The following is a 116498-nucleotide window of genomic DNA, read 5'->3' as shown; positions in this document are numbered from 1 at the left end:
TTTACTGTGACAACATTAAACTGGTAATTTAGAGTAAGCCTCAAGGGGAGTGTGTTTTGTGTATGGATGTGTGTGTGTGAGTGTGAGAGTGTATGTGTGTGTGTGCGTGTGTATGCCCTCACATAATCATATTTTTTATTCCTATATGTTGAAAGCTATATAGAGTACTTATTTAGCAAAAATAGAACAAATTCAATTGATCAAAAATAAAATATTTAACAAATGTTTATTTTTATGAAGAATTTATGAATACCAGAACACCTATTTAAGAGCTTCTTTTTTTTTCTTTATTTTTAATGTACTGATGGGTTCCATTTCCTGAGAGCTAAGTAACTCCATGAAAGCAATTTTGTGTATTTTGGGGAAGAGTGGTAATTCATAAATCCTTTCAGTTCTTAAAAAAAAAAAAAAATCGGGGCGCCTGGGTGGCTCAGTGGGTTAAAGCCTCTGCCTTCGGCTCAGGTCATGATCTCAGGGTCCTGGGATTGAGCCCCGCATCGGGCTCTCTGCTCAGCTGAGAGCCTGCTTCCCCACCCCCCCGCTCTGCCTGCCTCTCTGCCTCCTTGTGATCTCTCTCTCTTTGTGTCAAATAAATAAATAAAATCTCTTTAAAAAATTTTTTTTAAAAAAATCATTCTGAAAGCTCTGGCAAAAATTTTCTAGCACCCTAATTCAGTGCCAGAAAAAATTATTAATACCACGGAAAACCCTGTTCAGAATATAGAAAACACTGACTAACCAGTAAAAGAAAAAACAAAAAAAAAGCAAAGTGAATATTTGATGTTTAAACTGAATCCTCTTGGGTTTAAAATAGTAAGCAGAGCTAATGAAAAGACAATTATCCAAGGAAGTTTAGAGCAAACAACTGGTTGTTTATTGCACTGTTTGGAGGTTTTAATTACAGAGATAAATCATTCATTTAACAACTTTACTGAGCCCTGCTATGTTCTAGGCTCTCTACTAGACACTAATAACATTAAGATAAATAAGACATAGTATCTACACGTAGGATACCCAGAGAATGGAGGTATCGATAAACATACAATATAACTCGATGGATGCATTGATAAAGGGTAGGATATTTATTACAGGATAACAAAAGAAGGGTGGAGGTCCTAGAAGATTCAGGAGAAATATTTTTTTATATCAAAAGTGACTCTACCAGAGCACTGATTTGCCATGATAATAATTACTCTATAGTTTATATGAGAATGGAGCAAGGAACTTCTCAGATTATTTACCTAAATCTGCCACAGGCTCTAATTTACATGATTCAGTTGCTATTTTCCAGTTTGGTAAATATTCAACAGTTCAAACAGATCCAAATGTTTTTTTTTTTCTTTATTTTTTTCATATGTCTATATAATCCAAATCCCAAAACACTGTCCTTCTCATTTCTAATCAGTCAGTTTGATTAATTTCCTATGGGGGAAACAGGTCATTTCCCAGCATACATCTAGTGATTAATTTCTGAAAGAATCAGTTTTCTTTTGAAGGAAGAGGTTCCCTTATCAAGAGAAATACTTAAGCAGATGCTGGATGATCGCCGCCAGAAATGCTCTGGAGGGTTTCTGCCATGAGTCAGGCTTAAAATCAGACCATTTCCATTGTCCACTCTAGGCTAAGACTCTAGCCACAATTAAGGAAATAGTTCTGAGGGAGCATAAAATCTTTGAGAGAAAGAGGAATTGCAGAGCATTGGGACAGTGTTTGTTTAACCTGGTGTACAACCATGAAACAAATCATCTAGAATAGGACAAAAGTTAAAGAAGGGAGACAAGTCAGAAGACTTGCAATAATCCAGGGAAACGATGGAATTTACTTGGATTGAGGAGCAAATAGTGAAGACGATGAAAAATACTTGAAATTCAGGAAATATGTGTAGAAAGAAACAGCAGAAATTATCTTTAGACTAGATTTAGGGGCTGAGGGAAACGGAGTGATCAAGAATGACTCAAATTTTAAGCCTGAACAATTGAAAAGAAAGTTTGAGGGGAGAACACAGTTGGAGGATGGGAAATCAAAAGTTTCTTTCTGAGGCACCCTAGGTTCAGTTGGTTAAGCATCCGACTCTTGACTTTGGCTCAGGTCATGATGTCAGGGTTGTGAAATTAAGCCCTGGGTCAAGCCCCAGGTGGAGCCCCCCTTTAGGACTCTGCACTGAATGTGGAAACTGTTTATCCCTCTCCTTCCCTCTCTGTCCTCCCCACTTCCCTTACACACACAAGGGCACTCTCTCTGTGTCTCAAATAAATAAATAAATAAAATATTTTTTTTAGAAAAAATGAGTTTCTTCCGGAAATATATTAACATATGAACTACACAAACAATCAGGTCAGACAAACAACTACAAATACATATCTGTGGCTCAGAGAAGGGACTGAAACTGGGTATATCAATTTGATAGCATTTACACTTTCAGGGAAGTAGGGGGCAAAAGCCATTTTGGATGACTGGAAGAAAGAATGGGGAATGTAGTTTTTAGAAAATAAGGAAATAGCTTGATGACCTTGAGAAATATCCTGATATCTTAAGATGAAAAAAATTATTTTAGTATCACAACAAAAAAAGACTTAAAGAAAATGTGTTAAATTTTATCATATTTAATTAAGAACATTTTGCTATTCAAAAGACACAATTAAAGAATAAAAAGGGAAAATGACAGAGGGAAGATATTTGCAATACACATAACTAAAAATTACCTCAGACCTAAAATGTATAAGAAATGACTGTAAATTGATAAGTAAAACAAATAACTCAATAAAAGAAAATGGATAGAAGATTGAAATTAGTTACATCAGAAAAAACCTGAATGGCCAATGAATGCAATAAGAGGGGTTCCATCTTTTTTATTTCTTCATTTTTATTTTTTATTTTTTATTTTTTTATAAACATATAATGTATTTTTATCCCCAGGGGTACAGGTCTGTGAATCGCCAGATTTACACACTTCACAGCACTCACCATAGCACATACCCTCCCCAATGTCCATAACCCCACCTCACTCTCCCGACTCCCCTCCCCCCAGCAACCCTCAGTTTGTTTTGTGACATTAAGAGTCACTTATGGTTTGTCTAGAGGGGTTCCATCTTATTAGAAATAAGAAAAATAAAAAATACAGCCATTATAATATACCACAACAATACACCAATGTATTAAAAATTAAAAGTCTAACAAATTCAAAAACTGATAAGGATGGCATAATATAAACTGCTTTAAACAATAAGGGGAAATTGGAATTATCCAATAAAATATCTCACATACATATCTTATGATCTAGCAATTCTACTCCAAAGTGAGTATGTTAGAAATGGGTGCACATAAGTAGGACTATTCATAATAGCCAAAATAGCGGCAGTAACCAAATGGCCATCAGCAGTAGAATGAATACATAAATTGGTATAGTCATACAATGGACTATCCTACAGCCATAAAGATGAATAAACTAGAGCCACACTTAACAAGGATGAGCCTTAAAAACACAAAGTTAAAGAAGACAGTCATTAAAAAAATACATACTATTCCGTTTTCAACTGTATTGTTTAAAAATTTATTTTTACTCATGAAAAACTATTTTCAAAAAAAAATAAGGAATCTATTGCCAAAAAATATAAAGCAATGTTCACTTTTAGGGGAGCAGGGTAGAACTATCCCTAAGAAGGGAAAAGCAGAGAGCTACTGGCTTATTACAAACTTCTATGGGTATTTGCTTTATAGTAAGTCATTAAGTTGTACGTTTATGTTTTATGTACTTTCCTGTATGTGTAGTATTTTTCACATCTCTAATCAGAACAATTGTCAGTATCCTCAGGCATGGCGAAGGAAAGCAATCAATAATTCTCAGGTCATTCAGAAAAGAGCCCTTGAAGGAAATATATGAAACTTTTTTAAAAGTATGTTTCATGGTAGATAGCAGAAAAAGCAATTTTTTTCCTGTTCATAATCCACATTAATATTTTCATTGAATTTTTATAGATCTGGTAGGATTACCTATCAATGTTAACAGTGTCAAGAAACATTTCTAGTGTACATGGTACTATTAAATTATCTGGTACTAGTTCTTCTGCAATTAGTCATTTTCCTAAACTATAAGTTTGAGGGTAAAATAAAAAGATATATATAATCCCATGTTGTAGCAAGAGACAAGCTCAAATGATTCAGAGATTATTAAGTAATTATACTTGCAATAATTAAAAAATGTTAAAAAAGGGGTGCCTGGGTGGCTCAGTGGGTTAGGCCGCTGCCTTCGGCTCAGGTCATGATCTCAGAGTCCTGGGATCGAGCCCCACGTCGGGTTCTCTGCTCAGCGGGGAGCCTGCTTCCTCCTCTCTCTCTGCCTGCCTCTCTGCCTGCTTGTGATCTCTCTGTCAAATAAATAAATAAAATCTTAAAAAAAAAAATGTTAAAAAAATTCTTAAGTAAAAAAAGACAGTATGTTTTTTCTATGTGTTTATAAATAGAGTATCTGTGATAATACTTGGAAAAGTACTTAGGGATTCAGAAACCCTAGGTTTGTTGGTAATTTTCTGCCTTGTCATTTTCAGTCCCTCTCTAAAAGAGTTACAAAATCAGGACTAGTATTTTACAGCTTTCTTGAAATAAGCTTCTTTTAATATTCTAAACATTTCCATTTTCATGACTACAGTAATTTATTTTCCTGTTTTGGTTTTACTAGTCAAGGAAAACAAGGTCTCCTATCAGCTGTTTCTTTACTTGATTCACAACAGAGAAAAAAAACTACCAAATACAGTAGCCAATTCTGACTTGAAGACACTAACATATGCTCAGAAGAGATAAATTCAGTAAATTCCTTGGATATTACTAGATATTTAGATATTTGGACTCATAACAGGGAAAATGTCAGAAGTTTGCCTAAACCTATTTAATGCAGCTTTCTAAACTATCACATACTTATAATTTTTAGAATAAGTTTTATTGCAGGCATCCACACTGAAGAGAAGCTTTAACATGATATCAGAGCCTTACAGATACACTTTTAGATGACAACAATATAAAGAACAATTTGATAAACAGCAATGATACTATTAGTCGAACTACGACAGCCCAGCATTGGATAGGATTTTCACATTATCAGACACTTTCATATATCGTTATTTCTAGAAAAGGAAAGGATAAGGAAATAAATTTGACTCATAATATGACCTAATGGTCACATTTAGTTGAAGAAGCAAGCTTCGTCCTTAGAAAAGTTGTTTGAACTCCAGGTAAAACATCAGACGTTAATTGAAGTGACTAAGCGAGCCCACACAGTAGGAAGTGACAGTAGACAGCTCAGTTGCTGGTTCTCTGACTCACACCAAAGCTCTCTATCCTTGTGCACCATCGCTCTGCAGCCGTTGCACGGTTTCTCCACTCACCATGATCTAATGAAGGACCATGGTGAGCCATACTCATTGTCTCCATTCCCTTATCTGTAAGGCTTCAACAATAACTTTCTCTACTTCACAGGGTTTTACTTTGAGTAAACTGAACACATAAAATAGACCATATAAAACTTACCAAGAAAAAAGATAGAAAAACAGAATAACTCTGAGCCAAAAAGTAATTTTTAAGTGGGAATTTTTGCTCTGAAGTCATACAGGCAAGTAATTTATTTTACCACCAGCTATACATTTTAAAAACCTATTTTATAGTAATCCTTGATTTTAGTTTTAAGATGTCTTTTTCTAAAGATCTAATCACACTAAAAAGGGTATGCCCCTCTTTTGAAGAAAGTGCAAAATACTTTCACCTTTGCAATTTCCAATCCTATTAGGTGAAAGACTTCAGTTCCCTCCAGTCTGGCTGGGTAATTAAATAAAGGCCATCACTTTTTTAAAAAAATAGATTGCATTGAGCTCCTTGTCAGAATGCCAGAAAAAACCCGATCAGGAAAAGTTAAAACGTGAAAGCTTCAACGTTCACAAGCTCTTGTTACCAATTATCTACATGTTTTGATTAACTGAAATGAACAATAAACCTCCCTTTTTACATACGCAGATCAAGCAAAGTGCTTTTCCTAGTAGGGGGAAAAAGTAAGTTCTCATAAAAATTCCTTCAGGATCACTTTCCTTATGAAAATAAAGCATACCTACAATATTATGAAGTAAGTTTTTGTTACATGATTATAAAACTCATTTGGATAGAACCCATAAAGTACAGACATTTTCTCCGAATTCTAACATATATGCATTTAAACTGTGGTCATTGATCTTTTAGGTCTACCCTGCTACTAAAGTCTATGGCTTATCCAAAAAAGTCCTCTATTTTGTTAAAACTTGCTCCAGATAACGGCTTTACAAGGATATCTGTTTTTACTGACAGTACTTTTGATGAGGTTTTTTTTAAGATTTTATTTATTTGACAGTGAGATAGAGAGAGAGCGCACGCAGGGGGAGTAGCAGCCAAGAGAGGGAGAAGCAGGCTCCCTGCTGAGCAGGGAACAGGACGAGGGCCTCAATCCCAGGACCCTGGAATCAGGACCTGAGCCAAAGGCAGACACTTAACCAGCTGAGCCACCCAGGTGCCCTCTGACAGTATTTTTGTTAGGATACTCCCTTATCAGCAGATTTGCTGGGTTATCCCTGTTAAACAAATGTATTCACAGTCTCTTCACTTGACCAGTTTTGAAGTTATGCTTCAGCTAAGAAAATTTATTTTCATCTGGTATTTACAAATATTTCCTCACTAACTAGTCTACTTCATTTGTGTGTGATAAGTGGAAACTATCGAAGCAAAAATTCATTTTTTTCCCAGGAATTTTTTGGAAAATATTGTATGACAGCAGAGGAAGCAAAGGTGACTAGCACTCCACTCATTGAAAGTATGAGCTGAAATAGTAAGAGTAATGGTAGTGATGATAGTTATAATAGTCAATATTTATGAAGCATTTGCTAACCACCAGGCCTTCCATGTAATAAACCAAGGAGAGGTATTATTATTACAACTACGTTTAAGAGGAAGGACCTAAGGTTCAGAGAAGTTCCATAAAATGTCTGAGATCACAGAGCTGATAAATTGCAGAGCTGGGATCTCAAGGCAGTTTTTTCAGATTCTAAAGCCTGTGTATTTATCCTTTAGAAACTCATCTTTAGCACAATTTGAATTCGGCATGTTATTTTTATTTTCCAAACTCTGAGTTTTCAAGCTAAGAAACAGACTCTCTAAAAACAATTTCCTCTACATTATAAGGATAGTTAAGTTCTCACTAGTGCCCTCTGCATTATGAGAGGCACCATGTTTTGATAATGTAGGTTTTCCAAAAGTTATTATGTACTCACATTTCTTACTATCAACAAATACACACTGGCTCTAATTCAAATTGGTACCTACAAAATCATGACACTCAGATGGTTTGGCAAATTTCTTTACGTTCTTCCTCACGTCTGTTCCCACTCTCAGCGTGATGATGTAATATATATGCCTCCTTTCTGAACCATGCTGCTTCCATCTGTCAGCACCACATAGAAGCTGCTCTGGTTTCCTTTCATTCCAGGCTCAAATATGCTCACAGTGCCCACAAAGCCACGCATACGCCTCACCGCAATGACAACTATCTTCACATCCAGGCCACAAAGGCTACCATCTCTGGAGATTTCCTAAACCTCCAACCCTCAGGAATGATGGATTTGTCTGTCCAGGGTCAGAAAGTGTGACTTCTCAGTCTTCCCCAAAACCTGTGTAACACTTTTTCCTAAAAAGACAATTCTGGTGGGTTCCAGCGTCTCAAGAAATAGCTCTCAACATTTTATTCAGCCTTTTATTAATCATCCCTTCCTTAAAATTTCACCAAACTCGTCATTATAATAAAAAGTTCTGTTTGGGGTCTTGACTCCTCTAACTCTGAGAGAGGCAGTCCCAGGGACCTGAACTTCCTCTGGGTACTGCCTCCAATAAACTACCCCCTCTAAGAAAAGGAACACTAAAGCTTGCACACATATCCATGTGATGAAAACAGATGCTGAGAGGGAACGTTGGTGAAGGTCTGAGAGGTACTGGTGAAAGCCTGTGGGCTTTGGATAAGTTTCAGCTGGAAATCGTGTTCTACTATAGCTTCAAACTCCTGTGTCTTTCTCTGCACATGTGGCTGAATGAATCATATACTATCTGGAATTCTTAAACGTTTGTTTAAATTCTTGTTTAAACGTTAAATTCTTAAACGTTCTGTCCTAACTCAATACCACTCAGACTTGTATTTACCATTGGCCACCTGAAAAATCCTGCTTTTGCTCCTCTTCTGATGAATTATACCTTTTTCACGCAGTGATTTCACCAACATTTTGTATGTACTGAACAGGCTTAAGATGCGACCCTGTTTCTTTTCAGTCTTAAATACGTCACTTTCTCTCTACTTTTGAGAGTCAGAGCAATTTAATAAGATACAGATTTTAAAGAACTGTTGAAATCACAAACAATAAAGATTTTCTTAAATCAACACTAGCTCCAAAAATATGCTTTCACCACCTACTTGAATCAATTTTTTATTTATTTTTTAAAAGATTTTTATTTATTTATTTGACAGAGAGAGATCACAAGTAGGCAGAGAGGCAGAGAGAGAGAGGAGGAAACAGGCTCCCTGCTGAGCAGAGAGCCCAATGCGGGGCTCGATCTCAGGACCCTGAGATCTTGACCTGAGCTGAAGGCAGAGGCTTTAACCCACTGAGCCACCCAGGCGCCCTTTGAATCAATTTTTTAAAAAAAGCTTTAAAATTATTCTCCAGATGTTAAAGTCTATCTAATTATATTATTCTGGTAAAAAAAAGAAATCCTATTTGGCTTATAGCACTTATCAGAACAAGGAAACTTTCCTTTTCTAAAACTGAAGATTTTACAATCCCTTCTCTAAAATTTTTTATATATACTTCTCAAACTTGTTTTATATAAATTGACTCTAACTTCATTTTTTTTTCCCCCAAACCTCGCTCAGGAAACATCAGTGACAGCATGAAATGGTTTTAATTTTATGGTAACACTTACCCATGGCAGAGATTGAAATGAAGACTTCCTTCTTCTCCACCAGTTCTAGAGAACCAACAATAAGTGTGACTTTTTGTTTTTTCATAGTTTGATATAATCTGAGGGATAAATGCCAGCATAGAAACATATAGTTATAAGACTCTCCTCAGTGGCAACATTAAGGAAGTTAGAAAATAAGAATAACTCTCTCATGAAAAAGAGCTCTCTAATTAGAGGGATTCTTTTATCCTGCCTCAAAAAAAAAAGAGAGATTTTTATTATGCTCCTCTAAAATATGTTCTTAAATTTTAAAGGTAAAATTGACAATTTCTAAATAATTTTAAAAGTGGACCAATAAAAAGACTGTAAATGAGGCAAAAAAAATGGTAGGAATAAGAACTAGAGGGCCTACAATCTATGAGAATACTCTTCAGGATAATGTTTATGTTAAGCAAATGTGAAATTATCCATCAACTAAAAGAAAATATTTACTAGTTTGTGAGTATGTATTTTCAATTACTTATTTACATACGGAAAAGTTCAATAGGATCTTACATTTTGACATACTAGATTTTAATTTCTCGGGTAAGTTTTAAACATCTAAAAAAAGCAAGATTTGTGTATATGCATTTACACATTAGGTTTCTTATGGGATTCAACAATATTGAATGGTATAATCATTGGGACTGAGAAGACAAAAATATACAGCAATTGATCTCATGACCAGTTTAGGTCATAGCTTTCTCATGAAATCCACACAATCATGCAACACACAAATACAGACTTTCTACAAATCTTTGTGGAATTTAAATTTTCAATAAATTAAAATGCAGTTGACTTTTATCTCAGAATTCCCATCAGGATGTACAACAGATAACAGACATTCAGTGAATGCTTGCCAAAGGAATGAATGCATTAAAGTTAAAATTCAAAGACATTTAAGGGAAAATTACATTTCTTCTCACAGTAGATGGAGATTGTAGCCACAGGAAATTTTATCTTATATGCAGCTATTTTTTATTATGGTTTCTAAAATCAAAATACTTTTGGAAAAAAGAATCTAGAGTAGATTTGTCCTAAACTTTGGTAAAATTCTTTCAAAAAATTTTCCTAGTATGCAGGCTCAGTTAAGAAATGCTACAGTGCACCCCTGGGGATAAAAATATATTATATGTTTATTAAAAATAAAATTAAAAAAAAGAAGAAGAAATGCTACAGTGCAAATGGATCAGCTAGCTATATACAGAGACACGGACATAGATATAAATACTTTCAAATATATACAATTATGGAACTTAAAGGAATTATACATACCTATAGAAACACAATCATATGCACATTAACAAAAAAAATCAAAAAACTATTTTCAGGTAAAATTAGAGAATTTGACTAATATTTGTTTTTATTAAATAATTTTTACAAAAATAGTTGAGAATGAATTATCAACAATGAGTATATATATGTATATAAATCTATAAATATTACTTCACAAACTATGAATTGCATGTATTCCAGAATTAACTCTTAAACTAGTTTTCTTGGTATTGTGAATAAAAATTTTTACACAGAACAGTGTCTTCTTATTATGGCTTATTATTATGGCTTGTTATGTTTAAAAACCAATAATATTTCCTCTTTCCTAAGTGCTTTTTAAACATTGAGGTATTTTTCTATTTTATCCATTATGGCTTTCCCAACCTTTCTTTCATTAAATGTTTTCTATTTGAAAACTGGATAGGAAAGTAGATAGTGTGTATTTTATACTTACTTTTAAAGGAGACTTGAAGTGTTAAAAGTTATAAATGAACAGGTAAAAAAAATTTTTTTTTGAACATTTCTTCATTTTCAGAGAATGTTACCTTGTAAGTAATGTTATAATAATGGGAAGGAGGGGCAGCTGGGTGGCTCAGATGGTTGGACTACCACAAGCTCTTGAATTCAGCTCAAGTCCGAGTCTCAGGTGGTGGGATCACCCAAGCCAGGAGTTTGGGGATTCTCTCCCTTTCCCTCTGCCTCTTCCCTGCTTTACCTGTGTATACACATGCATGTGTTCTCCCCCCCCACCCCGGTCTCTCTCTAAATCTTAAAAAAATAAAATAAAATTATGGGAAGGAATTAAAAGTTTAAAAAAAGTGACACTGACAATTTTATTAACTTTTAGTTTTTCAAATTCTCTTCTAGTTTTCTTCTAAACATAAATATAATTTTACTTGGTTTGTAATCATAATTGTTGACTCACAAACTGGCCCCTCCCTATACAGAGTGCACAGAACAACAGAAGAAAGAGGCAAACCACTCCAGACGGGTGGATGGAAATTTTAAGAAGCAAGGGAACTTACATATGAGGCTAGTCTTAGGCACCTGGTCCAGAGTAAACCTCTACACCCCCAGCCAGAATCTTAACAGTTTATGTAGAGGCATCAACCAGATTCAGTCACATAACCTGTCCAGAAGGTCTCAACACAGTGTTATCTCAAGGCTGCAACCTTGAATACTGCTCCCACTGTGGGAACCATGGGCAGAAGGTATGGTCCATGGGTATGGGAAGGGTAAAGGGCCTCTGACTGCTCACTCTGCTCCAGGTTCAACCTGTGGTCACATCCTTTCCATGACCTCCTCTACTTTGCATTCTGCCTTATTCACTGTATATTTTATCTTTAACATCATTTTATGCTGTTTCATGGTAATTATCAAAATATTTTAAGTTTTCACTTAGTTCATATGTCAATGTATTGATTAATTCTTTTTTTTTTAAGATTTTATTTATTTATTCGACAGACAGAGATCACAAGTAGGCAGAGAGGCAGGCAGAGAGAGAGAGAGAGGAGGAAGCAGGCTCTCCACTGAGCAGAGAGCCCGATTCGGGGCTCGATCCCAGGACCCTGAGATCATGACCTGAGCCGAAGGCAGAGGCTTTAACCCACTGAGCCACCCAGGTGCCCCTGTATTGATTAATTCTATTTTAAAATTAGTTTTTAAATCTTTCTCATTTCAATCCTATACTTGGTTATTTTTAACAATAGCTTTTAAAGTGAACACTTAGAGTTGTAGCACTTTCCTGAAGTGCTCTAGTATACATTATCACAAATGTTAGATGTATAAGGAAGACACTTTCAGACATATAAATTATGGAACTTAAAAGGAAACTTAGAGCTGAAACTTCCTTATAACCTCTTACTATGGCATCTTTTTTCTATATACTGTCTTAGAGCTACTATCCTATGTCTTTCCTTAGTACTTCTAAACATCTCATTGCTTAAAAACAAAAACTTTTTGGAAAACCTCTTTTCTGTACAACTTAAAAGCTGCCTCAATTTTAAAGTTCACACTCAAACTTGCTACTCTAGCTGGTGTATTTTCTTACAATGAAGCGTGCCCCCCACCAAAAGTAATTTTCTTAATTATGTCTCTTTCAAGCCTCCATTCTGCCTAATGGTGGTAACTATATACTTTATTCTTGGTAGATTTGGTCAATCCAGGGTTTTCCTAGATAGTTTTGGGGTTTTCTTAGTCAAGTTACCATATTCTTTCCCATTATCTAAGTTCCAGGTGTTCTAGCTTACATACTGCCAAAGGACTGGGGCAAAGGTGCTAATCTACAGTCATCATTGTCCAGACCACTCTTTCGGGAGAGACACATTGCCCCATCTGGTCTGCAGGCATTATCAGCCCTCCACACCTGTCCTCTCAGAGGTCATTCCCATTTTTATCTCTGATTCAAACTTAACAAATCATGCTACTAACTGCTGGCACAGTTTCCAACAGGTCAACCAGATTTCTCACATTTTCGGCACATTTCTTAGAGGCATAGAATAAATGGACCACTGTCCCCACTACTCTCAGGCACCTCCAAACTAAGCAAAATTACTTCAGGGTCTCTCTGCCTCAATACATTGTGAAGTCTCTCTACTTAAAAGCTTAACTACCATGATGGCACAAGTAACTAGGCAAGGTGCAAGATCCCAGGAGTTTGTGAGCTTCAGATGATAAAGCAGTATATTTTGAGATGTCCACATGGAAAAAGTAAGGATTGAGCTAACCATAAAGAATGGTTAGAATTGGGGCACCTGAGTGGCTTAGTTGATTAAGTGTCCAGTTCTTAGTTTCAGCTCAGGTCATGATCTCAAGGTCATGAGATGGAGCCCCATGTCAGGCTCCACACTGAGTGGGGAGTCTGCTGGTAATTCTCGCCCTCTGCTCCTCCTTCCCACTCTCTCTCTCTCACTCTCTAAGAGAATAAATAAATTAAAAAAAAAAAAAAGAATGAGTAGGATTTACAAAGACAAATGAGAGTGAGAACATACTGGATATTTTGAGGACATGGGCAAAAGCATAGAGTCTAGAATGCTCAAATACAATTGAAATGGACATTTTTAAAGAATGCAAATATATCTATCTGATCAAGGTCCTATTAATAACTGATAGAAGAACTTCCATTATGGTTCTTTTTCATTCTAATGCAAATATGATTTCTCTGATTATCTTTCCCTTTACATGTTTGGGGAAAAAGGAGGTAGCATAGGTAGAACAATGATTCTACCTGATCACATAATAAGGTGACCCAAGGAAGCCTTCTCTTCCAGAATAACTAGATTCTTCCTGACTGCTGGTCCCTGGCCTCTGGCAAGTTCTTTCTCTTTCAGCGGCTAACCATTAGGATATATTCTACCTAGTCTCGACACCAATATCTAAATTAGCTGCTAAGAACAAGAATGCTATCCAAAAGTTGAAAGATTACTGGTTAAACCCATGTATATTTATAACAAAAAGCAACACTCTTTGGATTTGAGGGTACAAAAAAATTTTAATGGGTGCTAGTATTAGGACAGCAGTAAAAATTTCATGGAGGAATTCATGAAAGGGTGATATGTGGGTTGAAGGAGGTTGAAGAAATTATAAATTGGAGAGCACTCAGATCCTGATGGAGGGTTAGAACTTGGAGAGCTATTGGCCTTCTACCAACAAGCAATAAAGAAAGTGCCACAATCTTTGGAAGTGGATTCTAGAGAGTGAGAACAGCTGCTTGTCTCCAAAATTCACAAAACACAAAACTGAGAAAAGACTCACTATCCTTCTAAAACCAGGTAACCCCATTGCTTCCTCAGTTACAAGAAGTGAGAGGTTTTTTGCCTCCACTTAGTTCATAGGATTATTTATTCTTTATGGAGCACATGTTTTACTAATATAAAATTAATTAGTAAATGTTCAGAAAGCGCTCTGAAAGTCTCTGAAGGGATCAAATCAGTTAATTCCATTTCTATTTTAAAATTCTTAAAAATAATTATTTTTATAAAAATAGGAGCAATATAGGGCACCTGGGCGGCTCAGTAGATTAAGCAGCTGCCTTATACCTCAGGTCAAGATCCTAGAGTCCCAGGATTGAATCCCACATCAGGCTCCCTGCCAGTGGGGATTCTGCCTCTCCTGCTGCCCCTATCCCCACTTGTGCTCTCTTGCTCTCTCTCGCGCTCGCGCTCTCTCTCTCTCTCTCTCCCTTTCTCTCTCTCGCTCTCTCTCTCATGTGCGCGCACTCTCTCTCAAATAAATAAAAATCTAAAAAAAAAAAAAAATAGGAGCAGTATATATCCCAAATAAAAGAAAAACAAGAATGATTAAGATTGATAAATTTTCATCATTAGAAACTGTTTTGTTTGATAATTTTTGTGAGAAATCATTCCAGCAAACTTACAGCATTCATGAAAAGTATGCTGAAATTGCTTAACTAAAACTGGGGTACTTTACTTTTAAGAAGAATTTCATTTTGAAAATTGAAAGAATACAAGTAGTTCTATGTATCTATTTCTAATGATATGTGCTGATAATAGAGACATTAATATTTATGTTCACAAGAAGTTTAAGTCTTAATTTTAATTTTTGAAACATCACAATGTTTCACTGCTAGATATTTTTAATGATGTGATTTAAAATTTAGTTGAAAAAAATTTGTGAAAAGGAAAAAAATTAAATAAAAAAATAAAATTTTAGTTGGAAACAAGAATTTCTTCCCATTAACTGTGCTATATGCTCAGATAGCAGTTGGCCTGAAAGTCAACAAATATGCTGACTTGTTCCATGGTACACAGATGAACAAAATATTTGTTTTTATTCTTAAGCTAGTCAAATTAAGACAAAGATGAATGTTCACATACGCATGACAGTGTTTCCTAGCACTCTCAACAAAATGAAGGCCTTGATAAATCCACTGAGCCTGGCCCAAGTTTTTAATAAAATCCTCAGACAACTTTTCTGGTTGCCATATCTTTACAACATCTAGATTCTAGGTGAACAGTTTAATATATTGCCCAGAATGTAACTTCACAATAAATAGCTTTAATAATCAGTCGTTTTGCATTTTTATGTTAATATTTAGCTTAATTACCTATAAGAGAATCCCAGAAATGTTTTCCAAATGGTTACTGTTAATCTTCATGGACTAACAAAAAATCTAGTAAAAATGTTTTATCTTGGCTCTAATATGTTTTATATCCATGTTAACTCACTCAACTCCTTGTGCTCCATAAGCACATGTGAGAAATAATGTGTAGACACACTCTGGTTTCATCATTCAAGAATTAATAAAAAGTACAACTCACCAGAAAGCCACTTTTTCTGAAATTGCTAAATAATTCTCAGTATCATTATCATTTTATTATTGCACCTGAATGGCTTCAGGATATACTTGGTGAATAGTAAAACAATTAGAAAAAATTAAGGCACATTGCTGAAATCAACACAGGTTTTTCTATTGCTCATTTTTCTATTGCTCATGTCAACTACACCCAAGACCAATTCCTGTCAAATAAGTAGTCTATTTTCAACCAATATTCCACATAATAATACTTTGGGAACATGGAATTTATATATCTGGCATTGTTTTTAGAAGAATACTTAGAAGAACTGGATATTGATGAAGTTTAATTTTCCTTTTGAATTCGGGAATACACACACACACAAACACACAGGGGAAACTACCTTCCAAATCAGTAAAACGCTTTGCAAATAGGAAGAGCATCTGTATCTTAGAAAACTCAAGTGAGAATGACAGAAACACTTAGTTCATTTGCCTTTAAATTTAATTTTTATTCATTAACCAAAATTTTACATTTGCAAATAAGATAGTAAAACCACTGTAGTGATCTCAGATTTTGGCTATAAGGTAAGTGAGAGTTGCATGTTAGAGTGGCCCATACAACTTAACTTTCCTTCTAGAGATAAGAAAAGAATCCTAATCCTAACTCTAAGCCTAAATATGCTGATAATAACCAAAGGACAAATCTCTACCTAGAATACTTATCTGCCCTAGATTTGAAAGGTCCTGAAGAGAAAATACTGTCTTAACATGTCCTCTTAAAATTAGGAAACCAGAATGGGTGATTTGCAAAGTCCCTTCTAGTTCCAAGAGGGTATGTGTCTCTCCTGTTAGGAACGCTACACTGGAGGGAAGATTGAAGCCAATCTCCCTATTAAACAAATTCTTATTTACAAGAATCACTTTCTATTAGCTTATGACTAGAGGATACGATAAATAAAGTGTACTTGTGTTCCTATAGGGTGAATTATTATAAAATTACCAATGTTCGAGTTTTTAACCTACAGAAGCATCATTTTTAGATAGTTCAATCTATTCAAAGGGCACAGTTTGAGATGAATAAAAAATATACTCCAAGATTTTGACACCAATTTCATACTACAATCATCACATTTTCATTGAGGCTTATTCCACGGCATACTGTACTGAATAAAATATACAGGCATATGTATGTGGGTGTGGACAAGGCTGCTTGAGGATAACAGGAATTTTACCATGTAATTTAGTCATCTATTTTTCCCTCAAATTTTAAACACTCTTTTAGACTCAATGAGTTGGCCAGATTGTAGATATTTAGAGGAAAACATTTTTCATAATGAAGTGTCTTTTAGGGATTTTTATTTTATTATGAACCAAAAGGTACATGGGCATGATACTTTCATAGAAATATCAAGATATTTTTATGTGCAAGGTGAAAACATAATTTAGACAAAATATATTTAAATGATCAAAGTGGTTTTTAAGTAAAATGAAATTTCTAAAACGTAAGACTTGAAAATTTCACCTGCATTGGATATCTAATTAATATTAGCTCTTTAGGGAGTATCATCTATTCAGGGAATGACTATTAAGTAACTAGAAATAAATTTTTATAGGCATTTGATTTTGTTTTCAAATAAAAATCAAATGTAGGTGTTGAAAACTAATCAATATCTAGTATGGTCATTTCAACATATATTGACATGCAGATATCAAACATAGATACACACAAACATACAAGCATACATGGAATATTGTACATATGGATATATTATATATAAAATGTAAAATATACAATATCAAGTATATAACCCAAGATATGTTACTGACTGAATTGTTTTCCCTCAAAATTCATATGTCAAAATCCAAACCCCTAGTAACCTCAGAATCTGACTGTATTGGTGATAGGGTCTCTCTAGAGAGACAATTAAATTATAGGAAGTCATTAAGGTGGTCCCAATCCAGTGGGGCTGGTGTCTGTATAAGAAGAAAAAATCTGGACACAGACATACACAGAGGAAAGACCATGTGAAAAATATGGCCATCAATGAACCAAGGAGGAAAATCTCAGGAGAAACCAACCCTGCCAACACCTTGATCTCAGGCTTCTGGCCTCTAGAACTGTGAGAAAATAAATTTTTGTGTTAAGTCAGAAAAAAAAAAAATAGGACACAATATGTGCAGAGGGAAGATGATATGCAGACATAAGGAGAAAAAGTCATCTATAAGCCAAGGAGAGAGACCTCAGAAGAAACCAAACCTGCCAGCACCTTTACCTCAGACTTCTACCCTCCAGATTGTGAGAAAACAGATTTCTTTTGTTGAAGCCACCCAGTCTGTGATACTTTGTTATGGTAGCCCAAGCCAGTACTACCAGTATACTTGCAAACAAGTATAATAATATAGTATCTAAGTACATAAAACAAAACTAACATTTTACAGTTCTTGCAGGTTACATTTATTAGGGATCTTGTTCATCATTGTTACCCTTTGCCAGTCCAATGTCTTGCACATAGAAAATGCTTAATAAACATGAATACAGTAAACTACTTAACTTGTAAAGAGGTATTTCTTCCACCCACATTTTGTGTGCTCCAAAGAAAAACATTTAACAGTATTGAAACATAGATACATTGGAATAAAATTGCCTCTTAATTTGTAAATAATATGATCAGGGCACCTGGGTGGCTCAGTGGGTTAAAGCCTCTGCCATTCGGCTCAGGTCATGATCCCAGGATCCCGGGATTGAGCCCCACATAGGGCTCTCTGCTCAGTGGGGAGCCTGCTTTCCCCCACTCTCTGCCTGCCTCTCTGCCTATTTGTGATCTCTCTCTCTCTCTGTCAAATAAATGAATAAAATCTTTTTTAAAATAAATAATATGATCATTTATTCTAAAAGCTTTTATTATTGTTAATCTCTTATTCTATTCAACTACTGTTTCCAGACTGTGTATGTCATCCCATGCCTCTAACAATCCCATAAGTCTATGAATAATAATGAATAATCTCCCAGAGATTCTTAAAGATGTTTTGATTAAGGTATTTGAAAGGCAGATTTGATCCCTAAAATACCCATAATTAAATTATCTAAATACAACTATAAAAGACAGATCTTAACAAAATGGATTTAAAAATAGAACCCAACCATATGTTGTCTACAAGAAACTCACTTCAAAATAACAATATAGGCCATTTATAACTGCACCAAATTTAATAAGATACCTAGGAATAAACTTAACCCAGGAGGTGAAAAACCCACACCCTGAACTATAAAACATTGATTGATGAAAGTAATCGAAGATGACAGAAAGACATGGAATGATACTATGTTCTCGTGATTTTGGAGAATAAGTATTTTTTAAAATGTCCATACTACCCAAAGCAATCTAAATATTTAATGTAATCCCTATCAAACAGCCAACAGCATTTTTCACAAAACTAGAATGAATATCTTAAAATTTGTATGGAAACAAAAAGACTCTGACTAGCGAAAGCCATCTTGAGAAAGAAGAACAAAACTGGAGGTATCATAATCTCAGATTTCAAATGGACTACAAAGCAGTAGTAATCAAAATATTATGGTACTGGCACAAAAATAGACATATAGATCAATAGAATAGAATACAGAGCCCAGAAATAAAGCCACAATTATATATCAATTAAGGAAGCAAGAATATCCAATTAGAAAAATACAGTCTCTTCAACAAATGATGTTGGGAAAACAGGACAGCTACATCCAAGAGAATGAAACTGGACCACTTTTTTTACCATACAGAAAATAAACTCAAAGTGAATGAAGGACATTGCAGAAGAGAGCACAAGCAGTAATGTCTCTGATATCAGCCATCGCAACTTTTTTCTAGAGAAGTCCCCTGAGGCAAGGGAAACAAAAGCAAAAATAAACTATTAGGACTACATTGAAATAAAAAACTCTGTACAATGAAGGAAACAATTAATAAAACAAAAAGACAGCCTATAGAATGATAGAAAATATTTGCAAATGACATATCTAAGAAAGAGTTATTACATATATCAGCAATTTTGGAAAAAAAAAAACATTTTAAACATTTAAACAACATTGATAACATTTAAAACAACTATTGATATATACAACAACCTGAATCACCAGAGAATTGTTGAGTGAAAAAAAGAAAAATCTTAAAGTTGCATATTGTAGGATCCCAATTATATAACATTCTTGAAATGGCAAAATTATAGAAAAGGAGAAAAGACTAGTGGTTGCCAGGGGGTAAAGGAGGGTAAAGGGGCTGAAGGCAAGTAGATGAGACTATTAAAACACACACACACACACACACACAAACTGTGAGAGACCCTTGTGATGGACATGCTAGGTCCCTTGGCCATATCACTATAAATATCCTAATTATGATACTGTATTATAGTTTTGCAATTTGTTATTATTGGAAAACTGGGTAAAATATAACAGAGTTTCTTCTGTATTATTCTTGCAACATATGAGTCTAATTGTTACAAAAAATATTTAATTAAAAAATTCTTTGATCACCAAGTCAGCATGGTACTGGAACAAAAACAGACACACAGACCAATGGAACAGAGTAGAGAGCTCAGATATGGACCCTCAACACTATGGTCAAATAATCTTCAACAAAGCAGGGGAGAATATCTGATGGAAAAAAAGACAGTCTCTTCAATAAATGGTGCTGGGAAAATCGGACAGCTATATACAGAAGAATGAAACTCTACCATTCTCTTACACCATACACAATGACAAACTCAAAATGGAAGGCCTCAATGTGAGACAGAAATCCATCAAAATCCTAGAGGAGAACATCGGCAATAACCTCTTCAACGTTGGCCATGGCAACTTCTTTCAAGACATGTCTCCAAAGGCAAGGGAAACGAAAGCAAAAATGAATTTCGGGGACTTCATCAAAATCAAAAGCACCTATGCAGCAAAGGAAACAGTCAACAAAACAAAGAGGCAACCCATGGAATGGGAGTAGATATTTGCAAATGTCACTACAGACAAAGGGCTGATACCCAAAATCTATAAAGAACTTCTCAAACTCAACTCCCAAAAAACATATAATCAAGTCAAAAAATGGGCAAAAGACATAAACAGACATTTCTCCAATGAACACATACAAATGGCTAACAGACACATGAAAAAATATTCCTCGCCATTAGCCATTAGGGAAATTCAAATCAAAACCACATTGAGATACCATGTTACACCAGTTAGAATGGAAAAAATGAATAAGGCAAGAAAAAACAAATGGAGAGGATGTGGAGAAAGGGGAACCCTCTTACACTGTTGGTGGGAATGCAAGTTGGTGCAGCCACTTTGGAAAACAGTGTGGAGGTTCTTCAAAAAATTAAAAATAGAGCTACCCTATTACCCTACAATTGCACTACAGGGTATTTACCTCAATGATGTAGTGAATAGAAGGGTCATCTGTACCCTGATGTTCATAGCAGCAATGTCCACAATAGCCAAACCGTTGAAAAAGCCAAGATGCCCTTCAACAGATGAATGGATAAAGATGTGGTCCATATATACAGTGGAATATTACTCAGCATCAGAAAGGATGACTACCCAACTTTTGTATCAACATGGATAGGACTGGAGGAGATTATGCTGAGTGAAATAAGTCAAGCAGAGAAAGTCAATTATCATATGGTCTCACTTACTTGTGGAACATAAGGAATGGCATGGAGGACATTTGGAGAAGAAGGAAAATGAAGTGGGGGAAATTGGAGGGAGAGATGAACCATGAGAGACTAAGGACTCTGAGAGACAAACTGAGGGTTTTAGAGGGGAGGTGGGTGGGAGGATGGGTTGGCCCCATGATAGGTATTAAGGAGGGCATCTATTGCATGGAGCACTGGATGTTATACATAAACGATGAATCTTGGAACACTACATCAAAAACTAATGACGTACTGTATGGTAACTAACATAATAAAAAATAATAAATAAAGATTTTTGAAACACAAATACACAAATTTCTTCTCCACTGTCAGGTACAGAGCATCCTGTAAGACAACTGACCCAGTGTCTTTAATAAATCAATGTCATGGAAAAATACTAAAGTGAGGGCAGAGTATTGAAGCTGTTCTAGATTTTAAAAGATAAGTATAATAGCCAAATGCAACGTGAAGATCTTGATTTGACTTTTGCTCAACAACAACAACAACAAATCATAAAAGACAATTAAGGACAACTAGAGATATTTGAATATGAACTTGGTAATAGAGGCTGTTCAGGAATTATTGGTAATTTCATTAGGTATTACAAAACTCATATTTTTTAATGTCCTTATTTTTAGAGGGAAAATAAAATATTTAGGGGTGAATGTCATGATGCAATTATTTTTCTGCAACTACTTTAAAATTTTTCAGAAAAATAGACAAAATATTATAAGGTGTTCACAGTTCTTAAATCTATGTGATGGATATATGGAGGTTTATTAAACTATTCTACTAAAAATTTCTCTTGATTCTAATCCTTCACCATATATAGTCCCACTTCTTTATTACCTTGTTTCAGCAAAATCTTTGAAAGAATGGCCAGTGGTCACTGTCTCCTGTCCCTCTACTTCAATTCTCTTTGAAACCATCTCTAACCATTCTCTTCCCTGCCACTCCTAAAACTTCTTGCATCAAGGTCATCAATTACATCTATAATGCTAATCCAATGGCCAATTTTCAATGCTCATTTGCTTATCTTGAGCTATCAGCAACATTTGACACAGTTGTTTCCTTTCCTTATTCTTGATAGACTTCTACTGGTTTCCAGGACACCACTTTCTCCTGCTTTCCCTCCTACCTCTGCTAGTTGCTCCCTCTCAGTCTCCTTTGCTTAGTCTTCATCTTCTTCCTAATCTCTTAATATGGGACTGTTCCAGTGACCATATCCTGGTCTTCTCTATCTATACTTACTCCCTTGGTAATCTCTTCTAGTCTCAGATCCGAATCTATATGTTGAAGATTGCCAAATTTATATTACTATCCTAGACTCTATCCTACCAACTCTATACTTAAAATATATCAAAATTCAAACCCCATTTCCTCCATCTCTACCACTCTCGTCCAAATCAACATCATCTTATACTTGAATTATTATAATTATTTCCTATCTTGTGGTTCTGCTTCCACCCTTGCCCTCTATGATTTACTTTCCACAAAGCAGTTGTGGAAATCCCACTTAGAAATTAGGTCAGATCATCATAGTGTTCTGCCTAAAGCCCCCTATAACTCACATTTCACTCAGAGAAAAAGCCAAAATTATTACAATGACCCACAGAGCCCTGTATGACTGAGGCCTTGGTACCTCTCATAATTTCTCCCTTATTACTGTTCTTCTTATTCAATGTTTCAGTCACACTGCCCTCCTAGCATGTTCTTCTAGGCATACCTCTCCCTCATGACTCTTGTGGAGTTGTTCCATCTGCCTGGGACACTCCAGATACCTGTATTGCCAACAACATCACTTGTTTCAAGTCTCTCAGATTTTACCTTCTCAATAGGCCTAACCTGACCACTCTATTTAATATCATATCCTGCCAGGATCATCTCACACACTCCCACATTTCCGATCTTCAGCTAGCTCTACTTTTTCTATAGCACTTAAGATCTTTTTACCAGTTATATATCTTATTATTAATTATACATATAAATATATATTATTATTTATTAATTATACCTTGTTTGCCATCTCCCCTCAGTAAAATGTAATCTCCGTAAGGAAAGAGATCTTTGTTCTTACTACTATGCCTAGTCCATAATAGAACATCTATAAGTATATGCTAAACGAATGAATTTTGATTTTAGTATTACCATAATTATTCATATGTACTGAAAAATAAGGAGACCAGATATTATATTTACTGGTTCTACATGTTGTTTTCCAAAGGCATCAGTCCATTGAATCCATAATGTAAATTAATCCATTTTATACTTCACATCAGGTCAATATTTCTGAGAGTGTCCTTTATCTTGCTCATATTAACACTTGCTTTCCTGTCCTTTCTGCTCAGAGGGATAGAGTCAAACACAAAAATGAAACTCACAGCATGTGGAAAGATTACACTGGGCATCTTAATGCTGGTTATTAAGTTATCATTATGCTGGTTATTAAGTTATCATAGTAGTTATCATTGGACTCATTGTTTATTTTGTCACTTATGGTAAGTACTTATTGTGTCTGACTTTCTAATCACACAGAACAATTGATTCTATTATTGGGAAAATTAAGAATTTTAAGCATGGGGGAAGGAGAGAAGTCAGACAAGATTATTTAGCAGGAGAATTTCTTAAGGTTAATAATACTGATTGCAAACTTCTTCAGTAAACTTTGGCTTGGGGTATTCTAAACCCAGGGATTTGGTGTATTCTTTTTTTAATTCCTGCTGAAGATTTGGGTTCTGGGAATATGTTAATGTATAAGCCATAGTTCCTACCTTTGTTGAATTTATAACTTTCTGAAGAGATAATCAATAATTTAACAAACAAACACAAAAGCCCAGAATATGTGATTCTAAGCTAAGATTTTTTTGTTTCAAAGCAGATAACTTTCCCTATGTAATGTTTTCTTTTCATAAAATTCTTTCTAAAAACTAGAATATTCTCTACTACTGAAGTATGTAATCTAAAAGGTCAGTACAAATACAAATTTTGTATATATTTTGCATCAAGTACAAAAAAATTATGGGTTCCTCAAGATCAATCTTTCTTAAAAATAGCACTTTGTGCCAGATTTGCTGTGTGCTGTTCTTGTTACTTTCTTTAACCCACTATTTTCTAACCTTTTCAAAAATGAGGGATTTTTTTTTTATTTTTTATAAACATATATTTTTATCCCCAGGGGTACAGGTCTGTGAATCGCCAGGTTTACACACTTCACAGCACTCACCATAGCACGTACCCTCCCCAATGTCCATGACCCCACCCCCACTCCCAGCCCCCCCTTCCCCCATCAACCCAAAAATGAGGGATTTTTTATAGGAGAAAAATATTTCTACATTCCCACAAGAGAATAATTATTTTTTTGAATAAGAAAATAAAGACAACTATAAATTTAGTAATTCTTTTTGAATTTATTTGTATTTAATTAACTATATCTACCTATGTTTAAAAACCAGTAGTACATATATGTACAAGAACCACCACTTTTTAGCACTGGGTGTTATACTTAACTAATCATTGAACACTACATCAAAAACCAATTGTGTACTATGCAGGGGCTAACTGAACATAATAAAAAAGAATCATCACTTTTTCAGTCTAGAACAATGCCTAGTGGATATATAAATATTTCTCCCTAGAATCATCTTCTGCTGTCACCATGCCCCTATTCTAAAATTCATGACTCAGAAGTTGGGAAATATTGCTTTAGAACATAGTAGTATTTTCTGGAAAAGTACATTTAGGGAAAAGCTATCTAGTTAAGTAAGCAGCCCTTTGTTTATAAGGGGAAAATAATTTCCATAGAGAGAGACAGCATTTTACACAGTGGAGTAAAGAGGCCATGTCTCCCAGATCCTATTCGTACTGTTAGGCTTCATCTTCCATGCAGTCTTCCTAGGGACTGATCAGGTGAACATGATCACTAGGTCGATTGTAATGCCAGCTGCTACTACTACCAGATCAAAAGTCATGGCATATGCCCATGAATCTTTGAATAAGAGTTGCTCACTCAAGGTATAGACACAGAACCTGCTGCCTTTCATCAAAAGAGTAAAAGTACCAGACACTGGAGAGGAGAAAAGATATTTTAAGAGGTTATCTTTGGACATAGGCATACCATAAATTTTTTATACTACTACAACCTCCCCAATATGTGAACAACAGATGTTTTCTCCCCTCATGTCAAGCTGAGATACGGGCTTTGAAAGAGAAACCAATTTCAGGAAAGTTCAGGAAAACTTAGAAGGAAATTGATTTTAAATGTGTACTAAGGTCCTATGCCACTAAAACTAGATGCCAAATTCCTAGCCATTCAAGTAAGGACCTACAGGAGTCCAAATCCAGTTAATGAAGTGGAAATGGAAGAATAGTAGGAATGGGTGAGTAAAGAGCTTGGGAAAAGGGAGGGAAAAAAATCCTACCTTTAAATCTAATTCAAATTTTGATTAAAAAATAGACCTGGGTATTTTAATTTCTGAATTGAGAGCATGTTCTGTGGTTTATAGTGGCAATACTACTATTTGTTACTAAAGAATTTTAAAACAAAATTGTTTTATAGTTACATACTATAAAATAGACTTGTTTGAAATACCAAACCCCAATACCAAATACCACACACAATTGTGCATGTGTGTGTGTGTGTGTGTGTGTGTAATCACCACTTGACGCTTATTCTAAAGCAACATTTTATACAGATATGTTTAGTGTGCCTAGAAGAAACTACCTACATGAAAATTAATATGGAGTTCTAATATAGTTAAGAACTCACTCTCAGAATTACTTACAGTAATACCTATTTCCCAGAAATTATAAACTTGAGCAACTTAAAAACTTCTTAAGAAGAAAAATATCCCAAATTAAATACTTCTGCATCAGAATAAGTAAGTTTTGTTAATAATGTAGTTTTCTCAAGTGACCATAAACCTGTGGGAACAAGACTAGAGCCTCCTGAGACTGTGTAAAATATTTGGTTGGGCTTGTCTTTATAAAAATCATTGGTTTTTCACATTAAGTCTACATACCTAATGTCACAATACCTTGTATGAACTAAAACATTGAATGAATCAGAAAGACTCTTTTCAGAAATCTACATATTTGTCACTAAATAAACCAAATGCCAATCTGCTGACCCAAATATTGTGCTTTTTATCCAGAAAAGGGGTTTCTGAAACTGCGTAGATTCAATTCAACAAGCATTCACTGGATGACAACTATGTATTTCACGGCAGGTAGCAGGCCAGATGCCATAATGAAGGAATAGCAGTAATGGAGGAGAGTTTCTAGAGCATCACACTAGTCTTGCGCTGAAAGTGCTCAGCATCTACATCATGGTCATCACACTTTTCCTGTAAAGGGCCAAAAAGTAAATATTTTCCTTTTGGTGAACCATTATAATCTCTATCACAACTTCTTGAGTCTATTGTTGTGAAAAACTACCAAAAAAGTACTTGAAACAAATTTTTTAGGCGAGAACACCAGAAGTACAGAAGTAAATGTCTGCTCATTCTAAAACCATGGCTTTGCAGGAAGAAAAGTAGACACCCCCTGACCCAGGAAACACTTACCTGAGAGCTTCCCATTTCTCCCCTTTCTGTTTCCTTCTCTGGGTTTCTTTCCTAGGTGGGGTTATGTAAAGAAATCACATCTGCATCTTGAGAATATTCAGCGCAGACCCCTAGCCTGCTACCACCACAGCCACAGACAAAGTCCTTGAAATGCTAGAAAGTCCACCCTTCCGGGTCCTTTGTCTCAGGAGAGATTCAGAAACAATAAGCTCCTCCGCGGAGGCCAAACCCTGAGTCTCTCCTTCCCTGTCTTCAGGGACCTTCCCTTCCCACAGGTGCCCCAAAATACTGCTGCAGCATGGATAACATAGGCTGCACTGACCTGATCCCACCAAATCCTTGTTAAACAGACCCTGTTACCTCCCCCTGAACTAAAGGCTGAACTCAGCTCTCAGGAATATACTCCAGGGCCTTCATTCTCAACCCTGGTCTCACTTTAGGATCACCAGGAGTACTTAATTAAAACATTGATGTTCCCACCCAGAACAGACAGACTGGGTGGGAAAGGGCACACATGATGAGAGATCTTAAAACTCCACATGTGATCCTAATTGGAAATCCACGCTGAGATCCACTTACTGAAGCCTTGTAATGTACATAAAAATCACTGAATGGATATTAACTAGACAATGTGATGATCAGTTCATAACATATACACACATTAAATCATTGTGTTTCATATCTGAAATTAATATAATGTTATATGTCAACTGTATCACAAGTTTTTAAAAATCACCTGAAAGTTTGGTTTTTTTTTTTAATTTAATAAAAATACAAAGAGGAGAATCAGTTCGGACATAGTCCTCCTTGGAACTCTTAATCTTACCTCAGAGTGTGTTCTGGGTTATTTGAAAAGTATGACTCTTCTAAGAAGGAAAAACCAATGAAAATAACACTTAGAAGAAATCTTAGATCATAAATGTCTTTTGTTGCTCAAGGCCTAGGTTACTTTTGAAGGAGAGGAGCTAGTTTTTTATCATTATAGTCCAGGAGTTCCTCTAAATGCCAACAAAACTCAACTTACCACTATAGCTTCTTTTCTTTAAGTTTTTAAACTCCATTTAGTTAACATACAGTGTTGTTAACTTTTGTGCTCATCACAAGTGTATTCCTTAATCCCCATCATCTATTTAACCCATCCCCCCACCAACCTCCCATCTGGTAACCATCAGTTTTCTATAGTTAGAGTCTGTTTCTTGGTTTGTCTCTCTCTTTTCCTTTGCTCATTTATTTTCTTTCCTAAATTCCATATATGAGTGAAATCACACAGCAGTAGTTAATCTCTGACTGCCTTTTTTCACTCAGTGTAATACTCTCTAGCTCCACCCATGTCATTGCAAATGGCAAGATTTCACTCTTTATGGCTGAGTAATATTCCATTGTATGTATATACCACATCTTTATCCATTCATCAGTCAATGCATTACTATACATTCTAATTAAGAGTTTGGTGCTCTTACAGAATAACAGAGTTAGACAATGGCTTTCCTCTTTAGTGTTTGAAATTCATTTAGTATTCCAAGTTAATATAACCTAACACTGTCTCGATGTCCTAGATTCTTAACCCTGAATATTCTAAAAGAAAAATAAGAAGCCATGAATTATTTATGAATAAAAATATATTTAAATATATTATGTTTCTTTGGAATTTTCTTTTTCCAGCTTTACTGAGATATAACTGACACATAACATTGTATAAGCTGAAGAGGTACAATGAATTGATTTGATACACTCATACCACAAAATTATTACCACCATACACATATATTATTTCACATGTTTCATTGTTAGTGTATAGAACAATACACAACTTTTTTGTGTATTGATTTTGTATCCTCAATTTTACTGAACTTGATTAGTTCTAACAATTTTTTGCTGGGATCATTAGGATTTTCTCCATATAAGATCACATCATCTGCAAATAATGACAATTTTACTTCTTCCTTTCCAGTATGGATGCCTTTTGTTTCTTTCTGTTGGCTAATTTCTCTAGCTGTGGTGTCTAATATTGTGTTGAATAGGAGTGAAGAGAGTGGACATCCTTGTCTTATTCCTCACCTTAGAAGAAAAGCTTTTAATCTTTCACTGTTAGTATCATGTTGGCTATCATTTGTCATACATGGCTTTTATTATGTTGAGATATGTTTCTTCCAGGCCCTTGTGTTGGCTTTTTTTTTATAATTTTTTTAAATTTTTTTATAAACATACAATGTATTATTAGCCCCAGGGGTACAGGTCTGTGAATCGCCAGGTTTATACACTTCACAGCACTCGCCATAACACATACCCTCCCCAATGTCCATAACCCACCCACACTCTCCCTACCCTCCTCCTCCCGGCAACCCTCAGTTTGTTTTGTGAGATTAAGAGTGTCTTATGGTTTGTCTCCCTCCCGATCCCATCTTGTTTCACTTATTCTTTTCCTACCCCCCAAACTCCCCACATTGCATCTCCACTTTCTCACATCAGAGAGATCATATGATAGTTGTCTTTCTCCGATTGACTTATTTCACTAAGCATAATACCCTCTAGTTCCATCCACATCATTGCAAATGGCAGGATTTCATTTCTTTTGATGGCTGCATAGTATTCCATTGTGTGTGTGTGTGTGTGTGTGTGTGTGTGTGTGTGTGTGTGTATACCACATCTTCTTTATCCATTCATCTGTCGATGGACATCTAGGTTCTTTCCGTTGTGTTGAATGTTTTTAAGACATAAAAGAATATTGTATTTTACCAAATGCTTTTTCTGCATTTATCAGAGTACATGGTTTTTATTTTTTTTTCTATTCATGTGGTATGTCACATTTATTGATTTGTGTATATGGAACTATCCTAGCGTCCCAAGGATAAACCCCACTTGGTCACAGTGTATGATCTTTTCAATGTGTTGCTAAATTCAGTTTGCTAGTATTTTGCTGTGGGGTTTTGCACCTATATTCATCAGGGATATCGGTCCGCAGTCTTCTTTTCATGTAGTGTCCTTGCCTGGCTTTGGTATCAGAGTAATGTTGGCTTCACAAAAAGAATTTGAAAGTATTCCCTCTTCTTCGATTTTTTGGAAGAGTTTGGGCTCTCAATATCTCCCTCTTTTTCTCTTCCTTCCTCTCTCTCTTTCTTTCTCTCTCTCCCTCCCTTTCTCTCCTCTCACTGTGCCCTCCTAGTCTCTGGAATGGAAAGGTACAACAGTATCTGAGAAAAGTTGCAAGAAAAAATTTAATTTCTACTGTATTTGATGTATTAAAATAGTACAGCCCAGATTAACACCCAACTTTTTCCTTTGCTTTACTTTCCTACATTTTTAAGTTTCATTTTTAAATCTGATTTACTTAATTTGTAGTACTGATAAGTCATGATTCATTTTAATTTCTCTTTTATTCATTTTCACTTTCTAGGTGCTTTAAAAATGATAAACCTGGACTCCACTGGTTTTCCTAAATGTAATCTGTGATGATCACAAAAACTAAGATAATTATCTATGCTTTAATAAAATTTATCATAGTAATATATGTCTTCAGATGACCCAAATTTGAAAGTAGGCACATTAAAATTTTACATTAAAAATTCTGAATACAGAAGATTACTTTGAGGCAATAAAAACATCGTACACAATGAAACCCAGCCAGTCTCTGTGTGGAAAGTACTTTCCTTCCCTCTCTCTCTCTCTCATGAGAGTCAATCTTGTATTTCTTAGTATTGGATAAATAGAAGTAGTCACATGTGGCCAATGGTTTTGCTGAAAGAATGTCCACACAATCTTCAAAAGCACCTCCTGGCAAAGCAGCTGTTTGTGATTCCCCACCTCCAGCATGTGCTCCGAGGGGAGTTCTGCTCTGCGGTTGAAGATGTTTTATAAAGGCATAACTCGTGTTACCTGCAACCATGTTTTCTCCGTTATTCCAAGCAATGACACCACTAACAGCAGACGTGTTTCTTGTGTGCAGGCACATGAAGATGCAAATGTCACGGCAGAGGGAGAGTGCCATTTTTGGAGACTTGACCTCACTTGCATGCAACTTAATGGTGGCTGAGGCCAGGTTTGAAGTGCCACCTCTGCCTTTATTTGTAAAATGCCCCCATGCCTGTAGTTGTAAAGCCAAAGGAATTGCAGACCCATTCAGCACATCTAAAAAAAAAAAAAAAAAATTCTGAATACACTTTTTGGTAGGGGTATAATTTAATAAACATTGTTCTGTAGAAGTTATTTTAACAATCACTAGGAATCAAGACACATGAAGTGTAGGGTTTCTATTAGAATTTATATTTCACTGCAATTTTACATTTCACACGATCCTCTTAAGAATGAAATTAATTACAAAACGAAGTGAGAACTATTTTTTTCTTTTCTCGTTCTTCAAGAGAAGACACCTTTCTACCATCACATCAGCCTTAAAGTCAATAACATTGACTATGACAGCAAGTTTGAAAAAATGGATTCACAAGAATATATGGAGTTAAACAAAAAAATATTGTCTTTGGAAAGTTGAAATTTCTTTCTGTGCACTACCCTTTTAAATGTTATGATCCTAGATGTGCCAGAAATCTAACAATCACCTTTCAAGTTGGAAATAATTGATAATTCACACTATTTTTTACCACTATCTTAGCTCTAGATTAAGATAGTCAGTCCTGGGGCGCCTGGGTGGCTCAGTGGATTAAGCCTCTGCCTTCAGCTCAGGTCCTGACAGGGTTGCTGGAGGGGAGGTGGTAAGGGAGTGGGGTAATTGGATGATGGACATTAAGGAGGCCACTTGATAGAATGAGCACTGGGTGTTATATGCAACTGATGAATCACTAAATTCTACCCCTGAAACTAATACAGTATATGTTAATGAAGTTGAATTTAAACTTAAAAATGTTTTTTAAAAGAACGGGGGGGAGTCATTATTTACAGACCATACTACTATATACTTAAAATATTCAAGAGATTCAACTGAAAAATAATTGAGTTTTGTAAAGTGGCCAAATACCAGACTAATACATAAAAGTAATAGCTTTCTTAATCACCAATAATAAAATATAAAAGTTATTATTTCTAAATGCCATTTAATACAACAAAAAGTATAAAATATACCTCAATAAAATTAACACAAATTACATAAAATCTATACAAATAAAAGTATAAAATCTTACTAAACAGCAAAAAAGAATAAAAGGAAGAAAAAACATGTTCCTGTAAGGAAAGACTCATTATTTAAATTATATTAATCCTATCCAAAGTATTCTGTAAATTCAGCACAATCATTTAATTTATAACGATGTTATTTCATATTCAATAGTTTTGAGACAATCAACTAGCCATCTGAAGAATATAGGAAGTAATGTTACTTGTATTCCTGGCATAATCCTTATTAAGTGGTTAGCTTGCTCAAGGGTCTATTTACTTATTTTATTTATTTATTTTATTTTTAAAGTTTTTATTTTGTTTACATAATCTCTACACCCAATGTGGGGCTTGAACTCACAACCTCAAGATCAAGAGTTGCATCGTCTTCTGACTGAGCCATGCAGGCTCCCCTGTGATCTCTTCTCACTTGAACTTTTCATCATTACTTTCTTCTCTCCTCAAACCTCTTCCTTTTGGTTTTTAAGACACCTTCCTCTCTGCATTTTCTTCTTTTTCACTAGCTGCTTTTCCCAGTTATCTTTGCTGGTTCCTTAGCATATGCAGACCTCTGAATACAAGTGGTCCCCACTGCACTGTCCACAGTTTCCCCCACTTCTCCATCTTTCTCATTTCTTTTATCCTCTCCTCTCTTGTCGATCTATACTTCCTCTAACTTCCTCATCCAGACTTCCTGTTTAAAAACCGTCTACACTGGTGACCCCAAAAAGAGAACCTTTGATCTTTACCCAAAATCTATTTCTTCTCCATTTTACCCTCTCAGGAAACAGCACCAAAATCAACCCAATTGCTAGGAATACTCCTCTCAACCAACAAACCAGCACATTCTAGTGATTCTACCACCAGAAAATAATTTGATCTACTTCTCTCCTCAGTTGTAGCCCCTGTCATTTCTTGCCTCCTAACTGGTTTCTTCACCTAGTCTCCCTATAATCTGTTCTCCACACTTAGCTAAAGCGAGCATTTAAAAATGAAAAATCAAATCACATTATTTACTACCTTAAAAACTTTCCAAAGACCTTCAAGTTCACCCATATTTATGTAAGGATATAAACATATAAGAGAAATAGAAAATAGAAAACTTACATAAGTGGAGAAATAAAATCAAAACACATAAAATGGATTTAAGTACAGAATTTTTTCTTTTCTGCTTTTCCCCCAACTCCTCCCTCTCCTTCTACACATACCCCCAAACTCTACTTCAAAATGATCCATAGGATCATCCTATCATCCATAGGAACAAAATAGGGTGTATGTATCCTTTCTTATATTCCTCCTTGATTATATTAGCATATATAGAAAAATAAAAGACATAGGGTTGTTTGTCAATATTCTACCAAAATTAGCTCATATTACACACAATTTTATAAAGTTTGTTTTCTCAGCAATATCTCACTGAATTTCCTCCAAGCCAGCTTAAAGGTATAATGTATCCTTGTCAGTAAATGCATACTATTCTTTAGTGTACATGTGGCACAATACACCCTACCCTTCCCGTGCTCACAGGCATTTGTTTCCGGGTTTTGGCTAATATAACCAACACTACAAAACAAATCCTCTTACCTGAAACCTTATATTTACACATATTTGATAGGTGTACAGAAAAAAGATTTCTTCATTAAATATTTTAAGAAATGTTGCCAGATTGCTTTCCAAAGGGTCAAAATAATTCACACTTCCATAAGTCGTATAGCTGAGTACTCTTCCCATCTCCACCAGCAACAGGTGCAAATACACTTGTAGTTTGTGCTAATTTGATAAATGTGTATTATTGTCACTTTATTTTGAATTTCCCTGACTAGTAGTGAGGTTGAGAATCTATTTCTCTACATGGTGGCCATTTGGACTTGTTCATGTGTGAATTTCCCATTTACATCCTTTGTCCCATTTTTCTAGTAAGTTATTTGTCTTATCCTTGTCAGTTTGTAAAAATCTCTGTAAATTACAGATATTAATTTGCATGAAAATATCTTTCAAATATACTTTTTATTTGCATGAAAATATCTTTCAAATATACTTTTTACAACTTACTATTTAGGCGGCCTTATGTCTACTCTATTACTTTTTCATCTCAAACATTAAGCTTTATTTTTTTATCTTTAATGAAATTATAGCCCTACTATATAAATACTATATCCTAACTTTTTAAATTTTTTTCAAATTTTTATTTAAATTCTAGTTACTTAACATATAGTGTAATACTGGTTTCAGGGGTAGAATTTAGTGATTCATCACTTACATATAACAACCAGTGCTCATCACAAGTGCCGTCTTTAATACTGATCATTCTTTTAGCTTCTCCCCCTCCCACCTCCCCTCCATCAACCCTCAGATTTGTTCTCTATAGTTAAGAGTCTCTTATGGTTTGCTTCACTCCTTTTTTGTTTCCCCTTCCCCTATGTTCATCTGTTTTGTTTCTTAAATTCCACATATGAGTGAAATCATATGGTATTTGTCTTTCTCTGACTGCCTTATTTCACTTAGCATAATGCACTCTAGTTCCATCCACATTGTTGCAAATAGTAAGATTTCATTCTTTTTTATGTCGACTGATACTGCATTGTGTGTGTATGTGTATACACACACACTAACACACACACGCATGCACACACCACATCGTCTTTATCTGTTTATCAGTTGATGGACACTTGTGCTATTTCCACAATTTGTCTACTGTTGATAAAGCTGCTTTAAACATCAAGTTGTATGTGCCTCTTTGAATCAGTATTTTCGATTTTCTACTAAATTTTCTGTCTTGATTCAAATGGTTTCCAAAGTCCATAAAATAAGTGTATTCAGTTTCCTAGGAAGTTTTTGCTCCCACTTTTAAGTCTTTATTCATATGGAAGTAGTTTTAGTTTAAGGTAGGAGACCAGATTTATTTTCTTTCTGGAATAGAGAGCCAGGTGAACTGATACTACTTATTAAATAATCCAGCCTATTCCAATGATTAAAATGCCATCCTTGTTATATCCTAAATGTCCATATTTTCTAGAAATACTTTTGGATTCCATTATTGGGTTCCACATTAATGGGACAGTATTTCCTTCCCATAGTTTCATCTCTAATAGTCTTTCATTCCTTTATTTATAAGTATGAACTTTTTATTTTTTTTTTTAAAGATTTTATTTATTTATTTGACAGAGAGAGAGAGATCACAAGCAGGCAGAGAGGCAGGCAGACAGAGAGGAGGAAGCAGGCTCCCTGCTGAGCAGAGAGCCCGACACGGGGCTCGATCCCAGGACCCTGAGATCATGACCTGAGCCGAAGGCAGCGGCTCAACCCACTGAGCCACCCAGGCGCCCCAAGTATGAACTTTTTAAATAATAGATAATGAGGTTTTGATTTTGAATGCAACTGATAGATTCTTTAATGACAAAATTTTACTTATTCTCATCAATTATAATGAGTAGTATACTTGATTTTATTTCTCCAGTTTTCTTTAAGTAAATTATCTATTTTACTTTTTTGCTTTCTTTTCCTTGTGACTGGTTTAAATTGTTTTTCATGCGCTCGCTTCAACAGCACATATACTAAAATTGGAATGATATAGAGATTAGCATGGCCCCTGCACAAGGATGACATGCAAATTCGTGAAGCCTTTCCATATTTAAATAAATAAATAAATACTTTTTTCATTGCATTTTTTCCTTCTTAAAAATTTCAGTATACCTAGTTAATAGTTAACTCATTTTTCCTGGAACTCAAATTTGGATGCATATACTTTCCACTAGTCCTATAGAAATTATCAGGCCCATCAAATGTTATTTCTCTTACCTAAGCCCCAACCACAGAAGAGGTTTTTAACTACTTTCACTTCTGTCCGCTCCTCCCTTCCCATTCTTTACTCTTAGAGAGGCTTTATAACACTTTTATTTCCCATTCCCCTCATTTCTAGTGATTACGTTTTGCTGAAATAGTATCTGATGCTCTAAATTTTACTGGGGTGTTTCTTAAAGTATATTGCTTCCACTGCAAACATTTATACATTCATTGCATTGAACACACACCCTGCTCAGGTTTCATTGTTAACACTGTTTCCCCTCTTCATCCCTCCCTCTATTGAGATCTCAGTTCTGATTTTCATCTTGCTTTACTAGAGTCCCTAGTCATGTATTTTTCTCAGCTGGTATGTGAATGTTGATCTTTAATTCAAAAGCATTTTCTCTCACTCTTTATTACTTTTTCTCTCTATCTCTTTCTTTTTCTCTTCTCAAACCTCTGTGTATTCAATGGTTTTTAAGGATTTATTTAATTCTTGGGATGCAGGTTGTAGGAAAATAAAACCAGTTTAGCTATTTAATAATAACTAGTGAAGCTGAATGATGGGTACATGAGGTTCATTATGGTCTTTCATTTGTTATTGTGTATGTTTGGAGTTCTCCACAATGAAAAATTAAAAGTTTTTTTTTTAAATAAACTAAAATTATCATGCATTTTACTTTATAACAGATAAATGAAACATTTCACGGATCCAAACTGAGAAGACAGTATGTCAAATCTCATGTTGTCCAAGTAAGGTACATAAAATAGCCCAAGAGGCACAGAGCAGAAAATTCTGTCCTTCACCCTCACGCCTCATCTTCACTTGGTATAAACTGAAAGGTTGAAATAAGTCTTAGCTTGAGGCTCCCAAACCACGAGCATTCTCAAATGTGAAAAAAAGGTATTCAAGATCTTTTGGAAAATTTTTTAACCAGACCCAAGAATTCTGACTGATTATGAGTTTCAGGTAAATGTTGCATGGGTTTGTTTTTTATCTGAAGGCACAAGGTCTAAACAACTCTAAAGTCAGGAGATTATTTCAATATAAGAAAAGAATGGATAAGATAAGAGAGCCATGTACAGAATATCTGATTGGGAGGGGCAAACTACTAGAGAGCCAAATCTAGCTTGGAATTGTGGATTAAATGTAAAAGTTGGGAAATATCATATAAAACACAAAATACTCAGAATGTGTTGAAAAATAAAAAGATCTGACCATACAGGGCCCACATCCCCACATGGCCCACTGAAATCAAGGCCACACAGTGGCAGTTCCCAAAGCTCACATGATGCTTGCATATACACTTGCCCCCAACCACCTTCACTCCTCTTAATTACCTTCCTGCTCCCCCTAGAATTCCCATCCTACAGCTATTGCTAGCAGCGAAGATGTGTATCCAAACACTAGCAAGGAACAGATAACCTGCAACAGGTATGAAAAAATGGTGGCCACGAGCATAAATAGAAAAGTTAATATGCTCTGGAATCTATCTCTATCTAAAACTAGAACTTTTGCTGTTTGATTTTCCTGGTTTATTTTTAAGTAACCCATGTTCTTAACCAGTAGCACCCCCCCCCCCAAAATTTTATTTATATCAATTCATTTAACCTGATAACAACCCTGTATGGTATGTACATACTAGTTTCTTATTTTACAGATGAGGACACTACAGCAACCGTAGCTTAGGTGACTTGCCAAGGTCGCACATTTAATAAATAATAAAGCTGTAGTGTAAACCCAAGCAGTCCTATCTAGATTACTGCATCAACTTCAGTTTCGACTCTTGTTCCATGGCTAGTCTCCACATTGCAATCAAAGTGAACCTAAACAGCACAGCATCCCCTACTCAATATCCTCTGACAGCCTCTCACAAATACCAAAGTCCTTATAGAGTCCATATGACCCTTCCTGATCTGGTCCTGCCTCTCTCTGACCATAATTTTTTATTTTTTATTTCTTAAAGATTTTATTTATCAGAGGGAGAGAGAGCATGAGCAGGGGGAGGAGTAGAGGGAGGAGCAAAGGGTGAGGGACAAGCAGACTATGTGCTGAGTGCAGACCCCCATGAGAGGCTTGATCCCAGCACCCTGAGATCATGACCTGAGCCAAAATCAAGAGTCAGACACTTAACCGACTGAGCCACCCAGGCACCCTTAATCATAGAGTTTTTAAAGGCTGGGGTAACAGGGATAGTCTTCTGTGTTTGCTAGTGGGCTTTGCCCAAGAAAAAGTTAGTTTCTCATACCTTCATGACAGGAGATAGTTTTACAACCGGTAGTAAGTAAAGTGCCTACCAAAGTGAGGCCTCCATCTGTCTCAGGGAAACTGAGAGATAGAGGCTCTAACTGCTTTGAGGGCTACATTTCAAAGAGATGGCTTTCAGGTCCTTGAGAAAGACATTTCTGAGGTGGTTAAACTGCATCAGGCTTTTAAAAGATTAGCGTACAGTTCAAAGAGGTAGAGAAAGAATTTACAACTTTTCTAAAGTAAATGCTCTATAAGGAAAGGGTTATGGGATCTAGAGTCAGAAGAAGACATTTAATAGAATTGAGGGGAGTATTAAGTCTGTCTTGGTCAGGGCCTTTGTACTTGGTGTTCCTTCTTTCTGGGACATCCCCTCCCCCCGCCCACCAGTTCTTCTCCTTCTTGTCATTAGGACCTCACTTCAAAGAGGCCATCCCTGCACCTGTCTATAATGTTCCCACCTCTAAACTTCCAGTCATTACTGTCTTCATAGAATGCGCCTTGAAGATTATTTTATTTCTTCATTTTCTTGTTTCTCCTACTAGGATGAAAGCAGGCATTTTGTGGTCTTATACGCTGATGGCTAATGTAGCTCTGGCACCTAGAACTCCGCCTGATGTATTGCCTGGACTAATACATATCTCTTAGGTGAATGAATGAATGAATGAATGAACTGAAACTTCAGGAATGAAAGGAAAACTGCCTATGGCAAAGAATTTCAGGCCCTTGTCCTAAGAAACTAAAGATTATTTGAATGAGTCAAGAGAAGGTAACATTAAAATAACTTTTAGATCATGTTTTCAGTAGTAAAGAGAATCATGACTCTGATGATGTCACATTAAGAATCCATATGTCTGTGTTTAGGTTAGTTTTAGATCGTTATTCAACCCAGGAGAAAAGTTCAGAGGGAAATACATGGTTTGACAAAAATCTTTAAAATAAACAGAGCAATATAATTTGTCCTTGTCTATTCCATGAGAAGTAAAGGGTTTGTCTCTACAAATCACACAGGAAAGAATTAGCATTGCACCTGCGCAAAAGCAGAAGTGGTGAGACTACTTAAGAAATTGACACATAACTACTAAAAGCTGACTACCGTACAGAGGAAATAAAAGAATACAAGTATAGTGCTCAAAGGAAGAGCATCTGGTATATGTACAACCTAAAACAAAATAATAAAGGGTGATATGGAACTCAGCTAACCCATTGTTTAGAATTATCTGGAAAAACATTATTGAAATTATAAAACTTTACAGTTAGAAAATCTTGGATCTTCGCCATGGTTTCTGTTTTTATTCATGGTTATTATGAAGGATCGCAAGTGGGTGTTTTCAAGATCTCTCTTGAGTCACATAGTCTGAGGTTGTGTGGATTTTCAAATGCTTAAAGGCAGAGAAATGCCTGGGAAGAAGGGAGGAGGCACAGAAACCTAATATCAAGCAGAACAGACATACCATCCAGTCAGTAATTATTACTCCCTTTTAAAATTTCTGGTTTATACACTTGCATCTTCAAGTCAGAATTACAAACAAAATAAATCCAGTCTAAATCCATCATGATTTCCAACAGATGAGAGAGAACTGGCCCACTCTTGCAAATGGTGCCCCCACCAAAGCAAAAAGCCAAAACCAAAACCCAAGATAATCAGTGATTCTCTCATCTCACCTGTTATGTTTCACTTGTTATTTGCTATTGGCCCTACATTCTGAAAATCCATCATGGATTTATCATACATAGATATATTTATATTAACAAATATATTTTTGCACAGCACTGAGATTTATGAAATACCTCCATATACGTTAATTTATATGGTGTGTACAATAACCCAGGAAATATTATTATCCCCATTACAGAGATGGAGAAATTTGCTTAAATATAGAGAACACCAATGGCTTGCTGTGGTCAAGGTGTTGGCAGATGGTGAATCTAGAACACAAACACAGTTTCCTGAGTCTAAATCACCCTCTCTTTACTGTTCACCGTGTCCATAAAGTACCATTTCCACTCCCTTGAGAGTGGAATAGCTGCCAGGAGCTCTGCTTAATAAAATGGTAAAATGACTCCACTAAGAATGACCCAGTAAGAAAAGCATGATTTATTTGTCTGTTTCTATTCTGCAGCCAAGCCCAAGGGAAAGTGATAATACATGCTGTGCTGAAGTTTAAATCGTGTTTTAAAAATACAGCAGGAAAATTTCAGGATAGGATTGAAACCATTTTATATCAGAAGCTGAAGGGCAAAACTGGGTCTTTATGTGTAGATTCTCCTTTTATATTTTCAGGTAAGCCTTTTAATGTATGGTATAGAGTGATTTTCATCTTTTAATTTTAATGTCGTGTTTTTTATAAAAATGAAAACACTTCCCTCAAATAGAATTTCATATACCATGATTATTGCTTGTAACCACTGTTAAAGTAATCAATGTCCATGTTAATCAATTTCTTGATATAATATCATTCTTGTATTCCTGGAATTAAACCTTACTTGATGATAGAGTTTAAAAAAAAAAAAAAGTAGTCAGGGCCCCAAATAACATTTCTTTGCAAAACAAGGAAGCCATAAACTCTTTTTTTTTTTAAAGATTTTATTTATTTATTTGAGATAGAGAATGAGTGAGCGAGCGAGAGAGAGAGCAAGCAGGGGTGGAGGAGGGTTGGAGAGAAAGAGGGAGAGGCACACTGCCCCCTGAGCAGGGAACCCCCCGCAAGACCCAGGGATCATGACACAAGCCAAAGGCAGACACTTAACCTACTGAGCCACCCAGGTGCACCATAAGGCAGCCATAAACTCTTAATGACTTATTCTGTGGGTTGTGTTTTCTCCCTCAATTCTTTTGAATATCTCAAGAATCCAAACTCCTACATTCCAGAAATTAGTCTGAATCTCTTTAGCATCAAGCCAACTTCCTGATAGGCCTTCAATGGACATTGTTTCTCTTATTCTTACATACAATCCAATTCTTTTTTTTTTTTTTAATTCCAGTGTAGTTAACATGCAGTGTTATACTACATGCAGTATTATGTTAATTTCAGGTGTGCAGTTATACAATCTAATTCTTATTCCTCGTCACCAAAAAATATCATGAAAGATAGCTTCTAAAAGGTAGGGACAAATGTCCCTTCATTCCCAGGATAATGAATGTCTCTCTGATCTTGATAAAAGTACAGCCAATGCTTGGCACAGCTGAGCTCGGCTATCAGTTCTCTGCTACCACAAATCTGACCAAGGGCAGAAAAGTATCCCTGCCCCTACAGGAAGGACAAAAAGGATGTAATGTGTGTGGGGAAAAATAAATCGATGCCAAAGTTTCATTTGCATAGCACATCAAAAGGATCAAAAAGCAAAACCTGAAAACGCTTCTCCTAGATGAGAAACCATCATGTTATTGAAATGTGACTCTCCTCAGCTTATTAGATGCTTTGTCTTAGACCTTCCTTCTCATACAGCTTATCCTATGTGTGGTGACCTTAAAAGAACGCAGAGATATAAAGCAGATCTGCAATTTACAGAGAATTTGCCACCAAAGATATATTTTCGAAAATTCATCTGCTAAAAACATGAACTCAAATGGAAAGAAACAACATTACATTTCTAATACTCCACCAACATTTAAGAACATTATATAGGATCCCAAGAAAATTGACTTTCTGAGGGCCTTTTCCAGATATACTATTTCTTTCCATAATTCTATTTAATACAATGCCACCTTACAATTTTATGAATAGTAACTGTTAAGAGCAATACACTTAAGCACAGATGGCCCTTTGGTATTGTCTTAGCCTCTACTTGCTGCTTAGAAACCCCACCTCCCTCCTGTTTCATCCGTCATCAGAAGATAGATGCCTTGTGAAACTGGGGGTTCGAAGGTGCGAAACCAAACCCAGCAGTCAATTGGACCAGTTCTGCAAAACCACACAGAAATAAGTTAACACAAAGCTCACATTCAAGACAGCTTGTACTGAAAGCAATTATGAATCTTCATCGGTCACCACATAAACAGGTCTCTGGTTTAGGGATTTATGGAAAGCTTATTTAGATAGTCAAGGTTGCTGTCACAAGGTTGCTGCTGTCTTATTCATAGCCTGACCTTATGCTTCCTTGTTAGTTCTGTTGCTTAGAGGCCTGCTCCTAAGTATGTTGGCATTGTTGAATTTCATTTTTATGCAAGCTGCTTAACAAAGAGGAAAAAGTCACTACTTCCTACAGCTGTGGCTTACACATCCCTTCCCAGTGCTACTAGTTACAGCAATGGGCTGAATACAGAACTAGTGTTCCTATATTATTATGTCTGGAAAGAAAAGATAGAGAATAGTGGTTAAAACTGTGGGACATGATGAGATTTGAATCCCAGGTCCTCTACATATCAGCTGTGTGACTTTGGAAAAATTGCCTAACATTTCTGTGCCTCAGTCTAAACATCTCATCATGGGGATGATGATAATAAAAAAAATATATTGCAAAAGGCTGTTGTATTACAAAGACCTCATAAACTTTAAAAAACAGGACTGGTGTAGGGGTGCCTGGGTGGCTCAGTGGGTTAAAGCCTCTGCCTTTGGCTCATGTCATGATCCCAGGGTCCTGGGATTGAGCCCCACATCGGGCTCTCTGCTCAGCAGGAAGCCTGCTTCCTCCTCTCTCTCTGCCTGCCTCTCTGCCTACTTGTGATCTCTGTCTGTCAAATAAATAAACAAAATCTTTAAAAAAAAAAAAAAACAGGACTGGTGTAAAGTAAGTATCATTAATTGGTTTTTATCAGGAGAAAAAAAACCCTTTATGTCCTATAGGTTATATATTTGTAAATTAACTTCATATATATGTATATGTTATTCTTTTTATCAATAGTCCTGCCCATACCTTTCCCCTCCACCCCCCCCCACACCCCCCTGCCAAACTCAGGCTTCACTGGGGATGAGGAGTCAGAAACTGGAGGTGTTGCTAAGGGAGAATGACCACCAAGGCACTAGTGCAGCAGGGGCACCTCGAAGTCCCCATCCCTAAAACCCCACCAGAGAGAAATCACTTTATCTGACAGAGCCTTAGCTTCTTCATCTTTATAAAGAAGATCATGGTTCATAGACTTCATGGGAGCTTTCTTTTTTCTGAAAAAAATGAACACACACATCTAAGGCCCTTAGTGCAATGCTTGACAAAGAGGGAGTACTCTAAAAATAGTAACCTGGATAGATTTTCTTCTATATATATACTTTGCAAGAGTATTTTCACAGAGAACATGGTTATTCTTCTGCTAACTGTATTCTTGGATATTCATTGCACAACTGAATCTTAGGGAACATTCCTATGTGCCTTTGATACATAGAGTCAAAACAGGGTAATAGCCCATGTAAAGAGATTTTACAAGCCCCAAGGATGAAGTAAATCAGTGGCAGCTGAACTGAGAGATAAAAATTATTACTTCTGTAGAAATAAAAAGTTAATCAGTTAAAGTGTCCATTAATATTTCAGCACTTAATAATTTTATCTACCCCAAGAAAACTGCTTTAGATAATTCTTAGTTATAATACTAAATTACTATTGGCTTAATTTATTTATTCATTTACCAAATAAATACTAACTAAATACTGACTGTGGCCCAGGAAATTTGGATAAAATTCTACCTTACCATTTTTTGTTTATGCTAATATTAAATTCATTTTCTTTTCCTATGCACATACCAAATGATATAGGAATGAGCATCTAAAAAGGGCAGTGTTGATGATATTTTTAATAATTTGCCATGTATCATCATGACTAAAAGGCAAAATCTCATAGAATTTCCATTTAGAATTTTTATTCTCTATAACTGTCATGCATATTAAGTTATTTATTCCAGATCAGTTGGCAAAATCAGGAATAGTGAAAATAGGTTACTGATTTCTGGTCCAAATTAAATTCATGAAAGTGTACTATTTATTGCAACAGTAGACATTTGGAAGAACTTACAGCTGAAAAAGACTTTAAAGAAATCTGGTCTGGTTGCCTCATTTATAGGTAAAGAAGAGTCAATGAAGTAAAATTCACTCTAAGTCATAAAATAAATAATGAGCAAACCTGAGACTTTAACTCATATCTTCTGAATCTAAGTGCACTGTGCATTCTCTACACTATTTCATGAATCAGTTTAAAACTGAAAACTGCACTAAAAATCTACTTAAGATGCAGGTTTAAAGATTCCACTGGAAGAAAAATCTGGCATCTTTTTCTAAATCTGAAGTCAGTCATTACAAATCAAAGTCTTTTAAACTCTGTCCTCAGTGTTAACATCAATGAAGAAAGCATGTAAATCCATATCTAACTTAAAGAATTGCTGAGAGGGGTTGAAATAAAATATTATGAAATATTAACTTTAATAACCAATTTTGAAGTACTTGTACAAACACTTCGCCAGGCACTATGGGGAAATCAAAGAGAAAAAGAATATTGTCCCTCTCAGCAAAAAGCCTATAAGATAAATAAATACATACACAAATATATATATTTGACCTTAGACTAACTTAGTGTATATGAAAGGCACAATCAGTATCACTATTACTCAAATATATTTTAAGCTTATCCAATATAAACAGTGTGATGTGGATTGGACTTAATGCTGTCATCCGCTGGTAAAATCAAACAGTAATTGCAAGTTACTAAAAGAGAATAGTGGAAAACTGACTTTGTCAACAACATGCCCAAAACTCCAGGCTTCTCAGTCCACTGACCTCTAAACCCTTGTCATCACTTTTAGCCAACTGTTCCAGTAGAGGTCAGATCCATATGACACAGCTCTCAGAGTAGCCAGGTCCTTTCCTTCACAGCACCTTCCAGGTTTTAGTTATATATTCACTAAAGTAATTATTTGATTACTGACCATCTCTTCCATCAGATAAGCTCCATGAGAGGAGGCGCCATGTCCTTGTTTGTTCACCATTAAGTCTTCAAGCCTAGCACAGGGCCTGGCATATAGCAGTAAAGGATTGTTGGATGAATTAATGAATTCCATAATATCAAAGTTGCAAACGAAAACCAAAGTAGTAGAGAATGTATATAGCCTTTCTCAACTGAAGTTCCAAAAAAGAATTAAGCCCTAACAAAAATGATGTGAGTGACTGGTTTCAGCTCTTTTAAGGATGATACACAGCATGATTCCAGATTCATAAAAGAGAACTGCAGAAAGATAAAGGGGATTAAGAGTACACTCCTCTCGATGGACCCTAAGTAATGTATAAAATTGTTGAGTCATTATATTATACACCTGAAATTCATACAACAATGATTGTTAACTATATTTCAATAATAAAAGGACAGAGTTCATTAATTTCATAAAAATGAAAGCCCCCTTGCGCATTAGAGCTTAACTCTCTTCCAGAATCCCACCTAAGGAGGGCTGATAGCAAGTGTGGTGCAAGTGTGTCACTAGTAGATATTGGCACTCCCAGATTTAGGATGGAAAGAATGCTTCAATTATTAAGGCCCATGAACACAATGTTTAATTTTCCAGTCACTCCTGAATTCCACAAAAAATGACATTTTACCACCTTCCAAGGTAATAACAATCAGTATTTCTGAAGTGCTCTCTTTAGCTAGCCACATTTTTTTCCACCGATTTAAACTCTCTCATAAGGCAAATTCTTTATGAGGAAGCCATTAGCATTGACTTCAATGGGAAAAATTTTTATACATTCCCAAATTCCTGAATTTATGTTCTCTTATGCTTAAACAATGTCACATTCCTTTCAAATAGAGATGATTAGGTTTCCTGAGTGGCTTAGTCAGTTAAGCATCTGCCTTTGGCTCAGGTCGTGATCTTGGGGTCCTGGGATCAAGCCCTGCATTGAGCCCTAGCACCAGGCTCCTGCTGAGTGGGGAGTCTTCTTCTCCCTCTGCCTGTCCTCCACCATCCCCCTCCCATGCTTTCTCACTCTCTCAAATAAATAAATAAAATCTAAAAAAGAAAAAAAATAGAGATGATAGCCTCAACAGTTAAAATTGGTTAACACTGGGCGCCTGGGTGGCTCAGTTGGTTGAGCGACTGCCTTCGGCTCAGGTCATGATCCTGGAGTCCCAGGATTGAGTCCCGCATCAGGCTCCCAGCTCCATGGGGAGTCTGCTTCTCCCTCTGACCTTCTCCTCACTCGTGCTCTCTCTCACTGTCTCTCTCTCAAATAAATAAATAAAATGTTTAAAAAATAAAATAAAAATAAAATTGTTTAACACAGTGAATTTTCCTTTATTACTTATTTTATAACAAGATTACTTACATGGTCTTGTTATTCTATAGTTTAACAATGAGACAGAACATACGTATAATACTTAATGTTTATGTAATTTAAATTTTAGTGCACAAAAAGAGAACAGGAAAACAATGTAAATGATATCTCACCAAACAAGTGGACCTCACAGAATGATGTACTTGATACTCACTGCCATAAACTAACACACCAAGAGCTAAGAAAAAAATGTCACACTATGCTAGATGTACCAACTACATGACTACAAGGATGACCACATGGCGGCTCTCCTAAAAGTTCTGAAAGGAAAAAATCAGGTCATTCCTTGTAAAAGTGAAGAAATATCTCATAAGCTAAGTAAGGGTTTTAAATGAAGCACCTTACAAAGTTAATGCTCATAACTTTAATAAGTATATTTAAAAATAATAATTTCCTACACAAAAATGCCTTGTACATACTGGTACACTTAACTATCTATTGAACAGGTGTGAGAAATATTTTAAATACTTATGGTAAATCACATATGGTTAAAGTAAAAACTCAAATTCTATGGAAGTAGCAGAAGGAATAATAACGTAGAACTTTATATATAAGGATGACAGTCCTGACCCATTATTAAGAGTTTTACAAGAGGAAGAATGAAGCTCTGGCCTACCATTCATTTGGGAGCAGCTGGCCAAGACTGAAATATGGATGATGATGTTAGTAGAACACATTCCATTCATGTGGCTTGATCCTGAGATAATGCATGGCTTTATTTCTACCATGCTTTAAGGAACTGAATTAACCATTCTTTAATGATTCTTTAATCCTAGAGGACATTTTTTAAAAGCACTGTAGGGGCACCTGGGTGGCTCAGTGTGTTAAAACCTTTGCCTTCGGCTCAGGTCATGATCCCAGGGTCCTGGGATCCAGACCCACAAGAGGCTCTCTGCTCTGCGGGGAGCCTGCTTTCTCCTCTCTCTCTCTGCCTGCCTCTCAGCCTACTTTTGATCTCTGTCTGTCAAATAAATAAATAAAATCTTTTAAAAGAAAACAATAAATAAATAAAAGCATTATATTCCCCAGAGTGTCCTTTCTTTTTTTTTAATCTTTTTGAATTCTTTTGAAATCTTTTTTTTAAATTATTTTTATTAACATATAATGTATTATTTGCCCCAGAGGTACAGGTCTGTGAATCATCAGGCTTACACATTTCACAGCACTTACCATAACACATACCCTCCCAATGTCCATAATCCAACCACCCTCTCCCTACTCTCCCAACCCCCCAACAACCCTCAGTTTGTTTTGTGAGATTAAGAGTCTCTTATGGTTTGTCTCCCTCTCGATCCCATCTTGTTTCATTTTTTTCCTTCCCTACCCCCCAAACCCCATGCCCTGCCTCTCAAATTCCTCATATCAGAAAGATCATATGATAATTGTCTTTCTCTGATCGACTTATTTTGCTCAGAATAATACCCTCTAGTTCCACCCACATCATTGCAAATGGCAAGATTTCATTTCTTTTGATGGCTGCATAGTATTCCATTGTATATATACACCACATCTTCTTTATCCATTCATCTGTTGATGGACATCTAGGTCCTTTCCATAGTTTGGCTATTGTGGACATTGCTGCTATAAACATTCTAAGAATCAATCTTAAGCAAAAGTTTTCTTAAAATATTCTTAGTATAAGACCTTGACCATTCAAAATTTCTTGGAAGTACTCTAAATAGGCAAGTTTTCTAAAGAGTTTATATTTTATTTTTTAATAAGATATAGAAAGTCTATTTAAAATTATTTTTTTCAAAAATCTATCTCAAACTTGGGATGCCTGGGTGGCTCAGTTGGTTAAGCCGCTGCCTTTGGCTCAGGTCATGATCCCAGGGTCCTGGGATCAAGTCCCGCATCGGGCTCCTTTCCCGGGGGGAGCCTGTTTCTCTCTCTGCCTCTGCCTGCCACTTTGCCTGCTTGTGCTCTCTCTCTCTCTCTGACAAACAAATAAATAAAATCTTTAAAAAAAAAAAAAACCTATCTCAAACTTAACACCTACTTTTTCTGACATTACTATGAATGGTCATTAATATATAGTGGGTATTGTAGTTCCCTCGGGGCATTTAGGGAAATGTAGGATTATTGGTATCTTCATTAAATGATCCCAATATTTAAGGCTTTTGGCTCTCTTCTTTGTTCTTTATATTTTATTTCTTTCTCATACTTCGATGTCAAGCAGAGTTCTTATTGTCACTTCCGTTTTCTCTGTGATCTTTCTTCTATGTTCTCCAAATTTATTTTAAATATTTCATAGTAATTTATACATTCAAAGGCAAACAGTCTTTGAATGAGAGTGTTTAGGGTCTCCTTATTTAATTAAATAACTTCGAGTGAGTAAATTTTTTATGTAACTTATGGCTCCTCAGACACCATCATTTCCCAATTTTTGACTTAATTCCCCCCCCAAAAAAATGTTGCCAAGTCTCCTGAAAGATGTGGAGCATTATTCCTGGCATTTCAAAATGTCTTCCAATAAAGCTAGATATTTACTTAGAATAATATTTAAGGATTTTTAAAATGCAACCTTGAGCTTAGAGTTTGAAATCCAAATTATTGAATAATACAACTATGTATTAGACACACCTGGAACACAGACACTACTGTCCTGATAGCCAACATCATGCATCTGAGGTTGGGATAGATCTGTGTGATAATTAATTTTATGTGGCCATTTGACTGAACAGGACACATAGATACCTGGTTAAACATTATTTCTGGGTGTATCTGTGAGGATGTTTCCAGAAGATATTAGCATTTGAATTGGTGGACTGAGTAAAGCTGATTGCCTTCCCCTGTGTGGGTGTGCCTAATCTAACCCTTTAAAGGCCTGAATAGGATAAAAAGATACAGAAAGGGTAAATTCTCCCTCTCTGCCTGATTTTTGAGCTCAAACGTTGATTTTTTTCCTCCCCTTGTACTGGAATTTACACCATTGGCAGTCTGTTTCTCAGGCCTTTGGACCTGAACTGGAATGACACCACCGGCTTTTCTAGGTCTCTAGCTTCCAAGTGACAGATCGTGGGACTTTTCAGACCTCATAATTGCCTGTGAGCCAATTCCTCATTATATATAAATTAATTAACTAATTAATGAAAAATACTTTTGTTTCTCTAGAGAACTCTGACTAATATAATGTGCCAGAGAATACTGCCAATCACCATCAAACCCAAATAATCTCAAATTTGCTATGGGCTTTCAAAAAACCTACTTGCCCTATATACTCCTAAGAAGCCAACTGTACATATAGCTAGACTAATGCCCCTGTCTCCCTTCAAGTTCGTCCTAGCTTTCTGTTATTTCCCAAGAACCTAAGCCTTTGAGGCCATTGTACTTCTTACACCCAGGCTGAGTGGAGTTATATAACATAATCAAAATTAAGAGTGATGTGTTTTAGGTTAAAGAGTTTGCACTTTGATAAGGTCCATTAAGATCCATTAAATTATTAAAAACACAAGGTTAAAACTTTGCTTTCTAAAATTTTATTTAATAATGTTGTATAAAATGAGCTAGAGGGGAGAATCTTTAAGCAGAAAGGCTGGTTAGAAGAGAATTAAAATGGTACACGTGTGAAGAATTGAAAACCTGAACTATTGGGGCGCCTGGGTGGCTCAGTGGGTTAAGCTGCTGCCTTCGGCTCAGGTCATGATCTCAGGGTCCTGGGATCGAGCCCCACATCGGGCTCTCTGCTCAGCGGGGAGCCTGCTTCCTCTCTCTCTCTCTGCCTGCCTCTCCACCTGCTTGTGATCTCTCTCTCTGTCAAATAAATAAATAAATTCTTAAAAAAAAATTAAAACCTGAACTATCATAGTGAAAATAATATTAGAAATAGTGAACATATATCAAAGAGATTATATTTACAGAATTGACAGAATGGAGTGCCTGGGTGGCTCAGTAGGTTAAGCATCTGCCTTCACCTCAGGTCATGATCCCAGGGTCCTGGGATTGAGCCCCGCATTGGACTCCCTGCTCATTGAGGAGTCTGTTTCTCCTCCCTCTGCCCTTCCCCGCTTGCTCATAAACTCTCTCTTGCTCTGCTCTCTCTCTCAAATAAATAAACATCTTTTTAAAAAATGACAGAACTTAACTGTTAAAAAATGACAAAACTTAACTGTTGTGAGGCACAACAGTGAGAGGAATTGAATACAACATCCAAGTTTTAAGTCTGAGTAATTCGTAGGATGTTAACTTCATATAGAAATAGAGAATAACACTGAAAAAAATAAAATTAAATTTAAAAAAAAGAAATAGAGAATAAAGAAGTAGTAGAATATAAATGATTAGCTTACATTTTGAGTATTAGATAGCCTATACATCTTCAGATAAACTTATTTATCAGGCATTTGGAAATAAAAGATTGGTCCTCTGGAGGAAGCTTGGGTCTAAAACCATAAATATGATGACCATCCTCATAACATGATAATGAAGTCCTAAAAAAAGAATAAGATTGAAAATATAGTAAGGTGAGAAAAGGGAGAGTCAAACATAGAGCTTTGGGAAATATTTTCATTTATTAAGAAGAAAAAAAGAGGAGCCAGAATTTGAGATGATAAAACAAAACAAAAAATAGAATAAAAGGTATAAGAAGAAAGTTTTATAAATATGAGTAAGGAATTCATGACTTTCCTTTCCAGGAAGATGGACTGAATATACTTTCTCTTATTCCCTCCACTAAATACAGCTAAAATTCCTAGGTATTATATAGAAAACAAACTTAACAAGAGCCCAGACTGGGCAGTGACCTTCAGGAGCAAACAACATGGTGGTGAGTTCCCATCAGTTTGCTTCATATATTCTCAAAGGAGTCCTGAAGAAGCCATTGACCCTAAAACTCCCAAGAATAGAGGGGGGAAAGGATAGGAGGAAGCTTGCTTTCTTCATTCAAAAGACCAGGAAAGCATCAGTATAACAAGATAGAATGTTTTTCGACAATAACTGCCCAGCTGCAGCCAAAACACCAAAGAAAAAACTATGGCCTTACCTCAACCCATGCCAGCAAAGGCTGAGTAGGAATCCTCTACTTCCACCCTTCCTGAGCCCTAACTAAATATGCACAGGACTTAAATGCTGAAAATCACACAGCACTTATGAAAGAAATCAAAGAAAATGTAAACGAATGAAGAGAAAAGCCATCTTTATGGATCAAAAGCCTCTCAACTGTCCCCAAGTTGATATACAGGATTATCTTTTTTTTAAGATTTTATTTATTATTTGATGAGAGAGAGAGTGTGGGCACAGCTGGGGAGTGGCAGGCAGAGGGAGAGGGAGAAGCGGGCTCCCCATGGAGCCGGGACCCTGGGATCATGACTTTACTGGGATCAATACTTTATTGAGCCAAAGGCAGATGCTTAACAGACTGAGCCACCCAGGAACTCCAGGATTATCTTTTTTAGAAAAAAAAATGTGGAAGAAAATCTTGTGCTAGTGCTAGGTAGAGCTCTTTGATTTGACATCAAAACCATGACCCAAAAGAGGAAAATTGACAAATTAAACTTCATCAAAATTAAAATTTTTGCTCTGCAAAATACCTTGTTAAGAGGGTGGAAAGACAATCTACAGACTGGAAAAAAAAATATCAGTACACCACTTATCAAAGGACTAGTATCTAGAATATATAGAGAATTCTCAAAAACTCAGTGAAAAAAACAATCAGTTTAGAAAACGGGCAAAACATGGGAAGAGATGTTTAACCAAAAAGAATATACAAATGGCAAACAAGCACATGTATAGATTTCAATATCATTAGCCGTTGGATAAATGCAACTTAAAACTACAATAAAATACTGCTACACATTTATGAGAATGGCTAAAAATTTTTTAAATAATGACAAAACCAAATGTTGGCAAAGATAGGGAGAAACTGTATCATCTACACATCATACTACACTTATGGGAATGTAAAATGGCACATCCATTCCAGAAAACAGTTTGGTATTTTTTTAATTAAACATGCAACAGCCATACAACCAATTAATTACACTCCTAGGTATTATCTCATACAAATGATGATTGTGTTCACACAAAAATTTTTACATGACATTTATAGCAGCTTTATTCCTAATAGCCAAAAACTTAAAACAATCCAGATATCCTCAAGAAGTCAGGGGTTAAATAAATATGGGTACATCATACCATGAAATACTACTCAGTGATAAACAACCTGGATGAATCTCTAGAAAATTATACCAACTGAAAGAAGCCAATCAAGAAAATTATATATTGTATTATTCTATTTATATGAATATATAATGTTCTTGAATAACAAAATTGTAGAAAAGGAGAACAGATTAGTGGTTACCAGGGATTAAGAAGAGAAAGATGGAAATAAGTAGATGTAACTATAAAAGGGCAACACAACAAATTCTTGTGATGATGGAAATGTTTTGTATTTTGACAGCATCAATGTCAATATCCTGGTTATGATATTGTACTGTAGTTTTGAAGATGTTGTCTTTACAATATCTTTGCAAGATATTACCTTTGGGGGAAATTAGGAAAGGGGTACATAAATATTATTTATTACAACTGCATCTGAATCTGCTATTATATCATAATAAAATGTTGGATTTCTTAAAATTACATTTAAAAAATATACACATTTCTTGGGATTAGATCTTAGACACTCTGATGAGTTTGGCTCTTTATCCCATGTTCCTAGATCTCTGAGTTACTGTTGTAACATATATTATTTAAATGAGTCATAGTGTGAGTTTTTTTAAATGACATTGAGAAATTTGGCAATCTTTTAAGACTGAAAAACTAGCACTATGTAGTTACTCCCACTAAAATATAATAATGATATTTTATCCTCCATACTCTAGCAGCCTAAAATGTTTTTTATTGAGGTATAATTGAGAGGTAACTTTACACTAATTTCAGGTGTACAACATAACAATTCAATATTTGTATATAGTGCCAAATGAACACCACAATAAGTCTAGTTAACATCTGTCACCATACATATTTATTAAAAAAAATTTCTTGTGATGAGAAATTTTAAGTTCTATTCTCTTAGCAAGTTTCAAAACTGGAAGATGGTATTATTAACTACAGTCAGCATACTGTACATTACAGCCCCATGACTTATTTATTTTATAAGTGGAAAATAACCCCCTTTTGACTCCTTTCACCAATTTTGCCCACCTCCCCCAACCCCACATTGATTGATTTCCAGATGTTGAACCATCCTTGCATTCCTGGAATAAATTCCACTTGATCATGGTGTATGATTCTTTTAATGTATTGTTGAATTCAGTTTGCTAATACTTTATTGAGGATTTTTGCATCTTTGTTCATCAGGCATATTGACCTATAATTGTTTTTTCTTATGACATCCTTATATGGTTTTAGTATCAGGGTAATACTAGCTTCATGAGTTTGGAAGTGTTCCCTCCTCTTCTATTTTTTGGAAAAATTTGAAAAGAATTGCTATTAATTCTTCTGTGAATGTTTGATAGAATTCACCAGTGAAGCCATCTGGTCCTAGACTTTTGTTTATTGGGAGCTTTTTGGTTATTGATTGAATCTCCTTAGCAGTAATCAGTCTGTTCACATTTTGTATTTCTTCATGATTCAGTCTTAGTAGGTTGTATGTTTCTAGGAATTTATCTATTTCTTCTAAGTTGTCAAATTTTTTGTTGTTCATAGTAGTTTCTTAGGATTTTCTGTATTTCTGTGGCATCAGTAATAACATCCCTTTCATTTCTGATTTTATTTATTAGAATTCTCTCTCTTTTTTTCTTGGTTAGTCTAACTAAAGGTTTGTCTTTATCTTTTTGAAGAACCAGTTCTTAGTTTCATTGAACTTTTCTATCATTTTAGTCTCTATTTCACTTATTTCTTCTCTGATATTTGTTATTTCTTTCCTCATGGTAATTTTTCTTCTTCTAGTTCCTTGAAATGCAAAGTTAGGTTACTTGAGATTTTTTTTCTTGATATTAAAATCTTTTTACATTCATAAACACTTAATAAAAGATTGTAAAGGTACTAAAACCATCAGGCAAGACCACTTTGATTCTTCCTTTACATAACTGATTTGTTATGCCTACAAATCACTTGCCTACTTCTTTTAATGCAATACACATTAAGTGGCTTAAAGTACCATATACTAGATGCCAGTTTCAATGTTTTTTTTTTCCCTTAAAGTGATTCCTGTTACTGATAAGTTGTACACCTAAGAGCTTTGATTAAAGCTCATAATGTGGGGGGCACCTGGGTGGCTCAGTGGGTTAAAGCCTCTGCCTTCCGCCCAGGTCATGATCCCAGGGTCCTAGGATCAAGCCCCACGTTGGGCTCTCTGCTCAGCAGGGAGCCTGCTTCCCTTCCTCTCTCTCTGCCTGCCTCTCTGCCTACTTGTGATCTCTGTCTGTCAAATAAATAATTAAAAAAAAAAAAAAGCTCATAATGTGGAAAAAATCAATAAGGGACAAGAAAAGACATTCAAAATATGAATAGCTTTAAAAGAAGAAGAAGAAGAAGAAGAAGAAGAAGAAGAAGAAGAAGAAGAAGAAGAAGAAGAAAGAAATATCTTTACTCAGTCTGTCAGTAAGAAATTTTAAAATTTCAGAAATTTTTTCCTAGCCAGTTTTTCTATTCTTTTTGCCTTCTACATTCTTTGTCTCTTGTGTAGGATGTCTAAAGAAACATACAAGAGTCCTACATGTTCTGAGTAAGAATAGTTGTGGTTTGTGTTCAATGACAGTCACTTGTGCAACTTCAAAAACTATGTAATTTTCATGGATTTACTCATAAGTATTGCATAAAATAAGTCTATAAATTCTCTTATGGTTGTCATTGGGTCTATTAACCAATGCCTGAATATTTTTATCTTTCTGGGGTTTTTTTTTTAAAGATTTTTATTTATTTGACAGAGAGAGAGAGATCACAAGTAGGCAGAGAGAGAGGGGAAGCAGGCTTCCCGCCGAGCAGAGAGCCTGATGTGGGACTCGATCTCAGAACCCTAAGATCATGACCTGAGCCGAAGGCAGAGGCTTAACCCACTGAGCCACCCAGGAACCCCTCTGGTTGTTTTTTTTTTTTCAAATATGTACAGTTCTCAGAATTTTTTTAGTGTAAAAAAATACATTTTAAACAAATAAATTTCAGAGAAAAAATTTTAATTCATTTAAAATGAACAAAATATTACAAGGTGATGGTTATTTTTCATCAAAAACTACTATTTGCAAACTGTCAAGAGAATATGAAGCTAAGAAATTATCTGAGAAGACAGAATTAAGAAGGAAAGCTTCTTGGAGAAACTCCAAGAAGTTCATAAAGAAAAGCAGGGGACATGAGCTGAAAGAAATCCATCCATAAAGTATTCTCAGCTGGGTGTTACACCAGAGTTATGGTGTCAAAATGCAGACCTTCACAATATGTCTAGGTATGAGGCAGAATCAAGATAGAAACTTTTCAAAGTGAAAGTGCTAATCCTAAATATTAACTTTCTGTCCAATATGTGTCCTCAAAAAGGCCACTTAGAAACATAAGTGTGTTGGGGCGCCTGGGTGGCTCAGTGGGTTAAAGCCTCTGCCTTCGGCTCGCGTCATTGTCCCAGGGTCCTGGGATCGAGCCTCACATCGAGCTCTTTGCTCTGCAGGGAGCCTGCTTCCCCCTCTCTCTCTGCCTGCCTCTCTGCCTGCTTGTGATCTCTGTCTGTCAAATAAATAAATAAAATCTTTAAAAAAAAAAAGAAAGAAACATAAGTGTGTCATTTCAAAAGCTTAAGCCATACATATGTTATCACTTACATTGTCCACTGCTCACTATATCAACATAACTGTCTAAATATACCCTTCATGGGATGCCTACGTGGCTCAGTCAGTTAAGTGTCTGCCTTCAGCTCAGGCTATAATCCCTGGCCTGGAATCAAGCCCTGCATCTGCTCCCTGCTCAGTGGGGAGTCTGCTTCTCCTTCTCCTTCTGCTGCTCCCCCTGCTTCTGGTATTGCTGTCAAATAGACAAAATCTTAAAAACAAACAAACAAACAAACTTCTCAGGACATGTTTTGTCCACTCTTCATTGCAGTAGCCTTCTCTACTGCTTCCAAGGCTAAAATCAATGATGGCTAAGTATAGAATAATATCCAAATAAATTTGGATTTTTCATATTTTTTGAACTCTTCATAAAAATAAAAAAATTGAAGCACAATTCTACCTTAAAAATTACCACCTGCATATATAAGAATTAACTAATTTTAAAGACTTAATTAATTTTAAAATGTATTAATTTTACTAAAACATTTTATTAAAAGATGTACCTATTATAATTAACTCTTAATAAAATACTTTTTAAATTTTCATCTTCAGAGTCAAAATAGCAAACATATTGAAGATATGTGCTGTAAAGAACTAATCTACATCACTCTGAGGAATGACAAATATGTAATGTCTAACCACAGAAATAATTTTCAGTCTAATGAGAGGCATAAAGAAAAGCATTTACTGAGGCTAACTACACAACTAGGTGATTAATCAAAACTTTCGGTGTGCAAAGAATCACATTTTGTTCAACCACAATCCAAGTGCCTGTTCCATTTCTTTGCCTTTTAAGTCAGACCAGTCATATTAATGCTCCTTTTTGGGAGGAAGAGGGCAGTGAAAATATTATGAATGAACTTCCAAGGTGGAAAAGGATAATTCCTGAGTTATAAAAAAAGTTTAGAGCAGTTTCCTTACTTAGTAAGTTCATGTACATTTACTTATATTTTTAAAATTTTCACAAACCTAACAGATGAAAAATTTTAAACATCTCATAAAATACTCCACAAGAGAATCAGTAATCTCCTCTATATTTTTAATGCTGAAACCCTAGGGAAAATATTTGAAAAGTAGGATTAATCAATTTATTTACCATTTGGACTTATGTAAAGTAATAAATTCACCTAAGTACAGTTAAAGCCCATGATCTATGTGAAATCTATATTATAAACTTATCTACTGCTACTATAAAAGTCTTCCTTCTACTTCAGAATCACACAGCTTAGTTTTCATGATTATTATGTTTCAGATATTTTTTCCATTTCTCTCATTTATTTTTGTAATTTTATTGTACATTTTATTTTATTTTTATTTAAATTCGATTAGCCCACATAATAGTACCTCATTAGTTTTTGACTTAATATTCAGTGATTCATTAATTGTGCATAACAGCCAGTGCTCATCACCTCACAGGGGGAGGGAGGGAAAACTGAATGGAAAGAAATCAGAGAGGGAGAAAAACCATGACAGACTCTTGACTCCAGGAAACAAACTGAGGGTTGTGGGGAGGTGGGTGGGGGATGGGGTAACTGAGTGAAGGGCAATAAGGTGGGCATGCGATGTGTTTTAGATATTTTTTAAGGAAGAAATAGTCACTAGATATCAAACTTTTACCAATACATCCAAATTTTCATTTCTTACTTTTGAATCCCAGAAAGACACCCAATATTAAATAATTACAAATCCAAAGCCTCATTTAGAAAGCATCTAAGCATCTTTTCTAATCTAATGGTCAACGATGAGTGAATCATGCCTATTTTGCCCCGAGTAAGTTTAACTGGCTCCTTTCCAAAAGAATTTTTGTCGTCAGCTCTTCCTATTTCCCTTGCTGTCCCTCTATGCTCAGTGATTTTTCCTGGTGCCTCCAGTTTTCTATGCACAAATCTACCATAGCACTAATCATACAAGATTACATTATCTACTTCATCGTCCATCTCTCCTACTACACTCCCAAGTTCACTGAGGACAGGGTCCATGTCAGTTGTCTGTGATTTCTGGCCCACAGGAGAAGATCAATGCACAGTTCCTGAGCTGTTTTTAAAACTGCTTTGTCTTGAGGGGCGCCTGGGTGGCTCAGTGGGTTAAAGCCTCTGCCTTTGGCTCAGGTCATGATCCCAGGGTCCTGGGATCAAGCGCCCCATCGGGCTCTCTGCTCAGCAGGGAGCCTGCTTCCTCCTCTCTCTGCCTGCCTCTCTGCCTACTTGTAATCTCTGTCTGTGAAATAAATAAATAAAATCTTTTTTTAAAAAAACTGCTTTGTCTTGATACAAAAGTTGGGTATTCATCCTTTCTGATGGAGGCATGATACTCCATAGTGTATATGGACCACATCTTCCTTATCCATTCGTCCGTTGAAGGGCATCTTGGTTCTTTCCACAGTTTGGCGACCGTGGCCATTGCTGCTATGAACATTGGGGTACAGGTGGCCCTTCTTTTCACTACCTCTGTATCTTTGGGGTAAATACCCAGTAGTGCAATTGCAGGGGCATAGGGAAGCTCGATTTTTGATTTCTTAAGGAATCTCCACACTGTTCTCCAAATTGGCTGCACCAACTTGCATTCCCACCAACAGTGTAAGAGGGTTCCCCTTTTTCCACATCCCCTCCAACACATGTTGTTTCCTGTCTTGTTAATTTTGGCCATTCTAACTGGTGTAATGTGGTACCTCAGTGTGATTTTAACATGGACGGGACTGAAAGAGATTATGCTGAGTGAAATAAGTCAAGCAGAGAGAGTCAAATATCATATGGTTTCACTTATTTGTGGAGCATAAGAAATAATACGGAGGACATAGGAAGATGGAGAGGAGAAGGGAGTTGGAAATTGGAGGGAGAGATGAACCATGAGAGACAATGGACTCTGAAAAACAATCTGAGGGTTTTGAAGGGGCCGGGGGTGGGAAGTTGGGCCAGCCTGGTGGTGGGTATTACGGAGGGCACGTATTGCATGGAGCACTGGGTGTGGTGCATAAACAATGAATTCTAGTACAGTGAAAAGTAATTTAAAAAATAAATTTAAAATAAATAAAAATAAATGTATCATTTGTAAGTAGTATTTTTTAAAAAAATGCTTTGTCTTACTATCCTTTGATGGAAACTCCTTCTTGGCAGGGGCAGTACCATTGTTTTTTGTGTCTTCCTTTATATGCTACAGCTGTACACAGAGTACCTTAGGTGACATAGTTGACTCCTGATTCAAACGTAAATCCATAGGAATTCTAGCCTTTGAGTGTGAGCCAAGGAAACTAAAAAGAAGGAAACACAAACAGCAGTGACTCAATCCTAGGGAGTGACAACTTAAATCACTTCCCCATGTACTGCACCTGCCCTTCCTCCACCCAAGTGATAGTTACTCTATGAAGCTCTGGCATAACACAACTATTAAAAGCAAATTATAAGTCACAAACATTTCTTCCCTTTAGCGAGTCATACATCAATAAAGATACCTCAAAGAAAGAAGAAAGTTCTGTGAACATAGTGGGGTTTTCTAAATGATTAGTTCTCGTAAGGTATAGGATTTGACATTTTTCCAGTTGATTTACAGGAGGCAAATTATTTCCCAAACTCTTAATATAGTTTGATACATTTTACTAACCACACAAAGCTCAAAATCAAACTCTAAAGTATCCTGCCCAATAAAAATTAGCTTCTGGAAGGCAGCTATAAAGGATTAGATGGAAATGGGCCACCTTTCCGTATAAGTAGGTGTGACTCATATCTAGTCAGTCTGTCTGATGGTTAAATTGCTCCTGCCTTTTTGTTCAAACAAGCTGACGTTCTGGTAAAGGATTCTTTTGTCTCCTTGATTTGTTGTGCAACCTAATGAAAGAGTGTGTAACTATAATTGTCGAATATAATCCCTCCTGGATTTATAGAAATGCAAGAGTATAATAAAAATGAACTTTCATTGGCATTTATAGTATTTAACCTATTAAGCAAGTGGTGATTCATTTTTGAAGAGAAACTCTTAAGTAGAAATGGTTAGTATATTTACATTTTTCTACATCTGAAATTTGGGACATAATTGTGATTCACTTGTCCACACTCTCCTCAAACACTTTTATCATGGTTTGCTGGTTCTGCAGGGATTTGGGGCCAAGAGCGAAATTGTCTATTATAAATCTCATCCTAAAATACTCCCTACATGTCTAGGAATGAGCAGACAATATTAAAGTCGGCCTTATTACCAAATAATTTTTTTTAATCCAAAGCAAATGGGAAATGAAATGGCATGCTTAATTGAGTATTCTGAATAATGAAATCACACAAAAGATATTAATTTTAAAAGGAACAAATATAGCAAAATACAACTCAACACCAAAAAAATGCACTAAATATAATAATGCACATGGTCTTGGGACATCTGGGCAGCTCAGTGGGTTAAGCCTCTGCCTTCGGCTCAGGTCATGATCTCAGTGGCCTGGGATGGAGCCCCGCATTGGGCTCTCTGCTGAGCGGGGAGCCTGCTTCCCCAGCCCGCCTGCTTCCCCAGCCCGCCTGCCTCTCTGCCTACTTGTGATTTCTATCAAATAAACAAATAAAATCTTTTTTAAAAAAATATACATAGTCTTTCCTAGTTATTAGCATTATTTGTTATAATATATGGTTATTTCATTATCTTAGCCTGGTTTCTCAAAAAGCAGAGCCTGCAGCAGAGACTTGCACATAGTAGTTGATCTGAGAAAGAGTATTGAACAAAAAGAATGAAATGGGGAGGGAGAGTTTTCAGCATCAGGAGCAAATCTAGCTCTATCCCATGGGATCTTCTGAGCTATATATCAGAACTGTGTTCCCCGTATGACAAAAGGGGGAAGCATTACAACAGCTCCAACAGAGTTAACTCCCACATTTCCCACTGCCCATCTGGGAATGTCCAGTGGGTTCCTTCTGGCACAAAGTGAGAAACATAAGGCGCTAACTTGAGAAGGAATGTGTGAAATTACTTCTGAGTAAAGAGGATCCAAAAATGTGTGGAATTATAAAAAAAAAAATTAAAAAAAAAAATTCATATCTCTCAATAGTTACCCTGAATGTTAATGGGCTAAATGCCCCAATCAAAAGACACAGGGTATCAGAATGGATAAAAAAACAAAACCCATCTAAAAAAAAAAAAAAAAAAATATGTGTGGAATTCATCACCACATTGTGGCTGGAATGAGATATGGGCCAAGAGTATTTATTTATTTACTTATTTACTTATTTATTTAACATATAATGTATTAGTTGTTTCAGGAGTACAGGATTCTGATTCATCAGTCTTACACAATTCACCGTGCTCACCATAGCACATACCTTCCCCAGTGTCTATCACCCAGCCACCCCATCCCTCCTGCCCCCTCCACTCCAGCAACCCTCAGTTTGTTTCCCATGATTAAGAGTCTCTTATGGTTTATCTCCCTCCCGATCCCATCTTGTTTCATTTTTTCCCTCCCTAGACTCCATGACCCCCTGCCCTGCCTCTCAAATTCCTATCAGAGTGATCATATGATAATTGTCTTCCTCTGATTGACTTATCTCACTTAGCATAATATCCTTTAGCTCCATCCACATGGTTGCAAATGGCAAGATTTCATTTTCTTGATGGCTGCATAATATTTCACTGTGTGTGTGTGTGTGTGTGTGTGTGGGTGGGTGGTGTGCGTGTGCGTGTGTACCACATCTTTATCCATTCATCCGCTGATGGACATCTAGGCTCTTTCCACAGTTTGACTATTGTGAACATTGCTGTTATAAACATTTGGTGCACGTGCCCCTTCAGATAACTACATTTGTATCTTTAGGGTAAATACCCAGTTGTGCAGTTGCTGGGTCATAGGAAGCTCTATTTCCAACTTTTTGAGGAACTTGCACACTGTTTTCCAGAGTGGGTGCATCAGCTTGCATTCCCACCAACAGTGTAGGAGGGTTCCCCTTTCTCTACAACCTCGCCAACATCTGTTGTTTCCTGACTTGTTAATTTTAGTCATTGTGACTGGTGTGAGGTGGTATCTCATTTGGTTTTGATTTCTATTTCCCTGATGCCAAGTGATATTGAACACTTTTTCATGTGTCTGTTGGCCATTTGGATGTCTTCTTTGCAGAAATGTCTATTTATGTCTTCTCTACATTTCTTGATTGGATTATTTGTTCCTTGGGTGTTGAGTTTGGTAAGTTCTTTATAAATTTGGGGGGGCTAAGAGGATTTAAAGTGGTGCATAAATGAGGTCAAATAATTCAGTTATCTGGTGATTTGGAATGAAGATACAGTGAAAGGTCACTATTTTTCATGTATTTTACTACTTTCCAGGATGCAGACCTCTCTTTCAACTTATAATGAGAAACTAGAGAGTCTTTTTAGAAACAGAAGAATGAATACTAAGAGTTTATTTCTCTCTGTGTTAATCCATGAACATAGAAGTTATAGAGTCAAAATTGAATAATGTGGTTATATTTATGAATAATGTATTCCTCAAAACAAAATAATTATTAATGTTGAAAAATATGTTCATAAATGTAAATGTTTCCTATTTCCTTTTCTTTGGCTCTTAGATATCACAACACTGACAGCAGAAAATCTTCTCAATGCTTGTAAGTTCGTTAACAAAGAGTTATCTTCTAGTGAAATTTAATTCCCTGAATGGCAAAATAGACTTACATTTGACAATCAATACAGTGTCCACAAAGATGTAATGGGAAGTCTGCTTTTAGAAACCTGGGAAAAGATGACCATGATTGGTCTTAAATTGATTGATACAATTGATTAAATTGACTGCTACAACTGATTTTAAATGAGAAACACATTATTACATGCCATAATGGCAGAGGGTATCTAGGGACAAGCAGTGATAATTAAGAACTTAGGACAGAAAACCAGCTACACATCAGTTTTGAGCGCAGATCCAACACATACTAACTGGATGGTTATTAATTAGTTTCTTAAACCTTCAGTTCCAAGCTGTTGCAATGATAAAAGAAGATAGCACAAACAAGGTACTTAGGTTGGTTGTATTTTTTATTCTACCTATAAAAACTTTGGGCCTGGGAACTCACTGTGGAATTCTGATCATGCAAGCCAAGTTTCATGTGCTGAGACTTACATACAATCAGCTCCCTTGCTGTCAAAGGCATTCTGCTTCCACTCTCCCACCAGCAGCCCTGGGAAATATGATCCCTGGGGTTGCTAGAGTCTGTTACAGGTTGTCAGAGAAGCACTGCTCTTACCTGGGCACTGAGACTAATTAGGGCAGCTGGAAATCACCCTCTGGGGCCCGGTGACACCAACCTCCATGGCTCTTACTACCTTTCAGTCACAGCAGAGTTGAGCAACCTGGGCAAAATTAAACATAAAGCTGTATTAGATTATTTTTCTCTGATACATTTTGACTGAACAATCCTAATAGGACATTTTAAAGTCAATCATTCCAGTTGAAAATTTTAGTACTGATACAATCAAAATCCATAATTAAAAATATGTCAGGTTGGCAGAAGAGAAGTAATCAAGACAGGAATAAAAACAGCAATAAGAAAGAGATCAGCCAATTTGTATATCCCCTAGCTAGAACACTAAGCAACCAACCAGATCAGTTTTCTGAACCTGACTTGGCCTATCTGAGGTTTTAATTGTACTTTAAATAAATAGCAAGAGGGGACAGGTAGGCAAGAAAAATCAAACAGGTTTGAAGAAAGAATAGAGTTTGGTACATGACAAAGTGTATTACAGTAATAAATGATGGAATGGAAGTTAGAAGAGTGGGAGGCTATAAGAGCTTGGTAGATTCTTTGACGTTTCTGGAAGTATCAGCCATCAAGTCTTCATTATATTCCTTAAATTTTTAAAATTTGCTGTATGATCTCTTCTGATATAAGAAAAGCTAAAAGTGCCATGTAAGATTTCAACAGGTTATAGCAAGGTAATACTGCAGAGGTGGCAGCTAGAAGCTTAAGAGACATAGCAACAATGAGTAAATGAGAACTCAGAATGGAAACTGATGCATGAATATAAATTAGATTACAAATCTGAACAAATGCACAAACAGGAAAGTAGAGTCATCCCAGGCAGGTTCTCCTAGCCCACAGAGAAGCATCTTTGTTTTTATATTTCTCTGAAGGAAGTTGAGTAAAAGCCAACTTCCTTTAGGAGTTGTCCGAACAGAAGGGAGGATAAGGATGAACCTTTATACCTTTGGGTTCTGAGTTATTTGTTTTATCCTCTGTAGATTCCATGATAAGGGAGTGGAAAGAAGGAGGAAAAGAAAAGGGAGTAATATTCAGTGAGTCAAAAGTGAGACTCTTGCATTCAAAAATAACAACCACCTAGGCTGTGTTGCAGGTAAGTGGTTTTTATGAAAAGGTTGCCTTAACAATCTGATGTTTAGATTGCATCAAAGAGAACAATCTAGAATCAGAAGCAATATACACATTTAAGGACTTCAAAAGGCTAACAAAGACCTTTTTAAAAGTCTACATGTCCCTCCCCTGTGCTCCTGATGCCTTTCCATCTTCAGGGACGACTATCTCGACATTATCTTGTCACATCCCCGGAAGCAACTGACCATCTAACCTTTCCAATTAATTTAAATGTTCTAATTCCTGATACAAATACCTTTTTCTAATTCAGAGTTTCTTAACTTTAATAGTATTAACATTTTAGGCCAGACAATTCTTTGTTTCAGGAATAGTCATATGCATTATAGGGTTTTTAGCAGCATCCCTGGCCTCTACATACCAAAAGTGCACACCCCCCACAAATTATGACAACCAAAAATATTTCCATATATTGCCAAATTTCCTCTGGGGCTAAGAGTGGAGTCCAAAATTGTCCCTGATTGAGTACCACTGCTTTCATCGATGTGTACTGCACTGATTATGGCAAGTTTTTCTTATTCTCTAAATGTTAGGAACACACCCATTCCAGAAAGGGGTCTCGAAGTCAAATATCATTTTTATTTCAAGATGTCTTGTGGGTCATATGACATAGACTTCATTTCTATAGACATTTATTGAACTCCTTATAGGTGATAGGTTCTCCATGATAGATTCTAAAAATATATATACCTAAATATTTTTTTAAGATTTTATTTATTTATTTGACAGACAGAGATCACAAGCAGGCAAACAGGCAGGCAGAGAGAGAGGGGGAAGCAGGCTCCCTGAGATCATGACCCGAGCCAAAGGCAGAGGGTTTAACCTACTGAACCACACAGGTGCCCCCATAAAAATATACATATTTTTTTTAAAAGATATGGTTCCTGCCCTTGAAAAAATTTTAATTAATGAGGCTGACCATCTCTAGTAAAAGATACCATAAACTTGTTAGGGAATAAGCTCAGTGCTTAGTTAGAGTAAGATGACATAGTCAAGAGAATCAGAGACAGAATTAGAGGGAAGTTGTATGATTACTGCAGATTTTCTTTAAAGACTTAAAAGAGTTGAGCAGTCTCTTTGGATCTAAATTGACAGGAGAGCACAGTTCTGACACAGAGAAGGATATCACTTTGGGAAAGGGTTGGCTCTCTTTGTGTGTTACTCCTTTTAGCCAGATATGGTGGATTGTCACTTGAATGTAAACAGATTTCTGTCTACTCTTTCTCTTATCAATATCCCATTGACATTCACATCCATTCACTCTTTCTTATGAATGTTTCGGGGCAATCACTACTTTAAACAACTGCTCACAAAATTAAAAAGCACACATAGACAACCGTTACTGATTATTATCTTCCAAATTCAAACATTTCATTTCACTTGCTTCTTATAACAGATCAGAGCAAGGCCGTACTGATATACGGAGAGCATACGTGACTGATGAGCTTGGGGGAGGAAGATGTCCATCTGGTTTGAATAACTTCTCAGGAAACTTCATGTCCACAGTTAGTCCTAACTTCTCCAAGACTGTGGGCTTTTCCTCAGTGGAGAGTTTGTTTACTAGAGCAATGCATGCATAACAAGAGCAATATTATTGTATGCTAGTGAACTCTATTTTGAGCAGGCTATGGACAAGGAACAATAACTCCTTCTGGCAACAAGATAGCAGGGGGCATGGATGCCCAGGAAGGGGAATGGCCTGGGCAAGCTAGCATGCAACAGAACAGTGTGCACGGGTGTGGAGCCATTCTGATTAGTAACAGCGGGCTCGTCACTCCTGCTCGCCGCCTCATAAAGTAAGCTCTGCACCACGGAAAGCCTTAAAGCCACTCATGCACCAAAAGTCTGATAAATGTCTTTCAAGAATATGGCCATACAACTAAGCCTCTAAATGTTCCATATTGTGATGTATACTCTCAAAATTACTTAATGAATCGGTTAAAAAAATATATATACATATATATGTATATATATATATTCAGGCTAGAATGGGATCTGCCAACAGTGGCACTATTATATTTGGTCCAAATGATTCTTAGTTTTGGGGTGGCTGTTCCATGCATTACAGGATATTTAGCAACATCCCTGGTCCCTCCCCACCAAATGCCAGTAGCATCCCCCAGGGACTAACAATCACAAATGTTTCCGATTAACACCAAATGTCTCCGGGAGGACAAAATAGCCCTCAGTTGAGAATCACTAAGCTAGACTTAATTCAATTTTATAAAGAAACTAAATTCCAAACAGAGCATTGGTCTCCTATTTCTTTCTCACAATTATTTCATCTGGTCTTATTTATTTAGTCATAAGTATTTGAATTCATCCTGCATCCTCCCATATATATGGCAGCCCGATTTGAAATTATTATTTCTTTAAAGGGTATATTATTGCACCAAGCATTTGCTTTTTTTAGCCCTTTGTTTGAGGTTTCATTTTACTAATTTCTATTGGTTTATGTAGCACTTACTGGTTTGTTTGTTTGTTTTTTAAATCCCTCTTACCCTTGAGACTTTGAAGTGCACTTTTTTTTTAAAGATTTTATTCACTTATTTGAGAGAGAGAGCACAAGTGGGGTGATGGTCAGAGGGAGAAGCAGACTCCATGCTGAGCAGGGAGCCCAATGTGGGATTTGATCCCAGGATTCCAGGATCATGACCTGAGCTGAAGGCAGACACTTAAGGACTGAGCCACCCAAGCACCCAGACTTTGAAATATTCTCACAGCACTATTTTTCAGTGTTTAATATACAAACCCTTGATTAACAAATAATCGTAAAAGTCAGAAATATCTTCCTGTTTATAGTTTTTTTTTAATTATTTTTATGAACATATAATGTATTATTTTCCCCAGGGATACAGGTCTGTGAATCATCAGGCTTACACATTTCACAGCAATCACCATAGCCCATACCCTCCCCAATGTCCATATGTTTATAGTTTTTAATAATTGTAAAAGAAGATTTGGGCTATTTCCTTAATTTCCATAAATTTACTCTGTGTCATAATCTTGCCCACTTTTTATTTAATCTTACCATATTTATCTTTCTAAATACTCTTGAGCCTTCTGGACAGATAAAATGAGTTCCCATGGCTTATCTTTTAAAATATATTTTATGGGGCACCTGGGTGGCTCAGTGGGTTAAGCCTCTGCCTTCAGCTCAGGTCATGATCTCAGGGTCCTGGGATTGGGAACCCACAACGGGCTCTCGGCTCAGCAGGGAGCCTGCTTACTCCTCTCTCTGCCTGCCTCTCTGCCTACTTGTGATCTCTGTCTGTCAAATAAATAAATAAAATCTTTTTAAAAAAAAAAAAAGAAAGAAAGAAAGAAAAAGAATGGAATGTTAGTTTTGGGCTCCTCTTAAGTGATCCACAAACACAGCGAAGTATCAAGGATATTACAATTCATGAAAACTACCATTACCCTACACACGATAATGACATTGCTGTTGTGCATCTGTCCTCACCAGTATTACATACAAGCAACATCCGAAGAGCATGTCTTCCAGAAGCTACTCGCACATTCCCACCCAAGTCAGATGTGGTGGTCACTGGATGGGGAACACTGAAGTCTGATGGTGAGCTCCTAACCTTCCTCCACACATGGTTTGAATTTGAGTTTTAGAAGTTAAAAATAAATACTCCAAATCATAACTAAATCTGAGAAATACTTTCTCTAGATAATTTTAAAGGGGATAATGTGCAATGGATTGAAAATTATCCTCAACCACATTCACATAGAAACTATAATTTCATAGAGCTTGTATCATAATTTCCCTTAACAATGGCAGTTTTTATAGGAATGCATTATTTAAAGAAGTAATTTATTTTCCTCCATTTTATTCATTCGTTCATTCGCTCATACAATAAATATTTATCTTGATTACTACCTTTATTCCAAATACAGGTCCAAGTGTTTTGGATATATTAATGAATAAAATAGGCAAATATTCCTGTCCTCACAAAGCTTACATTTAGAGAATCTCCACAAAATATAATAAATATTTGTTTTATGCAGATAAGTACCAGAACAAACAAGACTGCAGAGGACTGGGCATTTCTAATGGAGAGAAATGAGTAGTCCTATGTGACAAGGCAATGCATCTCCATGACCTTAATAATGTAAAGATTTAGTGGCTATTTATGTTCATAAATGCATCTGAAAGCAGAAAAAATAAATTAAATTCTATGATTCAGAATTACAGTAATGGCAGAAAATCTTAAAATGATTATAAAGTGTATGTTTCTGGAATACGAATTTTTCATTTTGTTTTCTAAGGCATACATGTAATCTACTTTGTAACTAAGAAAGGAGACAAAAGCCTAATTAAAATGTATGTTTTACATTGATTTGGAAATTGTACCTACCGTTAAGAATTAATAAGCCTAGCCAGAGATATTAATATTAACTTAGCAAAAATTATATGATTTTTTTCCTTTAGGAACAAATCCTAATATACTCCAGAAAGGATTAGTGAAGATTATAGATAATAAAACCTGCAACAGTGAAGAGGTATATGGTCATGTGATCACACCAGGAATGTTGCATGTGGGGTTCCTGAAGGGAAATGTGGATGCCTGCCAGGTATATCTGCCTACTCCATTTTCCAGATTTTTTTCCTGTGGTTTTTTTTTTTTATTCCAATTTGCTTGTGCAATGTTCTCAAAAGAAGAAAAATTTAGTATTTAATAAGATACTTATTAAATTAAGATACTAATGTGCTAAACCACTCCTACCGTTATAAGAAGCTGTCAGGAGGTGTGGGGAAGAGACTAAATTTGGAATAAGCAATAAAGAGATGAATGGAATATTGGCAACTTCAGTCAGATTGGCTCTCTTTCACTGAGAAGTACTCAACTGAATCCAACACCAAACCTAATGATCATGGAACTTTCTTAACTGAGGGTGGTTCCAATACCCTCAATATTTTGTTTATTTAACAATGTTTACATAGCATCTCCATATGGTAGGCACTGTATTAAGCTCTTTACAAATATTAATTTATTCAAGTTATGACAATGCTGTGGTGTATGTTTGTACTATTATAAGCCCTACTCCTCAGATGAAGAAACTGAGACTATGCTCAAGTAAATTGTTTAAACTCACACAGGTATTAAGTGGTAGACCTCAGACTTAAAACAGGGGATGCTGGGCTACATAGTCTATACTCTGAATGCCACACGAAGCTGCCTTTCATTATGCTTAATATGCTTCAAACACCTCTGGTGCTATTTATAAGTAATAATCTCAGAGTTAACAAAAGTACTACTGCAGTTATCTAGACAGGCAGAATCAGTGGTAAATCCAGAAAAACCCTTTATTTTATCCATTCGTTTTTTATGGATTACTACGGGCCAGACCATAAGGCATTATTCCTGCACTCTAGGAACGAGAAGACACACAAGCAAGTACTTGCAATATGTAATTATCATCTCTAATTACAGATTCCCATCTTTCAACTGTCCCACTAATCCTATTCTTCCATTCCAAGTCATGGCTTTAAGTGCCAGTTTCTCGTGATTTTATCTCAGTCCATCGCCCTCAGCCCCATGACTCTTTTCTAGCCTTATGCAGCCTAGAGGTTTTATCATTTCAACCACTCAACTGACAGCCCCCTCAGCACCTTCACGATCTTCTACGTCCCCACATCCATGCTAATAATCTCTAAACACAGAGCAATATGACTATTTCATTGGCTCCTATATGTATACTCCTGATCACAACTGGAAGAAATCTTGCAGCCTTGTAAACTGGTGTCATATAATCACAGCTGGGTCCTCAATACACTATAGAATTTTTTAATACGTCCTTTGTAGTCTACGTCAGCCTTTCATTACATTGTTTGAACTTGTCCCTATATGCCCTTATATTCCTTAACATATGACATTTCCCTCATACTAACTAGAAAAAAGAATGGAAAAAATCATGAGAACTCCTTTAATTTCTTTTCTACATGATAAATTTATATTTGTACTTATCCCCACCTTCCAGGCTCAGGCAAACAAATTTCTTCTACTCTTCAAATCTAATCTGTTGTCTGTATTCTTCATCCCCTCTCTATCTACACAAGCATTTGAACTTTCTTCCATATTTTCCGAACTATCCCACCCCAATGGGTTCTTTCTCATATCCTGCAAACAGTATTAGGTGTCTCCCTTAACATACCCTTCTCTGTCTTTCTTTTTCCCTTCTTGGCCAAATCTCTACAGAATAGTTTACCATCATTATTCCATATTCTTAACTTACTCACTCTCTATCCCACTGCTTGCAGACTTTTGTCCTATCAGACCAGTGAAAATGTTCTAGCCAAGATTACTAATGATGATCTAATTGCCAAATCCAATACAGGCAGAGTGGAAGATGGACTGGAAGCAAGTAAGCTAGAGATACTGAGATCTATTTTGCCTGAGAAAAGTAATGAGGGCTTCAACGGAGACACAGTAGGAATGAAGAGACAAGACGGGTAGACAAGACCGTGGGACTGATTAGAAGTGAGGAAGAGGGAAAAGGAGGAATACATGCTAAATTCCATATTTCTTCCTGAACAACTGAGAGAAGATGTACAAGAGATAAGGAAGGTTTGTGGAGGATGAAGTTTGGAGTATGCTAAATCTGAAGTGCCTACGTAATATCCAGGCATATATGTCCAGTGCACCATTAGAAATAAAAACCTTGGGCTCAGAAAAAAAGTTACTAGATAAAAATCTGAAAGTTCTAATCATCTGGGTGGTAGTTAAATTCAGCACAAATACAGTTGTTCAGATAAAATATGTAAAATAAAAAACACCTAAGTAATAGAACTCTGGTATAAATGCTTTTAAGAGGCAAAGAGTAAGAGAGAATAAAGATCAGAATAACAAAAACAATAAAAAATTGGTGTCACAGGATTCCAGGGATCAGAGAAAAAGGGAATAGTCAATAGTGACACATGCCAAAGAGTAAGATAGATGCTGGAAAGAGTGTGTCAACTTCAACAATCATTTACTGGTAATGTTTAGAAGGTTTGTCAGTGGAAAGAAAAACCATTTAGAAGAAAGTTGAGAAAATAAGACAAGAAAATGGAAATTTCAGTATAAATTACTACTTCAAGCCACTTAGCTATGAAAGGAAGATAACTAGGACAATGGAGGTGGTCTTAAGATCCAAAAAGGCTGTCATTTTTTTTTGATGGGCAAAACTGAAAAAAAAAAAACAAAAAAACAAACAAACAAAAAAACAAGTATATGCCTGGTGGAGAAAGCCAGTGCAGGAAATGAAGACATAGGAAAACAAACAAGAGAAGATTATTGATAGAACAGTGTCCTTGATCCAGAAACCAGGTGGAGGGATTAGCCTTGCAAAGAGCTAAATACCTCCATTTATCTGACAATGAGTGTAAAACAGATGTGAGCTGATACAGGTGAGCTAGGAAGTCAAAAGAGACAAAGAAATGGAGAGATGCTCTCTATTTTCTCCACTTACTCTATGAATTTGAAATAAAGACTAGATTTTTAAAAACTGCAACATAAGTTCTGTGTACTGTTTGTGGAATGTAAAATCGTGCAGCCTCTATGGAAAACAGCATGGTGGTTCCTCAAAAAATTAAAAATAGATTACAATATGATCCAGCAATTCCATTTCGGGGCATACACTCAAAAGAATTGAAAGCAGGGACAAAAATAGATATTTGTATATTTAATCCATAGAAGCATTATTCACAATAGCCAAAAGATGAAAGCAACCCAGGTGTCCTTTGATGGATAAGCAGATAAACAAAGTGTTGCATATACAAAAAATTGAGTAAAAAGGGAAGGAAAGGCTGACACATGCTTCAACAGGGATGAAACTTGAAAGACACTGTGTTAAGTGAAATAAGTCAGTCACAAAAGAACAAATACTGTATGACTCCATTCAATATTGAAATATCTAGAGTTTTTTCCCCTTTTTCTGCATCTCCCTGTCTTTATTACAGAAGAGGAGATTAAGCAGTATTCATCTTTAAAGTATAGTAATTGTATGCATCCTCTTTCTCTGTAGGGTGACTCCAGCGGACCTCTGGTTGGTACAGATTAGAAAGGCACTTGGCCTTGCTGGCACTGTAAGCTGGGGAGATGAATGAGCTCTCCCAAACAAACCTGGTGTCTACACTCAAGTAACACACTATCAAGACTGGATCTTGTCCAAAACTGGTCTCTAGTGCAGAACTTCTTTATAGTTTCAAATTTGAAAATCAATACCCTTGTTAAATGTGTTTGTAATTTCCAAACCACATTTAACTTAGAGTACCTTTCTTTATGTGCATTTAATGTTGCAAATATAAAGATATACAATTTTAGAATTAAGAAAAATTTTGTATACTAGATTTTGAAAAGGGGATAGTGACAGCAAGGAACCAGGAAATATAATTTCCCCTTTACTCCTCTCCAGACTGAAGGTAATTATATGAACAAATATGGACTACAGTTTACTAAGGAGGTCTTCTCTACTGATTTGTAGATCCAGGTCCCTTAGGAAATCATAGTATAGGTGTTAAGGATAAGCTCCCTTCTGAGTGTATAAATAACCCCCTGCTAAATCACACGCTGCCACAAGCTCCATATATTGGTAGGTTGTAGCCTAGTGAATTGCCATTCAGTGCCTATAAAAATTTCCGAAGAAAATTTGTCTACTGTTATCCCCCAATAATGGGTCCGTGATTAAAGGAGCGAGACTGATATAAAGCGAAGGTCAAGCAAAGCTTTATTTCGCGCCAAGCATCAAGAATCTAACCGAATGTTCGGGGATGCACCTCTTACAAGAGAGGGTGACCCTTCTCTGTTTCACAGACTAGCTTTTAAGGGCAAAGGCCATGCGGTCGGGCCTGGCCACGCACAGGTGACCAATGAGATTGTAACACACACAGGAAACTCCACAGTGATGCTAGGTGACCAACTGAATTACAATTTACCCTAGTAGACATTTGAACCAGCCTATCAAGCCTTGATTAGGATTGGTGCCAAAAAGGTTCCCAAAGGGCGGGGGCCCCTACTCCTTAGTAGCTAGGGAGACAGTATCCAACCCCCCACTGATCAGATGTCTCCACCTGGCCTGACCCACCCTTGTATCTGGGCTTTGTTACCTGGAGCTGGTTTCCGGGACTTGTTTTTAAGTGAATCCCCTGGGGGAAGGGGAGCAGGAACAGTTTAACTTTAATGAAAGCCTCTTGCTAAATAGGTCCTTACATCTACATGTCTTCTTTCCTTCTTTCTTTGTGCCAATGCAATCTCTTTTCTATTTATGGCTTCCTCACTTTGATGACCCAAAACAGCATGTTAGTCCCATGGGGTACATTGAATAAATCCCAATGCTTGTTGACTTGTTCCTGTTTCTCTTCCATACGTAAGTGAAGTCAGAAGGTGTTTCTCACATACACACACGTAATAGTAAAATTATCCTCAGGCACATGGACTATGTTTCACTATGTAGGCTTGAACATGCTATGCAGATAACACTGTATTACATAGCTCCACTCTCTTAAAATTCCTCAACAATATCAATTATCAGCCAGAAAAAATAACATGGAAATTTTGCCTTCCCTTCACTTTCCTTTTGCCTACACAGAAACATTCTACCTGAGGGCACAGGAAGTGTATAAATGCACTGTTAGGGCTCATGTCAACTTGCCACATAAACAGATCAGTTGGCTTTTATCATGAATATTATCTCATGACGGTACTTTCCCAGACTGCGCTCCAGGCCTTCTCTTTTTCATCACCAGTATTCCTACAGCTACCACTAATAGCTTTCATTATGGTAGAAATTTTGTCCATAGACCCCAAAAATAAATAATAGTAGCTAACATTTATAGATCATTTACTATGTGCCAGGCACACTTGACATGCATTATTACACTGAGCCCTCACAACAACTGTGTGAGGATGGCTCCCTTGTCATCTTAATTTTATAGATAAGGGAACTGAGACAGAGAGAAATGAAGCCCAGAGTTTATAACTGGCTGAGCTGGGATTCAAAATCAAACAACCAGATTCCAGAACCCACATTTTAAACAGCTATGTTCTGTGATAAGGCTATAACCAAGATCCACCTAGCATAGTATTCTAAAATATAATATTTGTCGTAGACTATATAGATTAATTAATATAGTAGTTTTATTATCTGATGGATTTTTAAAATACTTTGACATATCTCAAGCTATACATTAATAAGAATTAGTATTCCTCCTCTTTAATTTTTTAGAAATTAAGTATTTACAAAAAACTATATGGATATTGGGATTCTGGTCAGGATTCGTTGGTCACAAGTGAGATAAACCCCACTAACACTAGCTTAAATGAAAAGAACACATTTTCAACCCAGTTAACTAAAAATCTAGAGATCCATGTGTGGCAGAGCTGAAGCTAGCTCTAGGGGCTCAAATAGTGTCATGATCTCTAGCCCCATCTTAACTTTTCCCTTCTTTGTCTTCATTCATGGCCGGATGCAACCACTGAGGTAGTAAAGACCTGCTCACTGGCTCTAGGATTAGGTTTTCTTTAGCGCGAAGCTAACAGTCCCACAAAAATATGGCCCTCCTGCACTCTGGCTCCAGTAAAAAAAAAAAAAAAGAAAGAAAGAAAGAAAGAAAAAGAAAAAGAAAAAAGAAAAAAACCCTGAGGCTGCCTATGACGAACCCAGCTTGGATCAGGGTATCCCTCCGGGTTGGGAGGAGAGGGGAGGCTGTTGATCAATAGCCCCTCAGAGCAGGGAGGGGCATTTCAAGAAAAAAAAAAGAAATGTTGGCTGACAAAAAAATAATGGTCATCTATTACTCTGTGCAAAATGTGCTATCTTCTGAATCAATACCAGTGTTATTCTAAATTATATTACCTCACAACAGATTCCATATTTTCGTTTGTTTCTTGTTTTAACTACAGATTTTACATAAAGCACTATCATGCTGTGCATATTCTGGTATCTTAGAAAAAAAGCAAGATGATTTAAGTCACCAGTATTCTTCTTTACCTGACTTCTTTGTGTATAGCAAGTGTATGATATTACTGTGGGGGAAAAAATACAAATACTTTTTATTTTGGAAAATAAGTTGACATAAAAACAGGTATGGTAAGTAAGCACATTTAAGGAATCTGCCACTTCAGCGGCTCCTGGGTGGCTCAGTTGTTAAGTGTCTGCCTTTGGCTCAGGCCATGATCTCAGGATCCTAGGATCAAGACCTGCATCTGGCTCCCTGCTCAGTGGGGAGTCTGCTTCTCCCTCTCCCACAACCCCTCCTTGTGTTCCCTCTCTTGCTCTCTCTCTCTCTCTCAAATAAATTTTTTTAAAAAATCTTTTAAAAAATAAAAATAAATAATTTTTAAAAAGAAATCTGCCACTTCCAAATAGGGTCAGCTTAAGTGAATAAACCTGCATAATGATACACTCTGGGATGACAGACTTCCTTTTCCTCCTCTTTATGAGGGAGACAGAACAGGCAACACCAGTTAGAATGGTGGCTGCCCACTGGGGCAACAATGGGTCTCTCCAGATTCAGGCATTCCTGCTCTAAAATAGTACCTGGCAAGACTTAAAAATGAGAACTTTGAGACAATAGTGAAAACTCAATATACTAAGTATAAATAAATTATTATCAAGTTTATTAAACAGGTAATTTAAACATCACACAGATAACAGGACAAGTAAGTTCCATATGTTGAAGTCCACTTTTTCTGTCGATCCCTCTTTACTGCTAAGTAGTCATATTTTAATTAATTTATCAGGTTCACTTCTCAGTTGGTTTCTTCTTTTTTTTTTTCTTTTTAAAGATTTTATTTATTTATTTGACAGAGAGAAATCACAAGTAAACAGAGAGGCAGACAGAGAGGAGGAAGCAGGCTCCCTGCTGAGCAGAAAGCCCGATGTGGGGCTCGAACCCAGGACCTGGGATCATGACCTGAGCCGAAGGCAGAGGCTTAACCCACTGAGCCACCCAGGCACCCCTCAGTTGGTTTCTTCTTTCACCTGTTCCAACTCCATGCCTTTGTGACGGCTACCACCTGAACTTTCCAGCATCTCTTTCTGCATCTTTGTGACAGTTTACACTCAGCTGTGGCTTAAAGACTCTTTTATCAGGTAATTTAATATCTGATAAAACCAGTTTTATTAGAATTTGCTACCCTTACTGCAGATTAATATTTTTCACTTTGAACTCTAATTTGTCTCATTTTTACTCAGACTGCTGCTTTTCAGGACTCTTTCGCTAAGCAAACTATCCTTGTTATGCCACCAGAAAATGCATGTAGCATTGTTCAAACTCTTCCTACCATAATTTAACTTCCCTCAGAAGATCTTATAGGTTAGGCAAAAAGAGGCTGGCTTCCTCAATGATTTTCATCTAGACTTTTCACTAACTAAACAATACAAAACTAAAGCAAAAACCTTTGTAGATAGTTTTTTTTTTTCCTTTCCAAGGATTGTCTTGTTAAAAGAGAGAGAGAGAGAGCGCCATACGACATACATTTTCAAGTATGAGCAAAAAACAGTCTTGTCACATTTTCTTTTAACCCTTCACTAAGTGGGGGTTTTAATATAAAGTGACATTCTTTATCTAAAAGGAAATTTCTTATTTTCCCGTATAGTTCAAATGACATTTCTTAAAATTTTTTCATATTAAGAAAACATAGGGGCTGCTGGTTGGTTAAGGGTCTGCTTTTAGCTCAGATCATGATCCTGGGGTCCTGGGATGGAGCCCCGAGTTAGGCTCCTTGCTCAACGGGAAGTCTTCTTCTCCTTCTGCCTGCACCTCCCCCTACTTGTACACACACTCTCTCTCTCTCTCAAATAAATAAATAAAATCTCTTCTTAAAAATGTAAAATCCAGGGATGCCTGGGTGGCTCAGTTGGTTAAGCAGCTGCCTTCGGCTCAGGTCATGATCCCAGCGTCCTGGGATCGAGTCTCGCATCGGGCTCCTTGCTCATCAGGGAACCTGCTTCTCCCTCTGCCTCTGCCTGACATTCTGTCTGCCTGTGCTCACTCGTGCTCTCTGACAAATAAATAAACAAAATCTTTAAAAAAAAATGTAAAATCCATATTATAGGTTCTCAGTCTATATTTTCAATATCTACAATTCTGACACACAGAAATAGTTGTTAAATTAATGAAAGAATGAATGAATGAGTAAAGCTTGGAAACTAGTTCTATGGCTATTAAAAAAGGCATATCCAGGGGGGCACCTGGGTGGCTCAGTGGTTAAGCCTCTGCCTTCAGCTCAGGTCATGATCTCAGGGTCCTGGGATCGAGTCCCACATCGGGCTCTCTGCTCTGCAGGGAGCCTGCTTCCTCCTCTCTCTCTCTCTCTGCCTGCCTCTCTGTCTACTTGTGATCTCTCTGTCAAATAAATAAAATCTTTAAAAAAATAAAAAATAAAATAAAATAAATAAATAAAAAAGGCATATCCAAAAAAATGAAAGCACAACATTTTAATTAATAGAAATCTGTGCATAATAAAAGAAAATAACAGAAAATTATTTTGAAGCTGACAGAGAACTTAAAAACCGTGTCAGGAATTTTACAGGTAAGAGCTGAGACCCCAGAGGCTTGAGAATCACACAAGCAAATGGGGATCACTGGATTCCCAACATTGTGCTCTTTCTTCTCTACTATTTCCATTATGACAATATAGTTTAAATTCCATTGCAGAGAATGGTATTGCCCTCAAACGCTGATTTCCTAGGATGATCTTTGAGTAGATTTTCTGGTTGCGGGGGACGTTGCTGTTGTTCCACCCAGATGCCTCTAACAGACGCGGACTCCCCTCCACCTGCTGTTGAGCTACTCTCGTCTGAGAAATGCCCTCGGTTTACGGGAGCCACAACCCAAATGGGCCTGAGAAGCGATACCTCTCCCCACCTACCAGGTGGGCCTCAGCCAGTGAGTAACTTATGCAGGAGTACAGAAGCTCGGCCCCTATCCACATGGTGGGCAAACCACGGTGCCATTTACACGGCAGGATTCCACGAGGGATCTAAGGCTGGAGTCCCGCTGAAGCCCCACTTGCCTGGCTCCTTCCTCTGTCCTATCTTGCTTTCCTTACTCCCTTACAGGCTTGCCCTTGGAGCACTTCCTCAAATCACCTGCACAAAAATCACCATCTCCAGCTCTGATTTTAGGGAACTCAGCCTAATACATTGGTTGATTTCATTTTCAGATTAATTAGTTAGGGAATGCCATATTTGTCCTAAAATACATGAATGTGTTTTTCTAATTCAATAAGCCCACTATAGTAAACCCAAATGAATCTTTATTATTCCAGAATATCTTTCCTCAAGTTCATTATTACAAGGATGATGTTTCCTTGTATTGTGCTATAAAGTCAGATGCAAGTGGTTTAAGCATCTGAATGTTAACGGTACTGATTTTCGGACATGGTCTGTGTTTAACTGAACTCCCAAAGTTATCACTTTCTTTTTTTTTTTTTTTTAATTCATCTTTTCATGGAAGCATCATGCAAAAACACTTCCAAGTAACTAGCCATGTCCTGGTCTGTAAAATTCCAGTTAATCAAGTTTTGTTTTTCAAAGACTTTTGCTTTAAGAGATTTTTATTTTTTCCTATGGGTGCTTTGATGATCTAGTTAAGGAAAAATTCTATGTAACAAATAATACTATATCACAGATATAGACCCCTATCTATGAAATTACTCTTTATAATAAAAGCCTTGAATATATGATATCTGCGTTATAGACTAGGGAAAATAAATTGAAGAAGGGTTATTTATAAGCTTCCCATTATTACTCCTATCTTCAAAAAATAATACTAATAAGTTTCAAAATTACACATTCTAGCAAAACAATCACAAAAACATTCCAGATAAAGGGCAGTAAAATCATCTATTTGCGTACAAATCTTTTTCGTAGACCTTATTAAATAACTACAGCATCTCTGGGTATCAATTCTCTCTCAACCTTAAGTCCTAAAGATTTAAAAACATCATATTGATTTTTATAAAAATAAATTTTTAAAAACTGTTTTATTAAAAATTATCCTTAAAAAATTGATGCCACTGTCATTAATTCCAAAAGGAATAGTTATGTCTCATGGGAAGGAAAGGTTACTGAGTGGGTTTTGTGAAGCCGCAAAGCATAGAGTTAAGAGCCAGCCCACCTGGATTCAAACCCCTGTTCTGCCACATAATTTGCTGCATGAAGTAGCTTCCCTGGCGTTCCTATACTTCAGTGTCCCCACTTATAGATTCAGAATGGTCATAGTATTTGCCTCAAAACGTAGTTACAAAGATTAAATGACTAGCTACAAAGCACTTAGAATAGCTTCTGGTGCATAATAATTTCTATATCGGTATCTGTTAAGTAAAATCTTTATTTACAAGAGGTCAACATACTTGAAGAATAGGGATAACCATTTATTTGATATTACTTCCCCCTGTTAAAGAAATATAAGTTAGAAAAACAGGGAAAAATACTAAATTAAGAATTGTTTAAGTCAGTATATTCTTATTCTGGTAGAATATTCTGTGTAAATTTGTGATACATTATTCTCATTATTTTATTAAGTAGAAATTAGGAAATTGTTCAATTTTATAAATACAGAGAAATTTCCTATGCTTTCTCTGGAAGTAGCATAAGTAGTAAAATAAATTTTAAAAGGATTTCTTTACTATTTTCCCAGAAAAAAAATACTACATATTAAATATTTGTAACATTATACTAATTATTTCTAAGCTAACTTCAGTGGCACTCAAAAGTACTTCTGCCATATTCTTATACCTCACTCTGATATAGAATGGAATTAAATGTTGGAAACCTATTTAATTCTGTCACAAAAAATATTAGACCTTTGCATACTAGACTGTATGGGGCACATAACACAATTTAAAGCAAGTAATAGTGATGGTTTTTTATAAATGCCCACTGAAAGGAGCATGAAGGAATATAAAGGTTAATAAACCACTCTTAGAAACATCAGAGCCTTTATTGAAACACTTTTAAAAGAAGGAATCTGAATGAAATAATAGTGAGTATGTTATACAGGAATTAATAGATTGTCAATTAATTTTATGGGAACCCAGTCTTACTGAAACTTAACTTGAATAGAAATGGATAATCTCTCTCTCTCTCTCTCTGTCAAATAAAGAAATAAAATCTTATTTTTAAAAAGGGGGGGGCGCCTGGGTGGCTCAGTGGGTTAAAGCCTCTGCCTTCAGCTCAGGTCATGGTCTCAGGGTCCTGGGCTTAAGCCCCACATCGGGCTCTCTGCTCAGCAAGGAGCCTGCTTCCCCCCTCTCCACCCGCCTCCTGTCTCTGCCTACTTGTGATTTCTCTCTCTCTCTCTGTCAAATAAATAAATAAAATCTTAAAAAAAAAAAAAGAAATGGATAATACCAATAACCACAAGATACTTTCTAAATTACATTTTTTTTAAAGATTTTTATTTATGTATTTGACAGAGAGAAATCACAAGTAGGCAGAGAGGCAGGCAGAGAGAGAGAGGAGGAAGCAGGCTCCCTGCTGAGCAGAAAGCCTGATGTGGGGCTCGAACCCAGGACCTGGGATCATGACCTGAGCCGAAGGCAGCGGCTTAACCCACTGAGCCACCCAGGCGCCCCTCTAAATTACATTTTAAATTTAATTTATGTTATTATACATTTGCATCATAAATTCTCCCATCCAAGTACTAACCAGGCCCGACCCTGCTTAGCTTCTGAGATCAGACAAGATCAGGTGCGTTCAGGGTGGTATGGCCGTAGACTGCATCATGAATACCTAAAATAATTATTAGACATGTAGCTTTCAAATGTCCTAAGCTGAAAAAGATGAGATTAAGACGTGCCATATTTTAGAATTGAATTACTTTATAAAATGGAAATGCTAAATGTATCAACAGAAAATTATCAGCAAAGAATAAAATTAAAACTATACTACTTTCGGGGCGCCGGGGTGGCTCAGTGGGTTAAAGCCTCTGCCTTCGGCTCAGGTCATAATCCCAGGGTCCTGGGATCGAGCCCCGAGTCAGGCTACCTGCTCAACAGGGAGCCTGCTTCCTCCTCTCTCTCTGCCTGCCTCTCTGCCTACTTGCAATCTCTGTCAAATAAATAAATAAAATCTTAAAAAAAAAAAAAAACTATACTACTTTCAATATCCAGCAGCCCACATGAAGTTTAAATGCATAAAAATATCTCATAATGTAATTATTAAATATCTGGAAATATCAAATATAACAAACTTTGGCTGGCCTTTCTTCGGTAACTCAGATACAGTGCCTAAGACATAATGTTCAATAACTGTTCAATTAACTGAATTATTGAAGTAAAAATGATCACTCTTGCTTCATTAACTCATATTTATTACATATCATTAATTATAATTAAAACAAAAAAGATTACTACTTTCAGTATTTAGTCACTATATCAATTTTGACAAATGAATGTGATCATTATACTCCTGTTTTTTCATTCACTTCATAATATTAATGATTTTTGTTCTATGTCTTTTGCTAATCTGATCTCTCATATTATATTTAAATTTTCAACCATAATTTCCTATCCTTTACATCTGACAACACTATACTGGAATAAGAACTATAATAATGTCTCATGGTGTGATTCTCCAAATAAGATATACTCTCAGAAAATGAAAGTGAATCTTCCATTTTAAATGCTATGTATAATTTAACATGGCTTAGAAAAAAATTGTATAGCTTTTAGAATTTGTTCCTCATTTCCATAGCAATTTCATGGAACTACTTCTTTATAATGATATATGTGTATATCATTATAAAGAAGTAGCCCACATTCCTTCCTCAAATCCTTCCAATTAAACTGAAATGAAAATTCTCCCCCTTTTACTCACTAAGTCTGTGACTTAGTGTCACAGACACTATCATTCTTGATTAAATGAAGTTAATTCATGTTTTGAAAAACAGGGGAAAACATATATATTCCTTTTCTCTGATAATTTGCTGCCTCTATCTTTTCTTCCTATTAGAAGCAAAATGTTCTACCAAATACTCTTCATTTGCATACTTCTCCTTTAAAAGATACCCAAAGGATACAAATGTTGTGATCTGAAGGGTCACCTGCACCCCAATGTTCATAGCAGCAATGTCCACAATAGCCAAACTATGGAAAGAACCCAGATGTCCATCAACAGATGAATAGATAAAGAGGATGTGGCATACATATATGTCTCCACAATGGAATATTACTCAGTCATCAAAAAAATGAAATCTTGCCATTTGCAACAACATGGATGGAGCTAGAGGGTATTATGGTAAGTGAAATAAGTCTATCAGAGAAAGACAACTCTCATGTGGTTTCACTCATATGTGGAATTTAAGAAACCAAACAAAGGATCAAAGGGGAAGGGTGGGAGAAATAAGATGAAATCTGAGAAGGAGACAAACCGTAAGAGACTATTAACTACAGGAAACAAGAGGGTTGCTGGAGGGGAGGTGGATAGGGGGATGGCATAACTGGGTGATGGGCATTTGGAAGGCATGTGATGTGATGAGCACTGAATATTATATGCAACAGATGAATAACTGAACGCTACATCTGAAACTAATGACACACTATAGGTTAACTAATTGAGTTTAAATAAAATAAGCCAATAAATAAATAAATAATAACTGACCTGTCTTCTTCTATTCTTTTAGTCTTATTGACAAAGAGGTGTTAAAAATCCACTTCTGGCTCCTCTGGATCACTTCCAAACCACCATCTCTGTTTCTCACCCCAGAATTTATTCTTGCAATCCAGAAAGAACTGAGCAATTAGGTACAAGAAGAGGATGGAGAAGATAATATAAAGAAAAGCAAAGATATCCTGCTGGAGGACCAACTCAGATCATGAAACAGAATTTGCTCCTCCCTGGAACTGTCTGGGTTCATACTGGCTTTCTAGGCATTGTATATTAGGAAAGAAGCCTCTATTATTTAAGAGAATTTATTTTTCTTGCAACAAAAAGGACATAATTAACATGGCATCAAACTTCATTCACCCTCTTCTTCATCTATCCACTTTCATGGCCACATCCTGTACTTTCTTGTTAATCAGAACAACTTTGCATCTGGAATTTTAAATTCAAATACCTATCTACATCCTCCTAGATTTAAGACTCCCTTCCTCCATTATAATTTGTCTTCATCCCCACAGGATCTTCTTTTCTTGACCCTTGCTCTTAGTTCAGTCTACCGTACCTCCACCCTTCCATAGATCCACTTCCTTCCCTGACTCCCAACTTCCCTAACTTTCTTCAACCCTAAATCCTTACTGCCTTCCTGCATAATCAGCTCTGCTAAGGGATCTGTTCCCTTGTCTTCCTGCTACATTTGTCCCAGTCTCTTGACTTGTTCTCCCTCTCTACTGGGTCCACCTCTGAATCTCTAAACATCCTCAAGACTTACATATCTGTTTTTAAAATCCCTTTTTCTTTATGTCCACTTTCTTAATATTTCATGTGTTCTTTAATGGTCATTCTCACCAAAAGCACCAAAGCTATTCTAGGCAGGTCATTGGTGACCTCCCAATTCTCACGTCGTACTAATTCTCTTTGGGCCTTATCCTGTCACTGAGATATTTGTGCATGAATCTCTCCCTCTGTCCTGAAATTCTCTCTTCCCATTACTTCTCTGACACTGTCTTCTGGTTCCTTTGTTACTTTACGGTGTGGGAAATGAATGTGACAAAGGGAAAGAGGCAGGAAAGGAAAGGTAGAAATTAATAATAAAGCAGTCATGCTCCAGTTTTTTCTTTCCCTAAATGAGAGGCAAAAGGCAAAATGTATTTCAATATAATCAGATTTTTACCATGAACATTTTTCCTTTCTTCTTTTGGTTTCTGGGCCCACATGTAACACCTTTCCCAATATGTAAAATCTATCCAAGGGTTACCTTGTTTTATATGGTTTCAGGCATATGGCCCTGCTCAGATTAACCAACATGAGGTATATGCAAAGCCTTTTGAGTTCTTCAGAATAAAAAGCTGTTATAAGGAACCTCATGGGGGCGCCTGGGTGGCTCAGTGAGTTAAGCCTCTGCCTTCGGCTCAGGTCATGATCTCAGGGTCCTGGGATCGAGCCCCGCATGGGGCTCTCTGCTCAGCAGGGAGCCTGCTTCCCCCCTTTCTCTCTGTCTGCCTCTCTGACTACTTGTGATCTCTCTCTCTCTGTCAAATAAATAAATAAAATATTTAAAAAAAAATAAGGAACCTCATGTAGCTAATATAGTAGGTACAAATTTTATGGTCACATATCTCAGACGTAAAAAAAATGCCTTTTTAATTATTCTATATAGACATAATTCCACTACCTCTTCTAAACTCTCAAGAGTTGAGGACACAACAAATAGTATTTCTTTCCATCTATTGTGAAGTTCTGGGTAAAAACACTATGTTTTTTAATGCTATAAACATTTTATGTTTGTAATACAGTTTAACTTACTTGGGAGTTCTAGTGGGAATTTGTTTCCTGGTTTTACTTACTGATTTTTATGTACAGGCAATCCTACTACTTGCAAAGTCACCTATTTGCTAAAATTCATTTGTTAACCCCAAATCAACATCCACATTGCTTTTATGATTATTCTCAGACACGTGCATATGCAGAGTGGGGAGAAATTTGAATGGCCTGATGTGCAGTTCTCATTACAGCTCTCATACTAGAAGCAAGCTTCCTTTCCATAGTATATTTCTTCATGTTCTTCATATTTTGTCCATTCTGTTAGTGATTCCAGTGCTTAAAATGGCCACATAGTGCTGAAGTGCTGTCCAATGTTCCTTAGCACAAGAAGGTTGCAAGGTACCTTATAGAGAAAATACAAGTATTTTTTTTAAGATTGATTGATTGACTGATTGATTTGAGAGAGAGAGCACAAGCAGGGGGGAGCAGCAGGTAGAGGGAGGAGATGCAGGCTCCCCACAGAGCAGGGGGCCCAATGCAGAGCTCGAGCCAGGACCCTGGGATCATGACCTGAGCCAAAGGCAGATGCTTAATCAAGTGAGCCACCCAGCTGTCCCGAAAATACATGTATTGAATAAGCTTCCTTCAGGCAAGAGTAAGAGTGCTGGTAGCTGTGAGTTCATTGTTAATGAATCAACAATATGGTACATCCAGAAAAAGGAAGAGAATATTTGCTGATCTGAACATTTGGCTGCTCTAGAGAGCTCTAAAACATAATCAGTGTGTGATGAAGCCAAGGAAAAAGTGGAAAAGTGGGAAAATTTGTGGATTCATGAGATGAGGGTTAATTTTTTAAAAAAAAATATAGTGGACAGCATCGTTGTGACAGTGAAAGCCGAAAGAAATTATGGTAACTGACCTGCACAATTCAAAAGGCCACATGGTGTGAAAAATGTTCAACTTGTAGGTTTCCATGAACACTTAATTGGTGAATACCAAACACTTGCTCCTAACAAAAATATGGGGTCAGGTTCCTGTGAGCCACAGCCACTTGCCAGCATAGGTTCATTTGCCAACATCCTCGTAAAATAAGAAGTCTCATTATTGAAAACCTGCTTTTTCACATAACCCTTTTCCTGTATAACACTTAGCAGATATTTAAAATTATTGTTCCCAAGATTTCTGATATGCAGAAATTGTATTCACCAATTAAGTGAAAATATTTCCAGACCCTTCAGTAAGCCACTTAGGAAGCCAGAGTCCACGTCCTGCAGTGTAATATTTCCTTCAAGTCTAGAAGTGGTGAGAGAGAGCCTGGAATTCTGGTTGTGAGGTGATAGCCAAGAGGGAGCCCAGGTAAGCAAGTGCCCTTCATTCCTCCAGATGCAGGAGGCGGCCAGTGCAGAGGGAGTCTGACAGGCACACAGACATATCTAATACTCTTATCTAGTCTTCTGTGGTACCAAATAAGCTTCTTCAGGGCCCGGATGACGTCAGGTGCACAATTTATCACCTGCAAAGGCTAAGAGTATGTGTAGCAGGTATCTAGTAACTATTTATTAAATTGATGAATATGGGATGGAGAAAACAAACAAATGAACCAATAAGAATGGGCCATCTGAGTCAAAAAAGTCACCTATACTCTTTTTTTAAAAGATTTTATTTTAAAAAAAGATTTTATTTATTTATTCAGGAGAGAGAGAGAGAGAGAAAAGGAAAAGAGCATGAGCAGGGGAAGGGGCAGAGGGAGAGAGAGAGGCTGACTCCTTGCTGAGTATGCTCTTATCGTCACTCCTGCTTTAGCTACCACAAAAGCAAACTAGCTGACAAAAGGCAAATCAAGCCAGTGATTTAATAAATTCCAGCGTAAGTCATATCAGCGTTAGTAAATAACATCACCAAACACTCACCATGAAAGCTAAAACAGTAACACAGAGCTTCTAACTGGCCCCAGTTTGAAATGATAAAATAAGATGCAAAGGAATTTAAGCAAATATTCATATTATATATAAACATATATAAATGTGGGTGCAGCATTTATACAGCATTCTCTCTAATATCCAGCTACCTTATGCAATAATGTGCAAAAATGTCAAGTATAATATTTAAACAATTATAAAAGCAAGGCAACAATAAAGAGTTAATCATTTTTACTGCAGCCTAAGCATGGGGAGTGGGTCCATATAGAAGAATAGATAAATTTGAATGCACACCAATTTGTATTCGATCCAATTAATTCTGTAAAGGTATTAATTTGATGTTTTGTGGAGGATGATGTTAAATGAACGTATTTGTCTAGTGTGTGAAGGTACAGCAGTGTGTGATTGAAAAAGAAAAACAAATGTTTTTGAGAAGTGAATTAACTTCTTAAAACAACAGATTTGAACTGGATAAAGTTCTTTTTTAGTATTTTTCTTCATCTTCATTTTGTATCTGTTGGACAGAATAGTAACACTTCATAGGTTTTAGAAAATCTCTTTAAGTTACGTAAATAGTAGCATGAGTGAATTTTAAATTCAGAATTAAACCTCAAGTGTCCTTCTGTACTTGGGAAAATTGTTGTGAAAACCAGGCCATCTGCTGTGGTACTACAGTTACATTTGGCCCTCAGAATGTGTCCCACATGCTCTGTTTTAGCACTCTGTTGGATTATTAGCCCGCCAAACAAGTTCACCTTGATCTTTTCCATTAAACATAAAGCAGCTCAGGGACAGCATTTGACATAAATCTAAACCTGTGACGTTTCCATTCAAAGAAGGCAGAAATAAAACGGAGCTTTGGGCTACATCATGACAAAACCTCACAAGGGCCAGAAACCCAAGTCTTGAAGCTCTAGGTCAGTCAGGAAACATGGCGAGCGCCTCTCCTGAGCAGAATCAAAATCACTGCTCAGCGGTGAACAGCAGCAACGGGCTGGTGCAGAGCAGCCTCCCCACCCTGACCTTATCTGGAAAGATCCGGGTGACAGTTACTTTCTTTCTTTTTCTACTCTCTACAACTTTTAATGCTTCTTTCCTGTTGAAACTTCAGAAGTGGACTCAAAAGAGAGAGAAAGGGAGAAAGCTCTCGAGAATGAAGGTGCTTTTAAAACATCTGACCTTAGCCAACCTGTTGGAGACTCTGATTGTCATGCCGCTGGATGGAATGTGGAACATTACGGTGCAATGGTATGCTGGAGAGTTCCTGTGCAAAGTCCTCAGCTACCTGAAGCTTTTCTCCATGTATGCCCCAGCCTTCATGATGGTAGCGATAAGCGTGGACCGCTCCCTGGCCATCACGAGGCCTCTAGCTATGAAAAGCAATGGCATTGGACAGTCCATGATTGGCTTGGCCTGGCTCCTCAGTGGTATCTTTGCTGGACCACAGGTAAACCACTAACGTGAACTTTTTAGGATATGGCAATCACAGATTCCCTATCCAAACTCGAGTGCTGCATTTTACGATCGCAAGTCAAAAGCAGCATTGTATTTATCTTTGAAAGCTTTGACTCGGGGAATCAGAGAGGGGAGTTTAATCCTGGCTCTGTTACCTTGGGCACATCTTTTAACTTCCCTGAGTTTCAGTTCCTTCACCTATAAAATGGAGGTAACGCCTCCTTTATGCAGCTTTCGTGAAGATTAAATGAACAATGCATTAAAGTGTCTAGCGTGAGCTCTGGTACGTAGTAAATGCTCCTCAAAAAATGTAGCTATTGTCAAATTTGGCCTCACCCCCCATCTTATTCTTTCATCTAGTTTTCCATTCACTCTGTTTGATATGGTAAATGGAGAGAATCTTGAGGAACTGAAATTTGCATAGGTATAACGTGTTCGTAACTTGTCTCATTTGGGACGCCGTAAGTGGAAACGACTCTGTTACTGTAGCAACTGAGAATTATTCTTTAACTAGCATGTTGCTCCTCAGTTTGCAGCTGGGCGGAATAGTGGGAAATCGTGGACTTTTGAAATCTGAATATTTCTCTGAGATTTACTTGAGCTTATCTGGAGGTAGGCTAAACTGCAACAGGCTGACAGCAACATCAGGATTGTTGGTGTAAGCACCAGATACTGCTCCAGATTGTCCTCATCAGAGGCAACCTGATGAACTGACCTGCAGAATCAGCCTTTTTCAGCAGTCGTATCTCCGAAGAAAAGGACACATTCTTACAGAGAGCAAAGATCCTTTAATAACAGATAAAGAAGTTATCTGTATGCCTGTAAAGGCACTGTGTGATGATGAACCTAGGGTACAAGGATATGTTAAGTAGTGACGTCCAAGTTAACCAGGATGTTCCCAAAACCAGCCTGTACAAATGGAAGTGATCTAGACATTCTACTATGAGCCAGGTGGTTTAAAAAAAAAGACAACAAACAAACAAAAATTCCTGCCCTGCAGAACTCACTAAACACAGCAAAACACTAGAAAGTTGGATAACCAAATTTTCCTACCAATTTCTCACTTAACTCATCATTTCTGGGTACTAGATCAATTTAATTAGGATGTATTTTATGGCAGGAAAAATGGGAAAAGCTAAAATGTTTCGATCTGCCTGGAGAAAAGCATCTTACAATGATTCTCACAGTGACTAAATATCTAATAATAGGCTTAGTAAATGTTTCTCTCCAAATGATGTTACGCCTGAAGTTTTCCATTTTGTTTCTTTAAAGTAAGAGTACTACTTATTTATTGATTTTCTTAGGGAAGATAAGTAAGTTAGGCTCTTCACACTGAGTCTGATGCTGATGAAACAAAGAAATAGCCCTCAAAAAAAAGTGTAATTCAATTGTGGAGACAAAACATATAAAACTAATACAACTATATACTAAACACTTTTTTAAAAAAGATTTTACTTATTTATTTGACTGAGAGAGACTGAGGGAGAGCACAAACAGGAGGAGCAACAGACAGAGGGAGAAGGAGAAGCAGACTCCCTGCCAAGCAGGGAGCCCGATTCAGGGCTTGATCCCAGGATCCCTGGGATCATGACCTGGGCCGAAGGCAGCTGCTCAACAACTGAGCCACCCAGGCGCCCCTATATGAAACACTTTTAAAACCTATTACAAGTACAGGGTACCTGGGTGGCTCAGTCAGTTAAGTGGCTACCTTTGGCTCAGGTCATGATCTCAGAGTCCTGGGATCAAGCCCCACATGCAGCCCCACATCCAGGCTCATATCCAGCCCTTCAATCCAGCCCCACATTGGGCTCCTGGCTCTGTGGGAAGCCTGTGTCTCCCTCTCCCACTCTCCCCGCTTGTGTTCCTTCTCTTGCTAAGTCTCTGTCAAATTAATAATAAATAAAGTCTTTTTAAAAAAATCTATTGTAAGTGTAAGAAGAGAGATGAGTAAGAGTTGAAATGGGAAAGGAATGTTTTAAGGCTAAAGATAGGATAAGTTGAAAATTTTTAAATGGATGGTATTTGGATGAAAAAAATAAGTCAAAGATCACATATATTTTCAGGAAGGGTTGGAAAGTGTGATTAATTTTCACAGGAGACTTGTCTGGCTGAAACAACAGATTGAGAGGTAGGACTAGCAGGAGATCAGATTTGGTGGTTGCTCCCTTTTCTTCCACCTCGTAGTGAACGATCTGTCATAAAACATCATGCTTATGTATTTCCTGGTCACTGCCATTAAGGCATACACTCTTAAGTGATCGAGCCTCTGTTATGTTCAACTTAATTAATATTCACGGTACCTCATAAGATTACTAGCAAAAATAGAAATTTAAAATGTTTGGATAATGTGATTTCTCTTCAGATCAAGTAAATCCTTCACCTTCTCCTTAAACAAAAAGCTTGGATGAGGGAGTCAGTGAATGAGTATGATGGACCCGTGTTAAGGAAGACAGTGATAACCGGGGAAATTCTGAAATAAATGTGGGAACCATTAATCCTTCGTGAGTACTAGGCACGAAATAAAGTGATTTTTTAAGAAAAATATTTGAAGAAAATTCGCATAGACCCAAACAGATGCAAGAGACAGAGAAACCTTTTCCAGCTTTTCTGGCCATGAGGTGATTACGTTGGTGGCTAGGGTAGTCTCAGAGAGAACTGTTTGTAAGAGGGACATTTCAAACAAAAAACAAAGCTTGGAAACAAGTTGGATTTAGGGAGTTAATAGCCAGAGGGTGTAAACTACAGCTCCAATATTTTTAGACAAGGAGTTTTAACAGTAAAACCATTGAAATAGGCAGGTGGGTTGAGAAAAGGAGTGTTTGCCAGCCTCTTCATTTCTTTGTTTGTTTGAAGCGGGAGAGAAGGCAGGCTCTCAAAGAGCCAAAAACATTTGCTCTGGGATATAATGTTACCAATATAAGGTCATTGTATAAGTACAGGTATTTGGAAAGTAGTTAGTTGGTAAGTTGGGATACTGACGAAAGTCGAAACAGAAGTAGAAATAGGTCAGTTTGAGGGGCTAAATTGGTTGAATGTTCAACTCTTAATTTCAGCTCTGGTGGTGATCTCAGGGTCATGGGATCAAGTCCCCCTTCGTCATTCTGTGCTCTACAGGGAGTCTGCTTGAGGATCCTCTTCCTTTCCCTCCGCTCCCAGCCCCAGCCCCGCCCCTCCTGTGACAGTGCACACTGTCTCCTGCGCTCTCTCTCTCTAAAATAAGTAAATATTTTTTTAAGAAAAGAAAAAAAATAGGTCAATTTGTGATACTATCTGAAATGCAAACCAATAATGTCAGTCTCCTTTAAAGGACTATCCCAGAGGCTATAAAAAATAAATTGCTTTATTAATTCAGTTATTTTCATCTAAATATATCAAAGCAATAATAGAAAGATAATGTCAAATACTTATCTATCTTGATGTAGTAAGAAAAAATATGAAATTATTTTGAATTGTTTAGGATATTCATCTAATAGCCTGACCTCAAACACATTACTCTTCCTGAGAGAGTTATGTGCGTCTGGGCCACAGAAAATGATGGTACTATTTCATGGTGAAACCCATGACTCATCCTTACTTTCAGCAGTAGATTATATTTATAAAGCACTTTACTGAAGTTTCCTGAAAAGTTTCCTCATCCTAGGCAGTATGTAACAGCCATGTTATTATCTCCATCCGGCATATCAGAGAAAGCAAAAAGAGTACCTTTGAGAGCAATAGTGTGCCAATCTTTCTGGCAGTAACCCAAAGTAAGAAGTACATACCGCACAGAGATTTTGTCTGTCTGTCTCTCACACACCTATAACTGAGAAGAATTTTCATGAAAATTCAACTCTGTTTCATTTCATTTTCTAATGTTGATTGCAACTAACTGATGGCTACAGTCTGCAGTCAGGGGTGCCCGGGTGGCTCAGGCAGTTGAGCTTCTGCCTTCAGCTCTGGTCATGATCCCAGGGTCCTGAGATCCAGTCCCACATCAGCCTCCTTGCTCAGTGGGGAGCCTGCTTCCCCCTCTGTCTGCCACTCTGCCTGCTTGTGCTCTCTCTCCCTCTCTCTGACAAATAAATAAAATCTTTAAAAAAAAAATCTTCAGTTCAAAAATGACTGGTCTGAAGGGGTTCATTGACTTTCCCAATGTCACTTGGGTTGTTGGACTCATGTCTTTTTATTAAGTCCAGTTTTTGTTTTTTTTATTAGCGCTCTCTGCTATCTCTCTGAATAAAGAGGTTTTAACCCCATGACTAATGTTACACATATTCAATGGGAAAGATGAGAGATTGAAAGGGCTTTTTATTTCTAGACTGTGACACATCCCAAGTCAACCTCATGCTTTGCCATGCTCTCCAGATAAGCCCACTGACAAAGGTGCATCCTTAGTAGATAATTCCCATTGAAAGGATGATTTTAATCATCATCCTCTGGTGCACAGATTGATCATCTCTTACTGAGTAATTCTATGAGGGTTTGAGGATATATTTTCAGAAGTTTCAGCATTGCATAGCTGAACTTTCAAACTTTTTCCTAGTAATGGAATTTTTTAAAAACCCAAATTCTATCTGGAGCCCCAACAAATACATGAAACATATAAGTGGAGCTGTTCTTGCTGAAGAGGGATAAGGAGGCATTCACTAGCCCTGCCCACTGTCTCTGAAGACCTTAGATCTCCCCACAGCAAAGCTTGGGAGGCAAATAATAGAAATGGCATGAGTATTGGATTTAAACAAAGTTAGTTTTAAATCCTAATGCTCTCTCTCTCACCATCTCTGTGGCTCTGAGTAAGTTACTTAACTAAATTTAAAAGAATAGTGGTGAAGAATAAATTGTAAAGAATAAGATACATAAAATCACCTAGTACAAGACTTTACGCTTAAATACTCCATTAATGTTCATTCCTTCCTCTCCTCCTGTTTTCATTTCTTTGTTCACAAGGGAGTTTTTGAAGTCAGGAGGGAAAATAATAGGGAAATATAAGTATCAATATTAAATGATTCTTCAAGAGACAGCAAAGAGAATTGCTTACCTGAAGACTGATTATTTCCAATTCCTCAAAATTATAGCATTCATTCTGACTGATAAGTCAGGTTTGCCAAACTACCTCTAGTTACCAAGCTACCCTACTCATTCTGAAGGCTATATATGTCAAAGCACAACAATTCAAGTTTTGAAGGTATTATTTGTAACAGTAAAATAAGGTCGGAAGGAAGGAAAGAAGGAAGGGTGAGAGAGAACAAGGGAAAGAAAGAGGGAGAAAAGAAAAAAGAAGGGAAGGGAAGGAAACAATATGACCTGAAAGAAAATCTGCCTTCAGACTCTGTGTGGTTGGGCTGGTAATTACACGTTGAGGAGAAAACATTTCTTGAATTAGGTGTGTTCCTATCTAATCAAAAATCACATGGTTTCCAATGGCAGTCATCTCTCACCACAAGAATCACTTGCAGAAGTTCATAACCCTAGTTCATCTGTGTTAATATGGAGCATTACATGCTGACAGCATTTAACTTCTATCACTAACCTAGGTTGGAAGGCAAGATATATGAGACATCCTTTAGTTTTTGGTGTAAAGATACATGATCTGAAGATGCATAGAGGCTTGCCTTGACACACAGAATGTACTTGATCGGACTAGAATGTACTTCTGAACGTGACAAGCAGCTTAAATCCAATCAATACTCATCACAGGTATACAATACACCAAGAATTATACTGGAACATAGAAGTAGCATACTAATAACATTAATAACAACAATGAACATACATACATAAATAAATAAATAACAATAATGATGATGATCGTGATAAATATTATTTAGAGAATACATAATTATGTGTTGGGAATTGTGCTAAATCCTATTGCATGCATTATCTCATGTAAGGCTCCCCAAAACCCTATATATTATATACAGTTATAATCTTCATTCATACAGAAACTAAGGTTAAGAATGTTCTATAAAACATGTGGTATATATACACAATGGAATACTATGCAGCCATCAAAAGAAATGAAATCTTGCCATTTGCGACGACGTGGATGGAACTAGAGGGTATCATGCTTAGCGAAATAAGTCAATCGGAGAAAGACAACTATCATATGATCTCCCTGATATGAGGGAGAGGAGATGCAACATGGGGGGTTGAGGGGGTAGGAGAAGAGTAAATGAAACAAGATGGGATTGGGAGGGAGACAAACCATAAGTGACTCTTAATCTCACAAAACAAACTGAGGGTTGATGGGGGGAGGGGTTGGGAGAGGGGGGTGGGGTTATGGATATTGGGGAGGGTATGTGCTATGGTGAGTGCTGTGAAGTGTGTAAACCTGGCGATTCGCAGACCTGTGCCCCTGGGGATAAAAATATATGTTTATAAAGCTGTAAAAAAAAAAAAAAGAAAAAGAAAAAAGAAAGGATGAATACCCAAGTTTTGTAGCAACATGGACGGGACTGGAAGAGATGATGCTGAGTGAAATAAGTCAAGCAGAGAGAGTCAATTATCATATGGTTTCACTTATTTGTGGAGCATAACAAATAGCATGGAGGACAAGGGGAGATGGAGAGGAGAAGGGAGTTGAGGGAAATTGGAAGGGGAGGTGAACCATGAGAGACTATGGACTCTGAAAAACGATCTGAGAATTTTGAAGGGGTTGGGGGTGGGAGGTTGGGGGCACCAGGTGGTGGGTATTGTAGAGGGCACGGATTGCATGGAGCACTGGGTGTGGTGCAAAAATAATGAATACTGTTATGCTGAAAAAATTTAAAAAAAAAAAAAAACTAAAAAAAAAAAAAAAAAGAATGTTCTATAAAACGCCCAAGACTGGGGCTCCTGGGTGGCTCAGTCCATTAAGCATCTGCCTTCCGCTCAGATCATGATCCCAAGGTCCTGGGATCAAGTCCTGCAACAGGCTCTCTGCTCAGCAGGGAGCCTGCTTCTCCTTCAGCCTGTGTCTCCCTCTGTCTGCTTCTACCTCTGCCTGCCTCTCTCTCTCTCTCTCTGCCAAATAAATAAAATCTAAAAAAAAAAAAAAAAAAGCCCAAGATTACCATCTAGTAAGTGCAGATGTCAGTCCATTCAGTTGACTCCATACCCAGAGCTTTTAGCTACTACACTATATCACACTATGCAATGTCGTCTATTTCGGTTTTTTTTTTTCCTGTAGGAGACTAGAGAAAGAAAAGGCAGGAAAGTCTTAAGTTGAGAATAGATGGCTAAGAGCGAGCAGGTAAAGCTATATGGTAAACATTTATAAATATATAAACAAATATCTATGGATACACATTTACAAGTTGTGTGGTGTGCCTTGCAATTTTTACAATAGTAATGGTTTCAGCTTGCACAAAGCTGTGTGCCAGGCATTATTCTAAGTGCCTTGCAAGCATTAACTCAAGTAATTGTCTTGACATTTCCTAGCGGTAAATAGTATCAATGTCTCCATTTTATAGATGAGGAAGCACATCACCTAACGATAATCACCGCTGGAAAGGATTAGGTAATAACGCAATTAGTCTGGGGTAAAGTGAGGGTCAAAAACAGTACTCCAAGAAGCATCTGCCAACGGCTTTCAAGAAGGAAAACAGATGCTCTTGTTTATGGCAAAATAAAGCAAACATTGGTGAGAACTGGCGCCAAGGATGAGAAAGGAGAAACTAAGAAATTAAAGAATTATAATCCAAGGACAAAAAACAAAACACTGGAAGTAAAGTGGATCCCTATATTAATCATTCCAACGAACACGGCCTTGGAGCACAAATAAGCTAGGTTCAACTTATCCATGGGCAAGTAAGAACCTGAGTTACCCTAACACTCTTTGAGAACTTACAACAGTCTACCTTGTGTGGCCGGTGTCACCTACATGCTATACCTCCCCTACCTAATTTTAAATTCTCTGATAGCAGGACATGTCTGGCTCATGTTTCATGACAGAGAGCACCTACTATAATTCTTGACCAAGAAACTGCTTTAACAATAAGCATTTGGAGTGCCTGGGTGGATCAGTTGGTTATGCGTCAGATGCTTGATTTCAGCTCAGGTCATGATCTCAGGGTCGTGCGATCAAGCCTCATGAAGGGCTCTGCACGCAGCATGGGGAGTCTGCTTCAGATTCTCTCTTCCTCTCCCTCTGCCCTTTCCCTGCCCCCCATGCACGTTCTCTTTCTCTCAAAACCAAAAAACTTAATTAAAAATAAGCATTTATTAAACAAAGATAACCATTAGCTCAAATCATAGTACTTTATTTCAAAGTAATTTTTTGTGCAAGTTTCATCATTATGACTTAAAAATATGAAATATTATGGGGCGCCTGGGTGGCTCAGTGGTTAAAGTCTCTGCCTTCGGCTCAGGTCATGATCCCAGGGTCCTGGGATCTAGCCTTCCATTGGGCTCTCTGCTCCACGGGGAGCCTGCTTCCTCCTCTCTCTCTGCCTGCCTCTCTGCCTACTTGTGATCTCTGTCTGTCAAATAAATAAATAAAATCTTTTTTAAAAAATGAAATATTAAAGTGAAATTTTGGCAGAGCGGCGCAGAACAGAAAGTCAAACTTGGTTCATCTGGGTCCAAGTGTGACGGGGCAGATGGGGAGAGTAGCTAAGGTTTTAAAGAAATACTAGATTTTCAGGTTCTGTGTGAAGTAAGCCCTCCAAAGCCCTCCAGCTCACAACATCTGTTAGGCCAGATTCGAAACTAAACTTTAAATAAGTTCAGGTTGCAAAGAAGTATGGAAAATTTAAATGGTTACTTTGTGATGTGGAAAAGTCGGTCTGGATTGTACAGTAGAATTAGCTGAATAGGTGTTTGGTTTCTGAACTTTTAAATTTGATTACATGATCATTGGGCGCCCTCTAGTGGATTAATTTTAAAAAACTATTTTGCCCTTGAAAAGAGATCTGAAACTGAAAATCAACATTTTGATTAAAAATAAAAGATACAGGGGCGCCTGGGTGGCTCAGTGGGTTAGGGCCTCTGCCTTCGGCCCAGGTCATGGTCCCGGGGTCCTGGGATAGAGCCCCGCATCGGGCTCTTCACTCAGCAGGGAGCCTGCTTCCACCTCTCTCTGCCTGCCTCTGCCTGCCTCTCTGCCTACTTGTGGTCTGTCAAGTGAATGAATAGAGTCTTTAAAAAAAAAAGGGAAAAAAAAGAAGAAAAAAAAAGATACGGGGTACCTGGATGGCTCAGTGGGTTAAAGCCTCTGCCTTCGGCTCAGGTCATGGTTCCAGGGTCCTGGGATCGAGCCCCACATCAGGCTCTCTGCTCGACGGGGAGCCTGCTTCCTCCTCTCTCTCTGCCTATCTCCTCTGCCTACTTGTAATCTCTGTCTGTCAAATAAATAAATAAAATCTTTAAAAAAATAAAAGATACAGCATTATATTCTATATTATGTTTCCTATATTTTATTTATTGTTTATTATATTTATATTTTATTAAATTTTTCTACTGTACAAGCAAAGAGAGTAAATAAAAGTGTTCTTTTTTTTTAAGGAACACTCCACTCCCATTCCAATACCTCAAAAAAGAAAGAAATCCTAGACCTGTGGAATTAACTAAATTAAATTAAAATTTATTAATTCAATCAAAAAGTTTAAAAAATAAATACTGTCTCTCCTTTCCCTTAAAATTTTAAAAATCCTGTAACATTTTTGCTTGAATTTACTTGCTATTAGTTTTATAGTGTGCTTGAGCACTCTTTTCATTTTAATAATGTATATAGTAAAATGAAGTTTCTCAGTAGAAAAGCTTAGAAATGACTGGACAAGAAGTATGCTTGATAAATGCGGAAAGAATGAGTGAATGTCTATTAGAACTTGTTTTTGAAAACTACTTGCAATATTTCTTTAATAGTTTATGTAATGTGTAATGTTTTAAAAAAACGTAATTTCGGGGTGCGTGGGTGGCTCAGTGGGTTAAAGCCTCTGCCTTTGGCATCTGGGCTCTCTGCTCAGTGGGGAGCCTGCTTCCCTTCCCCTCTCTGCCCTCCTTTCTGCCTACCTGTGATTTCTGTCTGTCAGATAAATAAATAAAATCTTTTAAAAAAACATAATTTCACATTTAAAGGAAGATTGCAAGAATCATACAAAGATTTCTGGAATACCTTTCCCTCAGCTTCCCCAAATATTAACATTTTACTGCCTCTGTTTATTTGTTTTATCTCCTATATGCATTTTTTTTCTGAATTATTTAAAAGTAAATTCACACATGATGTCCCTTTTAATACTTCAATGTGTTTTTTCTGGCACATACAGTACAAAAATCAAAATCAGGAAATTAACACTGAAAAAATACTGTTATTTATGGTTGTGTGAGCTATAGGAAAAAATTTCCAACCAAAATCTTATGCAGAATTCCAATAAAAAAGACTGAGTAAGGTAAAAAACAAAACAAAACAAAAACCTGTTATTTAATCCATATAATTTATTCCTATCTCACCAACTGTCCCAATGACGTCCCTTTTAACATTTTAACAAAAGAAAATCCAAGATTGTATATTGGATTCAGCTGCCACATCTCACTAGCCTCCTTTCAGTTGGAACCATTCCTCAGTCTCTCTTTGTGTTTTATAACATTGTTATTTCTGAAGAGCTCAGGCCACTTATTTTGTAGAATGCCCCTCTATTTGATTTTGTTTGATGTCTTCTCATGGTTAGATGCAGGTTATGCACTTTAGACAGAAATACCAAAGAAGTGATGGTGAGAACTTCTCAAAGCATTATATAAGGAAGCAGCTGCTGTCCATTGGGCCCATTATTGGCAATGCCAATTTAATTATTTTGTTCTTTCTCTACTGTCAAGTTATTTTACTCTTCATAATGAATAAGTATCTTACAGGTAGATACTTAGAAATTATGTAAATCCTGCTTTCCTCAAACTTCACCCATGTTTTTACTATCCATTGATGATTCTTGCCTAAATCATTGATTATTACCATTTGGTAATCACTACTTTCATTATTCCTTATACATTTATTAGTTGGTTTTCTACAATAATAAAGAGTTTTTCCCCCTCCCCATTTCTTTGTTGTTACTGTTTTGCAATCTATTATCAGCATGGACTTGTGGATCCTTAATTTATCCAACAGTTAATCATTCCTTTTTATGAGGGCTTTGTTTTTTGGTTTTGTGGTTTTGTTTTCAATGCTTACACTGTCCCAGATTTTCTTTCAAGCTGGCTCTAGAGCTCTTCTGACATGCTCCACTATTCTTTTAGTACTTCCTGGCTTTTCGGCACAAGCTGTTCTAAGCACATATTGTAGTTTGCCTGTGTCAGCCTTGGGAATCACCCACTTCTCCAAAGAGCTCTGGTTCCTTTTGGTAGAGAATGTATTTGTAAACAAGATCTGGGTACAAGAGTGCTGAATGTGCTTATTGCCACTAGGAAGTCATTGTTCCTAGGCTCCCAGCAGACAGACGGAGCTAGAAAGTACACACACAGAGAGGCACACACGCACACGTGCACAGAAATCTACATGGAGATCTTACTCAATCTTTTTCTGCAGGTGTACAAACTCCATTGTGCGGGCCACCAGATTGTATTCAGCTACTGTTCTATGAATTGGTATTAAAGCTCTTTTCAATATTTTTCAATTAAAAGCAATGCATCAAAGAATAACCTTGTACCTGTGTATTTTTCATATAATGGAAGTAGGAGTGTATCTTCAGAGTTAATTCCTGGATGTCAGATGGCTGGGTCAAAGGTAAATGCAGACGTAGTTATGCTACTTATTGCCAAATTCTTCTCCATAGGGGTTGTGCCAATTTCCATGTCTACTAGCAATGTGGGAGAGTATCTATTTCCCCACAACGTGGCCATGACAGTGTGTTGCTATTTTTCATTTTTGCCTGTCTTGAGAGTGAAAAATGCCATTTCAGTGTAGCCTTAATTGGCATTCTCTTTATCACAAATGAGGTTGAACATCTTTTCACATGCCAAAGCGCACTGCTATATCTTTTTTCGTGAATGGTCTATTCATGTCTTTTGACCATTTTAATGGAGTTGAGTGTCTCAAAAATAAAATTTAAATATGAATTTGGGGGGCACATTCTAACTGTTAGACACAGGTTTGGGCGCTGCTGTAGAGTGATAGACAAAAATCACTTGCAAAAACTTTACTCAGCATAATTGCATCTGAGATTGAAATACAAACGGTGTTTAAATCCTTGGTTGATGATTGTTCTGCTAGGTTGAGATAATTTCCAAAAAATCCAAAATCCCATAGATCCATTCACATTACCCAATATACCCAAATATAAGTAAAGATCCACTTACAACTGTTCACCAAAGTGCCGAAAGGGTAAGAGCAAGGGGCTGAGCCGTTGCTTTGGGCAACGCGTTCAAAGGTCTGCAGAATGCAGAAGGAAGAAAGCTTTCAAGAGAACAGCAAATACTGTGTGAAAGAAAGTAACGCCATTTGCTACTTTTTTTTCTTTCCTCACAGTTATACATCTTCGGGATGATCCACTTAGCCGATAGCTCTGGACAGACAGAAGGTTTCTCACAGTGTGTGACACACTGCAGTTTCCCGCAATGGTGGCATCAAGCCTTTTATAACTTCTTCACCTTCAGCTGCCTCTTCCTCATCCCTCTTCTCATCACGTTAATCTGCAACGCAAAAATCATCTTCACCCTGACGCGGGTTCTTCATCAGGATCCCCACAGTACGTATCCCTTGGATTCGGCACTAATTGTGGATAAACAGGTTTTAAACGGCAATTTTCAGCACAGAGTGGCACCTACTAGGTGCCAGATAGTATTCTAAGCAGTTTGCGTATTTAATAATCACAGTAACTCCATAAGGTGATACTTTTATTACACTTTTATTATCCCCAATTTACAGATGAGGTAATTTGGTATCTCCCAGTGTTCCAAATTTGTATCATGAAAGTAAAAATGAAAGAACAATTACCTCATTTTATCCAGTATAAGCATCGGCAAATTGATCCCACTGGGCCCACCACAACACTGTACCAAACACCAGATTTCTAGAATATAGCAAAGCACACCTCGTTAAAACGGTAGTCAAGAGACTCCTTAAAGTTAAGCTGTTCCGCTTCTCACTCAGATCCCCTTTCCACACAACATAACCGTGCACCGGTGTGCATGCCTGTGTTGGTGTGTGAAATACTGTTGAATATGTTACTGGCTCTTTCATCTGAATCTTCACAGCTCTGGTTGTGCCTTTTTTGCTTCCATACTCTGGTGCAGTCTCCCAAACTAAAATGTAGGACTTTGCAAAGTAAACATGGCAATGTTGGCATGACATCCAGAAGACATGTTACCGATGGCATGGCACATAAGTTATACGTGGTACAACTTAACAGAGAATCATCTTAATTATTGTAGTGTGATTACCCTCAGCAGACATTTCCTCAAGGAAATAATTATGGTAATGCTCTATAGCAGATACTTGGGCAGTTCCTGGCACAAAATGATATTTGATACTTCTTCAGAAATATACTGCAAAAACATTTGCCCTCAAAATCTTATCCCAGAGAAATTCAGTTCGATAAGGGGTGTCTAAGAAGGACATACGGAGAATAAGAAGATAGATCTCAAATAGGGATTAATCTGGAAAAATGTGAGCCAGGCAGAAGCAGAGAAAAAAAACAGTGGAGGCAGGGCATCTGGGTGGCTCAGTTGGTTAAGTGACTGCCTTTAGCTCAAGTCAAGATCCTGGAGTCCTGGGATTAAGTCCCACATGAGGCTCCCTGCTCCTTGGGAAGTCTGCTTCTCCCTTTGACCTTCTCCCTTCTCATGTTCTCTCTCTCAAATAAATAAGCAAAATCTTAAAAAAAAGAAAGAAAGAAAGAAAGGAAGGAAGGAAGGAAGGAAGGAAGGAAGAAAGAAAGAGCAGAAGCAAGGACCAATAGACCAATAAATATTACTAAGATTTAGTTAATTAATATTTTTCTTATTCAACCAATATGTATTACTACTCAATATTGCTGGAAATGGTGATAGATACAGATACCACGGTGAATAAAACAGCCCAGTAACTATCCCACTTTCAGGGAGTCTACAGTCTAGAAGAAGACAGACAGTAAAATAAGGAAATATGATGATATCTGAAAAGAGGTGGAAGGACCATATGTTACAGAAGATCCAACATTTTTTCAGATTCAGCCCCTGTGCTAAGCCAAGATACTTTTTTAAATGTGTTCATTCCTACTGATAGCTTTATTACTTATGTCACTAAAGTTTACAGATATTGAGGATTAAATGAAACAACGTGTGAAAAGAACAAGGTACATAGGAAATGATAATTAGATTTGTATGACAGAAATCTACAACTAATCTGTACTCAATAAATTACTGATGGTAACATTTCTAGTCAAAAATTAATTTTATAATTAAAATATCACACATGTAAATGTTTTCCTCCATATTTCCACTCTTTTGTGATCAATGAGTAAGTTGCAAAACGGCTACTTCTGAAAAGCATGATCTATTTCCCTCAGGAAAAAATACAGCATGTGAAGGGTATTTTTTATTTTAAAATAGCAGTTCTGGGGGCGCCTGGATGGCTCAGTTGGCTAAGCGACTGCTTTCAGCTTAGGTCATGATCCTGGAGTCCTGGGATCGAGTCCCACATCAGGCTCCCTGCTTGGCAGGGAGTCTGCTTCTCCCTCTGACACCCCCCTTCTCATGCTCTCTCTCTCTCTCTCATTCCCTCTCAAATAAATAAATAAAATCTTTTTAAAAAATAAACTAAAATAAAATAGCAGTTCTGGATTATGAAGCATAAGAATAGATTTTGGGTGCTTTAAAACTGCAGTTAAGAACTAAATGCTAAACATCATACAAACAGCCTGTCAGAGTCAGCAATTCCATTAAACTCCAGTGAATTTACACACACACACACACACACCCCACGTATACCACACACATCACATATGTAACAAACACAGACACACCTCACCACACAGATGCCACACACAGGAGCTCCACACAAACACCATACACACACCACACGCACACATACACATGAACTTTAAATGATTTATTGATATGAAAAGGGAAATTGTTTTGAATATCATAAAGAGAAGCACATGGTTGAGAAAGGTAACTTTGGGCAACACCCTTTCATCCCCGTGTGATTTTCATCATCCTTACTGTCAGAGATACTCAGATAGTAAGTATAGTTCTGTGTAAACACATAATCAATTCAGCTGAACTTTATTCTCTGAAATTTGTGTTTTAAGAGTTTGAGTACGCACACATTTCAGATCCAGATTAGTTTGGGGGAAACTTATTTTTAAGAGCACTGTCATCTTTAATCTTCTCTATTCATTATATGACATAGTGGAAAACTTGGAACATTCATATCCTTTTCAAACAAATTTCGATTATTGGGGCGCCTGGGTGGCTCAGTGGGTTAAAGCCTCTGCCTTCAGCTCAGGTCATGATCCCAGAGTCCTGGGATAGAGCCCCGCATCGGGCTCTCTGCTCAGCGGGGAGCCTGCTTCCCCCCCGCCTCCCTCTCTGCCTGCCTCTCTGCCTACTTGTGATCTCTGTCTGTCAAATAAATAAATAAATAATCTTTTTTAAAAAAAATTTTTTAAATTTCGATTATTAAGGATATTGGAAATTTATTCCTATTTCATTAATTAGTTTGAATTAGTGACTCTTCCTTTTTGTCCTTTATGGTTTTGTAATAAAACTGGTCTTTAAACACCTACTTTTTTCTCTATCTAACAGAGCTACAACTGAATCAATCCAAGAATAATATACCAAGAGCTCGACTGAGGACCCTAAAGATGACGGTTGCATTTGCCACTTCATTTACTGTCTGCTGGACTCCCTACTATGTCCTAGGAATTTGGTACTGGTTTGATCCTGAAATGTTAAACAGGGTGTCAGATCCAGTAAATCACTTCTTCTTTCTCTTTGCTCTTTTAAATCCATGCTTTGATCCCCTTATATATGGATATTTCTCCCTGTAATTGATAGACTATGTAGGACATCAGATAAAGAAGAGCGAGGTAGTGAATTTCATCAAATGGGAATAATAAACACAAAGGTGGCAGCACACATACATACAAACAAAGCAGAGTTCACGTTTATATTAACATCCTTCTTCTTGTCAAAAATCACATTGTTAGAAACTCAAATGCAAATAAAAAATACAAACACAAAGAAAAAGAAATTTCAAGAAAAATAATAAAATATCCCCTCATAATCGCAAACTTCTGAATTAACATCTGTCCTTTCTGGACTCCTATAACACATTACATAGGTTTCTTATCACTTTCTCCTTGTCTATTAATGTATATAGGTTTAAAACAGCCACGGCCTAAGGCAAAGAGATTCCAAAAAGTAAGGCTGAGAAACCACAACACAGCCTTAACCAAGGCATGCCTTTGAGAGTTTTTTCCCAAGGGGCTTAGCAGCAATTATATCTTATGCTACAATAATAACTAAAGCAGAAAGAATTTCCCCTGCCCATAAGATCCATCCTCCTTCCTCTGGTTTAAAAAAAAAAAAAATGCAATGAATCTAATTTTTTTTTTAATTTCAAAAGCTTGAAGTATTCAGCAAGCAGCTCGCCATCTATTCCTCTGTAGCTCCCCTTCCTCCCAGTCTTTACATGGAACAGTGAGAAATGCCCTCCTAGAAAGGGGAGGCCTAGAGGGAGTAGCGTTTGGACAGGGATTAGAACATTCCTCTAGGCTGTGTGGTCAATGGAGTTCGTGGTAATTAACTGGAGTAATAACACTGTTTTTAAATACAATAAAGAAAAGACTGATTATGTTTTATACATAATATTCCCTCTGTTTTAATGTGAGAGATTTTTTTTCTATCTAGAAGATAGATCTCAAATAGTGATTAATCTGGAAAAATGTGAGTAAAATCAGAAAAATCAGAAGTCCCTGAGAAAAACAAATAAGAAATCAACCAAAAGCATAAGTGAAAAGATATTTGATACATAAGAACACTGAACAACTACAGTTTTAATATATACAGGTCAAAGAGACCAACAAAGTATTGAAAAAAGGAAAAGAAAAACTGTAAATGTGTAACTAACACCTACTAATATTCACATTAAGTGGTATGGTTTTCAAAATATGTGGGCACAATACCTCTTTTAATTCAGGCTTATTTCTACCTGTTCCATGAGAAAGGGGAAGGATGAAAATTATGAGAATATAATATACATGACAAGAAAAGTTTATAAAGGACTTTAAAGAAATTCAGCCTTCATTTAACTTCTCTAAAAATAGGCAAAATACCATTATATTCATATGAGATACGTAGTGGCACTCAAAGATGAAATATAATTTCAAGTTTTCCAGAGCAGTGAAACTGTGGAAAGTAAATTACTAATTAAACTAACGGTAGTCTTTCCTTATTTTTCTCTTCTCATACATACTCTTCAGTGGTACTGTGTGTGTGTTTCCATATCTTACATTATTTTCCGATTCTACTTTCACTGATCCTATTTGCCACAATTCAGCTCCTTCCTTCTACTCTTTCATTCATATTTTCTATTTTACTAAGCCCATACCTTTAATCAATCAATCCATGTGCCAACTCTACAGTTGAATTGGGCAAGGCTCAAAATTTGTAACATGCTAAAATACTCAAAGTTAACTTTTAAGTCATGTATATTGATGCAAAGATTTAGGGTGCCTGGGTGGCTCAGTTGGTTAAGCAACTGCCTTCAGCTCAGGTCATGATCCTGGAGTACCAGGATCAAGTCCTGCATCTGGCTCCCAGCTCCATGGGGAGTCTGGATCTCCCTCTGACCTTCTGCTTTCTCATGTTCTCTCTTACTATCTCTCTCTCTCTCAAATAAATAAGTAAAATCTTTTAAAGATTTACCAGTTCTACCAGGTGACATAATACCATTGATAAGCCACATCAAATCAATCTTCTTCTTTAATCTTTATCATATAGTTAATCCTAAATTGATGACAACTCTTGCTTCCAGATTTAAAGGCAAAATAACACACATATATAAGACGTAATTTAAGGGCTTCATTAGATATGTGCTTAATGAACACATACGTCAGCTTGGCTCTTGGATGTTTAAGAAACTGTTTTCTTTAGATATGTTCTCAGGCATTTTTGATACATTAACTAAAGGGCTATTCAAAATTTGGTGCAGGGGTTTATAACCTATGGTCCATATACAAAGCTGTATTTCAAGGCAACTGCTTTCCTCTTATTTCTATTTGTATTATTTTATGCTTTCAGAAACATTATCCTGAAAGGGGTTTATAGGCCAAACCAACTGCCGAAGGAGTTCATGTCACAAAAAAGGTTGAGCCCCTCATCGATTTTGTATAAGAAAGTTTCTTACCATAAAATCGTATCAGAACGTATTCATTTTAAATACATAAAAATCTTCAAGCGGGGGGTGGGGGGGGCACCTGGGTGGCTCAGTCAGTCTTAGCTAAGCATATGCCTTGGGCTCAAGTCATGATCTCAGGGTTCTGGGATCACCCTGCATAGGGCTCCCTGATCAGTGGGGAGTCTGCTTCTCCCTCTCCCTCTGTGCTCTCTCTCACTCTCTCTCAAGTAAATAAATAAAAATCTTTAAAAAAAATGAGTGTATTCATTTGTTTATATGCATGCATACTAATGGTACTATTAAACTGGATTGTTTCAATTTGGTTACTCACCATTTCAGACTCAGAAATTTTCTTAAGGCTACTCATGTAATGAAAAACTTTTCAGAAATAAGTATATTATATAAATATTGCAGTCCATAAATTATAGTACGGATATGTAAATTAAAATTTATAGCTCAAAAGGTAAATGTGGCATTAAATTAAAGATATAGCATTCAACAGAGAATATTCACTATTTGATATTACAGTCATTTGCTCTATTTCCAATCATAATAAAAGATGAAGATTCTTGTAAAAAAAGGGATATGCTCTGTAGAGTAAATCCAATATATAGATAATTAAGATTTTATCTAGGCTATCTTCTTTTACTTAGCATATAAAACGGCTATAATTTGGGTTTCCTCTTGCAATTCAATTTAGTAAATAAATGATATAAATGGATGACAATGAATTGAACAATGATTGCACTAATTCAATTTAAGCTTAAGAAACAGAGCTGTAACAACTAAGAAGGAAAAAAAATACCGGAAAAGGAATGGGTGTCACAAACTTTACTTTCTAAAGAGTACATATATATACATATACATATATATATATATATATATATATATACACACATATATATGTGTGTGTGTGTGTGTGTGTGTGTAAATGAGGTAGGATCACAAATGAGGTAATATCACAAACTTTATTTTCTAAGGAGTATATATATATATACACATATATATATATATAGGTGTAAATGAGGTAGGAATTTCCTTAAAGTGACATGATCTCAGAATTTACTTTGTAGTCATAAAGATAATATTTATGGGCAGTTAAAATACATTTAGAATTTCATCTGTTTTATCTTTAGCCTAATTTCAAATGTTGAGCCAATTCTTTGAGCTTGTCTAATTACTAAAAATTGTGTCATAGGAAACTAAATAAAAGAATAAGGTTGAGTTTAATCTCTAATTAAAACTAATTTATTTAAATCTTCAATTGTTAGGGTTATTAAGTTTAAAAAATCAAGTTTAAAACTATTAGCCTAATTTTTAAAGTTATGTAATATATAAAATGTATGTATAGGTTCAATAGAATATATATAAAAACTATTGATATCATTATCTCTGAGTGATTTTTTTTAATCTTCTTTCTTGTGAATTCCTATAATTCCAAATTTCCACAATGAAGATATACTGCTTTCGTAATGAGAAAAAAATAATAAATGTTATTTGTGTGTGTATTTGTATGAATTTTACATGTCACTATTTCTGTTAGTTTTCTGCTGTATTAGAAACGTCAGATTAGAAGTGATTTTTTTAAAAAATTTTTCATTTTTTTTATTAACATATAATGTATTATTAGCCCCAAGGGTTCAGGTCTGTGAATCGCCATAGAAGTGACATGTTTTCATCTCATGTTATAGGACTTTCATAGGTAAGCATACAGAATTGGTTAATTCAGAGCTTTGAGTCATTTTCTCTGCTTCCACAAGGCTTTCCTTAGGAGTTGGTTGCCATTCTAAGTCTCAAACATGGCTCTCTCCTTCCCAGAACTTTCAGCACCTGCTTTTAAATTAACTAGGATTGGAACACATGGCCAATTCTAAAATGATCACTAGCAAAGGAGAGGGGGATTACCTTAAACACCTTAAGAGTATGTTTCATTTCAGGGAGGCAGGGCTCATTTCCCTGAATATTTAGTTATCAGATAACAAAAATAAAGAACGTACTTCATTCTCTCTCTCTCTTTCCCCACTCTCTCTCTCTCTCCCCCTCCACCTCTCCTCCTTCTGTTTTTCTCTCTCTGTCCCCTCTCTCTCTTTCTTTGTCCTAAGAGCAGAAAGAGAATGTTTTGGAGGCCAGAAAGCAGCAGTGATTTCTACTATCAAAATAAAATTGAAAATACATATACCACAGAGTTTAAATAGAATACAATTTAATACAAAATATACAGACTAAATACAGTTATCATAGCATAGTCATTGCATAGTAAATGTAGCCCTAGGGGAAAGAACAGATTTTATTTTTTTCCATAATCTAAATCCAAATATTTTAAACTCCAGTAATTGGAATGTTCAGTAGATGCAGAGGATGGCTTCTGCTCAGTTAACTTTCTTGGGAACTCTCGGTCCCTGTTTTTCATTTGCCTGTTTTTTACCATTCCACTGGGTAAGAAATTTTCATAAGTTTTTAAAATTCTGGCTATCACTTCAGGTCCAGAGAATAATTGTCAAATAAATTAGTAATTTGGTAATCTACTAATTAGTAATGTGGCAATCTGAAGCAGATTTTCCATGACACTAATAAAACTTAACTTCAAGTTCATTACTTATTCAGTTCCCTCCTGAGGCCCTGGGAATGTCATATATTTTTATAAAATTCACAAAAATAAGATATTATAATTGCAATGGGTTAAGACTATCTCTTTCCCTTTTTATTTCCCTTTGTTGCACTCTTCCCCTCAGAGGAGTCAGTTTTGAAATGGCCATGGATATCTTTAGGATCCTGCCAAGGGTGAGTTAAAATAGGAATATATTAACATTGAATCTAGAGGGATATTATGTGGCTCTTGGTCACTTTCATGTACAGTTAAGTTACTGCTAACCGTCATAGTAAGCTCCTAGGCATAGCGCTAGATAAAATATCGGTAGCCATCATACTGATTTATCTCTCATAGTGGCAGGAAAGTGTAAGGTCAGAGGTCATGTCATGATATAAATGTGTCCAGACATACAGCACATATAGCACCAGAACTATGTGGGTCATGGAGGGGAAACAGGACATAAAATGTACAGAACCTGGTCTGTGGAAAATTTTTCCAGTCCTCAGGATGAACACCTTAAAGTATTTCTCAATAAATCACAACTTTGTATAATCCACTCTGAGGGCAGATGAAGCCCATGATTTGCTTCCAACCATGCTTTACTTATGGCAGAGCTCATGGGATGTGACTCCCTTGGTTAGGTTATAATATAAGGCAAAGGCGATGGGGTGTCATTCCCATGATTATGTTCATTATATAAGACTCCATCTTTGCTGACTGGAACAAATATTCTGCTGCTCTTGAAAAAGCAAACAGCCATGCTGTGAACTACCTCTGCAGAGAAGATATCATGGGCAGCCGCTAGGACTTATGGGTAGCTTCCCATGATGGTTGGGTCCTCAGTCATACAAATGCAGGAACATGAATTTTGCCGACACACCTGAATAAACTTGGAAGTGGATTCCTCCTTAGTCCATCCTCCAGAGAAGAGCACAGCCTGGCCCACGTCTTACAGCCTGATGAGCCCCTGAGCAGAGGACCCAAGGTCACTCCAGGACTGTGTAGCCACAGAAGCTGTGAGATAAGAAATGTGTGTTGCTTTACGTTGCTGTGTTTGTGGTAATTAATTATGCAACAATAGAAAACTAATTACACCACATGGAAAATTATAAGGAAAAGATTTGGTCCTCATCAAATCCGAGTCAAAATGGAAATTCTCTGTTCAGAAATATACTCAACAATGCAGCATATACAAATATAAACTCCCCTATATTTTTTCCTTTTTGACTGAAAATGTACAATGTACCTGAATTTCTGTATTTGTAGGACACAAGTATATGCAGTACCAAATACATCAAGTATGTCTGTTTTATGCCTCTCAATGTATCAGAGGTCATTACTAATAAAGAATTGTGAAATTGATAGAAAGCTTTTGAATTATAAACATATAGAAAGTTATATTATAAAACATTATTACATAAAAACATAATTAGAGAGTATACATTCAAAATAGCTTAGGGGAAAAAGTACTTTAGATTATGGCAAGGAATTAATGATTAAAATTATTTCATTATTTTTATAGATTGATGTTTATGGTATTTGTCAGCTTTTTGTAATTTGTGATTTCCTTTCTAATTCTAACATTTTTTTTTCTTTTAACCCACTTATGTATTACAGAGAGCTCTCAAAAGTATAAAAACTTCAGGCCCCAGAAAACATGAATCCTCTGATAGGAAGGAAATAAACCCCTGCATTCTTTTTTTTTTTTTTTCTTTTTAAGTAGGCTCCAAGCCCAGTATGGAACCCAACACAGGGCTTGAACTCAAGACACAGAGATCAACACCTGAGCTGAGATCAAGAGTGAGATGCTTAACCAAATAACCCATTCAGGCCCCCCACCCCTATGTTTTTTTGTTTTTTTGTTTTTTGCTTTTCTTTTTTTTTTAATTTTATTTTTTATAAACATATAATATATTTTTATCCCCAGGGGTACAGGTCTGTGAATCGCCAGGTTTACACACTTCACAGCACTCACCATAGCACATACCCTCCCCGATGTCCATAACCCACCCCCCCTCCCAACCCCCCTCCCCCCATCAACCCTCAGTTTGTTTTGTGAGATTGAGAGTCACTTATGGTTTGTCTCCCTCCCAATCCCATCTTGTTTCATTTACTCTTCTCCTACCCCCTCAACCCCCCATGTTGCATCTCCTCTCCCTCATATCAGGGAGATCATATGATAATTGTCTTTCTCCGATTGACTTATTTCGCTAAGCATGATGCCCTCTAGTTCCATCCACGTCGTCGCAAATGGCAAGATTTCATTTCTTTTGATGGCTTCATAGTATTCCATTGTGTATATATACCACATCTTCTTTATCCATTCATCTGTTGATGGACATCTAGGTTCTTTCCATAGTTTGGCTATTGTAGACATTGCTGCTATAAACATTCGGGCGCACGTGCCCCTTCGGATCACTACGTTTGTATCTTTAGGGTAAATACCCAGCAGTGCAATTGCTGGGTCATAGGGTAGTTCTATTTTCAACATTTTGAGGAACCTCCATGCTGTTTTCCAGAGTGGTTGCACCAGCTTGCATTCCCACCAACAGTGTAGGAGGGTTCCCCTTTCTCCGCATCCTCGCCAGCATCTGTCATTTCCTGACTTGTTAATTTTAGCCATTCTGACTGGTGTGAGGTGATATCTCATGGTGGTATTGATTTGTATTTCCCTGATGCCGAGTGATATGGAGCACTTTTTCATGTGTCTGCTGGCCATCTGGATGTCTTCTTTGCAGAAATGTCTGTTCATGTCCAATCCATTTCTTGATTGGATTATTTGTTCTTTGGGTGTTGAGTTTGCTAAGTTCTTTATAGATTTGGACACTAGCCCTTTATCTGATATGTCATTTGCAAATATCTTCTCCCATTCTGTCAGTTGTCTTTTGGTTTTGTTAACTGTTTCCTTTGCTGTGCAAAAGCTTTTGATCTTGATAAAATCCCAATAGTTCATTTTTGCCCTTGCTTCCATTGCCTTTGGCGATGTTCCTAGGAAGATGTTGCTGCGGCTGAGGTCGAAGAGGTTGCTGCCTGTGTTCTCCTCAAGGATTTTGATGGATTCCTTTCTCACATTGAGGTCCTTCATCCATTTTGAGTCTATTTTCGTGTGTGGTGTAAGGAAATGATCCAATTTCATTTTTCTGCATGTGGCTGTCCAATTTTCCCAACACCATTTATTGAAGAGGCTGTCTTTGTTCCATTGGACATTCTTTCCTGCTTTGTCAAAGATTAGTTGACCATAGAGTTGAGGGTCTATTTCTGGGCTCTCTATTCTGTTCCATTGATCTATGTGTCTGTTTTTGTGCCAGTACCATGCTGTCTTGATGATGACAGTTTTGTAATAGAACTTGAAGTACGGAATTGTGATGCCACCAACTTTGGCTTTCTTTTTCAATATTCCTTGGGCTATTCGAGGTCTTTCTGGTTCCATATAAATTTTAGGATTATTTATTCCATTTCTTTGAAAAAAATGGGTGGTACTTTGATAGGAATTGCATTAAATGTGTAGATTGCTTTAGGTAGCATAGACATTTTCACAATATTTATTCTTCCAATCCAGGAACATGGAACATTTTTCCATTTCTTTGTGTCTTCCTCAATTTCTTTCATGAGTACTTTATAGTTTTCTGTGTATAGATTCTTAGTCTCTTTGGTTAGGTTTATTCCTACGTATCTTACAGTTTTGGGTGCAATTGTAAATGGGATGGACTCCTTAATTTCTCTTTCTTCTGTCTTGTTGTTGGTGTAGAGAAATGCAACTGATTTCTGTGCATTGATTTTATATCCTGACACTTTACTGAATTCCTGTACAAGTTCTAGCAGTTTTGGAGTGGAGTCTTTTGGGTTTTCCACATAGAGTATCATATCATCTGCGAAGAGTGATAGTTTGACTTCTTCTTTGCCGATTTGGATGCCTTTAATTTCCTTTTGTTGTCTGATTGCTGAGGCTAGGACTTCTAGTACTATGTTGAATAGCAGTGGTGATAACGGACATCCCTGCCGTGTTCCTGACCTTAGCGGAAAAGCTTTCAGTTTTTCTCCATTGAGAATGATATTTGCGGTGGGTTTTTCATAGATGGCTTTGATAATATTGAGGTATGTGCCCTCTATCCCTACACTTTGAAGAGTTTTGAGCAGGAAGGGATGCTGTACTTTGTCAAATGCTTTTTCAGCATCTATGGAGAGTATCATATGGTTCTTGTTCTTTCTTTTATTAATGTGTTGTATCACATTGATTGATTTGCGGATGTTGAACCAACCTTGCAGCCCTGGAATAAATCCCACTTGGTCGTGGTGAATAATCCTTTTAATGTACTGTTGAATCCTAGTGGATAGTATTTTGGTGAAAATTTTTGCATCTGTGTTCATCAAGGATATTGGTCTGTAGTTCTCTTTTTTGATGGGATCCTTGTCTGGTTTTGGGATCAAGGTGATGCTGGCCTCATAAAATGAGTTTGGAAGTTTTCCTTCCACTTCTATTTTTTGGAACAGTTTCAGGAGAATAGGAATTAGTTCTTCTTTAAATGTTTGGTAGAATTCCCCCGGGAAGCCATCTGGCCCTGGGCTTTTGTTTGTTTGGAGATTTTTGATGACTGTTTCAAACTCCTTACTGGTTATGGGTCTGTTCAGGCTTTCTCTTTCTTCCTGGTTCAGTTGTGGTAGTTTATATGTCTCTAGGAATGCATCCATTTCTTCCAGATTGTCAAATTTGTTGGCGTAGAGTTGCTCATAGTATGTTCTTATAATTGTCTGTATTTCTTTGGTGTTAGTTGTGATCTCTCCTTTTTCATTCATGATATATTTATTTGGGTCCTTTCTCTTTTCTTTTTGATAAGTCTGGCCAGGGGTTTATCAATCTTATTAATTCTTTCAAAGAACCAGCTCCTAGTTTTGTTGATTTGTTCTATTGTTTTTTTGGTTTCTATTTCATTGATTTCTGCTCTGATCTTTATGATTTCTCTTCTCCTGCTGGGTTAGGGTTTCTTTCTTGTTCCTTCTCCAGCTCCTTTAGGTGTAGGGTTAGGTTGTGTACCTGAGACCTTTCTTGTTTCTTGAGAAAGGCTTGTACCGCTATATATTTTCCTCTCAGGACTGCCTTTGTTGTGTCCCACAGATTTTGAACCGTTGTGTTTTCATTATCATTTGTTTCCATGAATTTTTTCAATTCTTCTTTAATTTCCTGGTTGACCCATTCATTCTTTAGAAGGGTGCTGTTTAGTCTCCATGTATCTGGGTTCTTCCAAATTTCCTCTTGTGATTGAGTTCTACCTTCAGAGCATTGTGGTCTGAAAATATACAGGGAATGATCACAATCTTTTGATACCGGTTGAGACCTGATTTAGGACTGAGGATGTGATCTATTCTGGAGAATGTTCCATGTGCACTAGAGAAGAATGTGTATTCTGTTGCTTTGGGATGAAATTTTCTGAATATATCTGTGATGTCCATCTGGTCCAGTGTGTCATTTAAAGCCTTTATTTCCTTGTTGATCTTTTGCTTGGATGATCTGTCCATTTCAGTGAGGGGAGTGTTAAAATCCCCTACTATTATTGTATTATTGTCGATGTGTTTCTTTGATTTTGTTATTAATTGGTTTATATAGTTGGCTGCTCCCACGTTAGGGGCATAGATATTTAAAATTCTTAGATCTTCTTGTTGGACAGATCCTTTGAGGATGATATAGTGTCCTTCCTCATCTCTTATTATAGTCTTTGGCTTAAAATCTAATTGATCTGATATAAGGATTGCCACTCCTGCTTTCTTCTGATGCCCATTAGCATGGTAAATTCTTTTCCACCCCCTCACTTTAAATCTGGAGGTGTCTTCGGGTTTAAAATGAGTTTCTTGTAGGCAACATATAGATGGGTTTTGTTTTTTTATCCATTCTGATACCCTGTGTCTTTCGATTGGAGCATTTAGCCCATTAACATTCAGGGTAACTAATGAGAGATATGAATTTAGTGCCATTGTATTGCCTGTAAGGTGACTGTTATTGTATATTGTTTCTGTTCCTTTCTGATCTACTAGTTTTAGGGTCTCTCTTTGCTTAGAGGACCCCTTTCAATATTTCCTGTAGAGCTGGTTTGGTGTTTGCAAATTCTTTCAGTTTTTGTTTGTCCTGGAAGCTTTTAATCTCTCCCTCTATTTTCAATGATAGCCTAGCTGGATATAGTATTCTTGGCTGCATGTTTTTCTCGTTTAGTGCTCTGAATATATCATGCCAGCTCTTTCTGGCCTGCCAGGTCTCTGTGGATAAGTCTGCTGCCAATCTAATATTTTTACCATTGTATGTTATAGACTTCTTTTCCCGGGCTGCTTTCAGGATCTTTTCTTTGTCAGTAAGACTTGTAAATTTTACTATTAGGTGACGGGGTGTGGACCTATTCTTATTGATTTTGAGGGGGGGTTCTCTGAACCTCCTGGATTTTAATGCTTGTTCCTTTTGCCATATTGGGGAAATTCTCTCCAATAATTCTCTCCAATATACCTTCTGCTCCCCTCTCTGTTTCCTCTTCTTCTGGAATCCCAATTATTCTAATGTTGTTTCATCTTATGGTGTCACTTATCTCTGGAATTCTGCCCTCGTGGTCCAGTAGCAGTTTGTCTCTTTTGCTCAGCTTCTTTATTCTCTGTCATTTGGTCTTCTATATCGCTAATTCTCTCTTCTGCCTCATTTATCCTAGCAGTGAGAGCCTCCATTTTTGATTGCACCTCATTAATAGCTTTTTTTATTTCAACTTGGTTAGATATTAGTTCTTTTATTTCTCCAGAAAGGGCTTTTATATCTCCCAAGAGGGTTTCTCTAATATCTTCCATGCCTTTTTCGAGCCTGGCTAGAACCTTGAGAATCGTCATTCTGAACTCTAGATCTGACATATTACCAATGTCTGTATTGATTAGGTCCCTAGCCTTTGGTACTGCCTCTTGTTCTTTTTTTTTTGTGGTGAATTTTTCAGCCTTGTCATTTTGTCCAGATAAGAGTATATGAAGGAGCAAGTAAAATACTAAAAGGGTGGCAACAACCCCAGGAAAATATGCTTTAGCCAAATCAGAAGAGATCCCAAATCGTGAGAGGGGATAAAGCAGATAAAAAGGTTCAAAAAGAAAAAAAAATAAACAATTAAAAAAAGAAAACCAATAAAGAAAAAATATAAAAAGGACAAATATATATATATATATATATATATATATATATTAGATAAACTAGTTAAAAAATGTTTAAAAAGAAAAGGGTAAAAGTTAAAAAAATCAGCAGAAGAAGAGAAAAAAATTGAAAAAGAAAAAAAATTAAATTAACTGCAAGGCTAAAGAATCATGGGGAGAAAGCCATGAGTTCCGTGCTTTGCTTTCTCCTCCTCTGGAATTCCGCCGCTCTCCTTGGTATTGAAACTGCACTCCTTGGTAGGTGAACTTGGTCCTGGCTGGGTTTCTTGCTGATCTTCTGTGGGAGGGGCCTGTTGTAGTGATTCTCAAGTGTTTGCCCCAGGCTGAGTTGCACCGCCCTTACCCAGGGCCGGGCTGAGTAATCCGCTCGGGTTTGCTTTCGGGGCTTTTGTTCCCTGAGCGCTTTCCGTAGAGTTCCGGAGGGCGGGAATGAAGATGGCAGCCTCCTGGTCTCCGGCCCGGAGGAGCCAAGAGCCCGGGGCCCCACTCCTCAGTGCACCCTCA

The 116498-nt window shown here is 36.7% G+C and overlaps 2 protein-coding genes and 1 non-coding gene across 4 annotated transcripts; all 3 read left to right on the top strand.

Annotated features, from left to right (window-relative positions):
* Positions 1–30565: 30565 nt before the first annotated feature.
* On the top strand, positions 30566–72410 carry LOC125094187 (transmembrane protease serine 11C-like). Its single transcript, XM_047719861.1, is given in 11 exon segments — positions 30566–30683; positions 31116–31233; positions 36333–36401; positions 40015–40175; positions 62423–62461; positions 65862–66033; positions 66485–66491; positions 67559–67811; positions 68676–68818; positions 72251–72297; positions 72299–72410. Coding segments are annotated over 11 exon segments (1239 nt in total).
* Positions 35391–35494, top strand: LOC125094541 (U6 spliceosomal RNA). Its single transcript, XR_007125564.1, has one exon. It is a non-coding gene; the product is annotated as a U6 spliceosomal RNA (small nuclear RNA).
* A 15023-nt stretch (positions 72411–87433) lies between the features above and the next one.
* On the top strand, positions 87434–104009 carry GNRHR (gonadotropin releasing hormone receptor). 2 transcript variants are annotated; one of them, XM_047719430.1, is made up of 3 exons: positions 87434–87964; positions 100385–100604; positions 103645–104009. In XM_047719430.1, exons 1-3 carry the CDS (start codon positions 87449–87451, stop codon positions 103887–103889), a joined length of 981 nt encoding a protein of 326 aa, XP_047575386.1. In that variant the 5' UTR covers positions 87434–87448; the 3' UTR covers positions 103890–104009. The 2 variants fall into 2 exon arrangements, with proteins under 2 accessions (XP_047575386.1, XP_047575387.1); XM_047719431.1 differs by having other exon boundaries at positions 100513–100604; positions 103645–103672.
* The last annotated feature ends 12489 nt before the right edge of the window (positions 104010–116498 follow it).

Source organism: Lutra lutra, chromosome 2, assembly GCF_902655055.1.
Source record: "Lutra lutra chromosome 2, mLutLut1.2, whole genome shotgun sequence".
NCBI classification, from domain to species: Eukaryota; Metazoa; Chordata; class Mammalia; order Carnivora; family Mustelidae; genus Lutra; species Lutra lutra.
Note: the sequence above shows the minus strand (reverse complement) of the source record. Positions and strands in the feature narration are given on the sequence as shown.

What these genes read in the sequence shown, in the direction of transcription:
- GNRHR (XM_047719430.1), top strand. Translation starts at nt 87,449, where the DNA reads ATGGCGAGCGCCTCTCCTGAGCAGAATCAAAATCACTGCTCAGCGGTG. An exon ending in GTATCTTTGCTGGACCACAG is followed by an intron (nt 87,965 to 100,384) that starts GTAAACCACTAA and finishes CTTTCCTCACAG; the next exon opens with TTATACATCTTCGGGATGAT. An exon ending in TCTTCATCAGGATCCCCACA is followed by an intron (nt 100,605 to 103,644) that starts GTACGTATCCCT and finishes TCTATCTAACAG; the next exon opens with AGCTACAACTGAATCAATCC.